The sequence below is a fragment of the Kogia breviceps genome, chromosome 1 (genome assembly GCF_026419965.1).
Source record: "Kogia breviceps isolate mKogBre1 chromosome 1, mKogBre1 haplotype 1, whole genome shotgun sequence".
NCBI classification, from domain to species: Eukaryota; Metazoa; Chordata; class Mammalia; order Artiodactyla; family Physeteridae; genus Kogia; species Kogia breviceps.
In genome coordinates, this window is record NC_081310.1 from 23,188,401 (window position 1) to 23,332,273 (window position 143,873).

Here is a 143,873-nt window from a genome sequence, read left to right on the forward strand (position 1 = left end):
ATGCAAGAGGCAGAGGGGAGGCCCGAGCGTGGGGGGCGGATGGGCACTGCCCTGCGGGTATTTACGGAAAGAGCTCCTGATCAAACAAACCCAGCTCCTACTGCAGCACCCCAGGGCGGAGCAGCTCAGCAAAGCCCTGTGCGCCCCACGGTCCCGGAGCCACGTCGCCCCCCCTGCCACCGCCACAGCCACCTGCTAGGGACAGGCACCTGTACACGGGCTGCCGGAGAGGCTGGCAGTGCCACTCTAGAGATCTGTGCAGAGGACCAGTGGGAAGGTCCGCTCCTCCCTGCCCCCCAGGACCGCCCCCCGACACTAGTGCGCAGGCCCCTCTGACGTGTCCCCTCGTGTTTACGTTGGCTTCATCCCTGTCAGCCACGCCCCCTCCCCGCCCCGCCCCTTGGGACCGCTCTTCTCAATGAAGTGTTAGCTCGTAAGCTTTTACCCCCGGTTCCGTGTTTCAGGGAACCCAGCCGAGGCGGCTGGTGCCAGAAGTGGCCCTGGGAAGCAGCAGGGTGACTGACCTTCAGGTTCCCCATGACGCAGGACTGTCCCGCACAGTCTGTCACCCTAGAAAGCGGGACCTCAGGGTGGGGTGGAGAAGTCGGCCTGCCCACCGGTCTGGAGGCAGCGAGGCAGCTGTGGCAGCAGCCACGGCTCCGCCCTGTGGTCCAGTGGAGCGAGGGGCAGGCCCCAGTCAGTGGCCGGGCTCTGCGAGCTGACGTCGTTCCGGGAGGGTCAGCGCTCTCCCGTTGCATCAGCCGTCGGTCTGCTGGGGTTTGTGCCTGACGCCTGAAAGGCCGCCCCGGGCCTCTGCTTAGAGAGGTGCTTATGGAGTCCAGGGGATGAAGGAGTTTGGGCCCCGAGCCATCCCACCGCGAGTCCAGTGGGTCCACAGAGCCAGCCTGCTTCCCAGGTGTATAACTGGAATGGGTTTAATCTGCAGCGGATGGAACCTCACTTCAGCTCCTTGACTGGGGGAGATTCTCCCAATGAAGCAGATGAATGGGAGCAGCTGCTTCAGGCTGTTCTGTGCAGAGGCCCAGCCAGGTGAGAAGCATGGAGGGAAAGAGGTGGCATCCTCCCTGCTGCTGGGACCAAGGTCAAACCGTTCTGAGGCAGCTGGGCCGCGCTGGAATGACTCAGAACCCCACTCCCCCGCCAATCCCGCCTCCACCCAGGATGAATGGGGCCTGTAGGCAGCAGGCTCCCTGAGCTCCACTGGGTTCCAGGCTGACTCTCCCTTCCCAGGGCAGGCAGAGTTCGACAGGCCGCCTTGGCCAGTGAGTTTGTCTGAAGCAGGCAGAAAGACCCAAGATCCCGTTAATTGACCCAGAGAACAACTCCTCCCCATCCAGGGGCCTGTGCCCTGGTGGTACCCAGGCTCCTCTAAGGGTCTCCCCACGGCCTGGGGTCCGGTCCTTTCTCTGTGGCTAGAGCCTCTAGGGGATGTGTGGCGTCCACTCCAGGTTGGCAGGATGAGGGGTGCAGAAGCTGAGAAGGCCTGTATGCTCCAGGTGCCCTAACTGCGGCGCTTGAGAGGAGTTCCCTCCAGTGGGAGGCCCAAGTCCCAGGGCAGGCGGGAGTCGGGGACGGCGGCACCACTTCTGAAGGGCTGTAGCAGCATCTCCATCAGCCTGTGCACTGGACACAGGAGGCCGAGCAGGGAAACCCATGCAGACACAAGAGGCCGGGGTTTCATGGCCACAGGGGCTCCACATGGGTTGGGGGGGAATCACAAAGCCCTGGGCGGGGGGTAACCACAGCAGAAAGAATGAGAAGAGGGCCTGTCACTCACCCATTCCAGAGAGTACTTGTTGAGTGCCTTTACTGGTCAATTACTGGCAACAGCAAGATCTGGAGAAAGGCACTGAGAACGGCTGGCTGAAAGGGGCGCAGATAAGATCGCAGGAGAGGACCGAGCCAGAGAATCCACCCAACCTGGGAGTTGTTCTCCTGCCTAAGAAGGGGTGTCTGTGTGCCCAACTGCCATGGTCACGCAGGGTACTCAGGGACCCCATCAACATTCCCTAAGCACCTGTACCTGGCACTGTGAGACATTGAAAACAGCAGTTAAAAGGTCAAGTCTCGGGGCTTCCCTGGTGGCGCAGTGGTTGAGAATCCGCCTGCCGATGCAGGGGACACGGGTTCGTGCCCCGGTCTGGGAAGATCCCACATGCCGCGGAGCGGCTGGGCCCGTGAGCCATGGCCGCTGAGCCTGCGCGTCCGGAGCCTGTGCCCCGCAACGGGAGAGGCCACAACAGTGAGGCCCGCATACCACAAAAAAAAAAAAAAAAAAAAAAAAAAAAAAAGGTCAAGTCTCTAGGGCTTCCCTGGTGGTGCAGTGCAGTGGTTGAGAGTCCGCCTGCCGATGCAGGGGATCGGGTTCGTGCCCCGGTCCGGGAAGATCCCACATGCCGCGGAGCGGCTGGGCCCGTGAGCCATGGCCGCTGCGCCTGCGCGTCCGGAGCCTGTGCTCCGCGACGGGAGCGGCCACGACAGTGAGAGGCCCGCGTACCGCAAAAAAAAAAAAAAAAAAAGTCAAGTCCCCACTCTCAGGGGCAGTGTCGCAATGGAAGAGACAGACCCCAAGTCCTGTAGATGGTTTTGAACACTGAGCAAGAGTGTGGGAGATGAGACAGGGCACTGAGAGCGCAGCTGGGGTATGCTTGCTTTAGCTGGGGCTTCAGAGACTGCTCCAAGGAGGCAACATTTGAGCCAAGATCTAAACGATGGTGTATCTCTGTTCAGGTTCCCCAGGGAGAAAATCCTGAGGAGGCGGCTTATTTCCTGCTGCTTTGTCAGAGTGCAAGCCCTACTAAGTGCAGCTGGTTGCTTGATCTCACAGGACCACTTTTGGGGAAGCCAGTCAGGCTGCGTCCGTCAGTGAGGGGTGTGGTGAAGGGGCAGGGACCTATTGACCTGTTCTCATCTCCCACTGGGGAAAAGTTTGTACCATAGGGGGGTTAAAACCCCCAGACTTCAGGGTTACACGGGCACGGGCCTGGGTACCTCCCAGGGCCCTGGGCTGACAGGGAAGGAAGGCAGGAAGCAGTTTGCATGAACCTGTATAGACAATTGTTGGAGCCCACTGAGCCAGCTGTGGGGCAGGAATGAGATACAGGTGTGAGAATCTGGAGTGAGCATAGTTACCACATGATAACCTGGGGAGAGCAGTCCAGGCAGAAGGGACAGAAGGTGCAAAGGCACTGTGGCCTTTTTGTACTTTTGTCCTATAATTTTTCAAAATTATCGATAAAGGAAGGATGCACCTACCCCCAGATACAGAATTCTGAGTTCTGCAAATGAAGCCACTAGCTATCCAGAGCTGGAGAGGCCTGAAGGGAAGTGCATGGTGAACGCCTGATGTGCTTCTGGGGCTCCTGTCTCAGCTGTCTTCCTTGGCCATCCCAGCCACACGGCCGTTCATTAGTCCATCAAACCCTTGCCGGGCAGCTACTATGTGCCAGGCCCAGTGCTCAGCGCCTGGGATGCAAGGTAAAGATAAGACAAGCTCTCTGCCCTCTAGATGCTCCGGAAGACAGAATTGGTTTTGAAACCAGACAAATTCTGGATCTGAATCCCTGCTTCCCACTTATTACCCAGGTCAGGTGTTTGCTCTAAGTCTCAGTTTCCCCATCTGTAGACTAGACAGCCTTATTCATGGAGTTAATACAGGGATCAAAGGGGACTACAGATGCAAGCACCCAGTGCCTCATACGGAGCGAGGCTCCATAAGCAAAAGCTGCTGGCAGCTCCACCAGCCCTGGGGGGGTGGGGGGGTTAGGGAGCACTTTGTTGCTTCGTTCCTGAGCTGCTATGTAAAAGTTTTCATGGAGAGAGCAGAAAAGAGCAGTTTTGAAGAGTGTTTAAAATCCTTTGCAGATTAAAATATTACCCAATCGGACCCCCACCCCTGGGGGTTGTCACAGCCCCACTGGATCCTCCAGCTTCCAAAGACCCCCCCCACCCCACCCCCAGACACACCTGGAGGGCTTGGGGTGAGAAGGACCACACGCAGACAGCACCCAGCACCGTGGTCTCCAGGGCCTTTATTCAGAAAGGTACAGAGCATCTGCAGTCTGTTTGAAAGGCACTGTGCTGGGGTCTGTAACAGCTCAGTTTTCCCGGAAGGTGTGGCGGGGAGAGGGGTGCAGAAGGAAGGAGGACGCTCAGGGGAGTTTCTCTCCTCCAGAAAAAGGCACTGGCAGGGGGTGAGCACCCTGCTTCTTCCCGAGCAACGGCCTGGGTTATATACACACGGGGCTTGACCAGACGCAGAGAAACTCAAAGCTAAATACAGCGAGGCGTGGACAGAGTCCACGGCGGAGGGTGGCGGGGGTAGGGTGGGAGGATGGCCAGGGCTGCACCTGGCTCTTTCCACTGGGTGGGAAAGGAAGTTCAGAAGGAAGGCAAAGCTTTAAAGGAGAAACAGAATCCAGCCTCTCAGACTTAGTGTTTTGTGCAATTTAAAAAAACCCGACAAAATAAATATAACTTAAAAACTTCTTACATGACACCAAAGGCACATCTGGGACAAGCAGTTGAGATACCTCCCTCCACTGCTGAGCAGTGCTGAACCCCAAGAGCCCCGGGGCCCCATGGGGACAGGGCAGAAAGGGCACCCACTCACCTGGGCGCAGGTGTGCACACCTCGTCCCACCCTCCTGGCACCTACACGGCCGGGACCCAAGGAGTCCCTGCCTGGACCAGGCTGGCTGGGGAAGGTTTTCAGACTGCCTGCGCAGGGGTTCTGGGAAATCACATTCCAGGATCCATCTATCCCACTCGGTCAAGGGAGCGGGGGACAGAGGGGACAATGGGTTGAGAGAGAGAGTAGGTGTGCAGAACTAGCACGGGAAATACAAAACCCCCAAACCCCTAATAGCATAACCCTAGAAAGATGCCACTTTCTACCATTCACATATATACTGTAACTCAAAGCAAAGGATCGCCAATGAGAGGCCCTATGGGCCTCCTTTAATGAACAAGTCATTGGCATATTAGCACATTGTTTGCAAACGACTGGTGCCTGCTTAAAGTGCTTGGAAAATTTGTTCTCTTAAATTGGCTAAGTTGGTCCCCTGTAATTTTTGTTCATAGCATTTATTTGCTTTAGCAAACTATTTTCATAGATATAATGAGGGTAACTTGGCCAGCCCATAGTTGTAGAACTTTTACATCTGAATTAATGATGTCCCTTCCCCGCAGACAGGAGCAGCCCAGACACCCGGGGTCCCGCTGACCCAGCTGACTACAGCTCCCCAGACCCCGGGCTGACTTTGGTGCTTCTGCCTTCTAGGGTCATGTGGTGTCACAAGGTCTCTCGTGCTCAGCCGGGAGGGGGTGTGACCTTTTTAGCCAGGCAGCTCACACAGGACCTCACTGCTGTTTTGAGCAAGAGGCAGGAAGTTCAAAAGTGATTTCCATTTTAAAACTCTGTACTAACGCATCCTCGTGTGTCCCACCCTCTGCCCCACCGACCGTCACTCACCCAGCATGAAAAGGGAAACGAACGTGTCACGTGGGCAAGTTGACAGTTCCCCCAGAGACCCTGCGGTGACAGGGGGTAGCCCAGGAAGGCTTCTCTCTGGATTGGTCCTCCAGACACACACCCCTGGGGACACATCATCTCCAAGTGTCCCTGGAGCAGCTCCCTGCAGAGCAATGGGTCCAACCTCCGACAGCAAAGGCGAACACCTGGGGCCCAGCTCCAAATGGCCAAAGAGCTGGACGTTTGTTCTTTACGACTCACGCAAATTTACATTCTTCTCAATAATACAGACCTACTTGCTTTACAATTAAAATAAGGCTTCCAGTTGGTTCCTTGTGAATCTTCAAGCAACCTAGAGACCCCAGGAAGAGATGCCTGGCACCCTCCACATACTCTGGAAGCTGCTCACACCGTATCTGGGAAGCAGGTCTAAGCCCTTCAGGCTGTTAAGACTTATTTCGGGGGCGGGGTGGGGGCGGGGCTGATGGCAGTAAGCCAGCTTCCTGCCTCCTCCCTGCTTAGCGCTGGCCTGGAGCTCTGCCTCATAGCGGCTGGGGACCCCGGGCCTCATGAGCATCCTGGGTGTGTAGCAGGTGGACCACCTGGCACCAGGAAGTTGGGAGGTGAGGGGACAGGAGAGGAATGTCCTTGGCAGGTTCTGTCTTGTTTCCCCTGGGGCTGCCTGGGCCCTGGCCCACTGCCATCCAGCCCTGAGGACCCTGTCACAGCAAAGTGGGGAGTGGGAGGTACAAGTGGCTCTGGGGGTTGGGTGGCATCCCTGGAAGCTCAGGTTTGCAGAATGTCCCTCTGAATTCACGGGCGAAAGTCACAGACGGGAGAACACAGCTCCTGCCTGCCCCCTCCTGGGAAGGCCAATGTCAGAGAGCACAGTCAAGTTGGATCTGGACTTTTGGCTCCTGGGTCTGTCCCAATGCTGGAGGGTTTCAATACCGGATGGATGGGGTCTCTGCTTTAGCAGCCCTACAAAGGCCACCACGGCATCTCTCGGAGTCCCTAGGCTGCTAAAGCAGAGGGTACTTTATTCATGGCCAACATTCTGTTCCCAGTGGTTTTGTGCCCCAAATACCAGAAGGCTTGGCACCAGGCACCTATTTTTACAGCACCAGCCCATCCCCAGGCTGAGAGGATGGGGCAGGAACCGGCTGCGCCTAATAGTGGTGCCAATGGCACTGGCCACCAGGGGGCAGCAGGCCTCCACGGGTAACCGGCCCAGAGGCTTGGGGTGGGGGGCTCTTCTGTTAGGGTCCCCGCTGGAGCCAGGAACCCCACGGCTACCTGAACCTACCTCCAGGTCTAAACCCTAGGGTTTGGGCATTTCTCTGCTAGTAGGAGATCCTACCGAGAAAGCAAAATGGAAGCCCGGGCTCCAAGCCCTTCAATCAGGCAGCAACTAGAAAATCTCATCTCGTCTACAAAGTGTCTTGTAGTGCCGTTCGGGAGGGTCAGTTCTAGGGCTTTGCACCCAGGTGGAAGTGAAGGAAAAATTCAGAAGGAGAAGGGAAGCAAGGGGGAGCAGAGGCCAGGGTGGCGACGAGGTGGGGCAGAGGGTGGCCTCAGGAGAGGGGGGCGCCCGGGCACATTTCCGTCAGGATGTCGACGAGGTTGTTCAGACCCGACAGGTAGCCGTCCTCCCGGTTCCCTTCCTGCCACGGGATGTCATGCTGCAGGGTCTGGCCCTCGGGCAGGGGCGTGGTTTTCCCAAAGTCGATCATCCACACCTTGGCCTGTTCCTTCTTGTCGTGGATGAAGAGCAGGGAGCTGCCGATGACCTGGGGCGGATGGAGCAGCGGGGTGAGGCGGGGAAGGGCTGGGGCCCCGCCCTGCCCTCCGGACAGCAAGCCGGCACCTTAGGGGGGCTTGGAAAAGCCTGAGACCTCAGGGAAGTGGAGCGAGCTTTGCTTGGCCACTGGGTTCTGTCCCCCATTCTCACCTGAGCAGCAGAGCCTGCCCGAGTGGCCACGCCATGGCTGGAGGACATGGGACCCAGAACAATGACCACCCACACCACCAGGGAGGAATGTCCAGGAGGACAGACCCCGTCCCCATCCCCCAGTCCCAAGCTGCACACTTTCCTCTATATCTAGACCACAGCTAACCCATCCCTCAGCACCTCTGAGTCCTCTCCAACTCCCGGAGGGGGAGGTGCCAAGGACATGCCACACGCCTGTCTGTGGGGAGACTGGAAAGGACCCCGTCCCAAGGCACTCACAGCCCCCGGGGAGGGCGGGCCGTCAGGCCCAGGTCACCCCCAGCCCGGGAGCACACCTGCTGCAAGTCCTGGGCAGACAGGGCTTCTGAGGCTGGTCTTTGCTCATGGTCTCTGCCAGGGACAGCGGGCACCAAGACCCCTCCCTGTTGTGGGCCAGGTCAGAGCACCTGCGCAGGGTAAGGTGCTTTCCCAAATATGAACACACCCTCCAACCCCCCTGGGTCACCTGTGTGAGGCCCGAAGGAGACACGGGGGTGTGGGGAGGCGCTGAAGTGTCATTCTAGCTCCCAGGGCCCTGGCCGGGGCAGGGAAGACCCCCTGGACGTGCTGAGCCCAGAGAAGGGGGCTTTCTCTTCCCAGATGGAAAAAAGCAGAAGCCCAAGCTAATTTGGCCTCGGTCTAGACCTGAAGTTTCCAAGTGAAACTCCAGAAAGAGTACAGCAAAACAGTTTTTCAGGAAATAACAGCAAAGTGCTGAAGAAGGGAGGGCAAAGCTGTGAGACGAAGCCTGGGGCTGCCAAGTGGGCAGCCGCGGGTCCTTCCGTCCACGCAGGAGGTCGTGGGCGGCTCTTCGGCCTCGGGTCCTTTCAGCCTTGGCCCCAGGCCGTCCTCCAGAGAAAGCAGGCCAGCTGGAGGAAGCTCTGCAGGCTGTGCAAAGCTGAGAAGACTGAGAGCCTCCAGGAGAAGCCAAGGACCCAGGGACACTGGGCTTCAGCGAGGACAAAGGGAGAAGAGGGCATTTCCAGAATGGCCGGACCCAGTGCAGCTGCACAGGGCAGAGCCCGGCCGAGCCGGCCCTCCGTCTGCCCCGCTCCTTTGTTATGGGCAGCCTGTCTAGGAGCAAAGCAGGTCGGCTAGCACGGGGGTCAGGCCCACAGCTCAGGCGGGCGTGCCAAGGGGCCGTGGCCAGCCACGCAGAACACGGCTCTCTGTCCCCGAGGACAAAGGCCAACACCTACCTCATGGCACTTGAAGAAGGGAGAGACTTCCAGGGTGGCCCGAATGTCCTTCAGCCGGTCCCGGTAGGCGATCTAGGAACAGAAAGATGAGCAGATTTTTAAACACGTGGCTGTGGGTGGATTTTAGGTGCTATTTGGCCCATTAGAGTCTCTGAGCATCAGCGTGAGAGGGCCTTACACCCTGATTATTCCAACCTCCTCATCTAGAAATGAAGAAACTGAGGCCCAAAGAAGGCAGAGGAGCTGGGGCCCTGGTCCCATGCTCCCTCCGCTCCACACTGCTTTGTGACAGGAGGCGCGGTTGGGGACGGGGGGGGGGAGTGGGGGACAGTTCCCGAACAGCCGGGAGGCCTCCAGGAGCCCCTCGCACGAGGGTTAAGTCTATTCTGGAACGCCGGCAGTGTGGAGGCAGCACCCAGAGAGCCCGGTTGCCATGGTGCTTGTCCTCCTGATACAAACTTCAGTGCCCTGAACTCTTGAAAAGGACAGAATAAGACAGCCAGAGCCACAAATATCTCTGCCAGTGGCCTCTCCACAGAGCTGTGCTGGCCCTGGGGGTGCCCGCCCTCCCCAGGGGCCGTGAGGGAAGCCTGTAGCACACAGGCACATAGGGTTCCTTGACGCCCATTTGAAGCAGTGCCAGCCTGGGGCTCAGGACCAGGAATAATCCCTCTCGTCTGGTGCAGGCAGCGCGCGTTCTATGGCAAACTCTGCTGAGGAGCCGGAATCCTCCCCGGCCGCTGACCTGGAGTCCAGAGGCTCCAGCTATGAAAGAGTTGGGGTGCCTGCCCTGTGACTGAAGCCTCGGCTCTTACCATGGGCCAAGCGAAGTCTCCCAGCTGGAAAAGGGGGGTAGGGAAACTCCCCAGTTCCAGCCGGTGCTGAGTCTCCTTGGAGAAAGGCCGTCTGGGTCCAGCCCTCCCCACTCAGCATCCCAGGAGCCTGTGCAGGGGAAGGTGCCTCTCACAGGGGCTCCAGGGCTCGGGTCCCTGGTGTACCCAGGTCTCTGTCACAGGGCACCCTGTCCTTGGGGGTGTGGGGACTCAACACACCCTACCTCAGCTGATGCCAGCCAGTGCTCAGAGCATCTGTCCAGCAGCCTGCCTGTGGGGAATGAAGTCCCTTTGTCGGGAACTTCTGTCACCCACACCTCCAGGCTCAGAGAGCCCATCAGTTCTGGCTGGGGCGGGTGACGCGGCATCTCGCCCCGCAATGCCCGCACACCTCCCTCACTCAGTCTCAGCCTGGTGGAGGCCCAGCCAGGCCTAGAAGCGCAGGGACCAGCAGGCTGCTGGCCCACCTGGGTGTGAGCTCCAGCTCCCCCTTTCCTAGCTGTGTGCCCTTGACCTCTCAGTCTCCTCATCTGTACAATGGGGACAAGGATGCCAACCCACTGCAGAGGGCCGCTACGAGGGTTTGGTGAGCACTGGTACAATACTTGGCCTGCAGCGGATGCTAGAGGAATACAGCCTCGGGGGTGCTAGAGGAATACAGGCACTGGAAAGGGTTGCCCTGAAGGGGATGGAGGCGTTTTTGGGAGCTGAGTTGCTGGCTAAGGGAGTGAGTGAGTGCGTGTTCACCCGCTGGACGGCCTGACAACCACACCTCTTCACCTTCCAAGCAGAAGTTTGGGGCCCGAGTTTTCTGTGTGGGGACCTCGGCTCCGTCTCGGGCTGGGCAAGAACCTCCAGAGGGGGTGCAGCTACCCCTGCCCGGAGACCACGTGGCCCGATCCCTTTGCAGGGGGCGCCCGACTCACCAGGATGTTCCGGTTTCCTTTAGTGAATTCTCTGAAGGCCTCGATCACCTGCTCCTTCGTTTTGGTCTTCTTGAAGTCCCGGTTCACGGAGCCGTCTTCTTTCTGAGAAGGAGAATGACACGGTGTCTCAGAGCCACGAGCCCCAGGCTGACCCCCAGGCAGCCAGGTGCCCACACGCGACCCGCGTGGTCGATCCGACCGCACGGCACGGGGGAGCCTGTCCTGCGCCCTGGCTAAGGAGAACAAAGGGGGTGGCACCAGCGTCCCAGGCAGAGTAAACGGCATTAGGAAGGCCCGGAGGCACGAGGGGCGCTTGGACCAAGACTGGAGGAGCGAGGCTGCGGGGCCCGCCCGTCCGTCCTGAGGGTCCTGAGTGGGAAAAGCAGGGGGCTGAGGGAGATGCACAGGCCTCTGCTTCCACGAGGGGCCGGGTCCCTGGAACCGGGGCGCCTGAAAGTCCCTGCTGCCCAGGGACACCCTCCCTCACCACAGGAGCGACGCTCCTCGCCCCAAGTTCAGCTCGATTCCCTTGTAATGGAAGGTCTCTTACTTAGGCTCCCTGTAAGCGAAGACACAACACAGCCTATCCTGCTCCCTGCCCCACCCAGTGCACGGAATGGCTCCACTTCCTGAGCCCAGTACTAAGTCTGTTTCAGGCTGCTCAGGCGGCACATGGGGCTTAGCATCTCTACGAGGAAAGCTGTTCTTTAAGATCAAAGGATGAGAAAGGCTGGCTCCACTAGGCCCCCGGATGTGCGTCTGTGCACCAGCGGGGTGGGGCCGAGCACCGTCGCTGCCTCTGCCAAGAACAGGCAGGACCCTGAGCACAGGGAGAGAGCCGAGGGCTGGGCCTTCCCCACAGGGGTCTCTGCAGGGCCTTTCCCGGACGGAAAGGGAAAGGGACGGGGGGAGGCGGGGGGGGGGTGCTGGTGAAGGCAGCTGGCTTTTTTCGGAGCTGGTGGCCCCCACGCCTGAGAAGATGGGCTGCTGGCCGTTCCTGCAGCTGGACAGTGGACAGAGACCAGGAGATCCAGCGAGAGACGGAGAGAGAGGTCAAGGGAAAATCAGACTGTTTCCAACAGATACAGAAAAGAAAGGAGACTTAAGAGGAAGACGATGAGCATATAATTTACTCTCCCACAGGACCCAAAAAAACAGCAAAAGCCGATTTCAGAAGACAGGGGAGGGGCAGATGGCTTTCTCAGCCTGGAGATCGTAAAGCAGCTGTCCCAGGGGAAGGCGAAAGCTCTGCCCCACTCGAAAGCATCGGCAGCGAGGCACTGCCCCACAGAAACTTCCAGCCAATGCCATCGGCAAGGAGGCTATCCTGGCTTCTCTCGCTCGTGAGTCAGGGCTCCCCGCCGCCCTACTCTGACTTGAGGGCTGGCCAACGTGGGCCAAGAATGGGCAGAGAACAGGAACCCGAGTACGGCCGGACTGTCCTCCGCTTGAGAGGGACGGCTGCCCGAGACCGAGGGGCCAGCCCCTCACAGCCCCGCTCCTTGGGGTGAAGCGCGTGTCTGAGCAGAGGCTCTCAAATCTAGCAGCAAAGGAGGCGTGTAGGAGCCTGGGTCTAGGGAGAGCATTCTCAGGCCCTTCCTGGGAGAGGGAAGAGGAAGAGAATGAGGTGGCCCAGACGTTGGGGGTGGCCTCGGTGCAGCCTCCCCAGAGGGGCTTGGTGACCGGAGGGGCAGCGCCTAGTCCTGCCTGCCAGGCAGATGGCTCGGATGTCAGAGGCAGCCGGCATCCTCCCTCCCTTGGCTGCATCTCACTGCCAGTCCTGATTTTCGGGCCCTGGACAGAAAGAGCCAGCTCCCAGCACTGGTACGCAGCAAGCTGCCTGCTGGGTTGGTCCTCAGTGCTGGGCATGGTCTGGGCTAGACGTAGGGTCCTCGGCAGAGGGCTCAATGCTGGGTGGGGCTAGAAGCCGGCCCTGCCCCAAGGCCCCAGCCCCCTACGTGGCCATCCCACCCAGACCCAGACCAAGGAATAGGCCAGTTTCCCCAAATGTCTGTCCCTGGGGCTGGCTGCCCATGCCCTGGGTCCGTATGGGGAGGAATCTCACAGCCTCCGTAGGGTCTTGAGAGCAGCCAGGACCGCTGGGTGAATGCTGTTGGAGCCCCAGGACCCAGTCCCTTCCCCACCCAGGAGCGGGGTGGCTCAGGCAGCCTCAGGCCACCGCTGGCTGTCCTCACCTTGATGCCCTCGATCCTGAACCCGAGCGTGGCCGTGGAGCTGATGGTCTCCCTCCACTGCATGTACCGCGGCTTGGTCACAGCCCGCTGGGCTTTCTCCTCTTCGGTAGGGGCCTCCGGGTCCACCTCAATCATCTTCTGGTACATGTCCTTCCGCAGGCTAGGCTTCTTCCGGGCCTTGGTGAGCTCCTCCTCCAGGTAGGTCCTGGGAGGGAGGGGAAGCCACATGAGGGCCCCCGGCCAGAGCACGGCCCACCGGTACCTTGCCCGAGGGTTGCAGTCGGCTTAGCCAAGTCAGCCTCATCCCGGACATGCGCGCATCTGCTTGCGCTGGGCCTGGCTGCTGACCGAGCACGGGCCAGCCTTGCGTAATGCGAGCAGCTTCGTTCCAAGAGCACTGGGAAGGCCCGACAAAGCCCAAGGAGCTCTTCCTTCTGGGCACCTCACAGGACCAGCAGAGGAGGGAGGAGGAAAGGCAGCTTGGCGGCTCGCCCTGCTGGGGTGAGGGTGGGGAAGGGGGCCGAGGGCGGGTCCGCTCAGGGTCCGGCTGTCCCCGCTGGGCTGCCTTCCACGAGGCGAGGGCTTTGGAAGCCAGCACCTGTGTGAGTCGCCGAGTGCGTTTCGTCCACACCACCCATCTCCCTGGTGCCCCAGCAGCCTAAGGGCTCTCTCGGAAGAGGGAACACCTTCAGGCCAGAAGGTGGCCTCTGAAGTGGCCCCAGTGCTGGCGGGAGAAGCCCGTGATGGGAGGGAAAGCCTCGGGGCTCTTTTTCTACCGCGGAGATGTGCTGGGCTCTTCCTGCCCCTCGGACCCCAGGCCTCAAGACAACGTGGCCAAGTAAACTGTTTACCGCCCTGCCCTCCGTAAGGGCTGGCAGGGGTCCCCTAGGAACTGGCAGAGGTAACAGGAGCGGGGACAGTACAGGATCTGGGCAGCCCGAGACCACTTCCTGGCCCCAGGCCGCCTCCCTGGCCCCCTTCGCCAACGGGGTGAGTCACCCCTGCTGCACACCGCAGACGCCCACCCTCCTCCCTGCTCCTATTTTAAACTCCCCTTCTCCCCCACAGTGGGCTCAGCTGCTGCCTGTGACCCTTCCTGAAACAGGAATCTGCAACGTCAGTTGAGTAGAGGGAAGTCTTCTCCCTGGGCCTGTGTGCGTGGGTGTTGCCCACATGGCGGCCTGTGACAGCAGGCCCAGCCTCCACTCTCCATCTGTCCCCGGGGCCTTGCTCTACCGCTTCCCACCATACCTCCAACCTGCCGGTTTGGAACCCAGAACAGACTGGTCAAATGCTTTAAAAGATAAGTTTCCAGAACCACTGTACCAACTCTTTCAAAAAAAAGGAAATCCTTGGTGGTGAACTTGGGTCTGGTCTTTTAGGACCTTCCAGCGGGTGACGCAGACCATAAGGAGGTTCTGTCCTTGGCTGTGCCGTTGCACACACACACACACGTACACGCACACGCACACACACACGCAGGCGCGCGCACACATGCACACGCTACTGTATGCACGCCCATGCGCGCACACGTGCACGTACAAACACTGCTGCGTGCAGAGCCAAGTTGGTGCCGATGAGAGCTACAGGGCAGAGCTGCGACGCAGGCTGCTTTTGCATGGACTTGTGTCATGCTGGCCCATGTGTGTATTTATGTGTGCGTGCTGTGTGGTAGGCAAAGGGTTTCCCATCCCCAGTGCTCCTGAGTGCGCTGCCTGCGGGTGGGTGGGTGGCGCACTTCTGCAAAGACTTCTCAGTTGCTCCTTAAGCAGGAAGCAGGCCTCACTGTCAAATCCCTTTCCACATGGGGCTTGCTCCAGAAAGGGCCTGTGCAGCGCAGTCTGGGCAGAGTTGCTCACCCTCTGGGAGAGGAAAGGGGCCGGGCAGAGATGGCCACAGGGGTCATGAGCCTGGTGGTGGGGTCAGGGGTCCATCGGGAGGTGAGCTGCAAAGCCTCCCCAACCCTGGTGTCCCGACACTGGCCCGGCCCACCTTGCCCAGCCCAGCAGGAAGGTCACACGTCCATGAAGCCTGCTGGGTGAAGCCACAAGATACATAAAGGCCGTGTTCCCCTCAGGAAGGCAGCCAGCCCATGGGGAGCCAACAGGTGATACACCAAAACCACCCACTTCCCCCCACGCTCTCTCCAACCTGCTTCCCACCAGGGCACAGGTGCTACAGACAGCTCTGGTCTCCACCTGCCAGCCCTGGTCCAGAGGTCAGGAAGACACTCCTGATTCTCCACGGCAGGCTACATGACACACAGGAGATACGGGGTCAAGTCTAAGAAAACGCCCTAGAGCAATGTGAGCTTATGTCCATGTGGAACTGGGGTCCCAAGACACCCCTCGTTAGGACACTACAGGTGGCCGCGTCACCTTTTCCTCAGGCCTCACCATGGCTGGGTCTGCTGACCAGCCGGCCCTTCCACCACTGTGACAAGTCTCAACCACTCATGCCCCGGACTCAGGGTTCGTGGGGGCCCTGGGCTGCGGCCTCCTCCCTCTGGCAAGCACAGAACCCTTGGGGGAGTGCCAAGCTGCAGCCCAGCCTAGACCTGGTAGTCAGAGGCCTGGTGCAGAGGCAGGCTGTGTGGCTGCCTGGCTGCGTGGCCCCGGGGAGCCCCTTAGCCTCTGGTGTCAAAGGTCCTCCTGCTCAGACTGGACGGTGGCCCACGTGCCAGGGCGGCTGTAGGAGCACCGAGCGCTCAGAGTGCAGAAGGGCCTCCACCCCGTCCTCAGGACCCGTGAGACAGGCCAGGGGGCGCTGGGGTGGGACTGGTCCTGGGGAGACCTACCTCCTCCCCTCCAGACGGGATCCTCACACACCTCCTCCCTCAGCCTCCAGGCGGCCCTGCCCAGGACTGGGTTAAACACGTGCCAGCCTTGTGGGTCACTCTGGGTCTCTCCGGAGAGCCCTGGGTGCAGTGGGACAGCAGCTCCAGGCAGCAGGGGGACGGGGCAGCCTTGGTAAGAGAGGGGGCTCCTGTCCCCAGCAGCCTCCCAGGGAACAGACAGGCACCCCGGCAGCCTTTTAGGACTGACTGGCCACACGTTCTTCCCACAGGGTATACTTTTTTTGGCCCCGGTCTGAGTGAATACCGATCAGAATATTTATGTGTCTCCCCTTGAGAGGGCACATCCTGGTGCATCACGGGAAAGCCTTCCAGGGACAGAAATAAGACTCTGGGGGAGAGCAGTGGCCAAGTGGTGGCTGGAGGGACATTCTGTCTTCTCCCTGTGGGCTGGAGATGGTGAGACCCCTGGATGGAGGGAGGGAGACGCCGGGGACAGTACAAAGAGTGGGGTCTATACTTGCCCACCCCTTCGTCCCTGCCCTCGGGGTCAAGCCAAGGGAACACAGCGGGTCAGCCTGCGGGGTCAGGGTCTGATTTTATGACACAATTCCCAGGAGGAATGAGGGAGGAAGGAAAACTGACTGGCTTGGCCTGCTTCTTTCCTGCGGGCACACACACACACCCCCTTCTCAAACTCCTCTTATAAGAAATAAAACTGCTTAAACCATCCAAAGCAAACACAGGCTCCAGCTGTGAGCTCTGCATCTCGGAGCCTGGTCTCCCCGGAGAGCGGCGGGCCGGATGGAGGAGGCCCGCGTCTGGCCGTGCCGTCTGGGCACCTGCAGTCGTCGGCGGCGGCTCTCTGAGGCTTCAGAGGACTTCACCACCCGCTGAGCCGCCGGGGAGGAGCTACTCCGTGACTCTGGTCAGAGTTTGAGAGGAGATGAGAAAAGCCTGCCGCCAAAGCAGAGCCCAGAGCTCAGGCGCCCGGGGCTCGGGCCCTCCCGGCTCTGTCCTCCACCCTGTCTTCTCCAGCCCCCTCTTTTCGCCTCCTTCCCTCCCGGGTCTTCTCTGGGCGGAGCCTGGTGGGCGGGGGGTGGTGGGGGGGAAGGATGGATACCCATTTCCACACACATAGCCACACACCCGTCTGGCCCCGTGCCCTGGACCACGCAGCCCCTGGGCTGGGGTCACCGCCAGCCCCAGTCCAGAATGCGGCAAGCTGGTGGCTGCTGTCAGGGCCTCTCACACTCCTCCCTCCTTCACTGCACCCTATGACAGGCGCAAGTCTCTTCTGGCAAATCAACACAATCTGCTAAGCGGCTCCCTCTTTGGCTCGGGGTTGGGGTGCGGGGTTGGGGTGCGGGGTGGGGAGGGTGGGAGGAGAACAGCCTCTACTCCGGTCTCCCCCTTGCAGCCCACATTAACGGGAAGCCGCCCCCTGCTCCCCCCAGCAATCCCACCTGACCAGATGGGCCGTTCTCTCTGCCCTCTCCCTGGGGAGGCTCCGCATCCACCAGGTCCCCTTTCTGGTCCCACCGGCTGCCGGCTCCCGCCCCCTCCCCCGCCGGCCCCCGGCTCACCGGAGAAGGGCAGGGCCCGTCCTGGGCACAGCCAGCACAGATGTGAGTTGACCGGAGTGGGGTCCAAGCAGACCCCTGGCCCGGCCTCGCCCACACGAGGCCTCAGGGACCGCGCAGAAAGCCCGGCCTCCCGGAAGCCTGGAATGCCGTGCCCGGTGTCTGCCGCCCGGCCGGCTGGGGGCTGCGGGGCGGCGTGCCGTGTCTGAGGAGCCCGGCTCACCTGACGCCCATCTTGCAGTCCATCACGCACGGCGAGTCAAAGTCGGCCAGCAGGTCGTCCATCTGGTTGTAGCGCTCCCCATCCTTCACCACGTCCCCGTGGTAGGCGGGCACGTAGGGTTTCAGCACGTCGGCCATCAGCCGGTCCAGGCAGCGCTGCTCTGACTCACAGTGCTTCTTCAGAATCCTGCCATTGGCAGCCGCCTTGAAGCTCCCTGCAGAGCAACGTGGGAGGAGGCCCTGGGTCCCCAGCCTGAGCCCTCCCCGCTCTGACACCCCCACCTCCACCCCCCGGCCAGACACGCCCTCCGTCACAGGGCCCGGGCCTCTCGGGGATGCGCTGGAGCTTGCCAAGCACGGGGCTGAAGGTGTGCCCAGGTCCCCACTGGTGGACCGAGCCCTTTAAGCAGAGTGGGTGCAAGTCCCAGTCCCCCCCACACACACCCCGTGCCCTGACAGCAACTCTGGGGGTCTGGGCCAACGTGGTTAAGGGTGTAAAAAAAAAAATGTCAGACCCTGTGCTGGCCTGAAGTCCATGGGCGGCCACTGAATTGTCCCCTGAGGACGATGTCCACCAAAGGACCACCATGAGTGGGCTAGACAGCTCTAGACATCCTCCCCTGTCACTGAGGGGCCACCTGGAGACCTCATGGCTAGCCCAGGGCGTGGCCACCGCAGCCAGGACTCCGCTGCGTCTTAACACTCTTGGGGCGACCTGCCTGCCTCTCCCACCAGCTACGAGCTCCTTCGGGGCAGACACTATATCTGCGTACGTATTGTCACCCAGGGGAGCACCTTCATTGGGAGCATACAACAGGCCCTCAGGGAAGCACTTAGCTTTGTCTCTTTGTCCCAGGTGACAAATGGGCAGGCAAGCTATAAAGACTGATGACTTCAACTGTTTTATTGAGTTAACATGGAAGAGAGATTGAAAGAAAGAGATTGAAAGAGACTGAGGGGGGAATGTGTGTGATTTGTGAAGAGGTGGCACAGACTGTGGAGAGGGCGGGTGTCCACGTGCATTTTCGAGGCAGTGTTAAGGCCCATCTCTCAAGTACGCCTGCGACTGCAGACCACGAAGTCTCTCGGGGAGCACCTGTTCAGATGCTTCATCCCCGGGAGCATCCAGGGCCAGGCCCGTCCCCCCACACGTGCTGGACGCCTCCCCAGAGAGCCCGACATCCTGTCACAAAGTCCGGGAGAGCTGTGGCTACCTGCGTGTCCTGCCAGCTGGATCCAGGGGTACTTCTTCTTGAAGGACATGACAAAGGGAGACCAGTGCACCATGTTTTTTATTTTCCTCCATGATTTGCTCTAGAAACAAGCACATGAAAAGCTCTACATTAGAAACAGAACTATTACTTTCCGGTTAGGATGAATTCAAAACCAGGGAACCCACTGCCTGTGGCACAGGACAAGAGGTGAGTGCCAGGCCCACGGCGAAGGCAGCTCTGAGGACTTCACCTCCATGAACTACGTGGCATGCCTCTATGGGCTTTGCCCCATTCTACAAACAGGCTGGGCAAAACACCCAGAATCAAGGGGACAAGGATCTGACAGGCTCTGGGAACAGGAAGGGAGAGGGACAGAGCATTCTCCATCCAGGGCTGACCCCATCCCATGCCACTTCCCCATCAGGGGACCACTAAACCCACACTGCCTTTCTCTGTGCCCCCTCTCAGTTTCTTCATCTGTCTAGTGAGGGATGGACAGCTGGTCCCCCACGCTCTTTGGATCAGCGGACACTCTAGGACTCTGGAAAATGACCTCTTGCATCCCAACAGCAAGGGCCCCTCAGAGGAAGACTAGAGGCCACGAGCACCCAGCTGCAGCGTGTCACCTCCTATTGCACTTGCAGATGCGGTGCCAGCAGAGGCACCTCTTGCCTGTGAGAGGCTTGAGGAGACTTTAAAGGGAACTCCCGGGGGACAGCAGTGCCTCCAAGGCTTTGGTGCACACAGGGGTGAGCCGGCCCGCAGGACTCTCTCTCCACTGCACTTCTCCTTCTCAAGACATTTCTTAAGTAAAAACTGTGTGTGTGTGTGTGTGTGTGTGTGTAGGAGGGGCTCCTTGGGCAGAAAGGAGAACTAACATTTATTGAGCACCTTCTTATTTTATTTTCACAGCAAGGATGCAAGGTAATCATCGTTATTTCCATTTGCAGAACCCAAGCCTCAGACAAGTAAGTGATAAAGCCGCACTTAAACCTTCACCTATATAACTACTTTAAAGAAAATCCTTTTTATCCCCAGCTATAAACATTTCTCTCTATAAAAATATCCCTAAGTTACTTTAATAAGAACGGGCTGTAGACATGAAGATCAAGTGTCCCCAGACACGAGCCCCTGAAGGGAGTGATGAAAAGTGAAGCATCTCAAGCTCCCGAGAAGCGGATCCCTGACCAGCAAAACCACAGACAGTGAACTCCCCAGGCTCTGCACTGGGAAGGAGGAGCTGGGAATTCTACAGAAGAGGGAGGTGAGGAGTGGTCCTGCCTGAACAGTGGACCCCTGGAGAGGCGGTTCCTCATTCTCTGTCCCGCAGCGTCCGCTAGCAGCCACGCTGAGGTTGCTGGACTGACTCCAGCTGCTGGAGCCCAAGGTTAAATCAGCCTCCTTTGTTTTTCTTCCCTCTGGTGAGACTCCGCTGCTTCTGTCATCAAGGTTTCAAGTTAAAGTCTGTTTAAGGAGAAGAATGCTTCCCTACCGAACCTGGCAACGTTTACTCCACCCCAGAAACCCTCACTCTACCGCCAAGACCTAGTCTAAAGCGAGGGCAGCGCTCTACCAGGCCATGTGACAAAGGGCCGGCCTCACCGACAAGGGTGTTTTTCCTAGATCCTTCTGATGGAGATCTCCGAAGAAGGCTAAGGAAAGCCAGCGTTTCTTATCTAAGCACCCAGAAGGCTGCACAAACACTCAGGACAGACAATGCATGAGGGCAGCAGTGGGAAAACCTAACTACATGAGATGACCAACCAAGTGATGGTTTGTTCCACCCACGGGGAAGACGTCTAGGTGGTCCAGAAGAGAAGTGCGCAGCTCTCACCACCTGCTGGTCACACCCCTGCAACAGAGCTCAGAGGGGATGAGGGTCCGATGGGCTCAGAGTGGGGTGGGAGGAGGGGGAGGGCAGAGTGTTCTCCATCCAGGGCGGACCCCATCCCATGCCACTTCCCCATCAGGGGACCACTAAACCCACACCGCCCTTCTTCGTGCCCCCTTCTCAGGGCCTCAGTTTCCTCATCTGTCTAGTGAGGGATGGACAACTGGTCCCCCACGCTCTTTGGATCAGTGGACACTCCAGGACTCTGAAAAATGACCTCTCGCGTCCCAACAGCAAGGGCCCCTCAGAGGAAGACTAGAGAGGCCACGAGCACCCAGTTGCAGCGTGTCACCTCCTATTGCACTTGCAGATGCGGTGCCAGCACAGGACCCAGGGAGGATGTGTCCCGCCGCCGGGGTCGGGGGCCTGCAAAGATTGATGCCTGCCGGGGAGGAAGGTCATCACAGAGGCTGACCCCACAGACGCAGGCTGGGGGCACACCCGAGGGAGCACAGGAACGCTACTGCAGGAGGAGGGACCTGTGGGAACAGAGGTCCGGGACCGGGCTTTGGAGCTGTTGGGCCGGATGTGCTGGGAATGGGAGCCGGAAGCAGTGGCTGATAAGGGTTAGAGGGCGAGGCCAGCTCTGCACGCCGCCGGTCCGAGACGCTTGGACTCTGGGGAGTGTGGTGTTGGGGAGGCAGGCTGCCCTGGGCCTGAGTCCTGGCTCTGTCTGTTCCTCACTGACTGACCTGAGACAAGTTCCTGACCCTCCCCTTGTGGCCTATTATCTTCCCTGTAAAATGGGAATAACACATACATTCCTTTGAGCCCCGGAGGTAAAGCCATTAGAAGTTCATGGGCTCAGGGGTGTTTGTGGAAGAGTCTTAGTGGTCTGAGTTCAAGGAGGGGTGTCCCTGAAGTCATCCCAGGAACAGTCAGTCCGGACCCAAGTGGAGGTGTTGCCATAGTTACTCAAGAATAGGGCTTCCCTGGTGGCGCAGCAGTTGAGAGTCCGCCTGCCGATGCAGGGGACACGGGTTCGTGCCCTGGTCCGGGAGGATCCCACGTGCCGCGGAGCGGCTGGGCCCGTGGGCCTTGGCCACTGGGCCTGCGCGTCCGGAGCCTGTGCTCCGCAACGGGAGAGGCCACGACAGTGAGAGGCCCGCGTACAGAAAAAAAAAAAAAAAAAGAATAAAGGTCACAGAGCCTGGGGCTGGTCCAAACCCACACTGTCAGGATGCAGCTCTCTGGGGATCCACGGGGACACACTGGGCAGTGGGCCTGGGACCCGGGAGGCAGGAGGGAAAAGAGCTGGGCGAGAACAGCCAGGTTCGAGTCCAGCAGGGGCATCTGAGCTGCGAAACCTCTAGCTCCCGGACAGCTCTTCAGGGGTCCAGAAAGGAGAGGGGTACTCCAGGGCGGGGTCCTCTGATGGCTCGCGGGACCCAAGAGCCTCCCAGCACGGCTGAGCTCTGAGTAAATGGGGCATTTTTCCGCGTAGCTTCCTCTTTCCCCCACCTCCTCCACAAGGGAGCATTTCTCCAACATGAAAATTGGGCCCCATATGGCCAAGGCCGGAGAGTGCCCCCGCTTCCAAGGTGGAATATTCCACTGAGGCGGGTTTGCACACCACGGGATTTCTCGACTGTGTTGGCAGCAGCAAGCAGGGGATTTTCCTGTGGTTTTTAAATAGCAGCACCCAGGCAGTGTCTAGAGTCGCTGCCAAACATTAAACAGAAAAGCGGGTCCAGAAAAGGCCCAGGAAAGAAGGCGGCAGGGTGACCACCGCCCCTACCCCCGGCCCATGGGAGTGAAGAGAAACAACAGGGCAGGAGATTACAGAGAATCGATTCCCTTACGATGCCCGGGAGACCACAGCACCCATTTAGGAACCACCAACTCTAGGTAGAAGCCGCTTCCAGGTGGTGGGTCCCAGAGGGTCAGCTGGGCTAAACAGTCTCCCTGCAAGCCCCCCGCTGGAGGAAGATACAGTCCTCAGAAATGGATGCCAGGCGTCTTCCCCACCCAAGACAGCCGGCGAGGCAAGAAAGGAGGGCAGCCCAACAACCTGGAAGAATTCCATCCGGAGGAATTGATCACCTTTTCTCTCCTGGGAGAGTCTCAGTAGCCTCAGTCACTTCTCTGCAATCAGACTACAGTCCCAGGTCTCGAGTTTCTCAAGCTGAGCTTGTCAGACACACAGGCAGCTCTCAAATGCCTTGAACACGGTGTGGCAAAGGGCACCCGGTCCCTCCCCCTCGGCAGCACTGGCTGCCAGCTGATTTCACTGGCCCCGTCCCTCCATCACCTCCCAATCACCAGGGGCATCTGGACACCCTCTGCTGACCCTTCCTGGAACGCCCCCCAGAGCTCCACATGCCTGACAGTCTCTGGGTGGCAGGGTCCTCCTGTGTAAATCTGAGGAGTCAGCTAGCTGACTCCGCCAAGCTCTACTCTGGCACGCTATTTACACGCAGATCTGATAGATAAAACGGCCTACCTAATGGGTAAGCTGGGGTGTCCTTCCTAAGTCTGCTGGGCATGACAGAGCAGAGGGAATGGCTCTTAGAAACTCCCTGCAAGTTGGCATCAGTTGTCATCTCACTGGCGGGGCTCTTCTCCCTAGACGTGCAACAGGACGGACGGCCAGCCTCCCCCAGCACCGGGCCTGGCGTGAGCGTTCATGACTCATCACTTAAGGGCTCTCACTATGTGACAGGAGCTGGACCGGGCTCCTTATGGCCTCATTTCTCATCTTCAAACTACCTGGTGGTTTATAGGATTATTTTCTCTGTAAGATGAAGAATCTTACAAGCTGAGTTGCTTCCTCAAAGTCATTCCATTCTCCTCCCTGCCAGTAGGTGCCAGATCACCCCGGGAACCTCAGACCGATTCACCAACCGCTGTACCTGTCAACAAGCAGGGGCCCCTTCCAGCCCACAGCACGCTGGGCGAGGCGATGGGGACAGAAGATTGGGCGGGAAGGACAAGGAGATTTCTTCAAGGAGGTTCCCCTGGGCAGCCAGGGCGCTGGGCTGGCAGGACAGTGCTCTGGGGTAGGGGGTCTTCTGGCTGCTTCTTCAGCAGAGGAGCCCAGAGCCTCTGGGAGAGGCTCCACAGCTGGCCATCCAAGCCCCAGATAGGTCTCATTCCGGGGCTGGGCAGGTGCCACCTCCAGCTTAGCTACCAGGTGACACGAGGCTCTCCCATGAGTCAGATCAGACCAGCTAATCATTAGCTCCTGGACTGTGGCTGGAATTCTACACTTGGGATGTTCTCGGGCGGCACTTCAAGGGAAAAGCAAGCCCCACAAAGCTGATTGCCCCTTGAGCAGGGAAGGAGCCACAGGGTGGGCTGATGACACACAGCTCTCACCTCGATTCTGTGCCGGGTGTAAGCCAACTGCAGACCAGAAGTGAGGTTTTTCAGGTAACACCTCAGGTTTATGGGGCTTGGATGACCCAGCTCCACAAACCCCTAGATGACTGCACTCCTGAGTTCAATAAGCACTGGTTTTGGTTTCGCTCTGTTTTCTCCTTGAGTGCAGGGCAGGGCCTCCTGCTGATGTTTGTTACAGCGCTGACCTCACTCTGTAAGAGGTGGGGTCATGTTCTCTACTTTGGCTGCTCAGGAAAAGGTAGGTCCCTAATTCACTCACAGCAGTTCCGAAGGATGAGAAAATAGCCAGACCTGGGGAGCAGAGGTTGGTCCTTTAAGACTCAGCGTGGCTGGAGACGTCTAGAGCTCTGAAGCTGCTCTGGGAAGTTCCCTCCCTTCATACCTGACTTGACGGGGAGCTAAAATATTCAGAGAATGTGGAGAGGGATTTGTAGCAGGAGAAAAAGCCTAGCAACAACAAAACCCCACCCATCTTCAAGCTTGAGGTGACAGCAGTCACCTGGAAAGGGAGTTTCAGAACCTGGCCAACCCCAGCTGAGCCCTCTCCAGCCACTGGTGCCTTTGGGAGGTGCGGGGCTCTCACGTTTCCCTCCTCTTTGCCCAAAGACTTCTGGCCTCACGGCAGATGTGCATCTACTCCCTAACGGCTGATACCCATGTGTGGCGACCTCTCGGCTCAGCACGCAGAGCCTCAGAGCGCTCGGGGCAGCCCTGGCGAGGAAGGCAGCTCCTCACCCCTCTGGCCTGGACTCACCCAGAGCCCTTGAGAGCCCAGAGTGGAAACGGTCCACTGGCCAGTGGGGCCCAAGGGAGGAAGCCTGGGCAGCGTCTCTGATTCTGTGTTTATCTAAACCAGACTCCAAGCCTCCCAGGGATGCTAATGGCTCCTGGGTAAATGCCACCCTCTGGCTTGTTCCCCCAGCCAGTCATCTGCCTCGTGCTGCAGGGAACACTGCCTTAAATAAAAAGGCTAAGTGGGTGACCTCAAAGGCAGGCCTTTGTCTTCCATCAAACAGGCAAAAAGGACTGGTGGAGATGAGGAGGAGGAAGGCGGGGAAGCAGGGACCCAGAGCCGAGGCTGGGGGCTGACGGGGCCTCTAGGCACCCAACTCACGGGACGCTTTAGCTGTCATCAGGATCAGCTGCATGATATGCACGGCCCAGAAGGGGTAGTGACATGGGGGCCAGCTGTTCCTTTGCTGGAGCACTGCCTCACATGCCCTAGGCTGTCTGCAGGCCTAGTTCTCCTCCCCCATCCACACACGGAGGTATCTGCAGTTCAGGAAACACATGTTCTCTCGGGCCCATGAGATTCTGCAGGCGACCCCCGGCTCGCCGCACGTGCCTCTCCTCACCCACCCTCAGACACTGCAAGGGTGACACCTTCCGCCACCAGGGCTTTTTCACAAGCACGGGCGCGGAGGCAAAGGACTCCGCTAGCCCTCAGGCAGCTCAGAGACCCCGGGGGCCCTTCCTCTGCTTGAGCTGTCCCTCCTGGGTGTTCCCACAGTGCCCGGGGCACGCCTGCACCCCAGCTCTCCTCTGGGCGAGCGTACCCTCCCGACAGCCAGGACCCCCAGCACCTGGCTCCACCAGATACTTGGCAACCCCCTGCCGCGGGTCCTGGAGAGGCCACCACGGCCAGTCAGCTAGGCCTGCAGGCTGAGCCAAGCCCCGCCCCAGCCCTCAGGAGGAGGGAGACCAAATCCAACATCGCCCGGCGGGGACCTGGTCAGAGCCTCTGGAAGTAAGTCGAAGTTTCCAGGGTCCTGCGGGCTCTGCTCCTCTCTTGTCGGCCCCAGCAGTGCCTGCACGGCCTCCTGTCTGGAGAAGCAGGCCTCCCGAAGACAGCTCCGCACAATTCCTCTTTACCCAAGGCAGCCGGCCCTTCCTGCAGCTCCCCTTCCCGCTGGCTTTGCTAGGCCTGCCGCTGTTTCCGCCCTGCAAACTCAGGCTGAAGCGACGCACTCTTCCCCTCCGTCTCCAGTGTGTTTAAAATCCTCTGCCTCTGAGGCAGGCCACAGCATTGGATTTTGTTTCCAGAAGACAGCACCCAGCCTTTGGAGCTAGAACAATCCCTTGCTCTGCCACCGCCCGGCTGCAGCTGTGAGCAAGCCTTTGAACCTCTCCGACCTCAGCGTTCTCACCTGTAAACTGGGCACGATAACATCACAGTTGCCCTGATGCACACTCTACCTGATCAGCTCTGAGAGAACTGATGAGGTGCTACACATGTACACGGGTGCTCTGTATACCGTCATTGGACAGGTGAACCTCAGATGTTCACTTTGTTTGTACTTCTGTATCTGTTTTGTTTTGTTTTAATTGAAAGTTTTCTCCTCCAAGGCATAGGAGGCTGGCAAAAATCCTCTGGGCACTTCCACAGGGTCGGTCATTGCCGGTGGCAAGAAGATGAGCTAATTGTGTGGTTAATTGCTTACAAAGCTTCCCTTTGGATGTTCATGGCAACTGGGAACACACAGGGCGGCTCCTGGGGCCTCGAGCTCTGTGACTCAGGGAGAGCAGAGCCGGCCGGCGTCCAGGTGCCTCGACACTAGTTTCTGGTTCAGAAGGTCAGTAAAGTTGCTAAAAGGAGAAAGAAGAGTTCCCCAAAGAACGCCATTTCACACATGTGGAACTCTGCTAGGCACCAGCGAAGAACATAATAAATAGTGAGACTGCTGAACGGATTTCATTTTACACAGAGGGTTTACACACTCTTCTTAACCCCGTTCCCATCTGAGCTGTTCCCCTAATATTCTACTCTTTCCTCCAGTACTTCCCTTTTTATTTAAATAGTTACATCACTTGCCAAACTTTTATTTTTAGATAATTATAAAGAGTATCCTTTTTTTTTTTTTTTTGCGTGGAAGAGATGAAGGGAAATCTCTAAAATATCAGAAAAAGGAAATTATCTCTGGACTCTACGACTCTCCAAAGCAATACTGCCAGAATCCTTTGCCTTGCTGCGTACGTGTGCATGTTTTTATGATGCCTGTGCATATGTGCTGGTTAGTGGCGATAACCTGGCTTGTCCGGGGAAAGAGGCAGAGAAATCACATATGAAATGCCTAACATGTTGCTAGGTACTATGCTAATATTTCATGTAATCCTCACTCACAGCACTGATACTTATCTACATTCTGCAAATGATGAAACATGTTCAGAGAGGTTAAGTAACTTGCTCAAGGTCACACAGCTTCCTGGTTTGCTCCGAGGATTTTGTTTTGTTTCAGCCAACAGGGTAACTGGGCCCCCATCGTCTCTCCTCCAGTTAAAAAATAGCCTCAGATAAACAGCAAGTGCTTTGTCAAAAGAGTGACCTTTCAGATGGGGCAGGCTTGAATAATGACCCGCCTTGCCCTCCTTTCCAAGTGGTTCCCAGAACAGCCTCACTGACACCCACTTTGGGAAGACACATTAACAAAGCACTGAAAGTGGGTGAAGACGCCCCTGCCCGGGAAGGTTCATTCTGTGTCAGTGCCTTTGTTCTGGCCTTGCAGAAGTCTGAGCAAAAGGCCCTGAGTTGTCCATGTTTGGAAAAAATGCTTTTTTCTTCCTTCTTTTCTTCTTTTGGTCTTTCTAAAAAAGCAGTTTGGGTTTCCCTAGTGATCATTCTTTCCTTCGCTGGGGAAAAAGGCTGTGCTTCTCCCAGGAGGCAGAGCCAAGGCAACACAACTTTGTTCATTGTGTTCGCCCTGGCAAGGCCCTCCGGTGACGGGTGCAAGCCCAGGCAGGTAGGGGCCCCTGGCTCAATAGCTCCGTCCTGGAGGCCTGGTTAGAAACCTGGCTGGGGCCAATCCCACCCCTGCCAAAGTGAGCTGGGAGCCTGGAGCGGAGGAGGGAAAGCCTTTCAAAACCAAGACACCAAGGGTAGGAGAAACAAAGCCCAAGGACTTGGCAGGGCAGGTAGCTCTGGCTAAAAATAAGAATATGCATTTTAAGACTAACAGTCTTTCCCCTTTAACAAACAAGGAAACTCCCCTACAAACCGAATGCAGAAACACTCTTTGAGAAAGACCTGAGTAATGCTGAATTTCATCCCTACCTCTGAGCTCCCCACCTCACAGGGTGTTCCCACAAGATGAGTGGCTCAGAGTCTACGGCTGGCACAGTGCTTCCTCACCTGTCCTGCGGGGAACCCGCCCACAGGTGGTCGGAATCACGCTGAGGGAAGTGGGGTGGGCGACGTACCTCCCACCGCATCGGTGGCTGCTCTAGGGCAGAAGATGAGGACGGCCGGGCCCTCACCAGCCCCCGCAGGCCTGGACCCCTTGGCTACTGAGGCCATGAGAGGCAGGGACCAGCTCTGTGTTCTCAGGGTGGGTGCTCTGTCCTCTCCACTCCTGGTCGGATCAGAGGGCTGCTCTGCTCCGGGTTTGGCGCGTAGGACCCAGTCAGGGCCCAGAGCTCCTGTTGAAAAACGGGAGCTCCTGATGCAAGTGTTCAGCTCGGGCTGGCCCTTCCTGAGGGTTACACCACCTTGGTCGGTGAGCTCCCAGCAGCCCATTCTGGCCAAAAGCCAGGGAAACCCTGAGCGGTTGCCTTCTTCCTGTCGCAACCAGAGGTCCAGTTTCTGGGACAAGGGTAGCACCCAGATTGGCACCCAGGGGTCCATCCCTCATTGCCATTCTCCCTCCCCTACTATCATCCAGAATCCCTGCCTGAGGAGTCCGCCCAGGCCCAGCTGGCCCGGCCACCAAGAGTTCCCTGACCACCTACAGGCGGGATCAAGGCCCCCACCAGGGACAGAGGGCTGCTCCAGACACCTGCCCACCCTCCTCTCCTTCACTCACCCTCTCGGACCCCCTCTCTGATCCTGCAGGGCTGGCCACCTTCTTGTCCCATGACTACCCCACCTCTGGGTCCCCACTCACGCAGATGCTCCGCCTGCAGTGTTCTCCCCGCTCCTTTCCTTTATCCACATCCCACCTGTCCCCACAGCTGATGGTGCTGGAGTCCGTGAACTGGCCCTACCTTCTCCATAAAGCCTCTCAGACCAGCCACAGGCCATTCCAAGAATCCCCCCCGCTCGCAGGATAGGCTTTGAGAGCTTCGTGATTCTTGTGTCCCGTGCTGTGTCTCCCATCAGAGGGTAAGCTTCTGGAGAACCCGAATTTGTCCTAACACTTCTGGACGCCCCCCCCCACCCCAGGCTGGACACACAGTGGGAGTACAATACTACCAGCTGCGTGACCGATGAGAAAATTTTACAGGTCCATCGCACGGCCGGGGCTCAGGCCCTGCTGCGTGCCGTCTCCTGGAAGTTGAAATACACCTCCACCAGCTCATACCTCTCTATGCTCGCGTGCTCAAGCTTGGATCTTTCCAGATACATCTCCAGGGGAAATACTTGGGGGGATTTCCTGTCCAATCTGCCTGGGGCTCACTACACACCACCGGGGCTCCAGGACAGTGGGCCCCGGCCGCAGGGGCCTTTTCACATGCACACATGAGGGTCTGGAGGATACTCTTTCACTCTGGTTAGTCAACCCAGCGAAGGAAGCACTTCTCCCAATGACTGTTCCAGATCCACCCTCCCTCCCTCTTCCTAACTTTACAGGAGCTGGCAACAAAGGGGCTCACAGCCTTGCCAAACCAGCCTTTTTCTTGGTTACCAAGGAATGGAGGTATCCTTCACCCCAAATGGAAATGCTCCAAATACTCCCTACCAGGAAGGCCCGGCAAATGCTCCATCTCTGATCTAGGAGGTCACAGACTTGGCTTCTCCTTCCTCCTCCCTCCTGGACTTCATCTTCTTAAGAACTAAAAATAATGGTGCGCTAGAAGAAAGAGGCAAGAGAGGGGAAGCAGCTGAAAGCAAAGGAAATGCTTTGGTGCGCTGGGGCCTAGCCTACCTCTCACACCAGGAGCCTGTTGGGGCCGCGGCTGGAGCCGAGGTTGGGGGGAGCCAACAATTGCAGGAAACAGGGAGTGGCCAGGGGGCTGAGGAAGAGCCCTGGGGGATGCGGAATGGCAGCCTCTAGCAGCTGACTTCCTCACGGACAAAGCTCAGAGGACAGAAAGGCTCAGCCTTTCCTCTGGGAAAGGGCATCCAGAGCCCTGCCCAGCTGGTGGAGGCGGCCCCTGCGACACACACCGGGTCCCTTCCCTCCCTTCACTTCGTCCACCCCTCCCCAGAGATTTTATTTTTACTTTCGTTAAAATGCAAAAAAACAAGGCCGAGTTACAGAGGGTGGAAATTTACAGAAGGTCTTCACTGGTCCACGGACAATTGGCACTGAAGGCCTGGGACGGCTGAGCACCCCCAGTGCCCCTCCTGGGCGACTTCCTCACAGGGGCCAGTCATGACGCCCCCAGCCCCAACACAGCTCCTCCAGCTCAGTCCCTCCTTCTCAGCTCCCAAGACGTAAGGCCAGGCGGTCAGTGGGGTGGAGCCAATAGCATGTGGGCTGTTCTAGTAATAAACAGGTGCTATGTCTCGACTGTTTTCTAGAGCCAGACACAATGCCAAGTGCTTGATAAGTATTATGTATGCATGATACAAATATCTCAACCTGTCACACAGGTCATCTCATTAGCCCATTTTACAGATGCGGACACTGAGGCACAGAGCGATTAAGCAACTTGCCTAAGGTTCTACACGTGGTAAGCGGCAAAGCCAAGATTTGAACCCAGGCAGTCTGGCTCCAGGGTCCAAGCTCTCCATCACTCTGCTAGGCTGCCTCATTGGTCATTTGTAACATGTAAACTTATAGCCAGATAAACCTAGGTTTAGATCCTGTTATTCTTGGCTGGTGGTATTAGGCAAGTTACCAAACCTCTCTGAGTTTCAGTTTCCTCCTTATCTGGAAAATGGGAATACCACCTACAAACCTCTCATGTGTCCAGTCTGGTCTGTAAGCCCCCTGAGGGCATGAGACTGTCTGTGGGATGAAACACACAGGAGGGGACTCTGCGGTTGGCTCAGCAGAATGGGCAGCAGGGTCTGATCACCTCCTCCTCTATCGCAGCCCTGGCCTTCAGGGGCCACTTTTCCAAGAGGAAAGGGCAGAGGGTGAAGGCCACAAATGGCAGGCAGTGGGTCCCCAGTAACAAGCCGATTCCTTGCCATGAAATGAACCCTGGAGGAGCTGGGGGCTGGCCTTAAACAGAGACTTTCTGGAAGTCCAGAACGCCCAGGAGCCCTTCTAGGATGGGTGTGAGAGGCGGCACATAAGGAGGCGACCTCGCACGGAAGCCACCGGCGGTCCTTCTGTTTCCTGCAGACCCTCCCCTCTCACCGCCCCACTCTACCCCATGGACCCAAAGTCTGAAGGAAGTAACTGCCTGTTCCCAGGGAGGCTCAACCCAGCAACAGGACCCATGGGCTCTGACAGGTGGCCCATGTGGAAACAGACTGCTTCACCCCATGCTGGAAGATGACATTTAAATTAAGGCAGCAATCTGAAACGAAGTTTTCTGCAAAATGCAGAAGAATCAGAAAAGTCCGCTTCTCTGCCCCTGGCTCTTACAAGCACAGCCCTGCTTATGGAAACAAGCTTCTCCTGTGTTAGCAGCTCCTGTATTTTCTCCGAGATTCCCTGAGACTGAAAATCTTCTGGTTGTAAATTTGAGAACCTAAGGATCCTACTGTGTACATAGTAGAGGCGACAAGATTTCCTCAATCTCCAGCTTGCTGAAAGTTTACTTCTCTAGGCCAAGAACCTTCACAGACAAAATACTACCTTTTAAGTAGTTTCGGAGAACCCAGAAAGCACTTGTAAGGGATTTGGTAAGGGGCTTACTCTGGACTAACTCCAAAGTCAGATTTGTGGGGGGAACTCCCACCAAAGGAATTTCTAACAAGGAAACTTCACAGCAAAAGCATGAATACCACATGAGAACAAATCATGTGCAGTATCAAATATTTAGCTATATTTAGAAAATATTTCCCAGCAAGGCATACTGGTGCAATTCATATTTCTGACAGATTACACTGATTTGCCTGTGGCTAAACGGCTCTCAGCAAATGGGAAGGCAGACTCGCAGAGGCTCAGAAACCCAGCTGCTGCAGCCCTGCCCGCCAGAGGCTGAGGTACAGCTCTGACGCCGGCTCTGAGTCACCCGGCCTCCCACTCCCGACCAGGGCTGTTCAGGGCACAGGCCTGTTTCAGTGAGGCGGTCATGCATCTGTTGATGTGTAGACTGCTGGAGGCCAAAAAGACACACCAGTGAACCCCCAAGTATGAGCAAGACCTGTCAGCTCTCAGAGTGCAGCTGTGAGATGACCCCGGGGGGGGTGTCATCCTGACGTCTGTGTCGGTCTGTGTGATTTTCATAAACAGATTGACTCATCGCCCGTCCCCGTGCATCTCTGTCAACTGGGGCCCTGAGTGCTTACTTAGCACTTTCCTGTGTAGCAGGAGCCTCGCGGGGCCCTGAGAAACAGGCAGCGGACTCACCTCTCATTCCCTGAACAGCAGGGGCCAAGGGGCTCAGTCAGGCTTGGGTCCCAATCAGGGGACAGACCTGGGCCTCCTGCCCCAACCCCTATCCCTGGCAGCCTGCATGCCCAACTGCAAGGGGGTCTCCCACACCCTGGAAGCAAGGACACCCCATCACTGTTTCCATCACTTTTTTGGCTTTAGGCTACAATGCATTAAGATTTATTTTATATTGAGGTATTCTACAGCAGCTCTTGGGGTAATTACACGGGGGACGGACCTTCACAGCCCGGTGGTGGGGACCTCCCGTGTTGAAGTGGGCAAAGCCGGCTTCCGCTGCAGTCCCTCCTGTTCTCTCCCTCGGGTTTAAAGAGAAGCTAACCCACAACCCAGCATCAGCACCTGCAGATGGATGGTACCTTTTCTATCTAAGGTACACACCACCGTCTACCTCAAAGCTGGACCCACAGAAGTACCCCTCTTGCCTGTGCAGCTTACGGAATGCTTCTGGTTCTCTTAGACGTGTCTCATCCCCTTCCTACTAAGTTAGAGGAAGTCAAACGTTATTGAGAGATGCGAGCGGGTTGTCTGGAAAATGTATTCTGGAATGGGAGGGGCTGAAGAAGGGGCTTAATGACTGAGGGTCCTTCCGGCCAGTGGCCCTGAACCAAAGGAACTGGAGAGACCCTTTGGAGGACTGGGCTGCTCGAGACAGACTGGGTTTAGGGGTCACCAAGCTCCGGGCCTCTGGGCACAGGGAAAAGGCAGGAGCTGAGTGTGCACTTTGTTTGCCAATCTGTGACAAGCGCAAACCTTCTTTGCGATGTCCACGTGCCGTGTGCTGGGAGCCCGGCAGCTAAGCTGGGAGCCCGGACGAGACGTGGGCGCTGCCCTCCTGGGTGAACAGAGCCGCAGGGACTCTGTCCCAGAGAGAGGGACACTCCGGAGTCTCACAATGACTGTGGCCCTCTCGCAGGCTCCGCCCGCACCCCTGGGTCTCTGGGGACGGCCCACATTTAGGAACTGTAAGATCACTTCTAGGGAACAGAACCAGCTGGCTAATTTATTCCCCTCAACTTTCAATGCTATTATTAGGGCACATCTGTCTCTGAGTGAGGTCACCAAGGAAAAACCCAAATGAAGAAAATATTTTCACGCCATCGTCATTTCAATCTTTGGAGAAGGAAGTGAGGCGATAAACCTCCAAAGAACCCCAGAATTCAGGGTGACCCAAGAGGAAAATGGAAACTATTTGCCCTGGGAATGCAGGCGGCTGAGCTGTTTACACGGTGCTTGGCCAGCATGACGCGGATGGACGGGCAGCTCCTGGGACAGTTTCCTCTTCCCTTACTTCCCAAGCTCAGCTCTCCCCTGCCCTTCGCCAGGGAAGTCAGTCAGTGGAGTTCCCCCCTCAACCCTGAATCAGACCCAGGGGAAAGCCACTTAGTGACCACTGATGCAGGGCCGAGTTTCCGGCCAGCGGCCAGCAGACTTATTTTCTTTGGCAACCATTATTTTTGTTGTTCTAAATTAGTTGCCAACACTTAAAACTCGGGACATCTCACACAGACATCCAGACCTCCAGCGTTCTTTGAAATACTGGGCCCACATTCCCGGTAGCGACCGTCTGTGGGCTGGAGCTAAACTGCACACCTTGAGACGGGCCTTCCGCCCCCCTGTCACCAGGCCCTGTTCGTATGCGTCACCTGCCCGGCCCCCGACGGCATTCGAGGACAGACGGAGGGGACGGAGTGCCAAGGACGGCCTTAGGACCCCAACTGGCCGTAAGCAGGCTATACTCACTGCCATGTAACACGGACAAGTCACCTCCTTCCCTGAGCTTCTGTTTCTACATCTGCAGACAGTGCTCAGAACCTCCCCCACCCCTCAGGCTGTAGGGAGGATATGACGTGGGGAAACAAGAGGAGTGCTTTGAACACTTGCCCACCCCACAGGCAAGGTGAGATGGCCTTTTAGGTCTAAAGGCTAAAATAAAACACTCCAAGAAAGTTGCCCTCTATGACTGGATTAGTAGCCGGGGAGGGGGAGACAACAGGTGGCTCAGTGGTTGCTTACAGGAGCTGAAATAGAACCGGGGACTTCTGAACCCCTGCCCGCTCACCAGAGAGGTGGGACGTCACTCGGTCACGGCCGAACAGAACAGGCTCTGATGGGCCTCGAGTCAGTTAGAGCAGAATTTAGAACTGGGGGTGTCTGGCCCTTGGCATTGCCAGCTGTGGCCCAGCCTTGGAGAGGTGACATTCGCCATTGGCATCTGCAGCGGGTCAGGAGGAAGCCTCACGTCCTGGCTATGAAACTTTACACTCAAAGGCTAGGGGAAAACCAGAGGGTCCCACGGCCTCTGAGTATTTCACAGGACAGTTGCCACGCCAGAGCCAAGGCCCCTGCCCCATCCTCTCTCTTCCCCCAAACCTGCCGAAAATAAGAACGAGATGACAGACTCGACGGTAGAGGGGTAGCCACCAAGGGGCTTCTCCCAGATGAGGAGAGGTTTCAGTGGTAAATGCCCTGGGCCCACCTCCATCCTTTAGTCCTCCCGAAGGCAACGCACGAGGGAAGGCTGGGGAGGGAGTGACTGTGAAACAAAAGAGCAGGGAGCACGGGATGGGATCCCATGGCAGGGGTGCCTGTGGCTAGGGGCTGGGGGCTCAGCGATGGGCCACCCAATCAGGGCGCCTCCCAAAAAGCCAGAGGCGCTCAGAGGGCGGAGCCCAAGTGCTCACGGCTCCTGGCATTACCAGCTCCTTCCCAGAGCATCCAGAGGGTAGGAGCCCCACTGCCTGTCCTCACCCCCAAGCGGTCTCCTGGGAGCTCTAGGGGCTCTAGGGGCTCTGGGCACAGCCCTGCTCCAGTGCCCGGCCTTGTAGCTCCCGCCCAGCAGGCCTGATGGAGCTATGAGGGCCACAACTTACGGGGGGGACCCTGGAATCTCCCCTCAGGGGAGCTAAGGAGACTCTGGTGCTGTGTTTCCAGGACATCCAAGACATCGCCAAAGGCCCCCGATCATACCATCCTGACACCTCTCCCGTCCCTATCCGCGTCACCCCTTGCTCCTCCCATCCCTCCTGGATTAGACAGCCTTCCCGTTCTCCAGGTGTGCCCTCCTGCAGGGCCCTCTCCACACCTCTGCCTTGGAGATCTTTCTAAAATGTAAAGCTCATCACACCAATTCCAGCAGACCCCTCCCTGCTTTAAACCTTCATTCAGTAGCTTCCCCAAAGCCTTCAGGACAAAGACCAAACTCCTTCGGATGGACTCTCAAGAGCTCCTGCCCAGCCACGCCCCTTTACCCACTACGCTGAAGAAAAACTGGCCTATCCGCCAAAACACATCCTGCTGCTCACGCTTCTGAGTCTTTCGTGCTGTTTCCTCTGGCTGGAGAGCCCTCCTCTAACCTGCCCAGAGAGTTCTCCTCCATTCTCTCAAACCACGCTCACTTATCACCTCCTCCTTGCCCTTCCCCAGACCCCATTTCCCCTTGACCAGCGCATGAAAAAGCTTGTTGCTTCCTCTCCTGCAGAACTGCTCCTCCATACCCTCTACATGCATTCGCTGCTCCTTTTAGAGTGTATTCAAATCACCTGATTGAACCCCAGCTGTCACCCCCACTACAGAGAGCCATCCTTGAGGGCGGCGAACAGCTGAACCCCTAGGCCCTAGCACACTACTTTCCCAGGGTCAGGAAGCAATAAGTGCCTGTTACACTAAACTGCTGGGAGCCCCCTAGACTCAGAGCCTGGTTGGGAAGGCAGGAGGGAGCCTTGCCCGGAAACCCCAGCCCTCACTAAGGAGTCTGGCTGAAGGCTGGAGGTTCCTAAACCAGGAAGGGGAGCCTCACTCTCACGCAGAGGTCAAGAACCAGAGGCAGCAGCCTCTGAGGCCTGCATGAGGTCCCGCCACCAGGGCCAGCCCCTCAGGGAGAGCCCCAGACCCCAGAACCAGGCAGGTATCCCTGGGTGGGCCCTCACGCCTCCACGCTGTCGGAGGCTGATCCTGGCCTGCACACAACACACTGTGGGTCGGCTTCCTCCCGCAGACCTAGGGCAGGGCTGCCTGGGGACTAGGACACACAAGGAAGGCAGATCCCCCAAAGGCACCTTGCGTGATGCTCTGAACATTGGAACAAGAAGCAGCCAGAGTTCAGGCCACCCTGTGCAGGTCCATCACCGCAGAGAATGCCCAGAGGGAAGGGACCTGCCCAGATCACAAGATCAGCAGAGAAGAATCCAGGTCTCTCCGTACCCAGGCCAGAGCTGGTTCCACAAGTATGTCTGTCACCTCTCTTTGTCAGCCCTCCTCTCCAGAAGGGTCTATCCTTACTGAGAGCAAACCGTCCAGCTGTGCTCTCCCCAGCCCCCCACCAAACACACAGTTTTTATTTACTGCCATGATCATATACACAAAATTCAGTAAGAGAAAAGTTTCACTGTCTGCAATTCTTTTCTGGCCATTTTCATTATTTATTTATCACTAAAAATAACTCTGTCAGGGGCTTCCCTGATGGCGCAGTGGTTGGGAGTCCGCCCGCCAATGCAGGGGACGCGGGTTCGTGCCCCGGTCCGGGAAGATCCCACATGCCGCGGAGCGGCTGGGCCCGTGAGCCACGGCCGCTGAGCCTGGGCGTCCGGAGCCTGTTCTCCGCAAGGGGAGAGGCCACAACAGTGAGGCCCACATACCACACACACACACACAAAAAAATAACTCTGTCATACAGAAGAGAGGAGTGTTATAAAAATCGTCCATGCCAGGTGCCAAATATGCTAGATATGCCACTGATTCAGCTTCCTGACAAGAAGGTTTCAAGAGGAGAGCAGAAGGTGAGGCTTTGGCAAAGGAGAACCAAAAGCCAAGGCCTGGACTGCCAGGCTAATGAACTTGGACTACAGTCTGTAGGGAAATAGGTAGAAATGACAGAGGAAACTAACAAGAGCTTTGGCTAGCCAAACTGTAAGACTGCTAAGTATCAAAGGCAAAGAAACCCCCAAATCAAAATAAAAGTCAAATAAACTGGAAAAAATATTTTACAAAATACATTATGGTGGAAGGGTTAACACATTTTGACATAAAGAACTCAAAGAAATGGGTGAAAAAAACCTCTTAGATGCCAACAGATAACTTGGCAACATACACAAAATTCAACAAACACATAATGAAAATAACAATATACGACTTCCCTATTAAACTAGGGAAAAAAAAACAGGAAAATAATCAATACAAGTGATTGTAAGGGGCAGGACACCATGGAAATCTGCTGGAGACATCCCAAGTGCACAGGACCCTCGGGGAAAGCAACCCTCGAATATGTTTCAAAGGCAATAGAAATGTCTGAACTTTTCATCAATTATTTTACCTCTGGAAATTTCCTTAAGGAAATACTCTAAACTATGGAAAAAATTACAAGCACAAAGATGTTAATTAGGCCATTGTTTATTTAACAATAGCATTGAAAATAACCCAAGATCCAACAATAGAGGAATGATTAAATAAATTAGGGATACGTCCTTGGGATTTATCATTCAGTCCTGAACAATAAGACTTAGAAGGAAACATGGAAAATTTGGTAAAATGTTAAGTGGGGGCGAAAGCAGAAGAGACTGTGAAGAATGTGCATATTTAAAAGGCCAGGAGGGGGAAATTCCCTGGCGGTCCAGTGGTTAGGACTCCACGCTCTCACTGCTGAAGGCATGGGTTCGATCTCTGGTTGGGGAACTAAGATCCCACAAGCTGCGTGGTGCGCCAAAAATAAAAAAATTTAAAAAAAAAACAAAAAAAGGCCAGGAAGAACTATACCAATTTATATGAATAGTTGCATTAGTACACATTTCTGCATATTAAATTTATACTGACTTCCATAAACTTATTTAACCCTTTGCTCTGATTTCTTAGCTATTTATTATATTTTATTGCACTACATATGTTGGTAAGCATCCTCAAACCTTTCTGAATTAAGATGGAATATAAAGTAACCAATTAATAATCAACAGAATCAACAGATTTAGTTAAGATTTTAGGGTTATGATGATAGTATGGTTATAGGCCCTTTTGCTTTATTTTTTAAATGTCTGCGTGTGGTTAGTCTGCTTTTACAATTTTAAAAAATGTACGGCTCAAACACACACACACACACACACACACACACACACACACACACACACACACACACACCAGGCGACATGAATACGCTGCTGCTGTATCTCCTCCAGCACCTTCAGTGCTTCTCCCTGCATTTGATCTGAGAACACAGCCCCCTCCAAAACGCCTCTTCATCTGAGGGAGAAGCAGCCTTCCTTCCCCTCTGGGTAGCCTCCTCAAGGTCGAGACTGAACACTGTTCCCTGAAGGGGACCCCGTGGAACTCTGGAAGCCCAGGAACATTAGCAGAGGATAACAAACAGCTAGAAGCACATGGTGAGTGGCCTTCCCAATATTCAAAAAGCCCAGGCAAGAACAGGAGTGGAGAACAGAATTATGTGTGAAACCCTCCCACAGAGAAGAGATCAAGGTTGTGTAACGAGCAGGGCTATAAGATGCATCTTTGTGCCCCTTGCTACAAACACGATGCCCAAGCAAGAGCTCCATAAATGTTACAGCTTGTGGATGCACTTCTTTGCTGGCCTTTGGACAAATATTTATAGAGTACCTACCACGTGCAGGGTCCTAGGCATGGGGAACACAACAGTGGACACAGCAAAGCCTCTCCCTTCCCAGAAGAAAAAGGCATAAATATATAAATAGTACATCATATAAATACATGCACAGTACCTTGGATGGCAGCAAGTGTTCTGAAGAAGGAGAACGGGAGGTGGAGGAAAGGGTATGGCCAGGGGCAGGGGGAGGGTGTGCCATCTGGGCTGGGTGCTGAGGGAAGCCCTTCCTGCAGGAAGTGAGGGGCTAAGCCCTGCACACCTTCTGGTCCTGGCCAAGGGAACAGCCAAGTACAGAGGCCTGAGACAGGGCGTGCTGGGCAGGTTCAAAGGCCAGCAAGAGCAACGGAGTGGCCGAATGGAGTGAGCAAAGGGGGGCGTGGAATGAAACCAGGTCTACTCAGGCAGAGCTCTTCAGGCTGCATCGAGGATCTTGGATTTTATGTGAGTGAGACAGGAAGGCACTGGAGGGTTTTGGGAGAGGAGTGTCAAAATCAGGCTCACTCAGCCTGTGAAGAGCAGACCTGGGGAAGAGAAAGCAGGGCAGAGAAGAGAGATCAGTTTTGAGGCTGCTGTAATCGTCCAGGCAAGAGAGGAAGACAGACTTTTAAGAAAACCAACGGGCTTCCCTGGTGGCGCAGTGGTTGACAGTCCGCCTGCCGATGCAGGGGACACGGGTTCGTGCCCCGGTCCGGGAAGATCCCACGTGCCGCGGAGCGGCTGGGCCAGTGAGCCATGGCTGCTGAGCCTGAGCGTCCGGAGCCTGTGCTGCTCAACGGGAGAGGCCACAACAGTGAGAGGCCCGCCTACCGCAAAAAAAAAAAAAAAAAAAATAAGAAAAAAAAAAGAAAACCAACAGCTCTCTGCTTTGGACCATGACTGTTGGTCTCTGGGTGTGAGAGCACAGCTCCTTCACATGCACACTCTAGCCTGGAGGCAAGATCCCTGTTCAAAGTAGATGCTTCCAAAGACCTTGGGATCCTGACAACAGGGAAGTGGGAAAGAATCCTGTGCCAGAGATAAGAGCCTGTCTGTGGGCAGGTGAGTGGTGCTGCCCTGGGTGGGCCTCGGTGGGAGGTGAAGCCTGGAAGGAATTCCATATTTGATTAGGGGTGCAATAATCTCACTCCAGACTGCAGCTCCTAAGAGAGGTGTGAACTTGGGCAGACAAACAGGAAGTGGGTCGCAGGTACAGAGACTGTACCTTGTACAAACCAAGCCTGTACTCGGTTTCTTCCGTCCCCCAATTCCAGTGATGAGAACTCCCCACCACGTTCAGAACACTGGCCCTTCCTAACCAGAATCCTGCTTCTGACAAGTGGAGAACATGCTTTAAACTGTACCAAGTGTTAACAACAAGAATCTTCTTCTAGATATTCCCATTTTTAAAAAAAGGGATGCATTGGAGAAATTGTGGAAACAGGTTCAGCCTTGCTCAGGAGTGGAAAGGATGCGAGGAAAGCCAACTCAAGAGGCCTCGGTCAGTCTAAACACAACCGCGGCAACTGGGGGCGGTATTAGTAACCAGTTCAGCCAACACCCAATCCGTAGCCAGAGTCTCAACTCCTACCTATCGGTGGGGGGTGGGGGGGGTCCTCCTCAATTCTCTAGACATACGGAAGTATTTGATAGGTCTTCTGGAGCCTGTAGAGTACAGAGTATAGCATAGCTATAGAGTGATACATAATACACATCATATACATTAGATATACGTCATATATTTTTGTTTCTTGGCCTTTCAGCTTTATTATCTGTCTATCTGCACAAAGCGAGAAACGTTACAAGCCTGTGTGCAATTTAAGTTTCTATATCTGGACTGTCCTGCAACCCTGCCAGAGTTGCAGGAAGCTCCTTCTTGTTCTGCCGAGAGATCTCTCCCAGATAGGTTCAGAGATCTGCTCTTTTATTGTTCTATTTAATGACGCATAAAGATTAAGCACAAACACACAAAGAGTGGCTTTACTTTGGCTCAGGAGGTTTTACAGCCCATACATGCCTCAAACTCCTCCAATTCCTGGTCAATCTCAGTTGCCACCCTCCAGAGTCAGGGGTGATCAGGGTGATCTACATCATAAGCATTTTCTGGTGATGGGACTTCATGGTCTTCAAGGCTCTAAGAAAGACTGGGGTGGGTTCAGAAGTTCTTGTAACCCTCAATTAGCAATTACATTTTTTTTTTCAGTATTAAAGTACTTTTAAAATATCTAAAATCAACAGTCTCTCTTCAGACATTTTACTCATCCTTTACTGACCCTTTCCTTATATTCCCCACACCCTTTTAATTTCTCTAGAATCCCTATTTGCTTCCTTTTCATCATTACCTAACCACCAAGTCCTGCTCTGCTCCCCGTGACACTTTCAAAAGAACCACTGCAGGGTCTGTTCCTTACCCTTCCTAACAACCTGACCATCGAGTCGGCAGATGTGATGCAGCGTGTCCTCCTCCACCCCTGATAATTAACGGCTTCGTATTCCTACTAAGTTGCCTCCGGCCCAGTTCCCTCCAAAATGAAGCAGGTTGACAAAGCACCTCAGCAGACCTGCATCTGACTTGTGTGTGGGTTTTCTGTGTCCCCAAAACCCTACAGCAGAGGGGAAAGGGACCTATCCTTCACAGCCCCATGTGTGTATTTAAAGACAAGAGGGAAAAAAGGAACCCGATGAGGCTCTCAGAAGGGAATACTCTTCTGTAACTGGTGTTTACCATGTTCCACTGGGTGCTGAGGAGGAAGTGGTTACTATAACCCCAAGGGGGAAATGCTCGCTTGAAACAGGAAAATGGAACTCTTACTACTTTCCACTAGCAGCGTGCAAGAAACCGGCCACACTTGGAAACGCTTGCACAGCACTCTCCAGAGCTGAGCGTCTAAGACTCAGTCCTATTACCCTAAAGCTTAAAACGCACAGATCAGGACACAGATACAGGTCCACTTTTTCCCAGAAACATCTCAGCACTGGAAAAATTCTCACTATCACTTCCCTTACCTCCAAGCAGACGGATGGCCAGGACCCCCTGGGCAGCTGAGGGGAGAAGAAGCCTGGAAAGCGGATTGGAAAGAACACTCAACTTAGCAAGGGTCAGAAGACCCGGGTTTAGTCCCAGGCTCTGCCATTTAGTAGCTGTGGAACCTTGGGCAAATTACTCAACCTCCCTGCTTCTCAGTTTCTACTTCCTCTATAAAACGGGGATATTATTAACTGCTCTGCTCACATCCTTGGCTGTTGTGAGATTGATATGGAATAAGGCATAAAGGTGAAGGCATAAAAGACACTCCAACATGCTATGCCAATGCAGGCTGTTACCATCAACAAGATTCAAGTCCTTACAAAACTTTCCAGAGTGCTGACCTCTGGCTCCTCCAATTCATCCCCTCAGCTACATTTCCACTTGAGTACCTGCCCAACTCATCCTTTTGAGCCTTGTTTATTATTATGCCCACAGTTCTGCAGAATTTTGGTAGAATACCCTATAGAGTCTGGTCAGAGGATCTAAGCAAGACCAAACAGAAGAAGTGGGGAGAAATAAACAAAACTACCTGACCCTGGGTCCCTGCTCCCACATCTTCTACAATCAATCCAAAGACAAAGACTTCATCCTCAATGGCTAATTTGCCTGCTTGGTGGGTCAGAGTGGCCCCAGTTCAGAGTCATATTTTCCATTTATTAAAATGAACATCTGGCTGCTGCCTGATGCCTTTGTGTATGGTCTTTTAACTCACGATTACCTGCAGGGCAATTCTGATGTGTCAAGCAATGCAGAATAAAGAATCATGGACACCCCCAAGCTAATCCACGCCACTGTGCATGGTGAGAAAGCAGGCTGGGTCTGGCGCAGTAAAAGCCATCTTTGTTTACGTGCAAATTCTAATGAAGAAAAGCCACAACCAGCAGGGCCACACACTCATAAAGAACTGTGGGGACTTCCCTGGTGGCGCAGTGGTTAAGAATCCGCCTGCCAATGCAGGGGACACGGGTTCGAGCCCTGGTCCGGGAAGATCCCGCATGCCGCGGAGCAACGAAGCCCGTGTGCCACAACTACTGAGCCTGTGCTCTAGAGCCCGTGAGCCACAACTACTGAGCCCACGCGCCACAACTACTGAAGCCCGCGTGCCTAGAGCCCGTGCTCTGCAACAAGAGAAGCCACCGCAATGAGAAGCCTGCGCACCACAAGGAACAGTAGCCCCCGCTCGCCGCAACCAAAGAAAGCCCGCGCACAGCAACGAAGACCCAACGCAGCCAAAAATAAATTTATTTTTAAAAGAACTGTGAATTAATTTAATCCAAGAACACCCCCACCCCACCCCCAGATCCTGGGTCCCAGGAACCATCCTGCTGTTTCATCTCAGTGGGAGGCAGGTCAAGTTAAGGAAAGCCTGAGCTCCAGGGCCCTCTCCACTCCCCCGTGTGACCTTGAGCAGGCCACTGAACCCTCCAAAACCTTGGCTTCCTTATCTGTGAAACAGGGATAATAACAAGACATGCTCTGCCTGGCTCCCAAGGTTACTGTGACAACTAAGTGAGAAAACAGATGTGAAAGTGCTTTGCAAACCACAAAACATCGTCCAAGTGCAAGGTATTACCAAGCAAAAGTGCCTGGAGAATAACCCCCAAATCTGGAAGTGTTTTATTGAATCCATTAATGGACATATATTCTACAGTCATTTAACAAGAATTTAAGGTAGCTGCCTGCAGGGATGCTTAAACAATTTCTAAAGAAGTTCATACAAGCAAGTTACAAAAACCACCACGTGAACTGGATAGTAGGCTTTGGGGATTTTTTAAAATAGGAAAACTGTAGATCTTTTACTTTTCTTCTTTCACTCTGATTTCTGCTTTAGAGACTTGAAAAGGACTATCATAAGCATATTGTGTTGCCTTTTATGTAGAACTATGCAGCGTAGCCTCCTCACATTTACACACACACACACACACACACACACACACACACACACACACACACACACACACACCCCGCCTTCCCACTTCTTCCCCCAGCACCTGGGGCAGCAACTTGGCCAAACCTACAAGCCCTCCCTTCCCAGACCCCAGCTGGGTTGGAAGTCTAGCGCTATTTGAAACTAGGTTTCCCTAAGATCTCCAGGCCAAAGGCATCCCCATGGCACTTCCAGGAGGGTGTTGCCCTCAGGGAGGGACAGCAGGAGTTTCCAGGACACACAAAGGCTTATTCTGCTCACAAAGGCTATTTACCAAGTCAGCCCAGCAAGTTTGCCAGAGCAGAGCTGGGACGGCCTCCTGAATGCACTGCCTGGCAGATTCACCCCTCTCTATTATTAGCACCAGGCAAGATGCCACCGGGCTGGGGAGAGACCTGTGTGTCAAGGTGGAGAAGGCAGGAAGAGGTGTGTGTGTAGGAGAGAAGCACGAGGGGCTGCTTGAGGGGGAGGGAGGGGGCATTAAGGCTGTCTCTCCTTCCTCCTCAGTTCTCTAACCTCATCTGAATCTCAGACAAGCCCAGCCCCAGGATCAGAAGGCCTGGAACTCAGCCCCAGCCCCAGCCCCACTCTGGCTGGAGTGGAGAGGTGAGCTCCCACCCTTCTGGGAGCCTCGCCGGGAGTCACCAGCCACCGCTGCCCACTCCCCTGAGCTCCGGGCTGTGCCAGAGGCTGCAAGACGGAGGAGCCTGGAAAAACAGAGCAAGTGGGAAAGCTGGCGAACACCTCTTTCCACGGCAAAAACGCAACTTACTGCAGCCCTAATGGACATGTTCCCACTGCATAACAACTACCATTTTATTTATTTATTTTTATTGAAGTATAGTTAATTTACAATGTTTCAGGTGTATAGAAAAGCGATTCAGTTATACATATATATCTATTCTTTTTCAGACGCTTTTCCATTATAGGGTATTACAAGATAGTGAATATCGTTCCCTGTGCTATACAGTAGGCCCTTGTTGTTTACCTGTTTTATATACAGTAGTGTCTATCTGTTAATCCCAAACTCCTAATTTATCTCCCTTCCCACCCCCGCTTTCCCCTGTGGTAACCGTAAGTTTGTTTTCTGTGTCTGTGAATCTATTTCTGTTTTGTAAATAAATTCCTTCGTATCTTTTTTTTTTTTTTTTGGTTCCACAAACAACTACCATTTGAAGAGAACCTTCTAGGGACTTCCCTGGCAGTCCAGTGGTTAAGACTTCACCTTCCAATGCAGGGGGTGCGGGTTCAATCCCTGGTCGGGGAGCTAAGGTCCCACATGCCTCGCAACCAAAAAAATCAAAACATAAAACAGAAGCAATATCGTAACAAATTCAATACAGACTTGAAAAATGGTCCACATCAAAAAAACCTTAAATAAATAAAAAGAACCTTCTACATAAATCACGCACAGTCCTTCACAAAGTGAGGCATCCTGCTTGCATTACAGACAAGAAAACCAGCTTGGAGAGGCTAAGTAAATTGCCCAGGAGAAGAAAGTGTCTAACACAGATGAAGAGGGACAGCGTTGAAGGGGGAGAGAACTAACTTCACTTTTATACATCTTGTAATGTATTATCCCGCCTGTATGGGTATTTCACTTATATTATTTCACTTGCTATGTCAAGCTTATATAGGCATTACTTGAACATCAAATGAAGGAATGTTTTTAAAAGATATGTTGCCAGTCAGTGGTGATCTATATTTAAACAGATTTGTCCAATTCCAGAATATGCTCTCTGGTCACACATCTACACTTGTCCAAACCCAAACCAGGACATGCAGGCTGACAAAGATTATTTTTCTAACATTATTGCTATGAAAAATTTTACAAAAGAACCAGTTACTAAATGACAATTAGTTATTAAACATGACAAAAATGGCCTGTTGGAAAGAAAAGGACACAAAATGAAAACTGGCTGCTATGCAAACTCAGGACAGAGCATAGGAACCAAGGCTTCTACCTGGCGTTCGAGACCTCAGACTCTGGCTCAGGAAAGAAGAAAATAAAATCTCTGCGCAGCTGGCTGCAGACCTCTTACAGTATGCTGTCACACAGGGAAAGGGCTGAGCCCCTGTAGGAAACCAATTAGTCTAGTCTACTGGTTAGAAACATGATCTCTGGAGCCAGGCCAAGTGTGAATTCTGGCTCTGCCATTTACTAGCCCTATGACTCCACGTAAGCTTGTCTGTGCCCCATCTGTGAAATGAGCATGGGACACAGTGAGATAGCATTAAATGCTCTCTAGGTGTTGTAGGAAAAAATGGGGTGCGAGAGGATGGTCATGTCCCAGGTATCGTGAGTCCCCGGGATGGGCTGCCAAGTGAGGGTCCTTGGCTTCATGCAGGAAAGAATTCAAGAGCAAGCCACAGTTAAGTGTAAACAGGTTTATTTAGAGAGATACCTACTCTACAGACAGAGTGTAGGCCGTCAGAGGGCATGGGGTTGGGGTCTTGAAAAGAGCACGGGGAGAAACACATTCCACAGACAGAATGCATTCTTGGTCTATCTCAAAAGGCCCCGAGGTGTGGGGTGGTTAGTTTTTATGGGCGGGGTAATTTCATAGGATAACGAGTGGGAGGTATATTCTAACTATACTGGAGAAGGGATGGGAATTTCTAGGAATTGGGCACCACCCACTTTTTGGCCTTCTATGTATGATGGCCTTGGAACTGTCACGGCACCTGTGGGTGTGTCATTTAGCATATGCTGATGTATTACAATGAGTGTATAATGAGGCTCAAGGTCTACTGGAAGTCAAGTCTTCTGCCATTTTGGGCCTAGTAGGTTCTAACCAGTTTTTGTGGTATCCTGTTCTTCTTAATGGCTGTGTCATTCTTTTAATGATTGTGCCCTGCCCCCTTCCTTCCTGTTTCATAGGTGTCCATTTTTATTATCATTCCCGTGCCAGTCAGAGAGAAAAAGAGTGAATTATCTATTCCAAAAAGAGCCAAACTGGGCTAAGGCTTTGGTTGGGTTTTTACATGGTCTTGACAGCCCTGTTCACAAGAGGCTTACTCTAGGCTGCTCTCAGAAAAGAGGTTTCCTGTGTGAAGAGGGAGGCCTCCCAGGAAGTGACGAGGAGTGTCAATTAATTCTCTCAGCAAGACAAACAGGGCAGGCATGGAGCATCCGCAAGGGGCAGGTCCCAGAGAAGGTGCTAGTAATGGGAGAATGGAGAATGGTGGCAGCCCAGAGGATAGACCAGCAGGAGAAAGCACACAGCTGTCAGGACTCTGGCTAGAGGAGTTGGGGGCTGACTTATTCACAGATACGGCCATGTATCCCAAAGAAATGGGCGCCTCTCTAAGACAGAGACCTCTGCCTCTCTAGGTATCCATCTCCTTGCTGGTGTTTTCTTCCAATGGGGACAGCATCTATTTAGAATTTTAGAAAACGTCATTTTATTTCCATTTGTAAAAAGAAATTAGAATGTATCAAAATTCCGAAGAAAATTGTCCCTGTCTAACTTGACTGCCTACTTCCCCTGTACCCTTCTCTGCCTTTCTTATTTTAGATTTCCAACCTGAAAATGAGTTGTCATATTCCATGTTCTTGGAGTTTGGGGAGATCTGCAGCTAATTCGGCAACCCCAAGCTTGTCATGTCACTTCTGAGTCCCAGTCCACAAAACGGAAGGATTAACCACATAAACTCAAAAACAATAGCTGGCTCTGAAATTCCGTGGTCTTGGGATAATCTCAAAAAAGGCCAAATTGTGGTTACTGACCTGCATTAATATTCTGCTTCCCTTTTGAAGTGATTTTTAAGAGAGAAAGCAGATGAGAGAATGGAAAATTTGTACCTTATCAGAGTAGCCCAAAAGAGTATACTTAAAATTGCATTTTGACAGTATGAAAACAATTTTTTTTAAAAAATGCTTTAAAATGTCTAACACGATAAGTATAGGTGATTTTCATTTCTTTATAGTTTTCTGGATTTATCCAATTGTCTACAACGGACGTATAACGTTTTCAAGAAACTTAAACGTTACTGTTCCATATTATATTTCCTGAGACAGGGTTAAGAAAGAATCTGACTTCAGAAATATCCCTCCTCACCACTGTGAACTGCCCTCACTCCCAACCAGGCAGAAACTTGACAAGAGTTAACGCGATGCCAGGCGTGGGAGAAATGCGAAAAGCCCCTGACAATCTGTTGTTTTCCTACTGATGTGGGCACCTTGGCCCCGCGTCTACGCCTCTAACCTGCATACGGAGACCACCTCCAAGCCTAAGACACATCTCTGAGCGGGTAGTCAACTCCCGGGCCGCCCTGGCCCCTGCAGGGGATTGAAATTTAACCCAAAAGTCAGAAGGCCGAGCCTCCCAGCCTCACGCCGACCACGTGACCGCGGCCCCGCCCCTGCCTTGAAGAGTCGCTGCGCTGGAGGGCGGGGCCGGAGCGCAGGGACCGGCGCACTGGGCTCACGAGCCGCCCAAATCAGCGCGACCCGGAAAGAGAGCCACGCTTCTGTGAATTTAATTCGCATTCCTTTGAGATTTGAGGTTCTAAATCCCTTTTGGCCGCGAGGTGGAAGGCAGGAAAGCCCAAGGGCAGCTGAGTACCGACAGGAAGAACAGAAACTCTTCCCCTAAAGAGATAAGGCTGAACGTTTCAGGGTCCTTGTCTAAGAACAGCGGGTGGACGAGTTACTGGACAGGTGACTTTACCGTGATTAATTGTATTAAGTTATCCACAGTTTGTATTAAAAAGGAAAGCAAAGTCTCACAATCTGGGGAGGAAGCAAAAAGGGGACCCAGGCTTTTCAGCTTAGCTGGGATGCAACTCAAGCCAAAGAAAAGTCAGATCAAGGGAACTTAAGCCAGGAACTGTTGTCCAGGAGACATTTTAAATGCCTTCTCTCATCACAGGGATTTATGCTACCCTCTTGCCTTGAAGCCCACTGGACATAAGAGAGCTAGCCTGTCCCTGCGATAAACGGGGAAGAATGTTCCACCTCATGCCAGGTGAATGCAAGGCCACACCACACTCCAACGCGCGCGCGCGCGCACACACACACACACACACACACACACACACACACACACGCCTTGTGATGGCTAGGTGGGTGTGTTTCTTCATACGCTGAGAAAATGTCCCCAAACAGGAAATGGTCAGCCTGTGAGGTGAAGCCATTGTGCCTGACAGTGCCTTTGAGAGGTACTATCCTCTGAAACCGAAATTCACCAGGGATGGCAGAATTATTAGTGCCACCTCCGGTGGCCTTTCAGCTGAGCACCTTGGTCAGAAAACCATCCGCTTTCTTTTACCATGTCAGACCGGGTGGTCTTGAGAGAAGATCTAACACTGTGTGGTGGGCTGTTGCCAGTTCCCAGGGAGAAGCCAAATAGCTCCTTTCTTCCCAGCCTGTGGATCCTGCCTAGACCAGGTCGTCTCTTGAGGGGTTTTACTTCACTTAACATTGGGTTGACCAGCAGGTTTACTACTGCAGAGCAGCAGACATCCCCGTCTTTAAAATGGGGCACAGAAGGAAGGGGAAAGAATTCATATGCGTCGGGTGTGCGTTCTGTGCCTGGCACTGTGTGAGAGAGACTGTGTCCATTCTCTCAGGCTTATCTGCCACCCTGGCACGGGCACAGAGTGGGTAACTGTAGAAATTTTGATAAATCCAGAGCCCAGCTCTAACCCAGGTCTGCTAGATGTCAGGCTGCCTTCCTGCAATTGCCTGGGGCACCTACATCAAGGTAGAAGATTTGATTTAAAAATTAAATATAGTATTTTATTTTAAAACCCAATTTGCATATTTTTGCATTGTACAGATTTGGATGTGTGCTTATCCTTTCCCACCTGCAACATTTACATGCCTCAACCCGAGTGCTGAAAAAGGGAGTGAATGCAGGTCTACTAGCTGGCCATCTTTTTGGCATCCCTGCAGGACACAGTTCTCCTGACAATACCTCACCTCCCTCTTCAAAACAAATACCTTCATTCCCACATCTGTCTTGAGAAACCCAGACTGGGAGTTTCTCATGCTGCTTATAAAGCTTATAGGCTGGGACTTCCCTGGAAGCTCAGTGGTTAAGAATCAGCCTGCCAGTGCAGGGGACACGGGTTTGAGCCCTGGTCTGGGAAGATCCCACATGCCGCGGAGCAACTAAGCCCGTGCACCACAACTACTGAGCCTGCACTCCAGAGGCCGCAAGCCACAACTACTGAAGCCCGCATGCCACAACTACTGAAGCCTGTGCGCCTAGAGCCTGTGCTCCACAACAAGAGAAGCCATCATGTGCAGCGCAACGAAGACCAAATGCAGCCAAAAAATAAATAAATAAAATAAATTTTTAAAAAAAGCTTATAGGCTGTCTGACACCATTAAATAGTCAGTGGCAGAGCTATCTGGAAAGAGTGTAGCAGCCATGGAGGTGGGCCACCTAAAGGGCGGGCTGAAAAATTTCTTGGCCTCCTGAAGGATCCCAGGCAGCTGCCACCATCTAACTTCCGTTACTCAAAGGAGCACCGCCGGCTAGAGGCCTGGTGGGCGGGTGCAGTGGTCCTTACTCCTGGCTGCACAGCATCACCTGGGAGCATTACAACCATTGTTGCCTGGGTCCCACTCCCAGAGAGTCTGACTTATTTGGTGTGGACTGCAGTCTGGCATCGGGATTGGTTAACGCTCCCACGTTTCCAGGGTGCAGCCTAGGGAAGAACCATTGGGCTAGTGTTTGGTCATAGTGGCCCCAAAGAGCTGGGAAAACAGAAATAACATTCAGCCAGCCATTCGGGGTTCCTGAGGACTTCTGTTGACCAGCAGTGAAGGTGAGTTGGCAAGGTAGAGCCTAGGTTTCAGAGCCAGGCAAGCAGAAATCAGAACCCTAGCTCCAGCATGTTGCCCACTGTGTGACCTAGGCCAAGCCACTTAAAGGTTCTGAGCCTTAGTTTCCTGGTCTGTAAAGTGGGGATGTTAATAATAATACTTCCCTCACAGGGCTGTTTTAAGGACTAGCTGTACTAGGACGTTGCCTGGCACGTATTAGGTCCTCGGTAGGTGATGCCCTGACTGTTAACAAACCACCTAGGATTAACTCACACTTGGTATGAAGAGAAGGGGGGATGCTGTGGGCTGACAGCAGTCTTCAGCGGGGCCCCCTTGTGTGAGTGAGATTCATACCTCTTTGGGGAGGAGCTCCATGAAGCTCGGAAGTGGCGTGGGAGACAGGCAGGGCAGCCCTCCAAGCCTCCAGGACACCTCCCACTTTGGTTCCCCACCTCCAGTCCCCTTTTCACTTCCAAGTTCAGCCTCAGGAGGAGATGTGTACTCGGGGGAGATTCCAAATGCATTTGGCTACAGCTCTACCTGCCAAAGTGGGTGGCCATCAGACTGGATTGTGTCACCCTGGGTTATGTCACCCGAGGCAGCTCTGCCCAGGACAAGTCTGTCCGCCCAGGGACCCACGCCTCCTCCCTCCCTCCTACTTGATGCCATGACGTCATGACGCTCCGAGGGGAGCCAGGCCCCAGGCGGGGCAGCCACACCACAGCAAACTGTCACCTGACCTGTACAGACGTGTGCAGACCTGCGTGGAAGAGACAGAGCTTGGGAATCTGTGACAAGTGTCCGAAAGCAGAGAGGAAGGGGGGAGTCCCACTCTGGAACAACAATTCCTCATTCATGCTCTGAGCAGCCCAGCATAAAAGACCCTGCTGCCAACATGATGATGTCCCCTCTTCCTCTCCTTCCTCCACATCCGCAGAGTTGATGGAGCTCTTCTGCATAGATCATGTCACATGATGCCCAAAACAGACCTGTGAGGCAGGCGATGCAAGGACTAAATTACCCTCGTTCATCAATAAGAAAACGGAAGCTCAGCAGATCCCATGATTTGCTCAAGGTCACAGAACTCATCGGGGGGCATAACCAGGACTTGAATCCATGTCTGGGTACTGAGAACCCATTTCTCTCCACCACGCTATGTCCCCTTACCCCTACCCATTTCAAAATCCCTCCTGCTAGCTGTGTAGTGTAAGTCAATTGTGAAATATGGGGGCGGGGGGGATGAGGAGAGGTGACAGGCTTGATTTTCAATTCCAAAACTGTAAATGTGGGCAACACATCATTCCCTCTTTTCTATGCCTATTTCCTATCTTCAACTGAGAAATGGCCAGGCCACCTACCCAAGGCCAGGTTATAGGAGGACTAAAAAAACAACCACCAAGCCCCTTACAAGATCTATGCCCCAGAGCAGAGCTTTAATCTTACCAAACTTCATTTTTAAAAATTAAGGAAATGAGGATAGTGCAAGGTATTTTGCAAAGAGAGTTTATTAGTTGCTGATCCAAAGTGGGAAATGTTAAGTTCCAGCCAAAGAAGGCACAGATATCCTGCTAATTCCCCAAGGCGTGCTCCATATTGACAAACCATCTGGCTTGATGGGTCTCAGGGAAATGTCCAATACAAACAGCAAGTGAACTTGAAATAGTAGAAAAATAGCCCCTGTACAGCACCCAGTTCTCACCAACAGAATTCTCTGCCGCCCTTAGCATGAAGTAGTGATGTGGCGCTATTAGGAACAAAAGCGAGGGGAATGAGATGGAACCCGCACAAGCATTACCAGAAGGGAATGTGGGAGAAGTACAGACTCATCCCCAAAGGGCTCGGGGCAGGAGAAACTCCTGCTCATCTGTTACCAGGCCCTCTCCAACCGGCCCGCCTGGCACACGGCTTCCAGAAGGAGATGCACACCGAGCCAGGGAGCAGAGCAGCCAGCACTTAGACCCCACCAGCCTCCTTCAAAAGCCTCCGCGGGGCTTCCCTGGTGGCGCAGTGGTTGAGAGTCCGCCCGCCGATGCAGGGGACACGGGTTCGTGCCCCGGTCCGGGAGGATCCCACGTGCCGCGGAGCGGCTGGGCCCGTGAGCCATGGCCGCTGAGCCTGTGCGTCCGGAGCCTGTGCTCCGCAATGGGAGAGGCCACAGCAGTGAGAGGCCCGCGTACCGCAAAAAAAAAAAAAAAAAGCCTGTGCGGAATGCCTACACTTGGATTCAGGGAGCAGCCCTTCTGTCGGTGAGAGGGGAGGAGTGGACAAAAGGTAGTGTTTTTTGTTTTTTTTAAACCAAAAAGGGACATACACAGGTACAGTCCCTACAAACCCGAAATCACACATGACCCAGAACGGGGGTCCCTAAGAGCCCTTCTCCTCAGGCAGAAAGTCGTTTCCACAATGGAGGAAGCCAGTGAAAGCCCTTGGGAGGGCCAGGTACAGGACTACAAACGCATGCATGCAGGGGTATCATTTGCCATTCAGGGAGAATCCAGAAGGTGTGCAGTCATTCACATCTACAGATAAGAAAACCCAGGCACAGGGGCCTAAATGACTCACCCAGAGGGACACAGGGGGGTTCAGAGGGCACTGTGCTGTCCTCTCCATCCTGGCACCCTGCCTCCTGCCCTCCGCGGCTCATGCCCATGGGTCAGCATTCCCGGGGCAGCAGAATCTAGAACTCAGGATCACACTGATCCACAGGTCCATCGAAACCAAGGTGGGGAATGAAGGAGGTAACCTTCCATGCACCAGGAGGGAAACGGTCCATCGACGGAAGCAAAGTGGTCGGAGAGGCATCCCAAAGTCCCTGCCGTCAGAGTTGCCTCCCTACATCTAGATGTGCTGTTGCCGTTTTCAAACCTTGACGTGTCCCCTTGTCACTCACAGGATACCTGAATCTCCCGAGAGTGATGCCCCTCAAAATTCAGCTCCCGTTGAGCTCAGTGTTCAGTACCCTCGGTACAGACACTCCGGCTCTTCCCCACCCCTGCCCCAGTCCTGGGAGCCGCGCTCACTCACCACTTCCTGGTCCCACCACATTCTCTCAAGTCTCTTGGTTGTTGCCTCTTTTGACACGGAATCTTACTTCCCTCCCTGTCCAGCCACCAGTGAAGACGTGGCTCCACCGACCCCGTGTCCGGGAAGCCTTCACGGATGGCTCTAGGCTGGAGGCTTCCCAGTGTGCCCCACGGCCCTGCCCTGCCACTCCCACGCTCTGGATCTGATTGCACCCCTGTGACCAGCTACACCTCCAGCTCCTCCAGGGCAGGCACTAGGTCTCGCTCAGCTGGAATGCTTAGCATGGAACAAGTGTTTAGTTCAGTGGTTTAGTTCAGTATTTATAAAATGAACTGATGAAAAGTCCAAACACACTGTAGAAGGAAAAAGAAAAACTCCCATTTCTTGATTACAAAGCTCTTGATCTGGGGAAGTAAAGTGGCTTTTGCCTTCTGAGTGCCAGGAGGGCAGGGGACTGGTGGGCAGTCTTCGGGAAGAGGCCTTCCCTGAGCAGAGAAATGTGGAGCAACACAGGAGCTGATGATGGGTGTAAGCAGCTGAGTGAAGAGTCCGGGGAGGATGACGATACCCACCCCCGATTAACAGGACAAGCTGCCACAGGAAAGCGAATAGCTCGTCCAGCATGGTAGATAAGGCCCACGCCCACACGACTCCCAGGGAACTTCAGGAGAACCCAAGAGAAAGCCATGTGGGCTAGCAGGCTTCCCAACTGGTTTTGTCTGCTGCAAGGAAGCAGTGGAGGTGAGTAAGCTGGGGGCAGGTCACAGAAGCATTTGCCCTTAGATCAGCAGCGAGACTCTGGCTGGCTGGAGAACGTCTCCAATTCCTTAGCCACCCAGTGAACCTAATTCCACTTCTGGGCATATCTGGTATTGACTGAAAAGGAGGGCATGGTTAGTTACCAAAGGACATGGAAAAATTCCCTTGGGTTCACAGAGATACCATTACTGGACTCGGGTCCCCTCCAGCATTTTGCAGTCCAGAGCCGGGGATCCACCTTGGGCTTTGGGAAAATGGGATAAATTCAGAAGGATCAGACCATCCAAGCAAGGCTCCTCGGGAAAACACGCCCAGCGGGAAAACACGAAGCTCCTGCACCGCCCCCTCCCCAGCCTCGGAGAGGCCCCGCCTCCTCCAGCCTGAGCTGTGAGCGCCCTCCACCCAGCACAGACCAACCCAGCGCCGAAAGTGCCTCCTGCCCACCTAGGATTCCCTTCTGTAGTATTAGCTATGCACAATGTTGGAAAAGGGCACCCAAAGGGTTTGAGTGTATGTGCCTGGGGGCTACTTGTGGCTGGTTTATGGTGATGGCAGGGGCTGCGGCAGAGCACGAGGTGCAGGAGGACACGTGGGGAGCGGAAAGGTGCTGCTCTGGAGGATCTGACTGTGTGACAACAAAAGCCCCGGAGGGCTCGCCTGGCTGGGTGCACGGCCTGAACCTCCAGGGAGTGCTGCGGCCCTGGACCAACCCTTGCCTCACTGATGTGGTACAAGTCATCTGCTGCCTTGAGTTTCCAGTTCTGTAGTTGGTGAGCAAAAAGGAATACCTAAAAAAGGAATCTTTCTGTAGCGTCATTTACACGTGGGCTGAAGTAAGTTCAGGGTGGAGCAAAGTAAACTCTGGTTAAGAGGAGAAAGCAGAAACAGAGCACAGGGATAGGAAACAGGTATGGAACCATAAATTATTTGTGAAGAGAGCTCTTTCAGAGTCATGAGTCCACAGCTCTCATCCTTGGATGGAAACAAAAACCTCACCCACTGCCCACACAGAGCTGCCAAAAGTGGGCCTAAAGAGGGGCCACCGAAGGGTCTCAGCTGCCATCTGCTGTGTTCCATGTCCCCCCAAGCTCCCTGGTTTCTGTTCTCCAGCCCAGGGGTCAGCCTGGAAAAGAGACTCTGCCTTTTGTCCCCGGAAACTGCTTCCTCCAGCGTAAAGGAACGTGAGCGAGCTCTGACACAAAGTCTGCTTCTGAGCTTGCAGACTTGAAGCCAGTGAAACCAAGGAATTCCCTGAAATCCTGGTCCTAGCAGTTCCACTCACCTGGAGACGCAGTGCCTCCTGCCCTCCCTCTGCCCTGCCTGGAGCAGAGATAGCCAAGCAGATGCCAGTGGGGGCCAGGGCAGCTCCGTGATCGATCCTCACCTTCAAGGGCCCCTTACACGTGGCCCTCTGCGAGGTAACAGAGGCTGAGGTCAAAAGACACCATCCCCACACCTCCTCAAGGAGCTCACCAGCTCCTACAGGCATCTGGGGAGAGGGAAGAGCTGTTGCTGAGAACCAGGACCAGCCCAGGGTGTCTGCAACAACCTTCCCCCACCCCGTTTTTTTTTTTAAAAACAAGAAACAGGAGAAAGCACCCAATCTTCCTAAATTTTCCTTAGGATAAGGAAAAGTGGAAGCTTATATACTAAGTCTGGCCTAAATCCAAGGCAAGGAAAAAAAACCCCTGGGCCTAACCCGTCTGATAGAGCTAAGCACCGATTCCAAGTCCCTCTGAAATGACAAACTAGATTAGTGATATTACTGTAAAGAAGATCCCTGCGGCCCTGAGGAGCCCAGAAAAGAAGAGCACTCCCTTTATCACCGCAGCCCTCTATGTGACAGCTGCCATGTTGGGCACAGCTGTTCCTGGAGACCCAGAAGGTAAACCCCCGGCTCTGCCAGGACGGCCCCATCTGTTTAGCGTCTCCTGTAAGACAAAGAGAAGAGCCACCCCCATCCCGCTGTATTTGGCATTAGGTAATAATGAAGGCCACGAGGAGGAAGGAGGAAGGGGGGTCTCGTCACCAAAGCAACCCTGACGGCAGAGACACTGCTGGGCCCATGGCCCAGTGCTAACGAGGCCCATAGCAATTAGGGGGCTGCTCAGAGCCACCGGATCTCAGAGCCAGTGCAACATTCCCATGTGTGGGAGGAGCCTGTCCAGCCCAGGACAGAGCTTTTATGCTAGAACTTTCTCCTCTGCCTTCCACCTGGCATCTGGAACCCCACCAACAATCCCTGCATCCTCCTCTCTGCCCAAGCCACCAACTACCCACGGAGGCTGGTATGATTCACTGGTCAAACCAAAGACAGACACCCTTGGTGGGGGGGGAGGGGAGGGTGGTGGTCGGATTTGAACCCTTTATGTTCCCGTCACCAATCCTTCGGCCCCCAACGCCAACACACAAGCCTTCCCCACTTTACTGACATCCAGATTCCACGCCACTAGCTTGGGACAGACGGAGTCTGTTCTCCGACTTCTTCAGGGTATTCAGTGACTCTTCATCCAAAGAGCTCTCTCCAAGGAGAGATGTTTAGCTTTATGAAAATACCTAAAGCTACTGGGATATGTTTTCTTGCCAAGATATCTGACAACTGGCCTATTTTTAAAGTCCCAACCAATAATCTTTGAGAGGCACTGTACACACAGACAAGGAGGCGATGACCAAAAAAGTAATGAGACCAGTATTAGGTTTTTGTTTTTCAATCAAGCCAGAATCTACCCAACCAAATAAACAATATTTTCTTCAAAGGGGTCTCCTTAGGGGGCCCTGACCTCATTGCACTGGTACTTTGTTTGTTCAGAACACTTTTGGAAAGTCCTGTCGTAGCAGAGCCTCTGTTTTGCATATGGTCCAGCATAATGTTATAAGCACTGAACTAGCTACTGCTACTGTGAGCCAGGCACTGTTTAGGCCCCGAGGCCATGCAGGTAAATAAAACAAGGCCTGTCCCAGCCAGGTGCTCACTATCTGGTGGAGAAGGGAGGAGAAAGGGAAGCAAGATTTTGGGGGGAATGCATATCATAAGCCAGGTACTGGGCCAACAGCTTTTGCTACATTGCCTTTAATACACGCACACCAAAAAAAAGGTCTTCTTAAATGCAAAGACTGAGACCGAGTGAGGTTCAGTGATTTAGCCAAAGTCACACAACCTGGGAGTTACAGGACTGGTGCTGGCCCCAGGCTGCCAGGCTCCCAGCTGGATCTCCCACCACTGCAGCACCCGGCAGTAAACAGGCCCTCCTAGTACAGGAGGTGAGGTGGGGCTGGTCAGAAGAGGCTGCTCAGAGCAGGGAAACTCCATCTGGGCCCAGGGGAGGAGCTTGCCACGCGTGGCTCCTCTTGCATCGAGAGCTGGCCTTGTATGCGCCTACTGTTTATCCTTTCATCAGGACTCTGTGACAAGCCAGGTGGGCAGGGAGAGTTTCTCCAGATATTAAACAGGACTCTTATACCCTAACTATTTATGTAAACGTAGACAGACAGTTGGACACTCAGACACATCCGGACGTGCCTCACTCACTCACACAGAGCACCATCCACGCAACTTGTCAACCTCACGAAGAGGCAGGGAAAGCAGGCCTTCATCCCAACATGTCAAAACTGGCTTCTTACAACAGCCAAAAGGTGGAAACCACCCAAGTATCCATCAATGGATGAATGCATGAACAAAATGTGCTCTACACTTACAATGGAATATTATTCAGCCCTGAACAGGAAGGAAATTCTGACTCATGGATGAACCTTGAAGATATTATGCTAAGTGAAATAAGCCAGTCACAAAAAGACAAATACTGTATGACTCCACTGATATGAGGGACCTAGAGTGGTCCAATTCATAGAGACAGAAAGTGGAATGGTGGCTGCCGGGGGCTGGGAGGGAGGGATGGGGAGTTAGTGTTCAATGGGTATGGAGTTTCAGTTTGGGAAGGTGAAAAGGTTCTGGACATGGATGGCTCTGGTGTTGGTTACAAAACAATGTGAATGTACTTAGTGTCACAGAAATGCATACTTAAAGATGGTTAAAATGGTAAATTTTATGCTGGAGAGGATGTGGAGAAAAGGGAACCCTCCTACACTTTTGGTGGTATGTAAACTGATGCAGTCACTATGAAAAACAGTATGGAAGTTCCTCAAAAAACTAAAAATAGAGTTACCATATGATCCAGCAATCCCACTCTCTGCGCATATATCCAGAGAAAACTCTAATTCGAAAAGAGACATGCACACCAATGTTCATAGCAGCACGATTTACAATAGCCAAGATATGGAAGGAACCTAAATGTCCATCGATGTATGAATGGATAAAGAAGATGTGGTGTACACATAAAATGGAATACTACTCAGCCATAAAAAAGAATGAAGCAATGCCATTCGCAGCAACATGGATGGACCTAGAGATTATCACACTAAGTGAAGTAAGTCAGACAGAGAAAGACAAATATATCACTTATACGTGGAATCTAAAATATGACACAAATGGACTTATTTACAAAACAGAAACAGACTCAGACATAGAAAACAAACTTATGGTTACCAAAGGGGAAAGGGGGTGGGGGAGGGATAAATTAGGATTTGGGATTAGCAGATACAAACTACTCTACATCAAATAGATAAACAACAAGGTCCTACAGTATAGCACAGGAAACTATATTCAATATCTTGTAATAACCTATAATGAAAAAGGATATACATATCTGAATCACTGTGCTGTATACCAGAATCTAACACAACACTGTAAATCAACTATACTCCAATTTTTTTTTTTTTTTAAAGTAAATTTTCCACACTTAAAAAAAAAACTTGTTTATTCTCCGTGGGGGTAAGATGCATATTCTTTTCCTCAAATCAACCACAGACACATTCATAAGATTAGTTTCTTCTATTCTCTTCCCAACCTCAGGCCATAAGGCTTCCAGTGTCAGTAGCAGGCGGTGGTCGAATGCAGCTGCACACACAGTAAGCAGACATTCTAAAATGAGCCCCAGAGAAAGCCCCCAAATGTATATAAATGCCTTAGCTCGAGCCTGAATCAACAGAAGAAAAGGGAGGACCTAGAATTAGCAGAATCATGCCCCCTCCCAATTTGCAAAACAGTATTTTGGCTCGTGTATTTGGCCCAATACAGAGCACAGCAAATAATTTAAATGCAGGAACAATAGAAAGAGACTTCTGGTACTAAGACTGATGTGTTAAGGAAAACTTTGTTCTCTGACCAATTTCAACTTTCCCTGATAAATAATAATGCTGTAATGCCCAGGAGTCTGTCCTGTCACCCCAACAGCTGTGTACTCTGCTTCCAAATATTTCTTCTGTGTTGCTTCCATCTCTCCCCATGGAGTCTTTGTACGTGATGAGTTCAATTCTAAATGACCCCAAACTAAAAATAAACACAGAAGAGCTCTGGGAGCAGCTCTAATTGTATCAGCCCTAATCCCCAAGGCAGGTTGCGCTGGGTCCCGGGAGGCCCAACCATGACCCACCCAGAGTCCATAGCGGTTACTCTTTGTCCTGGGCTCCCAGGTACCGGCTGGAGCCCAAATGGTGACTTATGAAGGGCCAGTAATGAAAATAACAGCTCTGGGAAAACAAGGATAAAAGGCCTGGGGTGGAGAGGTGGGGGGTCAATATTTATCAAGGGCCTACTATGTGCACGATGCTAGACCTTAATTTTTCATGAGCCTTCACAACCATATAGTTGTCCAGTTTAATGAAGAAGAAATTCAGCAATCTGCCCAAAAAGAAGAGCTAGAATTCAACTCCAAGTCATCTGACTCCACAGTTTACACTCTTTCCATTACACTCAGCTGCCTCTCACAATGACTTTTATATTTTTTTTATATCTCACTTGACTGGCTTCTAAGCTTTCCCAAGTTTTCTGCAGGCCCCAGCCCAGTCCAACTTTCCATTTGAGTAAAAAGAACATCATCCCAAGTCACATGAAACGGCGGGAAGAGGTTTCAAAAACACAAGTCCAAAAAGCCTCTTCAGATAAATAGGAAACTGGAAATTATTTTTAAAGGGGTAAGCTTCTAAAGAAAGCACTCCCATTCTGCAGCCCTGAAATCCTCAACAGAAACCAGGGCCGATCTCTACCCTACCCGGCCCCAAAGGAGCTGAGGCTGAACTTGGCCTCTAGAGAGCCTGGGGGTCTGGGCCATGCTGGCTGCTTCTGAGCCACCACTGTAAGGAAAAGTCACATCACACCACCACCCGGCTGAACCCCAAAGAAAGAGCTGGAGGGCACATGGTGTTCCAGAGACTTAGCTTCACCTGCAGAACTATTAATGTCCAGAATATAAATACTCAAGTTTGAGGAACATGCCAACTTCTTAAGAAATGGAAAGAAAGAAAGAGACAGGCCAACTCACCATGTGACCTTGTGGAAGTATTTTTGCCAATGCGGACGCTGTCTCTCATTCCTCCTCCTCCTCTTTTCCTAACACGTACCAACAACCAGCAGACAATAAAATCTCAACATCTGGCCCCAAGTCCACGTCTTTAGTCTCCTGGCCCTGGAGCTACTTCAGACCCGACTGGAACAGAGCTTGCTGGTCAGGGAACAAAGCAGGCATTTCGGTCCAGTTTGCTGCTTTTGTCCGAGGACCAAAGAGCCCTTCAAGGCAACACTGTTACAACAGACCTTCTGGTCAACTGCTGGGAGCAGATAGCACAGAGCTTTTCCAGAAGCTGGACTAAGGTTACTGCGTGGAATGGGAGGCCCAGGAGCCCAAAAGCCGAGCATATTAGACACTGAGCTAAGTTTGCCTCGGGCTTCTGGAAGGAGTCAGGGCCCGCCATCACCCCCTTCCACCTCTCCTGCTTCTTCCTGGCTGGTCTAAACAGAATACCATCAAGCAATGCTGAGAACCTCTTTACACGCAGAGATTAGGGAAATGCTTGTCTAAGAGTCATGGTTTTAAGAACTTAATTTCTAGACTTTAGAACCACTTTCTATGTCCATAGCAGGCAGTCCTCCCATTCTGAGTTCACATCACGTGCTGACACCATGGGTCAGACGGAAGGGCTACGTCGGGGGCTGATGTGTATCTTATTCCCCTTTCCTGGATAACCCCAATTTCCCCACAAAGCCTCACGTGGTTCTTTTAAGAGAACTCAAGTTACCCAAGGGCCTCAGCTACAGGGGATCTCCCAGCACACTTTGCTTACTATACTTGTCTTCAGGGACAACCCAAAAGAACTCAATTGTGTGTTCACAGAGCTGCTATTAGTAACCCTTAAGACAGCACAGACTGTATGAGAAGGCTCAGAGGACTACAGACAGGTCACTATGTATTTGCCTAATGAACGTTCTGCCAACCTGGATTCTGGAAGTTGCCAACTGGCAGACAAAGGGCTGGATTATAGAACAAGTGATTTGTGAACAAACTGAGAAAAGTAGAAATTGCTAACAGTCTAATGCATTCAGTAAGAAAAAAATCTCAACAAACAACTCTCATTTCTGCTTTGGATGCAGGCTACAAAACCAGGAAGAATGCCACAGAGAATGTGTTTCTATCTCACCAAGTTGCATGAAGAGGCAGAGAAATAAAATCTACACGAGAGCATGGCTGAATAGGTTTTTTTGTGTGTGTGTGTGTGTGGTACGCAGACCTCTCACTATCGTGGCCTCTCCCGTTGCGGAGCACAGGCTCTGGACGCGCAGGCTCAGCGGCCATGGCTCACGGGCCCAGCCGCTCCGCGGCATGTGGGATCTTCCCGGACCGGGGCACGAACCCGCGTCCCCTGCATCGGCAGGCGGATTCCCAACCACTGCGCCACCAGGGAAGCCCGGCTGAATAGTTTTGAAGCTGTTTGAACTACATCCTGGGGACTATTGACAACAGACCTTTAGGAACCTTGAGGGATGCTTCTGTTAGGACCTCACAGGGTTCCTTCCTGAGTCTAACCCTAGACAACCTTTTCACTGATATCAATGACTTCTTATAACTGGTGAATACAGCAGGACTAACTGGTCTGGAGTGCCTTCCATCATAACTGATCGGATGAACTGGGTGGCCCATATTGCACAGCACAGTTTTATCAAGTACTTTCACATATCTTATCTCATTTGAGCCTCCCAAGTGAGGGAGCCTGGGATCAGGACACTCATTTTGCAGCTGAAGAAACTCAGACTCAGCCATCAGGGTTTCTCAACCTCTACCATACTGACAGTTCGGATGGAGTAATTCTTTGTTCTGCTGTGCATGTAGGATGTTGAGCAGCGTCCATGACCTCTACCCATAAAATACCAGTAGCACCCCCTCCCTGGTAGTTGTGACAGACAAAAAAACGTCTCTAGGTCCAGAGTTAAAAAGTTGCCAGGGCTGTATTTGCATTCAAGTCTCCTTATGCTTCCTACCCTTGCAAAAAGCCGGGCGGGACAGTGAATAGGATAAATCACAGAAATTCACAGGAGTCAGAATTATCTTGAGTGAAATGTTAGGCCAAAATCAATAATAAAAGAGAATGGAGTCTGTATTTTAGTGTTAAAGATACCCATTGTGCAGTAAGGCTGATGCCGGTTTAACAGCAGTTATATATGGCAGACCAGGGGCGGGGGCCGAGCTCGTGAGCAGCAGTGCAGGTGTCTCCCGCCCTTCAGTCCAGCTCCGCTGCCCCAGCACTGCCCCGTGGTCCTCTCTCCCCTCCCCACCCACGGCAGCGGACCCTGAGACACTGCAGAGCCCCCGCTGCCCCTGGAGAACTTGCCTCCGCCCCACCCTCACCCTGCCCATCCAAGGAGTCCGGCGTGCCGTCAAACTGGCAGACAGACGACAAGAAGGGAGAGAGGGGAAAGGAAGGGAGGTGGGGGAAATGGCTAGAGGAGGTGGAGGGGAATGGAGAAACTATGGCAAGGCCCACACCACCAATGGAGCCCCCAGTGCCGGGGCACTGCAGGAGGATGCGGGCAGGGAGAGGGCGGAAGGGCCCTAGGCCCAGGACCAAGAAGAAAAGAGAAAAAGGCAGAGCAGGGGGAAAGACTCATGGCCCCAGGCCTCCTCCTCAGCCCTCCAACTATCATTCCCACTTGCATTTTCCCTCGTCCCTCCAGCTCCTGCCTGCCCCTCACCTAGGACGCCCAGCTTCGCCCACTACGCACTCACGAATGCCCTACCTGAGAGTCTTTGGAGTTCAGTACAATTGGTTAAAATCCTGGCTTTGCCAATTACTACTAGCTGTATGATTTGGTCCAGTTATTTAATCTCTCTAAGCCTTAGTTGCCTTATCTGTGAAATGGGGATGATAGTTTTGCTCATAGTTTTGCTATGGGATTAAATGAGAATTAGGTTGGCCCACAAAAAGTGCTCCTGGTACCTAGAATTAGATGTAACGGACACCCTGGCAGGTAGCTAGTAAACTTATTCTACTACCCCGAATGCCAGCTCCCACCTCTGACGAGGCCACAGCTAAGAGAGGAAACGGTGGCGGGCCAGGCCCTGCACCTTCTCCTCCGTTTCCTGAGGACATCGTCTTCCAGTTGGAGCATTAGCTGCTCCTGTTTCTCAGGGTCCCTTCAGAGACAAAGTGACCACTAAGATGACCGATTTTCTCCGGAGAAGTCACTGCTGGCGTTAGCGGTGAGAAGAAAAACAACACGCAACGCCTTGACATCCAGTGAGGGCTCTGCAGGTTTTCTAAGTGCTTCATCACACTTAGTAAGGTCACAGAATCTCAGAGCTGAGACATGCACAGGTGACATGGTCCCAGCCTCCCCCTTAGGCTTGAGTCCCCCCGTAGGGATTGCAGGGAGCTCGGCACAACCCGTCCCCACTCCCAGGAAACATCCCCGGCGTGGATCACACTCAGGGATGGCAGCTTCCTACACAAGAACAGGTAGAGCGTCCCTAATTAAAAAGAGGACGCACCCTGATGTTCATTCATCCAGCCTTCTCGGGAACCAATCATATCATGACCCACTAAACAAACCAGTTCACTTGAATTTGGAGTTGTAATCATCTGAGAATAATAACCATATAGTTCACTGAACCAGAAAACATGGGCAAGCGTCGACTACAAGTTGGTAGGTCCAGGAGGAAATCCACTGATTCAGGCTACGTGCCTGTCGCCAGGTGGTTAACCTTTCTGCATCTGTTTCTTTGGCTGAGAGATGGCGGAAATAATCACTGTGGGGTGTGATGAAGGCATGACGCATTTTCAGGGCACGGGGCAGTGTTTGGCGAATATTCAACAGAGGTGAAGTTTCTTTCCCTTTTCTCCACCAATAAGCAAACCTGAAAAGCTCACGAATACACAGTACAGCGACCACGAGAAACAGAATCCCCTCCTTGGAGATGAGCGAGCACAGCAGACAGAGCCCTGGCACAAGCCAGTGAAGGCACCGGTTCCTCTTCTTGGCACCCTCCCTGCTCGGACATCGGGTGCGGGATCCCTTTGCTCCGGTTCTCCTGCTCTGCAGTTGACATCTAGCCACTTCCACGCTGAGGGGGAAGCTGAAATGGAGCACATCTCACATGAAGACGGGCTGCACGCGGTTCCCAGCACTCTGATCAGGGCTCAGTCACTTCTCAGCACAACTGCCAGGGCTGGAGGGTGGGTGATTACAGGGGAAGACACCGGCACCCCGCTCCGGGTGGCATGAGGGAGACAGACAGAACTCTCAGCATCTTTGCCCAGAACCCTGAGCTCCCCCAGCAAGGGCTGCCCCAGCAAGGTCACGGTTCTCCGGCCTCACCTGGCACATTGGGCCCCAGCCACGCCCCAAGCCAGGGCCCTTAGCTAGGATTGTTGGTGTCTCCTGGGAGACCTCACAGAGGTGGGTGAGGGCCTGAGGGGTTAGGACAGAGGGGCGACGGGCTCTTGAGCCTTCCTTTCCCAAGCCAAGCCCTCAGAGGGAAAAGTAACTGCCAAAACCGAACCCTAAAAGGAGGGCAGAATTTGGTGATGTGGCCAGTCCTCTGCTACGCGTCATTCCCCCAAAGTGCCTTTCCACGTGCGTGAAGGCTGAAGCATCTCCTCAGAGATCATTCCAGGGAAGGGTCCTGTCAGAGTGGGCCAGAACAGCCAGCAACACGGGTGCCTTTACATCTGGATGGAAAGGGCCCCAGAGAGGAGCGAACACCCTCTTGGGACAGTGCTGGTCAAAGCCACCAGACCCAGAGGCACATGTGTCACACTGCCCCCTCCAGACAGATGGTGTGGCACTGTCCTGCGGCAGAACAGCACCGCAGGCCGAAAGGCAGCTTTGGGTTTGTCTGGCCAACCAGTTCGAATCTTGTTTTCTGTTCCCTAAATGTCATGGATGTGGCTGGCAAGGGGCCAAGAGGAATCACTCATACTGGACAGTTTCCTAAGGGCAGAATATCTGGTGAATTTCTGTTTCTGCAGTACCGAGCACGGTGCCTGGCATGGGGTGGATGTTCAGGAAAGCTCTGTTGATGTGAAGGGTGAGAAAGGTCACTGACTTGCTAAGGCGTCTAAAGCAGCAGTTACAGCTCCTTTCTGGACTGCACAGGGCTGGCCTCAGGACAGAGGGGCAGGGCTAGGGATGCTGAACGCATGGGTGATGAGAAACCTCTCTCAACTGAGAACGTGGATGCTCTGAGCTAATTAGAGGAGGAGCGCCTTTCTGAATCATAAGGCTGGAAAGCGCGTGTCTTTTCACTTCATTTTGCCTCTCCCCAAGCTCAGAGCAGGGCCCAACCAAACCACACCTGCAAAGACAGAGGCTAGGGGACAGGTATTGTTCACTCACATTTGAATGGGTCAGAACTCCATAACTCCAGCAGCTGGAGACAAACAGAAAAGACAAACTCCTCCTGCACGTGGCTGATCCCAAAGCCAGGGAGCTGCTGATTGAGGTCAGAGCATCAGGAAGAGAAGAGGCATCACCTGCAGGAGGTTCTGGAAGGCTGCATCCTGCACGGGGCAACCCTCTCCCCGCCAGGCCACTGAGCTCGAGCTCAGCCCTGCACCTGGCGTCTCCTCCCCTCTTGCTGACTCAGCACTCACAGATCTGCTGATGAGCTCCAGAAAGAGCCCTGGGGGGCACTAGCTCCGCTATGCTGGTCACAGCTCAGGCCTCTCCAACCTGCTGCACTTACTTGCTTAAAATTAAGAAGACTGAGCCTGGCAGCTCAAGAAAGAGCTGGAAAACTCATATCAAACCAGGGTCATCTGGAAACTCCAACAAACTGCTAGGGAGGACCCAGGGAGCAGCTGATGGCCAAGGAACAATGCCTTAAGTTTCCCTCGGGTTTCTTGAACTCTCCATGGCCCTGTGGCCTTCTCTTCCCCCTTGGCCTCCTCTCCCCCCAACCATCTTCCATAAAGAACAGCCTTGACTTTCTAACACATTGATAATAAGGATCTATCAGGCCAAGAGAGAGGGAAAGGTCTCAGCCAAAAGGGAAGTATTCAGTGGGCCGTCTGTTTAGTAGGAAAGCTGAGTTAAGCAGCCTCCGAGTCACAGTGGTACTGGGACAGAGTAAGGAGAGGTTCAAGGGCAGGATGCCTGGAGGATGACCTCTGAGGGTCTCAGCACCACCAGGCACCCACTGGCTGCTGACAACACTGATTCCCTAGTCTAATAGCCTATACTGAGAGGCAGGGGAGAGCAGAGTAGTTCAGAGCCCAGACCTGAACTGCAGGTTCAGAGCCAGGCTGCCTATTTTCACACACTAGAACTTTCTGAGACTTGAGAAATTACTTAATCTGTGTCTCAGTTTCATCATCTGCAAAACAGATATATTAACAGCCTTACCTCACAGTGCCATTATGAGGATTAAATAAGCCAAGAGATTGAAAGCGCCAAGAACAATGCCTGGCACGTAGTAAGCCCTAACTATTATCATCTTTACTGTCAGCTTTCTGAGAGCACTCCTCACTCAGGTATTCTCCGTAGTGCCCAGTGTAGCACGGCCTCCTCAATGTAAAACAAAACCAAAAACAATTAGTACCATTTACCACGTATGCACCGTGGAGACTTACATCACTCACTCCCCACACAAACCCAATGCAGGAAGTATTTTCACAGAAGACAAATATCTTGCCTAAGATGATACTAGTAACTGTCCAGGCTGGGATTGAAACTCAGCCTCTGACTACAGAGCCTGCTTCTTCTTCCCACAGGCTACACTGCCTGACTGCTAACCACCACCTGCTCAGCACAGATCAAGACGGGAACAGAAGCCCAAACAGAAGTCAAGAAAGAGAAGAAGAGAATACAAAATGGGACGCTGTGGACCTCAGAAGAAATTCACTGCCTTGTAAAGGTCTGTGTCTTTCTCTGGACCTAGGTTTGCCATCATCTGAGCTTTCCCTTTGACTCTGGATTTCAGATTGCACAGGGCATTGCACGGCAGTACACAGTGCCTCCCATTCTTCGTGTGAACACACTTCCAAGAACTTCAGATACTCTTGGCACTCTGAGCAGAAGCCAGCCACGCAGGGTCAGTGTGAGCTACAGGTGAGGCTCCCCGCTATATCAGCCGGGAACTTCCTGCTTTGGGAAGTACCATTTCTACAGAACAGGAAGTACAACCCCAACAGGAGAATTTCTGTAAGGGCTCTGAGGACACTAACATCTTCTGACAAGAGCCCCACTTCGAAAACTTGACTTTCCCCATCTTCTCTAAGGACCTCATCTTTAAAGCGCCACAGAAACATGGGAGACCTGCTCAGTGAACTGTCAGCATGGCAGGGCATAGAAGAGGTGGGGATTCCGCCCACTGCTGACCGGGCCTGAAATGAGCACACTTGAGGGACCCTCACTAACCTACCCACTTGTGATGGGAAGGCTCCTGGTCACGAACTGAATGCTTCTCACTGACCTCACAGCATCAGCACCATAAACACTCCCTACTTCTGCAGAACAACCAGTACCAAATAGCCATTTCCTGCTCACCAGTTGCTCCCTTATCAGAAATATTCCTCCTCCTTCCTCCTCTAACACCCCTGCACACACACTGAGAGGATCAGAAAAAGCAGGAAATGCTTGCCTAAGACCAGAGAAAATACCAGAGAACAGAAAGAGACAAGAAAACTGCAGCAGGTATTTGTTGAGCAGGGCAACTATTTCCCTAACAGAAAGATCAACTTGAGACTCCCCCAGTATCTCATCACAGTGAGGTACCAAGAGCTACCTTCCGCCGTGCTGCCTGTCATCTTCCTAGGGCCTCACTGTATCTCCGTTAAAAAGGCAGGAAACAACAGGCACTATGCCTAGAGAGAGAGGAGCTGAGGCAACGACTGCACTTACACCGTAAGAGCATAGATTTAATTCCCATCATTCGGCTCTAAGAAACCCATGGAACAACTGCTCCAGTCTCTTTACTGGACAGGAGGTAATGCAGCCCCAGTAACAGGGCGCCTTCCCACTTCATCGGTCCAGAACTCTGTAAGAGACAGAACAGGGAAACCCAGAGCCAGGGAACCTGGGGCGACGTGCTATGAGCAAGAAAGCAAATTTAACGAAAGTCCATCACCAGGAGGCAACAGACATTGCATTTCAACAGGGTTTTCTTTAGTCCCTGGTATTTTGTACTCATCTGTGTTAACTGCTCCTTGCCCTCAGCTGCCCCCCAGTCTCAAGGAACCAGGCGTTAGAATAATTTCATTCCTAATTAAACATTTTTTCCTCCAGTAGATAATCTACATTGACCTTAACGAGGAAAAATCTGAGCTGGTGAGACTGCAGGAGGTGGTTTATTTTCACAACAGTAAAATATCTAAACCAAATATGCCCTGCGTTTCAGCAGCTTAAACATTGAGGTCTGACAAGGACCCAAGATTCCACTTCGCTTGCCAAGGGCTAAGTGTGTATGTTTAAGTAGGAGAAAGTGATTATGAAGAAACACGGGAATGTCTGAGTAGGTGAAGGGGAAAGAGGTGCAGACATCGCTAGAAAAATGAGATTGCACACAAAGTCTTAATCGCCTAAGCATGAGAAAAGGCGAGGGCCAGCTCCCCTGGGTGTGAAGGTCTGAGCCTCCCTTCAAACTAGCGAAGCCTGCATCGGGGACCCAGGGGACCAAGTTTGACTTGATTTCCCACTCGAGCTGTCTGCAATTAAGCGACGGAGCGGCGGGCCTTCCGCCCACCGCTCCGGTTCGCCCTACCGGGGAGGTCGTAAGAAAGCCGGCCCTCGGAGGGGCTTGGCCGCCCAACGGCTCCTCCTCGCGCCCGGCCCCAACCACCCAGCTCGTGCTCCTCCGGGACGCGCCGCGCGCAGCCCGCGCCCGCCGCCCGCTAGCCGCCCGCTCACGGAAGCCCGCCGCCTGCAAGGGGGCACCGTCTCCCGGCATGCTCGGCGGCGGGGCGCTCGCCCGCGGTGGTCACGTGACGGCAGGGGCGGGCCGCGCTTATGCGCGCGTTCGGGTTAAGGGGACTTAAGAGGCTCTCCTGCGCGTTTGCTTGGTGCCCTGGCGGAGGGAAAGGCTGGGGACCGACACTGCACGGTTTGGGAAGGAATCTCAGCGCCGCTATTGCCAGCTCCGCGGTCTTGGGAGGATTTATCGAAGTCTCGGTTTCCGCGTTTGTAAAATGGGTAGAATAGCTCTTTTGTAGGGATTTTGTGAGAACCGAAAGGGACAATCTAGGTCTGCTGACCTAATTTACTGTACCAATAACTTGTAATTGGTATTTTATGGCACGCTAAACACGTTTTTCTAAAGTATTTGTACTGTTACTATTTATACGGCTCATTAGTTGAGCAGCCTCCGTTTTTCATACCGCCAAGTATGTTGAATTCAGCCCACACTGAATTACCGAACTTACCGGCTCTTATGTCTTCCCTATCCCTCTCACCCCCCAGGAGCAACAACTTTTGGTCTCACTGTTAGTTAACTTTGTGTAAGGGCTGATACCCCCCAAACCCACAAAGAAACAAAACCCTTCCTTTCTTCAGAAAACACTGTGCCCAACGCCACGGACAGCTTGCGAAGGGTACTGACCAGTTCCGCAAACGAAACCGGCAGACTTAAGCTTGTATTTCCCTAGATCTCAAACACTGAGAGGGTCAGGCTCTAATACTATTTATTCACAGCCCAGAGAACCTGGGATAATTCAGTCTTAGGCTGAATTCAATATATTTCTGAGTATGAAAAAAGGGGGCTGCTAAACTAAGAGTTTAGAGCAGAATAAACATTAACAGTACAAGCACTTAAGAAAAATCTATTTAGCATGCCATAAAAATATCAGTTACAAATTATTAACTGTTATAAAATCAGGTCCCCGATGTAATTGTACATGACTAAGAAAGTAATAAAAATGACTTATCTTTCTAAAAATTGTTATATAATCTAGGCTAGCCACACACCCACCCCCCAACAGCCAACATAACTGGTCAAAGTTGTGAGAATGTCCTGTATAAAACTTGTGTGTGCTGATGAAAATGTATGAGACTGAAGAAAAATCCAGCTAGTTTCTTTCCTGGGTCATTACGGAGAACTGCACTGAGCAGGCAACAATGAAGACTGTCTTTCTGGGAGATTTTCTTGGGGAATGCAACATTTTCTCACTCTGGAGAAACAAACAGAAAGACCTTGACCAAAGCACTGGAGATAAAAATGACATGGGGAAAGAGAGTTTACAGTGGCTTGAAGCAAAGCAGTGCATCACTTTGGCAACTTTACAGGCAGGCTTTTTTCAGGGATCACTGGCTACTTAAACAGTAAGTGATGGACGTTCAACAATGCAGTGCCCAGTCTAGGAGTAAGAGGCTTTCGCCTCCTCAGCTGATAGGGGAAAAACTGTGACTTCACACAATTTCAGCTTCATTTGAAATCTTGTGCTGGAATGAACTTTCTTAAAGTTGTAGGCTCTCTTGCACTGTGAAAAAACTCCTCAAAACTTAGAACTGGAAGGGAGAACTACTGGAAAAATTGTGTGTGTGCTTTTTAGAAGATCACAGCGTTACTCCTGCTTGGTTAAAAGTGCTAAATGTTTAGAGATGAGTTCCAGAATATGCAGGAAACAAAAAAAGTACCAGTAACTATGGTAGAACCAGGTCCATAGGTTCCCCACACTCAGGCCACTCTCCCACACAGCAAAATCATCCTAAAATTTTGTAAAACATTTAGGGGCTAATTCCTTTATCACTTGCCCCACATTTTACATAAACATTCTGACGGCCAGAGGGAGGGAAGAGATCCCAGGAACATAAAATCGGGGTTGAAGATTCTGATTCTCTCCCTCCTGCCCCAAGTCCTGTCAAGTTTCTGGGTCGAATCCAAATATTGAGAAGCAGCTGTGTGCATACATATGCACACGTACCTTCAACCTCCGACCAGAAAGACTTGTATCTGTGACTGTCTCCGTCCCATTGCAGGAGGCTGGGCTGGCCTGGACAGCTGGAGTCTCAGCTGGTGACTGTGGGCATCTCCCATCCAGCTAATACCAAATTGCACTGGGACTTTTCTCCTGAACCCTGAGAACAGATCTCTGAGACCTGAGTCATTCCTTTCAGCTCCCTCTCAGGCAGGTCATTTGAGGAATTAGAAAAGTCCCTGGGAACTGAAGCAAAGCCTCTTAACCAGGCAGGCCCAGAGGTGCTGGGAAAGCACTCTGATCAACCAGAAGAAATTTTCCTCCCCCTCTTCCAACTCCCAAGGACCCATCTGCTCACAAAAACATCAATGCAACCAGCCCGGTCTCTCATGTCCCAAGCTGCTAAAGGCGAAGGGTCAAGCAGGCAAAGGCTAATAGCTGCTGGGAGTTGCCAGGAACATCTGGGCAGATGTTCCCCTCCCCCTTCCTGTGACAGGAATGTCAAAAAGCATTCGGAACCCATCTCCACCCCCAAAACCCTAAAAGATTTCAGTAGTTTCAGAGGCAGTACAAAATTTTGAAAGAATAAGATATAAGAAAAGAACGTGGTATCACAAAGTTGAACTCAACCCTGGAAAATAACAAACAACACACACTAACAAACAAACCAGATAGTAAAACCCTTCGGGCTGGACAGTTGCCTCCTCCAAGTACGTACAAGAGGCTCCTCTTTGCCCACTTCTAATCCCAGGTTCCTTGACCGGAAACTTTCTGGAACTTGGACTTTCTGAGCTAAAAAGGGACCTCAGAGATCAACGAGTCTTTGGGTTCTAAACCTGCAGACTGTGGAATGAAACTGAGATGGGCTTCTAGCTGTACATGTCCTGAAAGATCATGCAAAATGGTTTTTGAAATGTGCATTTTTCCAGGGAAAGGGTGCACTGCTTTCAACCACTTTCCAAAAGCACAAGACCCAAAAAGGGGTTAAAAACCACCGATTTAGTCTAACTCCAGGACTTCAAAGACCCAGAAATTCAAATGAGTGCTCTAGGTGACAGAGCAAATTACAAGTCACCTTCTAAAGCTGGTTGGGCCTGTGGGAGGGGAGGACACCACATGCGCTAACAGGCTCTTTCCCTTTCTAATTACAAGGATTCCGTGAAGTCTCCAGCCGCCACTCTGTCTGGCTTTCTGGGCCTGGGTGTGTCGGTCGCCACTCAGTTGCCAAGGTGTACAGATGGCTTGGGGGCTGGGGATGGCTGGATATGGCCAGCCGCCAGCTAGCCAGCACCCAGGCATCAGCTCTCCACCAAATTGCCTCCTGGGAGTTCAAAAGGGGGTTTTCAAAAAACCCAGTCTTCACAGGGTGAGGCACAGTTCAGTCCTCCAAGGACCCATCACAAAGGTTGGTTGCATAAGAAAAATCAGTAAAAATCATTGCCCTCAAGTACCACATGGTCCCTATTTCCAGGGCAGGACAATTAAGAACAGTTTCAGGGGGCGGGGTGGGTGGGTGAGGGTGGGGGGGAGATAGATTAGAATAAATCGGAATGAAACACTGTTGCAAAATAAAGTATGCTTTTCAGAGAAAACCACAGAATAGAAAGACATTTGTAAACAATATAACTGATCACTTACTATAGAAAAATGCTATCAACACGAGCCATTAATACCGCAATTCAATTACATGGTTGCTCAATGGGGATAAGCAGCCAGTTTGCATAATTAAAGGCATCATCACAAGGAAACATGTAGGGCCTCCCTTTAACTAAAGAATTACAAATTAAAACTTTAGGGAAAAAAAAAAAAAAAAAAACTTAAGGGACAATTAGACAATACCAAACTAGAAAGAAAACCCAATGGTGGTAGGGAAGCCAGAGCATTTAGACCTTGCAGATGACCCTGAATTGGTTCAGTTTTTCCAGAGGGTAAGGTGGAAAGATGACACAACCATATGTTCTTCTTGGGCTCTGACCGACAATACCACTATGAGGAACATTTTCCAAATTAGTAACTAAAGGGAGTAGAGAAAGGGTAATTTTTAAGAAAATGCTCATTGCTGCATATAGCAACAGCTACAGTAAAGGGATGACCGTGTAAATTACGTAGCAGTTCAAAGCTGAGACTCAGGAATCAGGCTGCAGTACCTTTCTAGATACTCTGTGCCTCAGTTTCCTCATCTGAAAATGGGCTGCTATGAGGATTAAGTAAAATAATCCATAGAAAACACTTAGAACAGTGCCTGCTATCCAGTAAGTACTTGATGAAAGTTAGGTGCTATTACTATTATATTCACTTAAAATGACAAGCAGATGACCCCATGTCAATTCATGAAAACGAAAAGGTGAGATGACATTAAAATGATAAAATCAAAAGGTAAACTATCAATACTACAATCAGATGACACATATGTAAAACAAAACTAGGCAGCTTATCAAAGTACACTCAGAACAAGCGAAATCATTCGTTTGATCATGGTTATCGTTAGTCTTTCTCCCCAATGTTTATGTTAAAAATCAAAAAGAACAAAGAAGATAATCAACACTGCCTCAAACCCTTTGTAGGATGAGGCAGGGAACAGAGCAAGGGACCGAGGGACCTGATACCGTCCGGGTGTCTACATCTGCCCTGAAGGAACCCAGCAAAAAACGTGTGCTGGGTGGAGCTTTCCAGGAGTAAACACGTACTAAGGGTATTAAGTCACTTCCACGCCAGAGGCGGACTTGGGCACAAGCTTGTGACACGTTCTGGTCAGTGAGACGGGGCTATCTGCCAGCCACCTTCTGAGAAAGATGCCTCAGACACAAGGAAGAGTCATCCCCATTTTCCCTCCACACAGGACACTTGGACCTGCACCAGCCGTCCTGCCACCCTGAGAAGAGGGGCATCACCGTGCTGTGGGGACGGAGCAGATCGATGCAAAAGGCATGAGGGACTCTGCTGCTCTAATGAATTGCAGCTAATTAATTAAGGTGAAACATTATATTTTCCTAACTGTTCAAGCCCGCAGAACTGCAGCTTTTCTGATACTTGCATCGAGAACATCTTACCTAATGAGGAAGGGAGCCTGAGCAGCTCCCTCGAAGCCCCGGGCCCTGTGGATTCTGTCAGGAGGCCTCATGGTAGCCCATCCTGGGAGAGAGGTCAGGGAAGGTGGAAGAAGACAAGACACTGGCTTTTCTATCCCCATCTTACAAAAGAGGCCTAAGGACAACTCCAGGTGGCACAGCAAGCAGGTGACAGCAGTGGGCAGCAGAGCCTCAGACGTCTGGCCCCTTAAGAGGGGACCTCCAGAGGCCTACTGGCCTCCAACGCTCCTTTCTGGATTCACACATTTCACAAAGCCTAGGACAAAACTGCCCTCTGGAGTAGGGCTGCCAGGAAAAGTACAGGACACCCAGCTAAGTCTGAGTCAGATAAAGAATGGTAACTTTTTCTTGTAAGTATATCCCATATGTGAGGCTTCCGTGCCTCTGCTCCAGCTTCCCGCCCCCCCCCCTCCAGGCACCAGACTAGGGACAAAGGCCTTTGCCTGCACACTGGACATGGAGATGGCCCCCCCTGGCCCCCGGTCGTCATCTGGGCTGCCCTGGGTGTGTCTGGCCCAGAGGTAGGAGGATGGCCTGCGTCTGGCCTCACGAGGTCTCCGATGAGTCCAGGAAGGTCTGATGAGCATGATATAGTAACAGACAAGACAAGAAGTGGCTGAGGCTTCAAATGCAGGGGTGGGGCAGGCATTGCTATGGTCCTGGGAGGTTTGGCAGCTATGCAGCAGGCGGTAGAGGACCTGGAGGAGCACAGAGGCTCCTGACCTCCAACTTCCCCCGTAAGAGCTTCACTGATGAAGCAGAAACTTCCCTGAGCCTGCCCTGTTTGAATATGACTCCCCTGCCTCTGGTCAGCGCCGGTCCACTGGCTATAGACCCGCCTCCTCTGTGGTCACGTCGGCCGCATGGTCTCTCTCCAGCAGGCCGTGTCTCATGGCACAATCCCCCAGGCCGAGCACGGGGTGTGTGTGATTCGCTTGGTGCGACACTGTCTACACCTGCTCACAGACAATCCCTTCGTACAGCTTGCTCATGAGAGGGGAGCCTCATTTCCTGGAACCTGGCTTTATGGTTCCTGTCTGGTATCCCTCCAGTGTCCTGCCCAGGCCAGTACTGGCCCAGAACTGGCACACAGTAAGTGCCTGTGAAGAAACAGCTCACTGACTACGGAAGATCTGACTGACTGGCCCCAAACTCCAGCCACGTTCCAGCGACAGACAGATCTCCCTTCCCCTCCCCTCTCTCTCCTCTTCCCCGTTGGCTGCTTCCTGTAGAAGCTGCTGTGCCAACAGGTATTGTTGGAAAACTTTGAGGCTGGTGACCATGACCTTCAGAAGGACAGAGGGAGAAAACACATGGAATCTCCTACATTCACAGTGATCCCTTTTAATTACTTGTCTTTTTTCCTTCCAGAAATGGGAAGAACTAAACAGAAATGGCAGGTAAGAATGCCGTGTAATTTGCAGGGCCCAGGGCAAAGTGAAAACAGCAGCACCTGTTGTTCAAAATGCAGGGAAAAGGGCCAGGAAAGGTAGTAAAATATAAAACTTTTTTCTTTCTTCCACAGTCTCTCTTTCTCTACCTGATGTAGTGTTGATTCTCTGCTGTTTAACATCTCTGGGCTAGTGCAGAGCCTCACCGGACCCAGGGGTCTCACCCCATGACTCCGGCCACTCCAGGGGGGCTGCTGGGTCCCCTCCCACCAGCCACCAGGTCAGGGGCAGAGAGGTCTCCTCGCCCCACGGGCTCGCCTGCCCCAGGGTGGGAGCACCCAAAGGATCACAACCTCGGTGTGGGACACTCTTGGTACCTGGATGGGGAGGGAGAGTGAGGCTGAACCCCACCGAGTTGTCGCTTTGCGGCGTTGCCAGCCCGGGGTGGGGATGGCCACCACACCCCACCTTGCGACACCAGTGGCACAGACCCCTCCCCCAGGCCCCTGCTGGGAAGTCAGCAATCGCTGGGGGGTGAGGAAAGGAGGCAGGTGGCACCTCAACCCAGGGGACGCAGGCAGGCTCCATTGTCTCACAGGACTTCACTTACAAAACACAACTCAAAGACAGTGTTATTAAGAATTTCAAGATGGCGACTGCAGTGCATTAAGCCCAAGGGTGGGGACTTTACAGGGAGCACGGGGCCCTGTGTGACTGCACTGCTCCCGCACCCGTGAAGCCAGCCCTGAGGAACAGTGCTGCTCCAGAGAAGATGGAACGAAAATGTAAAATCGATAGCTAGTGGGAAGCAGCAGCATAGCACAGGGAGATCAGCTCGGTGCTTTGCGACCACCTAGAGGGGTGGGAGGGAGACGCAAGAGGGAAAAGATATGGGGATATATGTATACATATAGCTGATTCGCTTTGTTATAAAGCAGAAACTAACACACCATTGTAAAGCAATTATACTCCAATAAAGATGTTAAAAAATAAATAAATGACCAAAACCAAAAAACCAAAAAATATATCTATCAGGCCCATACCCGGCTCAAGCTAACAAGGTGTTTGCCTAATATCCCACCCTTGTCTTCTCCCTACCTCTCCAAAATCCTTTGGCTCTGACTGAGATGCTGTGCCCAAGGAACTAATTCCTTGCAGTGGTTCCTAACCAGACACAGTATGTGGCCTGGCCCCAGGGGGTGTCTGGAAGGGGGGGGCGGTGCACAGTGGACAGGGGGGTTACTACTGGCAAATAGTGCCCAGTGGTGGAAAATACTAGATGGCCAGCAGTGTGCTGGGCAGTCCCAGACTATGAGACGGGTCCTACCCAGCATATGCCAGCAACCCCCCAGCTAGAAAAACCACGCAGGGGAATTTCGAGTCACTGAAGCTTCAGTGGAAACCTGCCCTTCCGGACCTCCTCTCCTTTGTCATGGAGGCGACAACAGAAATAGCTCAGGAGTCCTGCCCTTGTCTCTTCCAGGTTTGAGCTGAACTGCTGGGGTGTCTGCCAGTACTTAGCATCCCTCACCCACCACGCCAGTCCCTGGCCCCCGAGGCCCCACGTGAAGGGCAAGAAAGAGAAGAAAGAGGGGTTTCACGGCAGGCAGGGGCCCCAAGTCAGTTAGCAGGAGCTTGAGCGTCAGGTTGATCATTCTTCTAGATGCCCTTCTTTCCCTTCCACCCCCCTCCCAAGCAAGCCCTGCAATGCCCTCGGGGGGGGGGAGAGTCCCCCAGCCCCTGGGACTGGGAGGAGGGCTTCAGGAAATCTCCCTGCGGTGGCTACAGTGAGCCAAGCCAGGGTGGAAACTTAGCAAGAGTGAGATAATCGCTGAGTTTTATATATAGCACCTGTGTCTTCCGGAGACCTCAGAGCGGGGAAGGACAGGTTTAACCACCTTCCACCTCCCCAGGGGTGGGTAGGGCTCACCAGGAAGCAGCCCTTCTCAGAGCCCTGCTGGGAAGGGTCGGGCCCTTGTGGGGGCCACAGCAGTCTGGGTCCCCTGCCCTCTTGGTCACTATGGGCACAGCGCCAATCCGAGGATGAGTGAAGGTTTTAGCAAGAGTTCACAGCCTCCCCACACTAAGTGGGCAACTGAGAAAGACGGCAAAGGCAGCTGGGCTACAGGCCTCCTCGGCCCAAACAGGTCCCCAGAGCCCGTGCACTTGCAAACAGTTCCTGCTCGGCTACCTGCAGCATGCCTACTTTACAGCCAAGAAAAAGGTGTTGAAGGGACGGTGGTCCTGGCTGGGGAGCCCTGGCCTGGCCCTGGCCCAGCACCCCGCAGGCCCACCTGTCTGTTCCCGTCTGGTCCTGCGTAACCTGCTGGAGGGCACCATCAGCTTTGATGCTCTCAGAGGGAGAAAGAACAGGACAGGCTGGGGGCGTGTGAAAAATGGAAGGGAGCCACGGTGCATCACGGAGCACCCTGGGGTATCTGACAGCAGAGGGAGGAAGCCCGTGCAACCCAGGTTAGGCAGCTGTCAGCAAACCGCAGGACGGTCAGGAACGGTACCCCACTGCACACCTGGCATCGCAGCCCTCCCTTGGGTACAGGCACCCCACACGCCCCCGACAGCTGCACACACACGCGCGCACACACACACACACACACACGCTCCAGCAAGGCCCCAGAGATAAGGAGACTCGACCTAGCTGGCTGTTCTCGGCTCTTCTGGTCCCTGGAGCCCCTACCTCCAAGTTCCCAGATTGTGACTCATCCTGTCTCCCTGTGGGTCGATGCCTGTGTGTCGCCCCCGCCCACCCCATTTCTGTCCACCTCACTTGCCCTGTCTCCCTACACACCACGGGGAGAAACAGTTTGGAAACAGAGTGAAAACCAGGTTTGGAGAGAGCACTTGACTGGGGAGGGAAGTGGCCAACGATTGCTATCTTTATTTCTATTTTTCTAAGCCCTCTGTGCCCCCTCTGCCTAGGGGTGACAAGGACTGCATCCTCCCCACAGGTTTCCGGTTTTTTCCCATTTTAGATCCACTGCAGCCAGCCTCTGTCTCTATCTCCTCGCCCCAGGGCCTGAGACAGAGGCGTGGTCTGAGCGAGTTTCCAGCAAGGAAAATGCTCCTGGGTTATTTATAAGGCATTGGTTGAGACTTTCTAAAATCATCCCAAATGCTCTCGGTGGCTCCTGCTCTCATCCAGGGCTTCCTTCTGTCTCGGAACAGCCCCATAAATTTACAGTCCACGAAGGACACCATCTTGCTACTTGGCTCAGGCTTGAAAGCTGTTCTACTTACTACAGGAACAGCCAAGGAAAGCATCCTGGGTGTTGAGATAACTACCAGTGTGTCCTGAACAACTACACCCACTTCCATAAAACAACCTACTGTATCCAGGTCTTATTTTCTCGACTCCTTTCTCCCACTCCCACCCCCAACATCCTAACTCTTAAAATGAGGGCCTGTGACTTGGTCCTAACCCACAAGGACCTCTCTGGCTTATTCAGAGTATTAAAATTTTTTGGAATCTTAATAGTTTAATTTTCTCTTTTTGCTCAGCGATTTCCCACTGGCTCTGGCAACAGGCCATCACTGAAAGCCAAGCTAGGAGGCCCTCAAAGAGAGGATGAGGTGTCCGTGGTCTCACATCCCAGGTGAGGACCTTTGACATCTGTGGTAGACGTGAGTGCTGTCTCCAGTACATTTCCGGTTCTTTCCCCGGGCACGTGGTAGGCCTCGAATCCCCTGCCGCCTTAAAGTTGAGGACATGAGACTTGCTTGGCCAATTAAATATGAGCAGAAGTGATAGATGCTACTTCTGGGCTGAAGCTTTATGAGCCAGGATGGGATACGCCACATTCTCCTTCTCTCTGCCTTGGTGCCCAGCAGTGCTCCAGACAGTGGCTGTGCCACCAGCCTGGGTCACAGAGTGAAGACGACAAGCAGTAGAGCCCACAGCTGACCCAGATCAGGCAGGAGGCACAAGCACGAAACAAACGTTTGACGTTTTCAGCCGCTGATTGAGAGGTTGTTATGCAACCAAACCTAGCTCATCCTGACTGATACAACACCTTTGATTGAAAGTAAGAATTATACGGCTGCTGTGAACCCAGCCTGATGCTAAGGAAACAAGAAAACATCAAGAGAGGGAAGTGAAGGGTCCAGAGTGAACGATCATCCCTTAAACCTGCCTTGTCTTCTCACGCTTTCATGCTTTGGGGCCTGTGGCTCCTTCTCCTCCGAATATCCCTCCCCTTTCTCTACCTAAGTGAATTCCTCCAAAATTGAACTCAAACAGTACTATCTTGGAGACTTCTCTTCCCAATGACCCCAGATACAGTGGCATCTGTCCTCTGCTTCCAACAGGACTCTGCATGGACTTATCATTCTAAACACACGGATACTGTGCTAAGCACTTATTACCTGGGTAGGCAGTAAAGAGCCATGGTTACTAGGACAGGCTCTAGAGCAGTGGCTCAACCAGAGGTGATTTGCCCCTCGGGGGACATTTGGCAATGGCTGAAGATATTTTTGGTTGTCACGACCTGAGGGAGTGCTATTGGTCAGAGATACTGTTAAACACCCTACAGTGCACAGAACAGTCCCCCAAACTATATATATATATATCTGGCCCAAAATGTCAATAGTGCCAAAGTTGAGAAAACTTATTCTAGAATAAGAATGTCTGGATTCATACTCTGAGTCTTCTACTACTGTGATTTTAGGCAGGTCACTTAACTCCTCATTCAATGCCGACCACATAATAAATGCCTAATAGGGACTTCCCTGGCGGTCCAGTGGTTAAGACTCCGAGCTTCCACTGCAGGGGGCATGGGTTCGATCCCTGGTCAGGGAACTAAGATCCCACATGCTGCGTGGCACGGGCATAAAAACCAAAAAACAAAACCAAAAAATGAAATAAATAAACGCATAATAGATGTTAGGTATTGTCATTTGCCTCCTCGATTGAACTGAAAATCCCTAGAGGGTAGGAACTAAGCTTCACTAATATACAGATCCCGACCTGCCAGCACAACTTGGATGCAGTCAGCACACAATAAATGTTTGTGGGCTGTAGGAATAAAGAGTTAGTTCACCCTTCCCTGAAAGTTAGCTAGTTGCAAATAGTCGATAAAACCCTCTGCCTGGGGCTTCCCTGGTGGCGCAGTGGTTGCGAGTCCGCCTGCCGATGCAGGGGACACGGGTTCGTGCCCAGGTCCGGGAAGATCCCACGTGCCGCGGAGCGGCTGGGGCCGTGAGCCATGGCCACTGAGCCTGCGCGTCCGGAGCCTGTGCTCCGCAATGGGAGGGGCCACGACAGTGAGAGGCGGGCATACCGCAAAAAACAAAACAAAAAAAACCCCTACGCCTGATCCCAAGAAGACAAAGTCTGTGCATTTAGCAAAACCTCTGCTGGTTTTAATGTTAAGCATTTTATTACTTCTAGTTCATTGCAAAGTACTAATGCAAGTATAGTAACTCTCATTATCCAGTATATTTAAGAAATGAGGTCAACACACACACCATCCTGGAAGAATGCAAGTTCATGGGGAAATGAGTTTTATAACAGTGATGCTCTCTGGAGAAGTGACTTGAATCAAAATGAACTTCTCACCAATAGCCATAATATGTTTTATTTGTTCAACCTCAAACCAAGTGCAAATATAAAATTTTAATTTGAACCAGGAACGTAACAAGAGGGTTTTTTTTTTTTTTCTTAACTCTATTGAACAAGTTCAAACCAGAAATAAACCTAGATTTTCAAAAAGTACCAAACCAGAAAAGCATTCTGAACCAAACCATCATATGATTCAGCTCTATCTTTGGTCTTGGACCCAATCAAATGACCGCTACAATGTGCTGGAATATTCTAACGGGCCACGGGGAAAAGCCCGTGACCATCGACGTTCAGGAGACTGTCTCCACTGCCCGGGCCGAGCTCAAGGGACACTCCTCTGCTCTTTTTCCGAAACTCCTCTAAGCCCACACAGAAAACAATTCCTTCTTTATGCTAGATTGTTTGTACAATTTCACCAAAGTAGATTTTGCAAATATTATACTTCATTATACCGAGGGAGAAACAACCATGTCTTTTCATTTCTTATGACTCACTGATGCGAAGATCAAGGATGCTTATTTCACACGCTGTAAAGTCCCATATACATCATTAGGCAGAAAAACAAAAATAAATACACTCTTAAGCAGATGTCATCTACCCTGCTTCCCAGTGGAGACTAAACCCTCCAGCAGGCCCTCAAACTGGTAGCAATTCCATTAACACTCAAGACCACTTCCTGCCACCCCTACTCCTGACACAGGAGGCAAGAGGCGAAAAAATCAACAACACTGCCAAGCAGCCGAGGGTGAGAGGGTGCGATTCAGTACACCCTGGAAAATGACTTGAGTCACCCCTGTCCTTAGCGGTTTTAAATTACACAGACACATTTTTTGTTTAATTAACATAAAAAGGGAAGCACTCCTGGGACCTTCAGCATGACCGTGTTGCAAAACTAAACCGCACAGCACAGGCCCCGCTGAGGAGACACGGAGGGAAGGAGGGTCTGGGGGACGGGGGCCTGCTGGGCCACAGCCTTCCACGAGGCCCAGAGGGGGCACGGAGACACTCGACAGTTCTTCCTTTGTTTTTCCTTTTATGTCCAGGCCCAACGACACCTTTCCTTAAATATAGCACCCGTCAGTCAGCCTCGGCGGGATCCTGAGGACACAAGAGCTGACGGTGTGTGGGTGAGGACGCCTGGGACCTCCCTCCTGCACACCGCGGTCCCGCCAAGGAGGCGCTGCTCTAGGTCACCGCGCTATTTTGGAGTCAGAGAAGCTTGGGGCATGAAGGGACCTCAGAGACGACCAAGCACCCTCACCTCCTGAAGCCCTGAGAGGGGAAGCTCGTGTGGGGGCGGGGGACCAATGCCCAAGGCTTTTGACCCCTGCCCATGGTTTCACAGCAACTCTGTGGAATTTTTTTTTTTTTCTTTTTCTAAGTCAGGTGACTTCACCGAAGAGGATATACAGATGGCAAATAAGCACATGGGAAGATGTTCAACACCATCAGGGAAAAACCAATTAGAGCCACAAAGAGACAGCCCTGCATAGCTATCAGAGTGGCTAGAATAAAAAGTAGTACCACCACCACGTGCTGCAGAGGGTGCAGGGAAACAGCATCACTGCTGGTGGGAACGTACAAGGGTGTGGGCACTCTGGAAACAGCTTGGCAGTTTCTTAAAAAACGTAATAAATATGCAACAACCTACGACCCAGAGACTGCACTCCTGGACATTCAGCTCAGAGAAATGAGAGCTTATGGTCTCACAAAAACCAGTACGTGAAGGTTCGCAGCAGCTCTATCTAAAGAACCAAAAACTGGAAACCACCTAGATGTCCCCTCCTAAAAGTGAGACTTTCTTCAGTCTCATAAGGCCAAGCTGAGGCTGAGAATTCGAGCTGACAAGCTAAGGGACCCCGTGAGAGGCTGGCAGTCCCTCCACCCCTGCCTGTCTTTGCCTGTGGCGCTGCTCACTGCCCCACGTGGCCCCTACCTGGTGCTCACCGGAGGTCACCTTCATGCGGTGACAGTGCTGTGCTCCTCTCTAAGGAGAAGCACGGCATCCTGGGAGCTCACACCCTCAGGTCTCAGCTCTGCCCACTGAGACTATGCACAGAAAAGTCTCTTCTTGTAGGTCAGGAGCCCCGAGGCAATCATCTATGGGAAGCCTGGGCCTCCCGGCCACCTGCCCCTTTGGAATAAACTTCCTCCCTCAGCTCACCCAGTTTCTCCTAATTTATCTGAAGTCTGTAGGCAGGTGACGCGACCTGATGCACCCACTTCCAAGTGAGGTGCTAATACTGTGTTTGAAATATAAACCCAGGACAGGCTTTCACCTGTGCCATTTGGAAGGGGCCAGAATGCCTGGGGCTGCGCCGTATAATTGAATCCAGGAACCCACGAAAAGAAGAGGCCCGTGACGCCCCTCTGGGGGGCCTGAGGAAATGGGACAAGTACAAATCATTGCTCTGTACCTGCGGGGACCCCTGTCCTCGGGCAGCACTGCCCTCTCTCTCCTATGGGAGGGGGCAGGCGAGTCCCCAGAGCGTCTGGGGGCTGCAGGACAAATGCCTGATGCCCTCCCCTCCGGCCACAGTGAGGGGCTCCCGGCCCAGCTCTGTCCGAGCAGTGAGGAGCTTTCACTTTTTATTGCCCTTTTGGGTTAGGAGTTCTTCCACCAGGCCGGGGGCCGAGAGGCAGCTCCAGAAGCTAGCTCCCTTCTGCTGCGTTCCATCTACCGATCTGTGTTCCTGTACAAAGGCCCATTCATTTAGAAGGAAAAGAATCCTCTCTCAGTTCCACCCCTGTGAACAGAAAACTGATCTTGAACCAGACTAAAATGCTACTCCAAGGCAACCATGTGAAGGCAACTCTCCTGCCCCCCCAGATATAATATGTCCGCGGCAACAAGCAACTCTAGTTCCCTCAACCATCTCCAAGGCCTGTGGTTCAGACTCCTCGTCAGCCCGGCATCTTCCTCTGCACTCAATACAATTAGTCCCCATATTCCTAAAGCACGGAGCCCAGAACTAAACTCAGCAATCCCGCCGCACAGAGCTCCGTCCCCTTCCTCTCTCCTCCAGGTGACAGACAATGGAAGGAGCAGGGAGCTGGGAGATACCCATGAGTTCAAATCCCAGCCCTGCCGGTGCCCAGCTGTGCCCCTGGGACTGGCCACCTCATCTGCCTGATCCCTGGTCTGCTCGCTGCAAAAGGAAGAAGGTAATATACACCTGACAGAAACTGAATGAAGTAACTCATGGAACGTGCCTGGCACAGAACGGATACTTCTGAAATCCTAGGTACTGTTATTTGATTATTGTTGTGCAGCCTAAGACTGCCGGGCATTTGTAACAGCTGCACCACCAGCTAATGCACGCTGAGTTTTTGTTAACATTACGACTCCCAGCGAATTTCATAAGAAATATTGCTGAGCTGGGTCTCCTCCATCCCACCCTTCGTGCAGCTGACTTTGTAAAGCCTCTACTCGGGACTTACATCCTCTTTTACGGTACCTGGTCATGGAGTCATACTGAACTATTTTCTGAAATTCTTGAAATCTTATTGCCAAAGTCAGTGTCACATGTCTGCAAACCACGGTCGGAGGTCAAGCTAATGAATCCCAGCAGTGTGCCACCTGGGACATTCAGGGCACTTCCCGCCAGGCTCACCCCCATCGACCCTTAGCGCCAGCTCCCTTCCTCTGCATCTCCTGGTGAGACGCTCCTGCCTTCCCCTGGGGATGTGGTATTTGAGGCCAATGGTGACAGATCAGAAAATCTAGGCCAGTGCAGAATGCCAAAGAAAGGATGCCAGGAAGAACCTCTGACCTGCAAGGCTTTGTTCAGCTTCTCAGCGTGAACCAGCAGCCAGCCCACAGTGAGGGGGCAGGCGGCTCTCCGGAGGGAGCGGGCTGCTTTTTAATGTGCGGTGTGATACCGCAGTGTAAACAGCATCCCAGACGCTGCTCCGTATGGCTTTAGCCTGGGATGGAAACTAATTACCGTCCTGTGTATATTTCCAGGTCGGGGCAATAGGGAGTTAACTGTCCTGTGCCCTCACTCTCCAGACCGCCTCTGAGGTCAAGGCTGCCACATGCTAACAAGTTCCTTTCGTGGTTTCACTCCTTCCAGACATCAGCCCCTCCATCCCTGCAAAGGACAGGAGGAGACTGGGGCTCGGGGGAGGGCGGATGTTGGCAAAGGCCAGCCCTGAAACCCACCTCTCCAGAAAGGTGCGTGGCCCAGTAACGTCACGTGACGGACCCAACAGTTAGGGCCTGGAAACTCTGCCCGGATGCCTAGTGGCCGTCTTGGGGTGGGAAGGTGAGCGTGGACCAGCGGCAGACAGGAAGGATGCGAACCCCGAGGGTGCACACCACAGGCTGCCACCCCACGTTACAGCCAAGGAGGAAAGAGGGATTTCCACATCACACATCGAGTGTGCAGCAAAGTAGAAGCCCGTGCTTGGCAGGCAGGGCGCCCCAGACTATGGTGATGTCTGGCCCCGGAACAGTCTGTGCTGCTCGGCGGGGAACTGTGGCCACAGAACCCCAGCTCCTGCCTGGGCCTGCACAGACTCCCACAGGCCCTCCTGGAACTCCGAAGCATGCTGGTATGCCCAGGTCAGTCCAGCTGAGCCCGGCCGCCTGACTGCGTTCTCCCTCCATACCAGCCTCCACCCTCTCAGCCCTGAGAACAGGCCAGCAGGCCGGGTCTGCTCAGCCAGGACAACAGCAAAAAGCAGCCGTGTGGCTAGAAAGTGCTGGGCAGGCTCTCCTGTGCTCACTCTCCTTTGGGGTGTGCAAAGCGTGCTGCAGAGACCACCAGTCTGGGCCTCAAGACGTCAGTTGGGTCTGCAGTGGAAGAAAGCATCTCTTTATTCTAAGAAAGAGAATAAGAAACATCTTAATAAGCATGTGCCCAGCCCGCCAGCAGACACAGCACAGGAAAGCAATGAAGGCCAGTTAAATCACATACAAGTTCAAAGACCTCCCTGGCAGGAAGAGCCACAGCTATACAAAGCGGTGATGTTTCTTAAACACATGTTATGTATATTTCATTCTCTCTCTTATGAGCAATGGTGACTCTAAAAGACACACCAAGAAAGCAGAGGAGAGAGGGGAGGGGAGAGAAGAGATGGAGCCTTCTTCACCCACAAAGGCTGGGCCTCCCGTGCCTGGGTGACCTCAGCCAGTTTCCACCTCCAAAACAGAATAAAAAAGAGGCTGATCCCCGGTGAGTAACCTGACACCTCTTGCCAAGCTACTGAATATAATGGATTGTTTTTTAAACTTTAAGTTCTGAGCCCCGGTGACAAAGTGAGGCCTCTCCTGCAACTGAGAAACCTTCTTGGAAAAATAAGTCCTGCTGCCTATTTTGTCATCATCCTTCACAAGTAACTGCACTTTGGGATGAGGTGGCTGAGGCCACTCAGTGAAGGCAAGTTAGTGTCACAACGGGGGCGGGGGGGCAGAAGAGGGGCTGCCTCTAACCCTGCCTGTTCTGTGCCAGGTCCTCGGGCCGCACGGTCTCAGTTCATCTTCACAACAGCACGTGACAGAGGGTTCTCACCCTCTGTGGGTGACAAAGAAGAAACCAAGGCTCAAAGAAGTGAAGTCCCTGCCAAGGTCTGGGACGAAGTGAGGGTGTGGCTTCAGGTGTGGCTGGCCAGAGCCCCCCTCTCCAGCAGACCCTCTCACTTCCTCCCCGCTCTAGCACAGACCTCCTACCAACCTCAGCATCAAAGAGCACCCCGCCCCCATTTTTTCTGCTAGGGGAAGAAGGACACCAGCCAGCAATACTCCCTTGGTTACCCTCGTCACTTTCACCTAAACAAAGAGAATGGTGGACGTTGCAAGTTCAGCATAAACCTCTCAGGAACAAGAGCACAGCTGCCTCTAAGTCCCCGCAGTTGCTGTTTACTGAGCATTTATATAGTATGTCGTCACTGTGCCAGGCACTTCACACATGACCTCGTTAAAGGCTCACAACCTTAAGGCTGGTATTAGCAGCCCCATTGCACGGATGGTGAAACTGAGGGACAGAAAGGTTAAGACATTTCTCTAGGGTCACACGGTCAGGAAGTGGCAGAGCTTAGACTCAAACCCAGGCCTGTCCTGACGCCACACCAGGGCTCTCTCCCTGGAAGGGGCTACACAGCCAGCCCCGCCACCCAGCCCAGCCACCCCCAGGGCTCTTCCAAAGCTTCAGACTGAGCAGACACTCACTGAGCAGAAGTCCCTCCCAAGTTTTCCTGACCATGCCCCTCTGGTCGACTGGGGTGGGGACGGGGGTTCTCCCGAGGCCCCATTTTAGCCGTCCGAGCACTACGTCCTTTATCTGCTGAGCATCAATGTGCGTGGTGTTCGAGGCAGGGCGTTAAGGCTTGCAGAGGGAGGGGCGTGCCCTCTTCCCTTCCAACCTCGCAGAGTCTTTGGATCCAGAATAGACCCTTTGCTTGACCACTTCTAACAGAGACAGCAAACCCCTCGAGGCCTTGACTGTCTTCAATGGACGTCGCCCGAATTCAATTCCTCTACTCCCTTGTTCCACGACACGCACTGAAGCTTCCTGCATTTCCCATGCCAACACTGGTTCATTATGTATTAACTGATATTTAATGAATGTGCTCGTTTAATGGCTAGACAACTTGTTCTTGAGTTTCACAAATCTCAAGTCTGTCTGTTGGCATCCACTCTGCCTTAGAGGGCACATCCCCAAGGACAGGGATAGCATCAATGAAGCCATTCTCCTAAGCACAGGTATCTGCAGACAGAGGCGGTAGATAAATGCCTGCTGTTTGGGCAGCCACGGGGGTGCCACGTCTGCCTCTCAACGTGGGCAGCCACCAGAAGGGAGGTCCAGCTCTGTGAAAGGGTTTCGGGATCTAGCCCAGGGCCCAGCCATACTTAGGAAGTGCCCAGGAAATATCTGCTGAGTGTAATATCTGCTTTAAAAAAAAACCCAAGACTGCCGAATTCCTCCCTTTCACTTTCCAGGACACAGAAGGGAAAACCACAACTCAGTATTGGAAAAATCAATGCTCCCATTAAGCATCCTCAGACTCCGGATGGAGTGGAGTCTGCTCTCAATTATTCAGGAGCTGACAGACCTGTTCCAGGAACATCAGACCCCTGCTCTGTGGCCCCTCCTCGCTCCCTCCAGCCGTTCCTCAGGTCCATCACATTCGCATCTCCGTGGGCCAGTTAGCAAACCACGGGGGCATGAAGCTTCGTCCACAGTCAGCACCGGCTTCGATGGTCACTTGGGCAGGAGGCGGCGCTACTGAGCAGCCAAGAGTGGAACTAGGATGTAATTCCGAACGTCTACTCATCCCTGCTCCCCGGGCCCACTGCCACGTCCACGTCAGAACTGGCTCTGCTGTGGACATAGAGGTTGTTTCTGACAGAGTCCTTAGCGATTTCTCTTTCAGCAACACAGATGTGGGAATATCTTGCACTGGGGCAGTGCTTGCCCTGGTCCATCCTCTTCTGGGAAAGCTTTAAAAACAACGTCACAGTTGTACACCTGAAACTAATGTAATATTATAAGGCAATATTACACATCAATTGGAAAAATAAAATAGATCATTGTTTATTTAAAAACAGCAAATATACTTAGAGTGTGCATGACAGAAATAAACAAATGAGTACTGTAGAAATCAAGAGAAAATCTGGGGAAAAATGGCAACATCACAGTACTCGTGAAGAAAAAATTTAGGCGGGAAAGAATACACTCTCAAAATGCCTCTACAAACACGATCTCATTTAAGACTCACAAAGACCACATGATGTAGGAAGATTATCGATGCACCCATTTTACAGATGAGGACACCAAAGCCCAAAGAGGCCAAGCGCCGAATCTGAGAGTCCTAGTCTTTCCAGCACACTGCACTCCTAGAGTATGCCCAGAAAAGTTCTCAGAGAAGGTCTTACATGTCCTGAATTACTTGGAATTAGCAAGATGCTGACTACTAATGAGTACTTAAATGCTGTGACAAGGATGATGACAATGAAGATGAGGAAAAGGTTTCAATGGCCTCATGCAGACTAAGACATCAATGATAACGCATGCAAAATGTCCCCTACGATAGCATATTTTTGTAGCCGTAAGGATTTTTCAGTAGTTTCTCAAACCAGTGTCTTCCCAACCTCCCAGCTTGAACATACAGCAACCAATTTTCCTACCCTTGGCTCAGCAACCTGGGTCTCAGGATCTGCTGTTCCAACAAAACCTCCTAGCCATTTCTTAAGTTACTGGCTGCGGTTGGATTTTCCACTTGACATTGTTAAGAGATTAAACTGTTTATCTCATTGTCATACACAGGCCTTTTCAGTTTCCTGCTAACAGATTCAGGTTAGATAAGGATTACAGAAGTGATACTCCCTGAGTTCCTCTCCATACCCCGGCCGGTCTCCTTTCCCCATAGTTATGAGATGTATTGTATTAAACCTACTCTCCAGATAGCTAACTTGCAAAAAGAAAATCTTACACACCCATGCATAGCAGAGGATTAGCCAAACACCAGCTCCTGCAGGACTGTGGAAGAAGCACTTAGCACAAGATCCTGCTGAATTATACATTTTAAGACTCAGTCATCAATTGCCATAGAGAAGAAGAAAACAAATTGAGCTGAGCCTGGAAAGAATGTCAGTGAAATTGGAACAACACTCGTTGGGAACCGCCTGGGGGTGCAGGGACCTCCCGGGTGACTGCCCGGGTCCCACCAGCTCTCAGCATACCAAGAGAAATTGCCAGGTGAGCTGGTGGATTGCCTGCCGGTCACCAGGGAACCAAATCCCTCTGTCCTGAGGCACGCTGAAGACTCCCCATAGTGAATGAAAATATTAAGCACTGCTAATATAAAATGTATTACAGCTTCTTCTTGGAAGAACAATAAACCATCAGTTTACTTCTCCTGATTAAATGGAATGGGGGGGCAGGATGCAGAGGACCCATTAAGAAGGGTAAAGAAAGAAAACAACTGTCACAGCCCCCAAAGCCCAAGGCCAAAGTACCTCATTCCTGCCCTCCGGATGCATTAAGAGCAATTTTATAAACGTGAGCAAATGGACCAGACTCTGCAAGGACAGAGTCTTACCGGGCCTCACAATATGTATATCATCTCTGGGGTAGGGAAACCCTAATCTTAGTCACCAGGTCAATGGAAATTATCTCAATGCCTTTGTTTGAGATGCTGTATCATTTTATTTTCCCTTTCCACCCAGAATATTACCACAAAGGTAAAATGCTAGATTAACAGGATAACAGTGACCTTCAAGAGGGTGGAGTCTCTTCAGTTGAATACTGGTTACCACCAGGTCAAATGAGAAGTTTTTTCCTACTTATTCTGAGATGGGAAAATAAAAACATAAAAAACAACAAGTATACTTAGAGTATACAGCAAGTATACCCCTCCTCCACGCTCCCCCCCCCCGACCCCATTAAATCATACATAAATATGAGCTGCAAAGGTTCCTTCTGCTTGCTTATACTGTGTGCAGCTCCTACTTTTGGTTACTTATAAAACTTATCAGCTGGTTTGGAGCAAAATAGAAATAAACATTTCAGGAAATAAAAAATGTAGTATTGACTAAGCAGCCTGAAGAGATACCTTTTGTTGAATGGGTTTCCATTAAGTGATATCAAGTAAATAAAATGGCCAAGTAAAGCTCAATGGAGGGGAAAGATCAGATCTCTAGGAGTGAATTCTTAATGGCACTGCTGAGAAACACACCAGACAAGTTAGTCAAAAGCCTGCTTCTCGGCTTACCAGTGAAATGATGATCGTAAATCATTCCTCATCAGAGAAAGCCTGGAGGGCCCTGCCTTCCCCTGAGAAACATCAGTGGTCTTCCCTGCACACACACTCTGTGAGAAGGTGTCCTTCCTGATCTTGTTCCCTGAGGCTTGTATTGGTCTTTGATCCCCGGCCCCATAACTAAACCAAAGGAAACTACACTAGGAAACAGAGACACAGGGTAAGACCAGCCTTCTTCTCAATGTTCCATGAAATACACTTCAGGAAGCTGTTGTGGTCCCACAATAGCATGTGAATTCACGGGTAGCCTGTGAATACCAGTCTTTTGAGAAATCCATTTCATTGCAGACTTACTGGGTGAGGCAGAATCATCTTCCAGGATGGTACTGGGTAAAAGTGGCACTTCAACAAAATCCTAGAGTTGCTACCAAGAATTTCTTCCAAGGGACCCAACAAATTTTCCAAATAGACACTGCCCCACCAGTACTTAAGATGTCTCCTAATTCCACCTCCACTAACATTAACTGAGCCTGTACCATGTGCCAGGAGCCATCGAGGCACTTTTAGAACACTGCCTCCCTGAACTCTCATCCCCCACCCCGTGAGGTCATGCCCACTCTCTCCATTTTTCAGAGGGCTTGCAGGCCATGTGCAGACTGGGGTTTCACCCAGGTCTCCTAAACCCCAGTCTGGCACCCCTACTCCTATGGCAGGAAGGTCAGAGGAATAAGCAATGAGCCTGCCTTAATTGTTCTTTTTTTCCTTTTTTGTTCCTCCTCTCCCAGATGACTCGACAGTTCTATTATGGGTAGATAATGCAGCAGAGCTACTGTCTATCATTCATTCATTCACCCATTCCTTTAACAAACATTTAAAAAACACGTCCCATGTTTAAAGCCAAGGTGGATCTCCCCAAGTGAGTAAGGAGTTTATCCACTCATGAGGTTTTTTAAGGGAAAAGAAAAATGTAAACATGACTATTGAATATGCTCTGGCCTCGCTTTCCTCACCTGTAAAATGTGGATATTGGAGAAAATGAGCTCTAAAGCCTCTCCCAGACTCAGATTTATATTATGATACTTATGTAGGTTATAGGAAAAAAATTGTTATTTTTTAAATTCTAAGAACAGAGGCCTAACTTCCTAATGAGATCATATTTATATCTACAGTGTCTTTTAGCCCAGGAGACCTGAATTGTCTTTAAAATAATAATACACCCCTGGAAAAATGAACGACCAGGTGTCTGGGGGAACCACAATGATATAGTTGATGGCAGAATTACAGCAAGTCGAGTCTGACTACAGGATCATGAGACCAGGTTGGACCAGATTCTCCCAGACCCCCAGGGTGGCCTCCACAGTCTAGCAGACTGGACCCATCGGTCTGAGGGAATGCTACAATGCTGACTGTTTCCATGTGTTGAGGCCACCTGTAGTACCACAGTCCTTAGTTAACTAAGATAACAGTATGCAACCACAGGAGGGCACACAGTCTCAAGAGAACCGGACCTACAAAAATCCCAAGTATCCCAATGAGACAATGGAGGTTGGCGCTCTAACTGGCTTTTCACGTTACAAGAGAGTTCACAGTTGGGTTTGGTGTGATTTTGTAAGCAAAGAGCTCCCCAATTCATGAAAAATGCACCATTCACAAGGTCAATTCCACCCAGTCAGGAAAAAAATCATTGCAAGGCACATTTGTCATGGACTGGAGGGAACAATGTGTATAACCTACAATGCCAAGATCTCATCTCTTATCAAAACCCATAGACCAGGACTTCCCTGGTGGTCCAGTGAAGAAGACCCCGCGCTCCCTGCAGGTTCGATCCCTGGTCGTGGAACTAGATCCAGCTTGCATGCTGCAACTAAGAGTTGGCATGCCGCAACTGAAGATCCCGAGTGCCGCAACTAAGACCCGGCACAGCCTAAATAAATTTTTAAAAATTATATATATAGACCCTACCATGCTGACAGTGTGTCCACAACACAATTTAGAAGAGTTCGTAAATTAATCCTGAATCGCTGATTACCTGAAGTCTACAAAGTTTTTTCAACCAAGATATAAAACTCTTTCCATTAAATGTTTTAAAATTCTGCCTTTAGACAACTATGTTGAAATCTGACAAAATAAAATAAGCATAAACAATGTTATCAATGCTCCCAGGAATATAAATAAACTACACAGAACTAATCTAATCTGTAACTACATTTAACTGGCATGTGCCAAAAAAAATCAGAAAAGTGGCTTGGTAGCAATTTGGCGCTAAAAACCAAAGTTCTGAAAATGCTTTCTGTAACACCTGAAATACATTTCTCTAAAAGCAGAAGCCGTCCAGTTTAATATGTTTTTTCTTGTTAAACCTAAAAACCTGGTAAATCTTGAGCTGTGTTTTTGTGATGCCTAAACACCAATCTCTCTTTTTCTCTACGCCCCACCTTTATTTGAAAGGATTCAAGCTGGAGGAATTACTTTTATCTTTGATAAAACGAGGTCTTTGAAGTGACATTTTGGCTCTGCAGAGGCAAAGCCTCAGTTTCCAAACTTAACTATCTGAGGAGGCCGAAGTCCTCAGAGAACAATGCATGTTTCACTTGTCAGGTTAATGCGCTGGCATCCTACCAGCACAGCCTCTAATATCAATCAGTCTAACCATTAACGAGAATCTTGGGTATTGTACTGATTTATTTTGATGATACTTTTTCAATGTGAAATTACAAAGAACCATTCTTCCAGTTAAGAGAGATGAGAGGCAGATAATTAATGGATCTTAAGGAAAAGCACACAATTAAATGTGCCCAGTTTGGGCCTCGACTGCCCAAGGTCCACACCAAAGAAATCTTGTCACATTTCCAGACACCCTGATACGTACTTCACATACAGCAGGTTTTGAATCAAATGTCTGGAATTACATAGTCACAGAGAGTTAGAACTCTACAGGCCCCCATGAGCTCGTCCTCACGCAGAATGCATATTTTAAAAGGAGGAATCTGAGCCAGAGCTGCAGCCCTTGGGTTCCTTTGCCCCTCTGAATCTTGGTTTCCCCCTTCTTAAACAGATCAGGGTAACACCCAGAACCTCACATAAATGACTAGGGGTCCTCCCAGATCTGAAAGGTCCTGAAGCCTTTCCAGAAAGATCCTGGCTGCACACCTGAGGGGAAAGGGTGCCCCATCTTAAGAAAACAGCATATGCAACCCGAACTCATGACCCCATAAATCTGGGCCTTCCATATTCTCCTCCAGATAAGAATTTCCCACTTAAAAGTACATACCACCAGATTCTTTTTTTTTTTTTAAGTAAGTATCCCTCTAAGGCTTTTAAATTTTAATTGGGTTTACCCTAAAATAAAAATTTCACACTTTTAAAAACCACATAAAATGATTTTAAACTGCTCGAATTTTTTTACGATATATATTAGTTATTTACTTTAAAAAAGACAACAAAACTAGTCAACACACACAAAAACTAAAGGAAACAAAATTCCAATGGCCCTGAAAAAATAGTAAACACCAAGAAGGCAACGATTTTGTATTATAATTCCTTAAATGTCCCCCAGGTAACTAGACCAGCATTTTGTTTTGGTTTTTGTACACATGATTGATAGTACAATTTTGGAATAAATCAAGAAAATCTATTTTTGGAAGATACATGCTTATTTTAATTTAGCACTTTAAACCTGGTGTTTCAATGGCTCAGTTACTTTTAAATGGAATAACACAGGGAGGTCAAGAACTGTTGATTAATTTCTAGTTGTCTTAAAGAACAAGAGAGAACACCCTTCTTCCTCAGTGCAATTCGCTTCTGTTCAGATCTCAGAAAACCGTAAATGTAAACACGCCTGAATTTAAGCCATTGAACGCAAAGCACGTGATACAACTACTTCTGAGCAAATTTCAAGCGCCGGCTCCTTTACAAACAGACACAGAGGAGCAAAAACTCGGAACACTATTTCAGACACAGGCATATCTGAAGCCTGAGCTGTAGGAAAGGCCTGAAGCACTTTGCATACAGCTCCTTCCCACCCATGGAAGCAAATGAGCAGAGGCGCTTCTCACCACATTCCCTTTCAGTCAAAAGGCCTCTGCTAATTTGCATAATCTAAATGGCTAAATACGTTTCAGAGTGCATTTCCAAAGAACCTGCTTTTCACTTTGTTTTTAACTATAGGGACATCTTCGAATTCCCCTACACTGGCGCTGGGACTTCTCACAGTGATGGGCAGGCAGGGAGGCCACACAGCAGGAGAGCTAACCCAGCAGCCAGGCTCCAGGCTTTGCAGGGCTGTCACCTCTGCCTGCCTACCTCGTCACACACAGTCATCCCTCCGCAGAAGCAAAGAACCACCCGCACACACGAGGCATGGAAGGTCTAACTCTGCTCAAAGACACAGCAGCACACAAAAAAAGGGTTCTCAGTACGGGTCTGAAGGTCAGGGGTTGGTTGTGTGACCAGAAGGCTGCACATGCAGTTTCCAACCTGTGTGTGTGAGGGGGCTGCTGGGAGTGTATGTGGGAGGGTGCGCACGGGTGAGGACAGGGGCCGCTGATTGCGGTGCAGCAGTGTAGACAGAAGCAGCACAGTCCGAGGAGAGGACCGAGTACTGATACTGTAGAGCCTCAAACAGCGCCGGCTGGGTTTTTATCTGTAAAACGCTGAACAGCCGAGCCAAAAGGCCCCGTCAGTCAAGTTGTCTGGCCTTCTGTAGACAAAATATCAATCTCAGGTAATCAAGTGATTTTTGACTCAAGGAGCAGTTAGATGTTTTGGTGTCACAGATAAGGCTCCGCCACAACAATCTGTATGTGAAAAAGAAAACTGAGCGTATCGTGCAAGCACTCAACCAAAAGCTCAAAAGTCCCTAGGATCCCATAATTTCCAGTTGGTTACCCACCCTTCCCCCCACAGACACTCCCTATCAGCCCCACATGACCAGAGAGCGAGGCTGGCAGGGTCTTTTTCCATGGCCCTTCTCTGTGGGTGTCTGAAACCTTGTTTAAAGAAGGGAGGTAGGCTGGACCACGGACAGGCCCTCGTTTCTACCTCTGGACCTGTTCGCTACCTTGACACCACTCAACCCTCTGGTTTCTCAGCTGGCATCCCTCTGGCAAATGAAAAAAAAAAAATATTGTCATCTATCATTACTTATCTCCCCTTTAACTCACTTCCAGACAAGAGACCTTTTCAAACATCGGGACACACAAAATACTTTTGAGAGCCAGCCAATAGGAGTGGCTAATCCACCACTAGAAAGGGCAAATGGAAAGTTGGAGAACAAGTTAAAACAACTTGGCTATACTGGCTACGCTCCAGGGTATAAAAAGCCAAAGGGAAGAGTGGAACAGAGGACCATCTCATAGACCTTTAATTGTGGGCAAGAAGGCAGAGAAACCTGAGCCATACCTTCAGTGAGAAGCATTTTCCACCTGCCTTTCACCACCATCCATCCCCTTCCATGTGGCCCATCCCTCCTCTAAAGGTGCTGTGCCCATGCCAGATGCCCTGTGCTGGCCCCCAAATGCCAGGCTGATTGGGGCCAGATTCTGCATATGCATTTGCCTCCACATCATCCGCAGAAAGCAGAATCTCATGAAAAGAAACGCCTGGTCTACAAAGATTCAGACTGTGATTTCTGAAGTGGGAGTCTGACAGACACATGCTTTGGAGTCCAGAATAACTTAGAGCAGCATGTAGAGTAGAAATATAAAGTTCTCAGTTGCTGTGGTTTAACTTATTGAGGTACAGTGAATAGAATAGTACCTGATATTCAAGATTAAATCGGAAGACTACCTATGACAATAAAATGCAGACTTTCGCCCAAGGTAGCACAAGAACCCCCCCTTACCCACCGAACTAGGAAATTCCCCAGACTCTGGAAAAGCTATGAGAAAGTCCAGACCTTTTCAGAAGCGCTAGCTTCAACTCTTACATCTTTCATACGATGCTCTGATCCTCCTAAGAGTGAAAACAGCTTAGGACTGAGATGAACTGTGTACAGAAATAAACCCATCTACCGCCATAGCGGGAACAAGATGTCAGTGTGCTGAATCACAACAGATGCACTTGAAAACGTACTTGAAATGTACCTGTACCAGCCAACAAGCATGTCCATGAGGAGGTATCTACCCTAGGGATATCACCCAGATGCATTTCAACCTAATGTAATATAATATTCTGTTATTAAAGAAACTATCTGCTTAGCTCAAAGCCTAGTTTTCATTTTAATTCATACATCAAACTGTATCTTCTGCTGGCCCCACAAATATTGCAATGTCCTGACAATTTACTGAGGCTATAGGTGGTTGTTCACCCAAAAGACCGGCCAATGCCACATCTGCAGGTTTCAGGGCCCTGTTCCAGAATCACGTCACTCATTTTCCTAGCCTATTAGTAGAGCCTGAGTTAATTCGATGACATCCTTGTCAGTTCTCCTCCGCCTAAATGAAGCACAGAATTAAGTGTTTCACCTGATCAGACAAAAGCTACACTCAGCAGCTCTGTTCACTATCTTCGGAGATTCACCAGGAAGCTTTTGGTAACACTCATGAATATTATCTTCCCCCCAAATGAGTGGTGACCTACCAGAGGTACCTTAAAAAATGTCTTTTAAGATGTACATGGAAATAACAACAGAAATGACTCCAGTTCGCTGTCCAAGCTACAAAGTGCATGGCCAGTGCCTAGGTACCTCCCCAGCAAACACACCCCGAGAGAATTATAAGTTGTGACTGCCCCAGGGCCCTGGTCAGAGTCTTTCTGACTCAGTAGAAGGTAAGAAAAAGGGACACGTGGGCATGACAGCAGCACAAGTTCTAGAAAAATCTCAGGGCAAGACCTACCACTCTGGGCTTCTGCTGGTCCAGGGTATGCAGGAAGGCAGAGTTGGGGTCCAGGCAGCGCTCGGGGTCACTGGAGATGTCCTCCTCCGAGTCCTCATAGGAGGAGGAGAAGCCAGTGGAAGACGCAGAGGAAGAGGACAGTTTCCTCAGCGGCAGGCCGCCCCGAGGGCTTCCCTGCGCCTCCTCCAAGGCACCATCCTCCTGGGCACCCATGTCTGTAATGATGACGGCAGGGATATTGCTTCGGCTGCAGGCCTCTCCCCGGGAAGCCTTGTCCTTCTGATCTGGGGAGAGCTGCTCTGGGCTGGGGTGGGCATCTCTGCCCTGAGGCTGGCTTCCCCAAGTCCCCTCGGATTGCACCCCTGTGACACACGTCCAGGCCAGACCCGCTTCTTCCATGGAGCCCAGCCAAACCCTGGAGCTCCCAGGCTGCACACCCACCCTGTCCCCAGGAAGGCACTGAGGTTCTTTCCGATCTTTTGCTTCCCAACAGGGCAAAGGCTCCAGCATGCCGCCGGAGGGAATCCCCGCCTCCACCTCCCCGGGGCCTGGTTGTGCTGAGCTGCTGCCCCCAAGCAAGCCCAGCAACACAGACCCTTCATCCACTCTGTTGGAGCGCGGCCGTGCCTCCCTGGCCACTAGGGCCCCACTCTGGGTCCCCTCGGAGCCTACTGAGCCCCGGTCTCCGGGCTGCCTGAACCAGCTCGGGGCCTCAGGGGGCTCCGCCGGACTTTGCGCGTTCACAGTCCTCTCCTCTGGCCTTTTGTCCGCTTCAGACGCCCCGGAGCCCGGCATGCCACCGGGCAGATTTCCTCTCCCCACCTTCCCAGGGGGCTCTCCACTGCGGGGCCCGCCCCTCTCTGGGGCCGGACTTGTCTCACTGCCCAAAGACTGCCCCTGACTCTTGGCCAGGGCCTCCCGGGGGTACACACCCCCAAGCTCGCGGGCCCTCTCGGACAGCTCAGTGAGGGCAGGGTCCTGTGGATGGTGTGGCCCAGTGGATGTGGCTCTCGCTGCCACCTCTGTGGCCATCGTTAAGTTCACTCCGACCAGCCCCAACAAGGGAGCTTGGTAATTCTGAGTTCCCAAAGGAGGAGAAACCCTCTTGTCAACTTCCATAGCAATGCGTGAGCCACAATGGGGTCCGGCCGGGACCGGCTTCCTCATTTTCACCGAAGCGCCTGGACCCTGAGCCGCTGAGCCTGCTGGGGCAGCAGGGCCAGGGAAAGGTGCTACTCCCTCTCTGTCCTTCGAGAGGCGTTGGCTGGGCGTCACTCCTCTTCTCCCGGAGTCGACCTCTGAAGTCCCGGGACATTGTTCCCCCCAGGACTTTGTCCTCCGCTCCTCACTCTGAGCCAGGACCCTTCCTGGGGGCTGACTGATGCTGCGGAAGGGGCACGGGGAGGGCGATCGAGCCCTGCCCAAACGCGGGCTGCGGGGCCCTTGAGTGGCGGAGCTCTGCGCCTGGATGTGCGCCTCGAACATGCCCACTTTCTGGTTCACCTGCACGTTCTGCAGCTCGCGCTGTAGGATTCGAAGCTTCCTTTTGGCCTCCTCCGGCCCCGGAGGGGAGAGGGTACCGGCGGTCACCACCTGCTGCCCGTCGCCTCTTAGGCGACCCGCCCAACTCGGGCTGCCCACGCTGCTGCCGCTGCTACTATTCAGCCTGCGCCGGCCACTCCGCCAGCCCGGGGGGCTCCCGGGCTCCTCTGGCGACAACGACTCGGCTTCGGGGAAGAGGAAAGAGGAGCCACTCCCGGGGCTGAAAACGCTGCCGGGGCTCAACACGGCCCTCCTCGCCGGCGGGGGCGTCTCGCTGCTGCTGGGCCGAGGGCCGCCGCCGCTCTTCACCTGGTTGGCGCTATTCATGATCACCAGGCTGTTGAGTGCATAGCAGTACATAGCCATAGTACTGGGTCCGCCGCGCTGCCCGCCGCCGCCGCTCCTGTTCCGGCTCCGCCGCCGGCGCCTCCTCCTCCCGCGGCTCTCGGCTCCCGGCTCAGCCCCAGAGGCCCGGCGGCCGCGGCTCCGCGAGCGGATGGGGTGGCATGGCCTGGGCGTTGGGCGGGGGGCAAGACCGCGGGCTCAGCCCTCGCCCAGAGTTCGAAAACAACAGCGCCGCTGTGGAGACACAAGGAGAAAAGTCAGGACCCCAGACGGAGGATGCGGGGGACGGCTAGGGGACTAGGACTGGGATTGGGATCCCCCAATCTGTCGGGGATCGATACCACTGGACATCTTATCAACAGGGAGTGCGGCACGGCGAGGACACAAACCCCGGGGGCCCTCGGTCGCCAGCTAGGTTGTGGGTGTGTTTTCCGAGTGCGCTCCCACCCTTCGCCCCAGACTGTGATGCGCTTGAAGGTCCCTTCAAATTCCAAATTCTAAGAGTTGCCTCCAGAGCCGCGTGGACGGGCGGGGGACTGTACAACCACTTGATTCCTAAGCGGGCTATGTGCGGGGCGCGGCAGATTCCGAGCTCTCCGAGAGTGAGGACACCCCCTCCACCGTCTCTGGGTCCCCTCGGCTTTGCAAACACTGGTTACATCGGGTGTAACGGGGCAGCTCCCCACCCCACCTTGGGCTTCAGGATCTCCTCGCTCCACCCTCTCTGACCATCAGGGACCGACTCGGAGGGAACCTGAGCTGGACCTGCCTTCCCCGGCCGCTGCGTGAGCCCGGATCTAGGAAGACCCCTGCGTGCCTGCCTTTTACCTTCCTAACCCTGGTCTTGGTGCTGTGTCCCTCGGCCTACGACGGCCTGGGCGCGCGGCGGGACCGCAGCCTAGGCATTTTTCAGCACTGGCTTTGTCGCCAGTCCTCAAACAAGTGTGTATTGTGAGTGTGGGTGCGTCTGCGCGCGCCCGGGGCCGAGGCGCTGCTCGTCCCCTGTACCGGAACCAATACACGCCGCCCCCCCCCACGCTGTCGCCCCCCGCGTAGGTGTGTGTGTGTGTGTGTGTGTGTGTGTGTGTGTGTGTGTGTGTACGTGTACGTACGCGCGCGGACAGCCAGTCCGCACTCCGCAAACCCTGTGCCGGACGACGCGGCTGCCTCTGCGGGCTCCGGGACCCTTGCCCACTCGGAAGGACTCCAGGGTGTGCATGGTTGCAGCCGGGCGGAAGCCCGGGCTCTGCAAACCTCCCGGGGCCCCGCTCTAAGCCCGGAGGCTGCGCGGCCGAGTGTAGGGCTTCTCCGCATCCTGGGCAGCCTCTCCCGGCGCCAAGCCGGCTGCCCGGCGGCCGGAGCCCGTGGAAGCCTGCAGCGCGCCGAGGTGGGCGGCGGGGAGTCAGCGGCCCGGAAGGCGAGCACGGGAAACGCCGAAAACTCGCCTCTCCCTCCTCTCCACGCCACCCTCCCCAATCAAGCCCCCTTGCCCGTCTCCCCGGCCCACCTCTCTGCGCCTTTTCAGAACCTGGAACCCTCAGATTCGCTCCAGAGCAGAGAGAGAGGGGAAAGAGGGTTCGGAGGCGAGAGCCATTAAAAAGCCGCCAAACTTACCTGCAATTGCTCAAGATTCCCGCGTCCTGTGCAGACTACATGGCCCGGGGACGCAGACCTCGAAGGAGAAAGATGGCTTTAAAAGTAAAAAAGCTCGGAAATGGTTTCCTCACTTCTTTTGGAAGACAAAAAAAAAGGGTAATGGGAAAAAAGAGGTAAAGCTCCTCGGCCGGGGCGGGAGATCTGGGCGGTGGCGACGCCGGCCGACCCTGCACGCCCTTGTGGGCTGTGGAGATACTACCCCTGTCAGTGTCTGCTCCCGGCTACTTCAGTGTTTGTTCAATGTGCGATTAAAAAAAAAAAAAAAAAGTTGGGGCGGGGGGGTTTGGGGTGGAGGAGGGAGGAGGGAGAAAGGCGGGGGCTTGGGGGAGGAAAGCAGGAAGGAAGTTGTGAGCCTGTCTGGGGTTGAACTCAGCGGAACAAGTTTTTCTTTTCTTTTTTTTCTATTGCTTGGCAAGACCGAGGGAGGGAAACACTTAAAAAAAAAAAGTTTCCATTGTTAGCTAACAACCAAAAAAAAAAAAAAAAAACCCTTTTAACTTCTGCGGGTTAAAGATATACGATCCATTTTCCACACCCTCCAGTGAGCCTCGCTGACGGCTAGCTTTATGAAACTTTTTTTGAAAAATGTTTTTAATAAAGTTTGAGCGTGCAGTTTAAGCAAAGCAAATCATGGGAACTTTTTTTAACATTTAAAACAGGCTAAAGCCTTATATAAACGGTTTGTGTTCTTGTACACAAATATGCAAATTCGAAGAAGGTACTTTGTGGGCACCTCGTTGCAGAGTTGCAGATTTTAAATGCTTCACACTTGTATTTTGGAAGACTGGTTGGGCTGTGAGCTGTTGATGGTTTTGCAGTGCAACTGCTAGTTGTATAAACACGCCTTTGCACTGCACATTTTTCTGTTACTAAATGCACACAGCAAATGTGACATTGGCATATTTTTGCACTCAATTCTCAAAGTTATTTTAAGAAAAAGGATAGTCCTGGAACTAAGAAGGCCTGAGACCCCTTGCTCAGTCTCCTTAAGCTGGATGATTTTCAAAAGACTTTTTCCCCCACCATCAGCAATTACTACTGGGCAGGGATCTTACCCCATTTAAGCTCTGGTGCTGCAAGTGTGTTTTCCATAATTCCCTAAATTCTACACTACAGAATTTAGTGGAAAGAGGGAAAACACGGCTGCCAGGATCAGGAAATGTAAAACTCTAAAGCCTGAATCAGTCCTAATAGTCTTATTAGCTAAAATTTAGATGGAAATTTTGACTTCGCTTGTGGCAAACCCATCTCTTGCTTGTTTATGTAACAATACTCTTTAAGTGAGAAAAGCAGCCTGCTGCTGCATCAGAAAAAGACTCATGTTAAATCTGAAACTGAGATCTTCTAGCTAAGAATTCCCAGGAATGAGACACTTTTGAGTCCTACTTGTTTTTTCAACGTGCCTTGTTGAAAAGACTCAGCCTGGTTCCTCTCCCATCCCTAATGGGGCTAAAGAAAAAGAGTCCAGAGTTTATTCAGGTGTTGACTCAGGATCTGGGCAGTTGCTAAGGCAGAGAAGCCAGCCCTACCCTTGCCTCTAATTCGCTTCCCCAGTGGCAAGAAACAGGAGCTGTCAGTTCCCAGGAGACCCACTCCATGGAGCTTATTTCTATCATAGGAGATGCAAACACCCATGCCAGGTGTCATGTTGGAAAAAACTGGAGGACCTAGCAGTGCATACAGTGAACACAGAATCTTAGCTTTCCAGCCTCTGGGAACTCTCACTGTCACCTCACAGCCAGACATAATTGGCATTCCGAAGAATTGAGAAATTCAGGCTTCCTGAAGTTTCAATCAGCCTGAAGAGTTCTTGTTCAGAACGCAGCCAGCAACTGGTCAGGTGTGGCATGCTGAAGGGATTCCTGCCTTGGGCTGGCGGTAGAACTAAATGATAGTTCTACCAGTCTAAAATTCTAACTGTGCTACCAAGGACGGCAGGGATTAGGGAAAAGATGGAGCAAAAGCCATATCTGGAAGCCAGCATGGTTGGCTTGCATCTTGAAGCAGAATCTGGTAGCCTTCCATGATTTTAAATGAACAAAGAAAAGAAGTTATATAGCACTTATTATCCAGGCACTGTTCTAAGCACATTATAAATATTTACACATTTCAATCCTTATAACAACCATACTATTATTATCCCCATTTTATAGATGAAGAAATTAAAGCACAAAGTGGTAAGCAATTTGCCACATCTATTCAATATTGTACTGGAAGTCCTTGTCAGAGCAACTAGACCAGAAAAAGAAATAGAAGGCATCCAGATTGGAAAGGAAAAAGTAAAACTATTTATTGACAATATGATTGCCTATGTAGACTATCCTATGGAGTCTACAAAGAAGCTACTAGAACTAATAAGTGAGTTTAACAAGTGTATTAGTTGCAAGGGCTGCTGTAACAAAGTACCATAGACTGAGTGGCTTAGACAATAGAAATTTATTTTCTCACAAGAAGGGATTCCTGGTGGCAAGAAGTCTGAGATCAAGGTGTTGGTCAGTTTGGTTTCCTATAAGGCCTCTCTCCTTGGCTTTTAGATGGCCATCTTCCCCCTATCTCTTCACATGGTCTTCTCTCTGTGTGTCTGTGTTCTAATTTCCTCCTCTTGCAAGAACATCAGTCATATTGGATTAGGACCCACCTAATTTTAACTAAATTACCTCTTTAAGGACCCTATCTCAAAATACAGTCACATTCTAAGGTACTGGGAATTAGAACTTCAACATGTAAAATTTGGGGGTACACTATTCAGCCCATAGCAACAAGGTTGCTGGATTCAAGACCAATATACCATAATCAATTGGTTTCCACATATTAGCAATGAACAATCAGAAATCAAAGCTTAAAAAATAATATTTATAATATCATCAAAAACTATAAAATATATAGGGATAAATATGAAAAAGGCTGTATAAAACCATAGAGTAAAAACTACAAGACACTACTGAAAAAAATTAAAGAAGACCTAAATAAATGGAGAGATATACCATGTTCATGAATTGGAGGACTCAATATTGTTAAGATGTCAATTCTTCCCAATTTGATCTATAGAGCCAGTGCAATCAAAATCAGTATCCCAGCAAGTTTTTATTTTTGTAAAAGTTGACAAGCTTATTCTAAATTTCATTGGAATCTGCAAAGGATCTAGAAGAGCCAAAACAGCTTTGAAAAAGAACAAAGTGGAAGGACTATTTGATTTCAAGACTTATCATAAAGTTACAATAATCAGGAACATGTGGTATTAACATAAAGTTAGACAAATAAGTCAATGTGACAGAATATGAGTCTAGAAATAGGCCAACATATATACATATGGACAATTGATTTTCTTTTTTTTAAGATCTTTATTGGAGTATAATTGCTTTACAATGGTGTGTTAGTTTCTACTTTATAACAAAGTAAATCAGCTATACATATACATATATCCCCATATCTCCTCCCTCTTGCGTCTCCCTCCCACCCTCCCTATCCCACCCCTCTAGGTGGTCATTGGACAATTGATTTTTGATACAGGTGCAGAAAAGTGGAGAAAGGAATCTTTTTGACAAGTAGTGCTATAACAATTGGATACCCATATGCAAGAAAAAAAAAGAACTTCAATCCATATCTTGTACCACATACAAAAAATTAAATCAAAATGGCTCATAGATCTAATTGTAAAAGCTAAAACCATAAAACTTTTATAAGAAAACATAAGAGAATATCTTTGGGATGTTCAGTTAAGCAACTATTTCTTAGATACAATACTGAAAGCATGATCCACAAAAAAATTTTTGGCAGGTTGGACTATATTAAAATTTAAAACTTCTGCTCTTCTGAAAAGAATGAAAAGACAAGTTACAGACTAGAAGAAAATGTATGCAAAGTGCATATTTGATAAAGGACTTGTATCTAGAAAGACAACTCTTAAAACTCAATAATAAGAGAACACTCAGTTTTAAAAAACGGGCAGAAGATTTGAGCAGACACTTCATCAAAGAAGGTATAGGAGTGGCAAACATGCATATGAAAAGATGCTCAACATCATTAGTCGGTAGGGAAGTGCAAGTTAAACCACAATTAAACACCATTACACACCTATTAGAATGGTTAAAAATGTAAAAACTTACTTGGTAAAAATATGGGGGAACGGAGCTCTCATACACTGCTAGTAGGAATATAAAATGACATAACCACTTTGGAAAACAGTTTGACTGTTTCTTAAAAAGTTAAACATATACCTATCATATGACCCAAGCATTCCACTCTTAGGTATTTACTGTAGAGAAATGAAAGCATATGTCTATACAGAGATATGTACACCAATGTTCATAGCTGCTTTATTTGAATTAGTCATAAACAGGAAACAACCCAAATGTTCATCAACATGTGAATGAATAGACAAATTGTGATATGTCTATACAATGGAATACTATTCATCAACAAAAAGAAATGAACTATTGATATACATACAACATGGATGAGTCTCAACATAATTATGCTGAGTGAAAGAAGCTAGACTGAAAAGAGTATCTACCGCATAATTCCTTTTACAGAAAATTGTAGAAAACACAAATTAATCTATAATAACAGAAAGCAGATTGGTGGCTGTCTAAAAATGGGGGGCTGTGGGGAGGAATGGGAGACAGGGAAGACAAAAGGGCAAGAGGAAACTTTTGGAGGTGATGAATACATTCACTATCTTAATTGTAAGGGAATGTATACCCCAGGGAAAACTTATCAAATTATGAATTGTTAGATATGTGCGTTATTGGACTGTATATCAATTATAACTTAATAAATACTTTCTAAAAATAGCTATGGACAGATACAGCCTTTGATAAGGATGTTATGGGCCCCCATCCTAGTGCCAAGCACAGTGCCTGACATATGATATACTCTCTGGGTAAAATATGAAATCATTCATCACTCAAGAACTTCATGGAATAATTCTGTGTCCCCTCTCCCCATCATATATAACTCTTATTTGCTGCACTGTAAAAATCTTCAATCTTACTATCTTTCCTGTTCTTTCCTAGATAGTGAGCTCTTGAAGGGAAGGACCCTGATGTATTTATTTTTCCAGCCTTAGGTTTTAGCCCCACACAGAATGGATCTATACACGTTTTTATTTATTTTTTAATGTTTTTTTTATTGAAGTATAGTTGATTTACAATGTTGTGGCAGTCTTACATGTTTTTAAATTTTAAAAAAATAGACAGATGAATCAAGCAATCAAGTCATTATGCAAAAGGACCAAGGAATCAGCACCATCAGGAAAGCTGCCCCCTCTTATTTCCCATATTTCCCAGACAGAAGGAAGTGCTTCCCACCGCCATGCTTGGCTTCCGTGAGCAGGCAGTCGAGGGGGTGATGATGGAGGCCTCCATCAGTCTTCCCCTTTTCCTACCCTTCTTGCTTGAAATCTTAGTTCTAAAGGTCCCCAAACAGCATTAGCCTGAGCCATGGCTGAGGTCAAGGCGTGTCTCTAAGGGAGATCACCACACCCGCTCCTGCCCAGCACAGACCAAGACCACAAACAAAGAAGAAGCCTCCTACTGCCTTTCACCTCCGCCCTGGACCCTCTGACCCCTTCTTCACCTGTTTCCCTCACCTTCCGCCTGATCTGGGTAAGGCAGTAGATGATTCACTCATTCCTTAGGTATTGGACTGTTGAGCGGGAGCTGTGTATCAGGCCTGCAGCAGCTACTAAACACAAGATGATGAAGACTGTTCCTGCCCCCCACCCTAGGGGGAGACCAGCAAGTGCATCAAGAATAGGCTGTACCCTTCTTTCAGCTGCTGCCAAGGAGGGAGGGAGGAGACACAGCTCAGTTAGAGCTGAGGGTCTTATAGGCTCCTCCATTTCCCATGGCTGTGTATCCTTAGGCAAGTAACTGAAACTCTCTGAGCCTCAGTTTTGAGCTCTGTAAAATAGCAAGCATTCTAATAGCCTTCTCCACAGTGTTCTTATGAAGATCTATTAGCTAAAGCACAGTTAAGCACTCCGAAAGATATGCTTTCTTAAAAACGTAGCTCTCAACCCCTTAGCCTCTCACACCAAGAAGATCCAAGACTTAGTGGCCCTAAGAATCTGCCTTACACAAAGCAGGTACTCGATAAATAGTTGCTTCTAGAATAAGATTCTTGAGTACCCAGATACCCTTCCTTCCTATGCTGGTGGGAGCACCAAGGGTGGAGGGGTTTGAGCAGTTTCTCTTTGCTCTATCTTGAGAAACTCTGAGGTCTAATGACACCTAGATTGGCTCTGCCCACGTTCAGGCATGTAATACTACATGAGAGATGCCTGTTCCCAGGCCACACCCCCTTCTAAGTGAACCTGCCTGCCTGTTCCTGATTAGAAATGCTGGGTTATCAAAGGGCCATGCTGGGCCCACAGCTAATTAGACCAAGATGGACAAGGCTCCCAAAGACAACTAATCCACAGGCTAGCTAATGAGTTGGCATGAAAATATGCGGCAGCCAGTTGGATGCTTCTCACGGGACTTTGGAAGCCTTATTACAGGAATAAACAGAAGGATCATGTAGTAAACTTGGGGCTCGTGAAGCATGTATAAGAGACACCAGGAATGAGCACAAGATTTCTAGGGAAGTGGGGAGTGCAGAACAGGTGTGGAGACCAGAGAAACTACAGGTCCGGATGAAAGCCAGGGCGAGAGAAAGAAGTCGCCTCACCAACTGGTGGCATCCCAGATCCCAGGCCCATGAGGCTGGCAGGGTCTGCGTCTGCCCTTAGGTATGTGAACAGCTGTGGCATTTCTATGAACAACCCCACCCTCTCCCAGCCACCTAATACCTTACCTTACACAGAAATATTTATTCATGATTAATTCCTTAATCTTAAAAAAAAAAATTTAAAAAAAGACACACACACACAGAGTCTTGCTGCCCTCTGCTACTACTGATAGGCCACAGAATCTGGAGGAGCAAAATGCGAACAGCACAGGTTGTGATTCTAGGTTGATAGGAAGCAGAAAAAGCCCATCTTGGGCTTCCCTGGTGGCGCAGTGTTTGAGAGTCCGCCTGCCGATGCAGGGGACACGGGTTCGTGTCCCGGTCCGGGAAGACCTCACATGCTGCGGAGAGGCTGGGCCCGTGAGCCATGGCCGCTGAGCCTGCACGTCCGGAGCCTGTGCTGCGCAATGGGAGAGGCCACAACAGTGAGAGGCCCGCGTACCGCAAAAAAAAAAAAAAGCCCATCTTGACCCCTACCCACCCCCCAGTCTTCTTATTTTCCTGTGTACAGCCCTTAGCATCGGGGCTTCCCTGTGTTATGATAGTTTATCCTTTATTTCTTCCATTCATTCATCAAACATTTACTAAACACCACTCGCTACACATCTGTTATAATCTGCTCCCTTTGTCTCCTTCTCTTTGAGGCAGGGAGTAATAATGCCTCATTCCCATCTGCAGCTGCAGGGCCTGATGTAGAGAAGGTTCTTGATAAATGTTTGTTGAATGATCACTGTCTCCACCTCAGGTAGGGGCACAAAGCAGAAGGATTTTTTCTACCTTCTATTTTGAGGTGGTGCTGGAAAATCAAACTAGCTGGAAATATTCCTGCTGCAAAGCATAGATAGGTAGACCGTACTTACATGTGGAACAATTATCTAGTTTCAAATAGACTTTTCAACCACTTGAATAACAAGATTTCTGCATAGCTGGATTGGTTGTGTTACAGATCTGATTTAACCATGGACATGCAAATGCCGTGGATCAGCCATTATCTAAGCTAGTGGTTTATATATATATAAATATATTTTTTCATTGTCTGCAAGTACCCATGAACTGATAAGAGATGGACTGAAAAGATGTGTTCCTGCTTTTCATGTCTAATTGTGAACTTAGCCAGCTTCAATACTCAAGATGAAATGTGGTGTCAAGGCTTCGTTCAAATTTAAACCAAGTCGTTTGTTATCAGTTTAAGATACTGGTAGGGACTTCCCTGGTGGTGCAGTGGTTAAGATTCCACACTCCCAATGCAGGGGGCCCCAGTTTGATTCCTGTTCAGGGAACTAGATCCCACATGCATGCCGCAACTAAGAGTTCCCATGCCACAACTAAGGAGCCCACATGCCGCAACTAAGACCCAGGGCAACCAAATAAATAAGTAAAATAAATAAATAAATAAATAAAAGATACTGGGTCTATGGTTTTGTACCACATACACCCCTTCTCCAGGGATCCCTTCCCACTCACTGAGCCTGTTTGTGACTGAAAAAGCTGCTCTTATTGTAAGGCTTAAAAAGTGAAGCAGTGAGGCACAGTCTCAGCATCTACACCCCTTCCATAATGCCTTCTCTAGATAACTGGATTTGTGTGATATCTGTGCACCCCCTGAGACAAAAAGAAGTGATGAGAAAGAGCATGGAGGACACGTAAGTTACATGAAATTTATAAGATATTTCCTTTGAAGTTATGGTATAGTCTGCCTTGGGCTTTAGTGGTCTCAGTCAGCAAGTCCAAGAGAGCCAGAGAGAGCCTTTGAGTCAAACCTGTCCCATCATCTAATATTTTAGGAAGAGGAAGGAATTGTAAAGTTTACATATGGAGTCTTTAAGGACAAAGTCTCAGAAAAGGTCACTGTGTAATGTTCTAATACAAGATAGACAGCTATCTCCAGCAGAAGGAGGAAGTTTCTTAGGCCTCCCATTTCTCCTGTTCCTCACAATGAAGGAACAGTATCAGCAACATGAGATCATATCTCTCGTGCTTGCAAACCACCGTCCATCAACACTGTAGGTGTCTAGAGCTTTCCCTGCGTACCCATGCATACAGCCTATTTAGCTCTTGTTTGACCCATGAGCACCTTGTTTCAGCCTTGGGTATTATTATTAATGCCATTCGTCCACGCATCAATCCATTCTGGAGTTCTTCAGGCAGGGAGAGCGGGAGAGAAGGACAGAGGGTGGGAGAGGCTCAGTAGTGGGGGAGAAGAGCCTGGAACAGCAGTTTAGGGACATGTAGTGAAGTTCCTTGATTGCTATGCTAATAGGACTTTTATTAAAAATAATAAGGGGCTCTGAGGAGTCTGAAGCAGAGAGTGACACAATTACATTAGCATTTTAGAACAATCTCCTTGAGGCAATGTGGAGGATACATTAGAGGGGAGACAGAGGCCAGTTCAGTGGGGCCACATTCTTAGAGCACCTGTGCTGGGTACTAGGACTTCAAAGATGAATAGAACGCCATCCCTGCCTTTCAGGAGCTCGCAGCTGAGGGAGTATACCAATTGCCTATTGCCATAAATATTACCAGAAAAGTAGTGCCTTAAAAAAACACATATTTATTATCCCACAGTTTGTGTGAGATGCAGTATGGCTTAGCTGAGTCCTCTGCTTCTGGCCACAGTTAAGGTGTTGGTCAGGGCTGAGGTTTCATCTGAGGCTCAACTGGGGAAGGATCCACTTCCAAGCTTATGTTGTTGATGGTGAGATTCAGCTGCTTGCTGGCTTTGGCCAGAGGCAGCCCTCCGTTCTTTGCCATGTGGACCTCCTCAGTATGGCCACTGACTTCATCAAAGCATGTGAGCTGAGAAGGCAATAGAGAGAGACTGCTAACAAGACAAAAGTGGTGCTCTTATATATAACAATCACAGAAGTGATAGCTCATCATCTCCATATTCTATTGTTTAGATGCAAGTTCCGGGTGCCACCCATGCTCAAGAGAAGGGGATTATGGGTATGAACATCTGTAAACAGGAATACTTCGGGGTCATTTTAGAGTCTGTCTCTAGGGAGGGAGACAGATCTTAAACTATTCCAGAATAATGAGGGGAAGACAAGATAGGAATACTCTTGGGGGCTGTGAATCCAAAGACAGGTTATCTGGACCAATCTGGCAACTGTGGGGATGCTTCCTTGAGAAGGTCGATTAGGAAGCCATTGCTGTGGGCCTATGAGATGTCAAATATCTGAACTTTTCCTGTTATTTTTTTCTTATTACCCATAGGGTCCTTTGTTTTAAAAGTCTGTGATGGACAAAGGTTGGGACTCCTGATCTGCCATTTAGAGCTGTGTGAATTTGGAAGTTAGGTAGCCTCTCTGAGCAGCAGCTTCCTAATTTGCAAAACAGGGATACTGCTGCTTACCCCACAGGGATCTTGAGGGATTAAATGAGATGGCATATATAGAAGAAACTGACACAGGGCTTGCCACGTCCAGTCTTAGCCAGTAACTAAGGCCAATAGTACAGACCCAGATAGACATTGGGCCTTGTTCAAGGTCACACACAAAGCAAGCCCCAGCTATGAGAGAGCCTGGGTTCCAGGCTTGTCCTGAGAGGACTGTGATCAAGACTGTCACAGACACACCCAACATCAAGGTCACCTCAGTGGTAAAAGTAGGAGGCCCTTGCATCTTGTGGCGTGGACACTCCATCCATTTGGTAACTACTTGATAAATACTTGTTGACTGCCCTCTAGGATGTGGGCTCCAGGGCCACATCCTCCTCTCCAGATGTTCTGCCAGGGCTCTGAAATGGGCAGGTCCCCTCCACCCTTAAGGTCCAGCATTCATCCAATGGCATGGCACTGCCAGGCACAGAGGGGATGTGAAACCAAGCGCAACACAGTGGACTTAGAGACAGCAGAAATCCCTCAAGGTCATTACATCTTTCTCTCCCTGAACAGTAGTAACCAAAATGACAGATGAGCTCCTACTGTCCCATCGCAGTTTCTAGAGTCCACAGACTCCGACACCGGACTTGACTTCCATGCATCCCTCAGTTTTACTTATCAATTACCTACTTAAAACTGTCTCCATTTACTCTTTTTTAATATTTATTTTTTAAAATTTATTTTCCTTATTTTATTTTATTTTTTTGGGCTGTGTCGGGTCTTAGTTGTGGCACACAGGATCTTTGCTGAGGCATGTGGCACCTTTTTGTTACGGTGCACGGTCTGTTGGGGTTTCTCTCTAGTTGTGGCGTGTGGGCTTCTCTCTGGTTGTGGTGTGCGGGTTTTTTCTCTCTCTAGTTATGGCACGAGAGCTCCAGGGTGCGTGGGCTTTAGAGTTTGCGGCATGTGGGCTCTCTCGTTGAGGCACATGAGCTCAATAGTTGTGGCGTGCAGGCTTAGTTGCCCCACGGCATGTAGGATCTTATTCCCCCACCAAGGATTGAACCCACATTCCCTGCATTGGAAGGTGGATTCTTTACCACTGGACCACCAGGGAAGTCCCTGTCTCCATTTACTCTTATCTGCAGTCCACAGACTAGCTGAAGAGAAAGCCTTGGATTGCTTTTTATTATTTTTTTAAATTTATTTTATTTATTTATTTTTGTCTGCATTGGGTCTTCTTTGCTGCATGCGGGCTTTCTCTAGTTGTGGCAAGAGGGGGCTACTCTTGGTTACGGTGCACAGGCTTCTCATTGCGGTGGCTTCTTTCGTTGCGGAGCACGGGCTCTAGGCGCGCGGGCTTCAGTAGTTCTGGCACGCGGGCTCAGTAGTTGTGGCGCATGGGCTTAGTTGCTCCGTGGCATATGGGATCTTCCCGGACCAGGGCTAGAACCCGTGTCCCCTGCATCGGCAGGTGGACTCTCAACCACTGCGCCACCAGGGACGCCCTCCTAGATTGCTTTTTAAAGTTATTTATTATGTGCCTACCTCTGTACTAAACTAAGACACATGATTAAGGATAGAAGCCTGGGGTAAACGGGACTGACGTGGGGTGGGGTAGCTCCCAACTAAGGCAGAGCTCCGAAGATGGAGCTAGGGATAGGCGGGGAGCCTCTTCCTCAATCAGGTCTCCTGAGCACAGCTGCAGTGGTTGTGATTCTAAAATAAGATATGCAAATATCCTGGAAATGGAGCTCTAGAAGAATATCCCCCAGAGGAGTCCTGGGTCATGAATGCTCGGGCTGAAAGCTTCCCATCCAAATTCTGCCTCCATGTGGTGAAATTGCCACCAGCTTGGATAGCTCACATCATATGCAGGAAATCCATCTGAAGAAGACTCCAGAATGCCCAGATGCATAATAACTTCAAATATAGACATCTTTTCCAAAGACCACAGACACTCTGAAAAAGCACAAAGACAAATGACTTCAAATTGTGAGATGCAAAGAATACTAAATTGCTCACATTTGGGAAGCTACATTGTGAGAGGTTAGGAAGGCGTATATATATATGAGGCTACTGCTTTTCCAGTCGTCCCTCTGATCTCAGTGGTCACTAAACGTCCCCCCACTCTGTTCGTGCTGGTGCTTATTGCTATGGAGTATCACAGAGCAGAGCCCTGTAGTAGTCAGGGTTCTTAATGGCAAGCAACAGAAACGTGAGTTTAGCCTCTATAAGCAGAAGATAAATTTATAGTAAAGGATATTGGGGGGCTCATAAAATCATCAAGAATGCTGGAAAATCAGGCTTAGGAAGTGGGGCAAGAAAGAGGGAGGCTCCGAGCCCCAGAACTAGTCCAGCGCCAGGCATGGCAATGTCAACACAGCTGGTACTGCAGTGGGTTACTCCAGGATGTGGCCACCACTGCTGCCCACATCACCACCAAGGTGGTCTTGCCAGGCCCCTGCTTCTCTGTGTCCAAGTCTGGTGGGTGTGCCCGACAGGCTGAGCCTGGTCATGAGTCTGTGCCCACTGCAGGGAGGCTAGACGAACACATGGGGCCCAGAGGTTGGGCCGCTGAAAATGATCAGTGTCTACTGGAGCCCCAGGGTTTCTTTCCAGGTCTCACAAAATCTTCTCTCTTTCAATCATTAAAAAGCAGTTCCAGGGCTTCCCTGGTGGCGCAGTGGTTGAGAGTCCGCCTGCCGATGCAGGGGACGCGGGTTCGTGCCCCGGTCCGGGAAGATCCCACGTGCCGCGGAGCGGCTGGGCCCGTGAGCCATGGCCGCTGAGCCTGCGCGTCCGGAGCCTGTGCTCCGCAACGGGAGAGACCACAGCAGTGAGAGGCCCGTGTACCGCAAAAAAAAAAAAAAAAAAAGCAGTTCCATGTAAAAAAGGAAGAAGACAATTTTTTTCCTTATCATATGATTGAGCAGGCCGATTCTACACAGTGAGGATAATAGGGCAGTGAGCGAAACAGACGCAATCCCTGGAAATCCTTGGAAAGATTACACTTTTGTGGGAGACAGGAATAACAAACAAGTGTGTGGGGGGGCGTATTGCTAAGTGCTGTGGAGAATAATCAGGGTAAGAGGGGTATCGAGAGCACAGAGGTGTTACTTTCTTGAGCTGATCAGGGAAGACTGACCTGCTAAGATGACATCTGAGCAGAGAGCTGGAGAGAGGGGAGAGGAGAGTCAGGGGCCTCCCTGGGAGAGAGCATCACCGACAGAGGAGACAGCTCGAACAAAGGACCCGAGGCAGGAGCACGCCTGGGTGTTCAAGGGACAACTGTGGCTGGGGCAGAGAGAGAGAGGGAGGGGAAAGGCAGAGGAAATAAGAGCAGGGAGATGGGAGAGGTTTTGGCAATTTTTTTTTTTTTTTTTTTGCGGTATGCGGGCCTCTCACTGTTGTGGCCTCTCCCGTTGCGGAGCACAGGCTCCGGACGCGCAGGCTCAGCGGCCACGGCTCACGGGCCCAGCCGCTCTGCGGCATGTGGGATCTTCCCGGACCCGGGCACAACCCCGTGTCCCCTGCATCGGCAGGCGGACTCTCAACCACTGCGCCACCAGGGAAGCCCCCTAGAGAGGTTTTATCCAGCACAAGGAGGGGTGCTGTTGGAAGGTTTTGAGCAGAGAAGTGAAATTATCTGACACCTTTTAGAAGGAGCCCTCTTACTCTGCTGGAGAACAGACTGTTGAGGAGAAAGAGTGCAGGCAGGGAGAGATTGAGTGGCCACTGCACTAATGCAGGCGGGAGGGCGGGAGTGGGACCCCGCGGGAGGGTGGTGGTGATGAGAAAGAGACGGATTCTGGATGCATTTTGAAGGTAGAGTCGCCTCCCGATGGATTGGATGTTTCATACTTTCTTTTTCGCATATACACATATACATGTATACGCATATACACGTGTGTGTGTGTGTCTAGGCAAAACAAGAAAACCCTAATTCTAATCAGAGTTCTGTTCAAAAGTTAACATAGTAAAACAAAGATAAGAAAGGAAAGAGATCAGTTTAGTTTTTAAGCTGAGAACTGATTAGCACAAGCTCCCAATTCCTTGCCACTGGGTAATAATAATCATAATGATATTTGAATTATTTGAGTGCTTACTGGGTTCCAGTCACTGTTCTAAGCACCTTACACATGTCATTTCCATGTATTACTCATTTCATTATCACAGCTATGCCATAAGGTAGGTAATATTATTATTCCCACTTTAAAGGCAATGACATTGAGTAGCAGAAAGGTTAAATAAGTTAGATAAGGACCACTTACAGAGAAATGCAGTTTGGGGTTTTTTTAAAAATTTATTTATTTATTTAAAAATTTTTGGCTGTGTTGGGTCTTCGTTGCTGTGTGCAGGCTTTCTCTGGTTGTGTCGAGCAGGGGCTACTCTCCATTGCGGTGCGCGGGCTTCTCCCTGCGGTGGCTTTTCGCTGCGGAGTGCGGGCTCTAGGCGCACAGGCTTCAATAGTTGTGGTGCACGGGCTTAGTTGCTCTGCGGCATGTGAGATCTTCCCGGGCCAGGGCTCGAACCCATGTCCCCTGCATTGGCAGGCGGATTCTTAACCACTACACCACCAGGGAAGCCCGAGAAATGAAGTTTTGTCTGTAGTGAAAGATGGAATAATTATTAAATAACCATGTAAACATATACATTCCTCACTGGGGCCCAATTACCCATCTACAAAATGAGGGTATTGGAAGGGATAATTACTAAAGTCCTTTAGCTGTGACTGTCCGTGAATCCTTTGTTACTAACAAAGAAAATATTGTCCTGTTTGCCTCCCTCGCATTATAAACATTAAAAAATCAATTCACGTTTTCTCAATGCCTACGATGATCATTTAAAGAGTAACCTGATTTCATGAAGTATTTGTTTTTGCTTAAAAATTGTCATTGATAATAATTAGTTTGATGCATAGTGTGTCTTCATTCAGAAAAATTGTACCTTTCACATATACAGAGCCGAATATTCTCCAACACAGGTGAAAAGTCAGCAAAGGGCTGGAGTTCAAGGGACAGCTGCTTGTGGCACCCCAAACCATCCCATCCATCTGTCCATCGGTTCATTCATACAAAAAGTACTTATTGAGTTCCTATTATATGCCGAACTGTTCATTGCAAGTTAAGATGTTACAAGACAGCAACATACGCAAGGATGGACAGTGTAAGAGTATGCATTTTGCAGTCAGGTAGGCTTGGTTTCAAATACTGGCTCAGCAATTACTGTGTAACTTTGGGCAAAGTAGTATACTTCTCTGAGCTTCAAATTCCTCATCTGGACAATGGAGATAATAATATCTAACTTTCCATGTTATTGTAGGGATTTGTTGCTACATATGTAAAGCCCATGTAGCCTGTGCTTAGCTTGGAGTAAACTCTGTAAATGGTGTCCCTTGGTGGTCAACCTCTCCTGGTCAGCACTTTGATCCTTTGAATTCTTTGAACCCCAAGGCCCAGCATCCTTGGGTGTGCTGTGGTCCCCACACACTCCTGCAGGGCCCCCAACCTGCTGCCACTGTAGGTTGGGGGCCTACAGTGAGCAGTCCAAGGCCCCTTCAGCCAAGCTCCCCGCAGTAGAGGAAGCCAGGTGGAAGAATCCCAGAGCAGGGTGGGGTTGAGAGCAGGAGGAAGGGATAGAAGAGCTGCAGAACCTGCTCTCTCTCACAACATGCTTTTTAGTCTCTATTTTCCCAGCGTAGAGTCTAATGTTAAAGTTTATTGACAGGAGGAAGAAATGAAGATTAAATTAGTAGTATTATTTCAACTTTTAAAAACTGATAAAGACATTAGGACTCAGAGAGGTTAATTCACTTGCCTAAGATTACACAGCCGCACAGATATATTTGAACTCAGGTCTGTCTGAAACAAAAGCCTATGTTCCTTCTACTGCCCCAGTGTAGTAGGTGGGCCCACCAGAAATAGAGCGTGAGACACCAGTGCACATCACTTATATATGAAGTGCTCACAAGAGAAAGGGGGTGAGGACGGGGAAGGATGTGAAAGGAAGGATATAGTCTTAGCTGGAAACCAGGTAATTTCTTCAGCCTAGTCTCATGGGGAGCTCTAGAGCATGAATTACACCACAGAGCTTGTCCATCTTGAGGCAAGAAGGGAGCCAGCTTTTTGCTCCTCTATGTGCAGGTGAATCATGGGCTGCAGGGAGGCAGGCGGAGGAGCCTCCCAGTTGAAGCAGCTCCCTTTTGGTCAAGGGCAATTCTGTGAGGCATTAGCAGCCAATGGTCAGAGCCACTGGAGACGGGCCCACCTGCCCAGTGAAGGGATTTGGGTGAGTCATCAACAGTGAAACAGCATCTGCTTCATTCACGTTGCATCCCTAACCATCGACTGAACGAATAAATGAGTGAATGTGTTTTCTCGGTAATAGAACAGAAATGGTAATGTGTACTTCAGGGGTCGTTAGGAAGCCTAAATGAGCTCATGTGTATAAGTTAATTGGTCTAGCATTGTGAGTGCATAATAAATGAGAATAATTATTAGCCACAGTAAAAGTAGTGTTAAGTTAGCAATAATCAGCCAATTATATTATTAATGATTATAATTTTATTTTTGTGACCACTGGCAGTAGCCCTTACTCTGAAGCCTCAGCTAGTTGACTGAAGAAGGATGAAAATTTGCAAAACAGGAACTCCTTCCTTCCTGACAACACCTGGCTCAGATCTGCACGTGGCAATTCAGTAACTAAAGCCCTCTGGAGTCCAAGGTGACTCCACTTCAACCCACGTTCCCCAATGTCCAATTCCTGTGAGGAGGCCTAGGGGTGGCGCTGGTCAGAGTGGCCTTGGGTGTAGCTCACAGAAATTGGACTCATCGCCCCAGCCCTAAATACGCTGTAGGATAGAGGGGGTGCGTGCAGGGAGGACGAGGCAGGCTGGGAGATGATGGGAAGTGTCCCCAGCCCTGGGTCTCAGACCCAAGGGAGAGGAGAGCTGGCTCGATCGCAGCGTTGCTGCTTGTAGTGATGTCACTGTTTCCAGACCCAGTGGCGTCACTGAAGGGAAACCTTCTTGGGATCTTCCCTTGTGTGACACTCAGCATTTCCTGCCTGGTGCTTGTCTACCCCCACTGCCCTCCCCCCCCACTGATTAGAGTATTAAAAAGCCCAGGTCCTGCTGAATTTTCAGAACCTCAAATGACTCATACTGTGCACTTTAGTGAATGCAAAAAGAAAGGAACCATTCCTGTTCCAAATGCAGTGGTTTCACTCTTCTTGAGGTTATGCAAATCTGCATTTTCTTTTTGTACCTTGGAAATACTTGATGGAGGCTGAAGGATGGTAGGGAAGACTGGGGGAGAAGGTGGACCCTGGAGGAAGTCAAATTGGGCACAAATGTGATATACATCTGCATAACCTTTTTTTTTTTCTATTTCTAGAAACATTTCCTAGGATCTGGAGCTTCATGAATTGGATTTCTTTACCCCTCATTCCTCCCTCACCTTAAATGTAGATAAGTCGTTCACTCCTGTGTCCCATTCTCTTCTCTAACTCCACCGCCTCAAACTCCACCTTTTTTTTTTTTTTTTTTGTGGTACGCGGGCCTCTCACTGTTGCGGCCTCTCCCATTGCGGAGCACAGGCTCCGGACGCTCAGGCTCAGCGGCCATGGCTCACGGGCCCAGCCGCTCCGCGGCATGTGGGATCTTCCCAGACCGGGGCACGAACCCGTGTCCCCTGCATGGGCAGGCAGATTCTCAACCACTGCGCCACCAGGGAAACCCTCAAACTCCACCTTTGCTGATGACACCACAGACTGCCCAGCCCCGTTCTCTCCCAAACATCAACCTTGTATCTAAGGCAGCCTGATGAAATCAAATGTGAGTCCACATCGAACCAGTATCTTCTGTTCCTTTTGGTGGTCCCTCTCTCAGTTGACGACCTAATGACACCAGCCGGTCATCCAAGCTAGAAACCCTAGAGTTTTCAGTTTACCTTAAGAGATTGACTTGGCTTCTTCTTCACTGCCCCTCACCCCAACTGAAACTCAGTTCTACTCCAACTTGTGACTCAAATCCACCCCTACCTCTCCATTTCTGCTTCTACTTCTCAGGTGCACGTCATCCCTGCATGAAACTAAGGTGGTAGCCTTCTAGTTGATTTCTTTGTTTCTCCATCCCTCTATCTGTCCATCGGTCTGTCCATTCTACACATTTTATTGAGCACCTACTATAAGCCAAACACTTTTCCGGACCTGGGAACACAGGGATAAACCAAACAAGATCCCTGTCCCCGTGGAATTTACATTCCATTGGGGTTACCAGATAACATACAACAAATAAAAGACTTCTGGACTAAGATATCAGATTGAAACTTTCCCATAGAGTTTTATTCTGCCAATACCTCAACAAATAGCCAAAACAATAAAGAAGTAAAAATAAGCAGAAGAAATTCACCAACAGCAATCAAATAAGGAAAGAGGCATATCCTGTACAATAATTTTCAAAAACTGTTAACCAAGAAAGGAAACAAAATTTGGGGGTAAAGTAGAGAAGGCCAGCAAGGCTTGGCCCCTGACCTGGTCCCTGCTGCCCTCGAAGCTGCAATGGAGAATCTGCAAAGTCCTGGGAATTCTCAGTAATACCCCCAAAGCCAAGAGAGGCCAAGCATGTAGGTGTCCACATCCATTTTCTCCACTGACTGAAAAGTAGTAGAAATAGCTATTGGGGAGAAATGGGTAAAATTGGGCGAGCGAACAATGGGGCTGATTCTGACCAAACTAAAGTCTTCAGGGCAACAAACCGAATTTGGGCAACAATGAAAACTTGAGGTTCTACCCTCCAGGGAACGATGTATACTATCCAAACCTGAGGATTAAATCCTGACACATCTCCAAAATCGCAGCAGAAAGAGCAGAGCCCAGGCATTCCAACGGCCAACACTCTGCCCACTGAGCTTCCCTTCTGGTGCCACCACCCGGCAGCTCCCTTGATCCTCACAATGAAACAGAGAGAAAAACAAACTGATCTCAAATACAATGGGGAAGGAGTCAAGAAGTCACCCACACTCTATCAGAACAAATAAACTGAACGGATGTAATTCCCTATACGTGAGCAAAATGAAAGAATAAGCATGACAACAATAAAACCATACTATAGAGTGAGGGCTGGGGAGAAGCAACATGCAAAAGACCAGGAACCCAGATGAGAAGAAATAGTAAATCAAGCAACAGAAGGAAATTCCTCCCAATTTCTTCACACTATACGGCTTAATTAGAGCACGAATCCAGTGAAAGAAGAACTCAAAGATGAGATGGTAAAATGACAGAAATGAGATGCAAAGGGAGATTTCAGATTTAAGGAAACACACAGAGGGCAATATTATTATAGAATGAAAATATAAATTAGAAATAAGAAGAACAAAATAAGAAGAAACAGAATAGATACTGTTGAAATTTGAATTATGATGCAGAGGTAAAGCTTAAGATAATCACTGCGAATGTAATTGAGAAAGAAATAGGTATGGAAGAGAGAGATTGGGAGAGAAATGGGTACAGAAGAGAGAAAAAATGATTAAATATAAAGATAACTGATGGCCCTTAAGGAGAGGGCCCAACACATGGGACAAAAGATGTATTCAAATGTAAATATGATCAGGTGAGTTTCCATGAAAGGAAGGGCTAAATATATTAAAAAGCAGAATACACTGTTCCAAGGAAACATGATGCAGAATGTTAAATACCAACATATAGTCTAATGAAATTATGAACTTCGATGATAAAGAAAAAATTCTTCAGGCATTTGACAGAAAAAGCAAATCATTCCAGGGGAGCAAAAACCAGCAGGACTCAGCCCTCTTCACAAGGGACATTCAAGGCCAGGAGACAGTGGACACAAAGCGCCGAGCGGGGACAAGTTCAGCCCCCCGCAGTGGGAGTGGACGTTTGTTTAACGGCTCTATTTGACATTGGATTATAAAGCTGAAAATGCACATCCCCTTTAATCATACCCATTCCACCTTTGGATATATATCCTAAATTTTTATTTGCAATAAAAATTATTGCAAATAGACTAGGAAACAAGCATAAGAATGTTCATAACAGCATTGCTCAAGATAGAAAACAACTAGAAACAACCTGTCAATTGACAACAGAATGGATACATTGTAGTATATTCATAAAACTGAATACTTTACTGCAGTGATGATAAATGCACTACAGCTACACACATCAATGTGATCAAATCTTAAGAAACATGCTGCACATTTCATGTTAAAGAACAATTATATATTACTTAAGGAAAATTTCATGGTAAATCTATAAAGAAAGTTGAGGATAATGATTTTCTCTGAGGGTTGTCGAGGGAACTCAGCTTGGGGAGGTGACCAAAGGGAGCTTCACCAGTAGCAATAATGTGTCCGTTATGAGGTTAGCTGATGAATTCATGCATGTTCATTTTATTATGATGATTTATAGTATACAGTTTATGCACATTCTTTAATAGGTATCAATATTTCATAAGAATAAAGGAAACGAAATTCTAGACATTTAAAAAATTAATTTATCAAAAAAGTTTTCTATAGAAGTATAGTTGATTTACAATACTGTATTAGTTTCAGATATACAGCGTAGCGATTCAGTATTTTTACAGATTATACTTCACTAAAAGTTATAACAAGATAATGGATAATTCCCTGTGCTAGATGATATATCCTTGTTGCTTATCTATTTTATACATAGTAGTTTGTATCTCTTAATTCTCTACCCCAGTTTGTCCCTCCCCCCTTCCCTCTTCCCTTTAGTAACCACTAGTTTGCTTTTCACATCTGTGAGAATGTTTCTGTTTTGCATATACATTCGTTTATATTATTTTTTAGATTCCACATATAAGTGATATCATACAGTATTTGTTTGACTTATTTCATTAAGCATAATATTCTCTAGGTCCATCCATGTTGCTCCAAATGGCAGAATTTCATTCTTTTTTATGGTTGAGTAATGCGCCATTATATATATTACATACACCATATCTTTATCCATTTGTCTGTTCATGGGCACTTGGGTTGCTTCCAAACCTTGGCTATTGTAAATAGTGCCTCTGGGAACACTGGGGTGCATGTATCTTTTTGAATCAGTGTTTTCATTTTTTCCAGCTGTACATCCAGGAGTAGGATTGCTATGGTAGTTCTATTTTTAGATTTTTGAGGAACCTCCATACTGATTTCCATAGTGGCTGCACCAATTTACATTCCCACTGACAGTGTGGAAGGGTTCCCTTTTCTCCACACCCTCTCCAACATTTGTTATTTGTAGATTTTTTTTTATGGTAACCATTCTCACAGATGTGAGATGATATTGTTACTTGACATTTTAAAGATTCTTTTAGTCACTAGGAAAATAATTAAGGAAGAAAATAGAGCACTATAAAGAAAAATATATATAGTACTATAAACAAAGCATGACTGAGAAAATGATACTCAGACAAGATACCATTTCATTATAAAGACAAAAGGCAGACATTCTCAAACTTGAAAGAGCTCAGGGATGTAGCACCTTTCAGTCTTTTTGTGAAAAGCAAAAACCAAAACAAAAACCTATTTGTTATAAAATCAAATCTTTAGGGGAATGAATCAAATGAAGAACTCAAGAATCCAGGGAACTTTGTAAAAATTACATTTAGGGAATTAGGGAGAATATTGAATCTATTTAAATATAGTATTATCGCTAAAAAGAAAAGAAAGGGTGGAATTATGGCTACAAAACCAGAACAGACGTGTTATAAACTTGGACAATGTAATAATAATCATGATCATAAGAACAATTTTCTACTGAAAATCAGGGATGGGTTTTTGTATCTGGCCATCTTGGAGTAACTGGTACTGGATATACTGCCCTGCTTAAATGACTATAAAATTGGGCAAAACAGGGCTTCCCTGGTGGCTCAGTGGTTGAGAGTCTGCCTGCCGATGCAGGGGACACGGGTTCGAGCCCCGGTCCGGGAGGATCCCACATGCCGCGGGGTGGCTGGGCCCATGAGCCATGGCCGCTAAGCCTGCACGTCCGGAGCCTGTGCTCCGCAACGGGAGAGGCCACAACAGTGAGAGGCCCGCGTACCGCAAAAAAAAAAAAAAAAGGCAAAACAGATGAAACAACCGTTTACAGGAATTGGAGCACGAGCTGCACAGAGCTGCGATCCTTGAGAGCTGGGATACACACAGGTGACCGCACATCCACCCCAGCTTCCTGTTCCTGGGACCCCTCTCTGAACCACAGCAAGGACATGCAGAGAGAGGCGGTCTTACGGAGCGGAGGAGGAAGAGCTGAAGCCCCCGGAATTTGTGGGTTGGGAAAGCGGAGAGAAGGGAACCCAGGAGTTTGAGTATGGTGGTCCTTGGCAGAGGGATGGACAGAGAGCTGTGAGGCTGTGAGGCTGCAAGCTGCCTGGAGACCCCAGAAGCCAAGGAGTAACGTGAGTAGCTGGCCTGCCCCAGCGCCAGAGTGGGCGAGCCCTGCTGAACACCTGGGGTGCCCAGCTGGACCCCAGAAAAGAAGAAACCCCATGAGAAGATGACATGAAGTCAGGCACAGTCTGAAGTCTACACTAGCAAAAGAGATATTGATTGAAAAGGCAAAATCAAAATCAGGGCAAGGAGACGAAATATTTTCATCATTACATAGGAAATGACCTTACATGAAACAACGTGGACCCTCTGGCCCAACTTAAAGATGGTTTTGGATGCACTTTCCACAATTCAACCTGTGTCAACACAAATTGAAAGGTCTTTTTCTACCTCTGGAACACCTGTCATGAAACAAAGATCAAGACCATTGTTTAGGGCAATTGATGCTTCCTGTGTTTAAACATCTCATTTTAAGAATGATAGCTTTCAGGGGCTTCCCTGGTGGTGCAGTGGTTAAGAATCTGCCTGCCAACGCAGGGGACACGGGTTCGATCCCTGGTCCGGGAAGATCCCACATGCCGCAGAGCAACTAAGCCAGTGCACTACAACTACTGAGCCTGCACTCTAGAGCCCACAAGCCACAACTACTGAAGCCCGCGCACCTAGGGCCTGTGCTCCGCAACAAGAGAAGCCACCGCAATGAGAAGCCTGTGCATCGCAATGAAGAGTAGCCCCCGCTCGCTGCAACTAGAGAAAGCCTGTGCGCAGCAACAAAGACCCAATGCAGCCCCCCCCAATTAATTAATTTTTTAAAACTTAAAAATAAAGAACAATAACTTTCAGTATCTGTGATAATATCTTTCAATTTTAATGACTTCTATTTGGTATTTATTTTGTTCTTCTGGTATAACTTTTATTGTTTTCTACTGTCAAATGTCTATATCAGGTAGAGATTATTTGTGTTACTGAAATATATAATCTACAAGCACTATATATTTCTTCATAACAATAGTAAATTATACATTTATCATTATGTCTTTTTAAAAATGGAAAACCTCTGAAACGTTTATTATAAGCCTACCACAGAAACATGATCATGATCCACCATTATTATTTGAAAACACCTATATAAAGTGGTATCAAATATAGAATAATTTATGATTTGGGGGGGAAATCTCAAGAATTCCAGGGAATTATGATTTGTTACTGAATCTCAAAGACTAATGTTACTTTTTTTGCCTCATGAGCTCCTACATGTTCCTCAAACTTCAGCTCATATATCCCCTCTTCTTTAAAAGTCTCTATAATTGGAAAAAAGACACCTTTCTGTATTAGCCAAGGCTGATGGTTGCAAATGTCAGAAATCCAATACAATCTAGCTTAGGCAAAGGGGTACTTTACTGGCTCATGGGACAGAGCGGTTGTAGCTTCAGGCTCAACTGGATCCAGAGGTTCAGAATGCCATGATTGCTCTCTGTCTCTGTCTCTCTGTCTCTTCTTCCCTCCAAGCTTTTCCTCGACTTAGGTGCAGTTTCTCTCCACCTAAAGTTGCACTGGGAGCTCTAGGCATGCATTATCTTTAAAGCTCAGGACCGCAGACAGAAAGACCATGAATGCTTTTCTAATAGGTTGGATAAAAGTCTTCAGTACCTGATTGTCCCTGTGTGTGCCACATGGTCCTCCTTGAGCAATGACTGTCATCAGGGAGGTAGATATTCTGATTGGCCAGACTTGGGTCACCTGCCCTCATCATCCTACCTGACTACATGGAATGAATTCCCCACAAGTAAGATGGCTTCTCCTCTCTGAAGACGGGAGGGATGCGATGGTGGGCATACAGAAGCCGCAGATCTCCACCTTACCTTCCATTCTTCATCCCTGCGCCAGAAGGAATCAGTACCTCCCTGTCTGTACTCCCATAAGTTGTATTTCTTCCTGCTTCATTGCTTCTCACAGCGTGCTCTTGTTCTGCCCATGTCCATGCCCGTGGTGCACTGCTCAGGGAGCTGGTCTAACTCCTTTTGGCATTCTGGTGCCTAGCTCGTGCCTGGCACATAGTAGATACTCAATGGCTAACGTTTATTGGAATGTATTATGTGTTAGGCATAGTCCGTTCTATATGAATTTGTTTACTCTTCACAGAAATACTACAAGGTAGATACTACTATCCCCCAAATAAATATTTATTGAATGAGATAATAAGCATAAATCATGGTTTAAGGAAGTTACAGACTGAACCCCATTAGAGAGCCCAAGGGCTGTCTGTCACAATTGGAAGGATGTGGTGCTGTCAAAGGGAGCTATTGTCTTGTGGGTGCTTCCCTGAAGGTAGCCAGGCTGACCGCATAACAAGGGTGGCAGGACCTCCACCAAAGAGCCTGGGCTGGTGCCAATGACAGGGGCCCCGAGGCGGAGGGAAAACTGCCAGTCACTCACTGCCACCCCCGCTCCCTTATAACATCATAAAATATCTGGGTTCCCCCTGAGGACAGCAAACAAAAGAACAGCTGCCTTTTGGAATAAGTAATCCTTGGACGTCGTCCAAGACGCACAGGAGGAATCCCTCTGGCAGATAAATCGTGGAGTTGCAAAGCAAGAGGGACCTTAAAAATCAACTAAGACTGTGCTTTTGTTTTCAAGATGAGGAAACAGAGGCCTGCAGAGGTTAAAAAAAAATTGTCCCAGGTCTCACAGGTAGTTAGTATCGAAACTAGAAACTGGAAGTAGAACCCAGGTCACTTTCTGTGTCCCCTGAAGTTTCACATATGCTGAATCTTTCCTCAGATGATTTACAGCCCTAACTTTAATACCTGGGCAGATGACATTTTGTCCTCAGTTTCTTATAAACATGCTCTGGAGGAGCCTTGGTTTGGGGCTAATCTGAGGTGGGAGCCCCAGGACACAGTTTTGTTGCCTGGAACCTTCCATGCTCAAGGTGGACGGGGTCTTGGTCCCATTGGAGAAGTCCTTCAGGGCTGGACGGTGAAGTGTATTGATGTCTTGTTCTGATCAGCACAACAAACAACTCTGTGAGGATCCTTTCCCTGCTGTTGCCATCGTGGCCCTGAATTTTCTGACCCCCCCACCACTTCTGGCTTCCAGGCTGCCAGGGTGGACTTTTTCGACCCTGCGATGATGTTTAGCACTATTATTGGGGAGTTTCTAGCTTGGCTCGATGCTGTTGTTGTCTCTTGTTCTGAGATTTGGGGCGAGGCCTGATCAGAATATCTGCTAGGCTGAGCTGCTGCTCTTCTTGAATGCAGACTCCAAAACGCCCCTAAAACTGCCAGTCTCCATAGCAACAGGCCCACCCCAGAGCAAGAGTACAAATGGAGCTCCACTTACACTATGTCTAAAAAGTAAGAAGAGATCAAGCAAACCAATAATAAACTGTAAAATAAAACATGCTCCCTCCTCCTACCTTGATAAGTTTATCTTTCTAACAATTTATCTATTTAGAATAGATATTTATGTATCTATTTATTATTATATATAAATATAAATTTATTTATAGGATATGTCTGGTCTTCAGTTGATAGGCTTGCAATATCGAGATGAGTAACAAAATAAAGACATACATAATTCACGTATTATCATATTATTTTTTCCATAAAATTAATTTTTCTTATCTTTATTTTAGCAACATTATTAATTATGGTATTGTAATAAAGATATTTGGATAATTTGTTTTCCAGGAACAATAATGATCTAAAGAATTAAGTAATAAAAAAATCATATTCAAAGTACACATTTCAAAATATTTTCACAAAAATATAAAGAAAATGCAATAGATTAAAATTATAAATTTTTTTTTTTTTTGACCATGTCCTGCAGCAGGTGGGATCTTTGTTCCCCGACCAGGGATCAAACCTGTGCTCTCTGCATTGGGTACGTGGAGTCTTAGCCACTGGACTGCCAGGGAAGTCTTTGTGCTTTCTTAAAAGTTATTTTTCTTTAAAAATACTTAAACTTACCTAATAAAATTAAAAGTCAACTTATAAATTAATAAATATAAACATTTTGATCAAAATTATTTAAAGATGAAATTTTTAATTCACTTTATTGAAGGTTTAATTAAATCTTATTACATTTTTTATAAGAATAAAAGTGTTTGCATGCTGACATTCCATGCCCAACTAGCTAATATAGTATAAAAAATTAGTATCTTACTTCACACAGGTTACATCTAGATCATATACAGTTGTCCCTCTTTATGCATGGACTCTGTGTTTAAGAACTCACTTACTTGCTAAAATTGATTTGTAACCCCCAAGTCAATACTTGCACGGCTTTTTAGGTCATGTGGGGACTATGGTGAAAAATATGAGCCGCGTGACACGCATGCTCCCAGCTGAGGTGGAACAAGGGACACGCTGCCTTCTTGTTTCATACTGTAAATAAGCATCCTTTTTGTGGTCTATTTAGAGCCACTCTTGTCGAAGTTTTGTGCTTTTTGGGGTGACTTTGCTGTTCAGAATGTCCCCCTGCATAGTGGTGTGGTGCTGTCTAGAGTCCTAAGTCCGAGAAGCTGTGCTGGGCCTGTGAAGGAGATACATGTGTTACATAAGCTTTGTTCAGGCATCAGTTACAGCACTGTCGCCATGAGTTCAATGTCAATGAATCAGCAATACTTATTAAATAGGGTGTTTTTAAACAGGAACACACATAAAACAAGGTTATGTATAGATCAATTGACAAAAATGTTGTGATCAGAGGCTCTCAGGAACCTAATTCTGTATTTCTTGTAGGAACAGTGGTCCAGTATTCATTAATTCAGGGTTTGTGATGATTGTATAGAACATAGCTACTTCGAATAATAAGAACTGACTGTCTTATCCAAATCTAAGAGTGATGTTTAACATTGCAAAGTATTCCAAGGTTGGCATGTGCAACTGTGGCAGACAGTGCACTAGTGAGGCCCCCGAAACCACAAGTGGGAATCCAAGGAGAAGGAAGAAAATGCATGTTTGACCCCACTGGGAAATGATGGTTCACTGTACAAGAATCTATTGCATTTGTGCTGAGAAGAGGACTTAACAAGTTAATTAATTTGTCTTTTATCTAAATTCTTCCACTGCTCAAATCTTTCCACACTCCAAAAACAGTGTTCTTCTCCCAAGTTAGCAGTGATACAACCCACAAACTTCATGGCACTCAGAGGCAGTCACTTTTTGTCTTGAAAATATGGGGCACTAGATGTACAGAAGCATGTTTCTTGGGCCTGAATGGTGTTAGTTAATAGAGTGGATGTTCACGGTTACCAGCCTCGCTGTACTCACGTTGAGCGCCAGATCCCAGTGACAAAGCTATCTGTGTGTGACTTGAGACATTTATTTCTGGTGCACATGTGTGATATCCAGAGCGCTGAAGGACCAGGCCCAGGGCAGAACAAAGGGCTACAGAAGGCTTGTAGAGACAACCTGAGTTCTGCCCAGGAGGCGTCCAAACCCAACACTGCATCAATATGGCTCTTCATCCACTCTTTTAACACAATCCAACTCTATATGCTCCGAAGTGCCAGTAGGACAGTGAAACGTTGTATGTGAGTTTTTCCAGAATAACGTGTTTGTGTTAAATTGTCATCCCTGTCCACTTGTCATAAGAGGAAGTTTCTTTGTTTGGAGAAGAGACAAAAGTTCTCTTTGGCCACCCAGTCGATGTATTCAAAAATCCAACATATATTTTTTTTAATGTGCCTGGCTTGGTACACAATTCTTTGTACTAGCTCTTTGCCCCAGATTCTAGAAGATCAGGATTTCCAGGAGGCGTTCTTCTGCCTCTCGGTAACATTGCCCTCATTCTTCCCTCGTTCCTCTGGTTGGAAATTCCCACTGGAGCACCCGCATCCATGCTTTCCCAGGGCGGGCAGCTGGCCTCGCTCCTCTCCTTGAGAATGAGGGCCACATCCCAGGGCAGCCACAGAGCTTGGGAGGACAGGGGACTGAGATCTGAGGTGTATTGGGGGCAAGGTGGAGGTTGAGGTTGAAGATTTGGTGGGAGACACAGGAAGAAAGAAGCTGTGGGGAAAGGAGCGGGCATATGGGACAAGCTTGAGGACAGGGGCTCTCTGGGAACTCACGTAATTGACAGGGAGCTGGAGAAGGAGTCTCGGACGGAGCCAAACAAGACACGGTCTAGTCAAGACTCCCCAGGCGGGCTTCCCTGGTGGCGCAGTGGTTGGGAGTCCGCCTGCCGATGCAGGGGACACGGGTTTGTGTCCCGGTCTGGGAGGATCCCACGTGCCGCGGAGCGGCTGGGCCCGTGAGCCATGGCCGCTGAGCCTGCGCGTCTGGAGCCTGTGCTCCGCGACGGGAGAGGCCACAACAGTGAGAGGCCCGCGTACCACAAAAAAAAACCCCAAAAAAACAAAAAACAAGACTCCCCAGGAGCCATCCGTTTAGGCCACTGCTGCCCTCACCACCACGCACATTTATTACTGCTCCTCTGGACCCCAGACACTCACCAGCACCCTACAGGATGCTGAAGCCCCCGAACTCCCCCTACCCCCAGTTCTGGGCTGTAGGGTCCCACAGCTGTGCCGGTGGCTCTGACTGACTCTGTGTCTTAGTGTCCCTCCCTCAAGAGTCTAAGTCCTGCATAAGAACATCTGCCTGATCCTTCAGGCCTCGTGCCTGCACTTCCCTTCCACCGGGGCTGGGATTCTCCCAACCGAGGGCTGTTTGGCAGGTGGGTGACTGAAACGACACAGGTTCTTCACAGGGCCCCAGCTTTACTGCAGACTGACGGAATCTATTAGCACCTCTAAATTAAAAATCATCAGTCAGAAGGGAATTAGTAAGTCTCAGAAGAATAGGCAGTAGAAAATTTGAAGGCAGGCGCTGGTTGTGTCGATTCGTGTGCCTGATTTGAAAAGAGATTTATTGAGTTCCTAGTCCCTACCAGGCACTATGTTAAGCGCAAGGGATGTGTCACAGCTCCTGTTCTCAAGAAGCCTGCATTTAGATGGGGAGAGAGAAAGAAGCAGGCACTTTGCCAACTGGGAGATGGGTGGGATGCCCCAGGAGAACACAGGAGCCATGGGAAAGCCAAGGGCAGACTCCTGTCCCACCCGGGGTGGGGAGGTGCATGCCTCCCGAGGAGGAGGTGTCTAAAGGCCAGCAATGGCCTTCGGGCAGGAAGAGGGTGTCGCAAGCCAAGGCACCTACCGGCTCTGGATGAAAGGACAGCCCTTGACTCTAGCCAATGCGCTGCTTAGAGCACTCAGCAGAGCAGAAGTTTTAGCCGAAATCACTCTCAATGGAAAAGAATGCTGTACTGAACTAATACGTCTGCTATAGGTGAGGGAGTGGGGACCAGCAGGACACTGTCTGTCAGGCCAGTCTTAGAGTAAAAGAGGGAAGGCGTGATTACTTAGATAGTGGATGCACGTAACAACAGCAAAATTTGAGAGCCGTCATTATCAGCTTTATGTGACCCAAAGTGCTGTTTTCTAACAAATAGTTTATATCTCCTGGAAGGGAATAAGTGCATAATATAACCTACATGCATACATATGTTTTTTTAAAAAGCAATATCAGGTCCTAACTAGGTCATAGAGGTCATATCGAGGAAGAAAAAAAAGGAACATATTTATAACAAAATAATGTGTATTTCCATATGTGAGTTTGGGGACACAACTACTCTAGAAGACATAGTGAGATGTTGGCATCTGCGCTTAGAATCTCCATAGAGGTGACCGTGACAAACACAGGCTGATACAGGTCTGTGGATTTGGCGAGTCAGCCATCGCAGGTAGCTTTGCCTGAAGTGAGAATGACTCTCGGTGAACTTCTGAGTAGTAGCCCCCCAGTCTTCCCTGGAAAATCTGGTATATTCTAAAACTGTGAAAAAAGTGCCCTGGGTTTGTACATAAAACAGACTTGGGTTCTAGGCTCAATTAATTATAATCAGATGTATCGGCTGCCTCGTGTCCCCTCCGACACACCTTCGTGTATTAGTTTCCTACGGTTGCTGTAACAAGTTACCACAACCTTAGTGGTTTGAAACAACCCCAATTTATTCTCTTACAGGTCCAGAAGCCATAAGTCCAAAGACAATTTCTGTGCTAAAGTCAAGATGTTCCAAGGCTGGTTCCTTCTAGAGGCTCTGAAAGGAAAATCCACACCCTTAACCTTTTTCAGCTGCTCGTGGCCACCTGCTTTTGGCCCCTCTGTCCACCTTCAGAGTGCATCACTCCAACCTCTGTTTCATCATCACATGCCCTTTTTCTCTGACTCTGACTTCTCCCGTGTCCTTCTTATAAGGAGTGCTGTGATTACATCAGGCCCAACTGGATAATCCTGGTTAATACTTTCTCCTTGAGATTCTTAACTTATCACATCTGCAGAGTCCCTTTTGCTGGCAGGTAGCATTCACAGGCTCAGGGGATTAGGATGCAGGCATACCTGGGGGCTAGTATTCTGCCTACCAGACACTGAGTCCAGCTCTTGCTGCAGGATGCAGTCCATGCAGACTCCCACCTCTGGGAAAGAGGGGCATGCCTCGTGTTCCCCAAGCATGTTGGCTTCCTGACCCAGGCGTCTCCCACCCTGGATACCAGTGGGGCACACATAACAGCACCTGCACAGCTAGGAAGTGGAGGCGAGTGTAGCCTCTGGGACACTCCTGGCCAACAAGGAACCATGGATAGATGCCTCTCATTCTTCACGTGGGATTGAGCCCCAGTTACTATTAGTTTTTTCTCTTTCCTTGCTTCACTCTCTGTATTAGTCAGGGTTCTCTAGAGAAACAGAATCAATAGGAGAATATATATGTGTTTTATATATATATATAATTATATAATATGTAATTATAAAATATATACTAGAAAATATATTATTTTATATTATGTATTATATAATATTATACAATAGAATATATATTAAATATATATATAGAGAGAGAGAGAGAAAGAAAGAGATTATTTATTATAAGAGATTATTTATTATGGTGGCTGAGAAGTTCCAAGGTCTGCAGTCAGTAAGCTGGAGTCTTGGGAGAGCCAATGGTACAGTTCCATCCAAGTCTGAAGGCTGAGAGGCAGGAGAGCTGATGGTGTTTCAGTTTGAATCCAAGTCCAAAAGGAGCAGAAGACCAATGTTCCATCTCGAAGATAGGCAGAGAGAAAATTGGACCCAACCAACTCAGCCTTTGTTCTCTTCAGGCCTTCAACAGATTAGATGAGATCCACCCACACAGAGGAGGGCAATCTGCTTTATTCAGTCAACCAGTTCAAATGTTATTCTCATCCAGAAGCACCCTCACAGACACACTCAGAATGTTTAACCAAATATCTGGACACTCCGTGGCCCAGTCAAGTTGACACATAAAATGAACCATCACATACTCTTTGCTTCCTGAAATCACCTCCTAAATAAACCACACATAAGTCTATACTTCAAGATCTGCTCTGAGGGCAACTCAAACTAAAAGAACAGGATTTTTACCAACACTGATGTCAGATAAGATATACACAGGTCTTACAGGACTATAGACAGTTCTCTGCTGTGTGGAATAGTCAACACATTGCAGAATATCTAGTATTCCTGGCACCTACAAACTAAATGCCAGTGACACCTAACATCCCCAAGCACTATGACAGCTAAAAAGGCTTTATACATTTCCAAAATGCTTCAAGGGGTAGTGCTACCCAATCATCCCCACATATTGAGAACCATTTGTCGGGAGGATATGAGCTTCAGATAAAGTCACTTCTCTGCCCCAACTGATGCTTTATTTGGAGTATGGAATTTTTAATGGATTTTTTGGGGGCCAGTCATGGCTCAGTTTGGACTGGGAGCTGCAGATGGAGTCAGTCTCCCTGAAGCCCATGGGGTGTGCGTGGCTGATACTGTGATAATAGTTTGAGCCTTGTTAGGAGGAGAAAGGATACAGGATGGGGAACCAACAAATGCACACAGTAGGCAACGTGGCACGTCCATGGAAACGCAAGTTGTTTGGTGTGACTGTGGTGTGGGGAACAGGAGTGAGCAGATAATAGACCATTTAATTTAATGCCTGTGATCCGTTCCCCTTGTTCCTCAGCCACGTTTACCAAGCAAAGCCCCAGTGACACTTTCACTTCCTGCATCACTCACCCATCAACTGGGAATGCTCTGACTGGTCCTCCCAGTGACTGTATTCTCACTTTGAATCAGGGCACTCTGGTCTATACATCAGTCTCTGTGAGCCAGGTTAGTGTTAATTGGCCCTTGAGAAAATGGACATACTCATTGTGAGTGACATTAGATTCTTGAGCCTGAAGGATTGAACCTGACCTGTGGTGAATCTGCCAAGTTAACTGTGACCCCAGGAGACCCCCTGCTGTACACTCACACCCACAAGGGCACATGCACACTCTGTCTCACACACACACCACCCATCACATCCCTGGAGGCGGGAGCCTATTAACAAATAGGGGAGAGGGAGGCTGACTCGGCCTGTGTCTAGATGCCTGTGAAGGTCCTCGAACAAGCCCTGATTGCACTGGGCAAGTTGGCCTGAGAAGCTCTGCTCTTCATCAGGTGGCATCCATCCATGCCACAGCGCCTGCCATAAACCGTCCAGCTGTCTTTACCCCTAAGCTGGGACAAGTGGAGTCACGAATCTCTCTCTCAGTCCCTTAAAAACAAGAGTTGTCTCCTAGGCACTTATAACAACACCAGGAGGCTTCTGGGGAAGAAAAGACTGGCCAGGGTGGTGAAATCCATCGATGGACATCCTCATAATTTGGAGGCTCTCAGGACACAAAGCCATCCCCTGCCTTCCTGCTTCCGTCAGAGACACGACAGAGCAGGCTCCGTCCCCAGGCCCAGCGGCTGAGCCAGCCTCCCCCGAGCTGTGATAAGGGCTTCAGAGACTCTGAGGACCAGGCTGGGCCGGCAGAGCCCCTCAGACTTCACGCTTCCACGAGACGAGGTTCAGCTTTCTCCATTTTATTCCCCAAAAGCTCAGCTGCCCAGACTGTGGAAATTTTGATTCCATTTCCTGCAGCTTCTTGTTCATCTCATCCTAAGAAGGTGCTATGGATTATCTCAACAGTGTCAAGATGTGAAATAAATTTTCATGCAAGCAAAAGGCCAAAAACCCCAGGGCTGGGGGTGGAGTGGGGGGATCGGAGAGGGAGAGGAGAGGGAAATGGAAAGTCTGAGGCTGATATTTTGCAGACCAAAGAAGCATCGTTTGCTCTTTTCCGGCCCTAAGAGTCAAAAGTCCCTTAAAGGGCCGCTCTCCTCTTCCCTATTATGGAGATGTAGTTTGGGCTGGAGGAACAGTGTTCCCAATAAACAGATGGGCAGCCCGGCTCTCCCTTTCTTTTCCCCTGGGAGCCATTCAGGCTCTGTCTGTGGCCCTTGAACCCCTCTCTGCCACGGATTACACTGCTTAAATTCACAAAACCTTGTGGGGTTTATTGCCGTCTTGAGGGCCCAGCTCCTTTTCTGGTCTTCGGAAGAAGAGTTTTCCTGAGGATTCACAGCCCTCCCTTCGTTCCGGCACGAGGAGGAAGCTGTGAACGAGGGGACACAGACTTGCTGAAGCAAAGGCTCGAGATGGGCACGCGTGTCTGACCTCTGTCCTTGTGTTGTCCAGCACGGTTGCTTATGTGAACACAACTTCTTTCACGGGAAGGGGGCTTGGGAGCCTCAGAGTTTGTCCTGTTAAGGCATTGCTCACGTCAGGAGAGGCAGGGTGGGGATGATGGGAGACTTGTGTGGTCAGACGCATTTGGGCTCAACTCTTGGCTTCTCGCCTATTGGCCGTGTGCCCCAGGACAGTCGTCTAACTTCTCTGAGCCTCGGTTTCTTTACCGGCAGGATCGGACAAAGACCACTGCGCAAGGTGGATGGCCAATGAAACGTGGCAGTTTGGAGAGGGGTCACGAAGTAGCAGGGAGAGAGCAAGCGTGTGTGTGAGTTGCTCTATCCTCGCCTTCTTCCGGGCGCGTGGCTAAACTGTATTTCCCCACCTCCCTTGCAGTTAGTATGCTCGTGGGATGAAGTTCTTGCCGATGGAATTTGAGCAGGAGTAACGTGTTCAACTCCTGCTAGGCCTCAAGCCTCCTGCACGCTTCTTCTCTCTTTCCAGCAGCTGGCGGGTTGGAACTTGCAGCAACTAAGCTTTGACATGCAGATGACAGCAATGTCTCAGTGATGACACAGCAATGACTAGGAAGGAGTTCGCACCATTTTTGTGTGTGTAAATTAATTTTTATTGGAGTACAGTTGCTTTACAATGTTGTATTATTTTCTACTGTACAGCAAGGTGAATCAGTCATACATATACATATATCCACTCTTTTTTAGATTCTTTTCCCATGTAGGTCATTACGGAGTACTGAGTAGAGTTCCTGTGCTATACAGTAGGTCCCTATTTGTTATCTATTTCATATATAGGAGTGTGTATACGTCAATTCAAGTCTCCCAATTTATCCCTCCCCCCAGCTCTCCCCTCTTGGTAAAACCGTAAGTTTGTTTTCTACATCTGTGACTCTATTCCTGTTTTGTAAATAGGTTCATTTGTACCATTTTTCTTGGAATGACCAGGAAAAACAAAGCTGCCCACCAGCCTAGAATGCTCACATGAAACTGTACAGGAGAGAGATTTAAATGTATTTGTTCTTTTTATTTTTTTATTTTTAAAGTTTTAGAAATTTTCTTGTTATACCTCCTACTCCCTCACCCCTATACTGCGTATCCCCCTTTCCCCACTGGTAACTACAAGATTGTTCTCTATATCTGTGAGTCTGCTTCTTTTTTTGTTATATTCACTAGTTTGTTGTATTTTTTAGCTTCCACATATAAGTGATATCATATAGTATTTGTCTTTCTCTGTCTGACTTACTTCAGTTAGCACAATGCCCTCCAAATCCATCCATGTTGCTTCAAATGGCAAAATTTCATTCTTTTTTATGGCTGAGTAGTATTCCATTGTATATATGTACCATGTCCTCATTATCCATTCATCTGTTGATGGAAACTTAAGTTGCTTCTGTATCTTGGCTATTGTGAATAATGCTGCTATGAACATGGTGGTGCATGTCTCTTTTCGAATTGGTGTTTTTGTTTTTTTCGGGTATATATGCAGGAGTAGAATTGCTGGGTCATATGGTAGTACTATTTTTAGTTTTTTGAGAAACCTCCATACTGTTTTCCACAGTGGCTGTCCCAGTTTACATTCCCACCAGCAGTGTATGAGGGTTCCCTTTTCTCTACATATATTTGTTCTTTAAGCCAGCAGTCCTCAACTTTTTGACACCAGGGACCAGTTTCGTGGAAGACAATTTTTCCACGGACGGCAGGGGGTCGGGGGGATGAGTCAGGCGGATGGTTCAGGCAGTAATGTGAGCGATGGGGAGAGGCAGATGAAGCACTGCTCACTCGCCCACCACTCACCTCCTGCCGTGCAGCCCGGTTCCTAACAGGCCTCGGTCCAGCCCGGGGGTTGGGGAACCCCTGCTTTAAGCCACTGACATCTTGGGATTTCTGCTATAGCTGTCTAGCCTCCACCCTAACTAACGCACATAGGAAAGCTCTGCTTCCCCTTTGTCTCCTAGAGACAGGGGAAAAGCACAAGCTCTGGTCTATTGATGGCCACCGTTGCATGGAGACTTTGTTTTTGATGCAAAGAGAATCAGCTGTCTAGCAGAAAAAGTCGCAAAAGATTCAAAAGAGCTTTGAGCCAGTTCATTTGTCCATTCATTCATTCAGCCCACAAACATTGCCTAAGCGCCTCTACGTGTAAAAGGCATAGTGCTGCCTGCTTCCATTCGGAACATTCTCTGCCCACCCCACGCCCACCGTGTCCAGGACGCCATCCTCCCAGATCTACAAGAAGCAGGATCCACAGAGGTGAAACGGGAATTCCTGCTCAAATGCTTCGATGCGTGGGCAGCAGATGGAGAACAGCGAGGATGGAGTGTTGGATGGAGAAAGGCATTCTCCGTCCTCCGTACCAGTGTCATTCCTGCTCTTACAGAATTGCAATTGTTCACTTCCATTCATTTGCCACCAGATTTATTCCTGACATGCAAATCTCCCTCCCACCCAGGTCTTTGTCTTTCACTGTGGTTATCATTAGTGGTAACCATTTAAAGGAGGTGAGGGATAAATTTGATCACAAGGACTGCGTGTGCCCTGACAATGAATATTTCCCAGCCAGGTCATCTGACTTCTAGTCTCTGGAGTTCAGGTCCCTCATCTATAAAACGGAGATAAGCTTTTCTGTCCTGATTGTCTCACGTAGGTGGAAAGTTGGGAAGCAAATATGGAGTAGAATTATAATGAGGTTTTCTGAGTCCCACCAGTTATACCCTAGGGGCACTTGAGTGCACTAGACACACCCAAACTGAGAGTGATATGGGCTGACATGGTGACCCCAAATGAACCGCTGCCCCCTCCCTATGAGACCCTGTCTGTAAATCCCAGATCTGCAAATCTTTCCTTTTATAGGTACCTTGCTGAAAGTAAAGGTCCATCAACAGATGAATGGATAAACAAATTCTGTTATATACATAGGATGGAATATTTTTCATCCATAAAGAGGGAGAACTAATACTTGCTACACTGTGGATGAATCTTGAAAGTATTGTGCTAAGTGAAAGAAGCCAGACAAAAATGTCACAAATTATTTGATTCCTTTTATATAAAACTTTCAGAAGAGATAAATCCATAGAGACATAACACAGATGGGTTGTTGCCAGGGGCTAGGGGAAAGGTGCGATGAGGTGAAACTGGGTGCGGGGCTTTATTTGGGAGTGGTGGAAATAGTTTGGAGCTACTTAGAAGTGGTACCTGCAAGGCGTTGTGAATGATTGGATGCCACTGAATTGCTCACTTTAAAAAAAAAGGCTAATTTTTTTTGTTTGTTTTTTGCGGTACGCGGGCGTCTCACTGCTGTGGCCTCTCCCGTTGCGGAGCACAGGCTCTGGACACACAGGCCCAGCGGCCATGGCTCACCGGCCCAGCGGCTCCGCGGCATGCGGGATCCTTCCGGACCGGGGCACAAACCCCACATCGGCAGGCGGACTCTCAACCACTGTGCAACCAGGGAAGCCTGCTAATATTTTATATCATGTGAATTTCACTTCAGTAATTTTTTAAATTAAGGGAGACAATTAAATGACAGTGTTTCACAACGGAACCTCAGCAGTGCTGCCTGAGGATAAGTTATAATTATAAGCTCCCTGAGAAAGCCTCTTCCATTCTCTCCACTCAAAGCCTGTAACACACTAAAGCCTCCTGTGGTTATCATTTCTTTGATGCAACAAAGGTCTTCTCCAGGGCTTGGCTCACTTTACCAGCTGGCTGCCCACCTCAGCTTCTGGGTTCATGCTCAGGGCAGCTTCAATCAGAACACTCTGAAATGTATATATCTTCGTGCATTCTACAGATATTGGGATGGCTATTCCAGAAAAATTAGACCCAGATTTCCAGGCCAGAATCAAAAAAGTGAAACCTATATGTGTGACTGTGTGAGGATGTACACTAAAATATTAATAGTGGTTCTGTCTTATCTTTGGATTGTGGGATTAGAAATGGGAATTTTAATTTCCTTTTTTGTGTTTACCTAGATACTTTATTTATTTTTTAAAACATTTGGCCTTTCAATGAGTTCAATATGGTTATTCTAGATTTACAACAACTTATTTAACTATGTATTTATTTTTGGTGGTGTTGGGTCTTTGTTGCTGCACACCAGCTTTCTCTAGTTGTGGCCAGTGGGGGCTACTCTTTGTCACGGTGCACGGGGTTCTCATTGTGGTGACTTCTCTTGCTGCAGAGCATGGGATCTCAGCGCGGGGGCATCAGTAGTTGCAGTGCGCGGGCATCAGTAGTTGCAGCACGCGGGCTCAGTAGTTGTGGTGCACAGGCTTAGTTGCTCTGTGATATGTGGGATCTTCTGGGACTGCAGGGACTCAAACCTGTGTCGCCTTCATTGGCAGGCGGATTCTTAACCACTGCACCACCATGGAAGTCCCTACTTAGGTATCTTAAAATAATTCTACAGTAAGTGTGACTTGTTTATGTAATTTTTTAGAAAATATTAAGTGGGGATGGTTCATTAAAAGATGTAGTATGTACATTCATAAAAAATTATATTCATTCATGGTAACATTAGAAGCTCATATAGGTGTGGGGCTTATAAAAATGAGGATGTATCACCCTCTTGTGATATTAGAAGCATTCACAAAGCTATATGGTCTTACTTCACTTAGTATGATAATCTCTAAGTCCATCCATGTTGCTGGCAATGGCATTATTTCATTCTTTTTTATGACTGAGTAGTTTTCCATTGTATATATGTACCACATCTTCTTTATCCATTTTAAAAGAATATAAAAAAGAATGTAGGGCTTCCCTGGTGGCGCAGTGGTTGAGAGTCCGCCTGCTGATGCAGGGGACACGGGTTCGTGCCCTGGTCGGGGAAGATCCCACATGCTGCGGAGTGGCTGGGCCCGTGAGCCGTGGCCGCTGAGCCTGCGCGTCCGGAGCCTGTGCTCTGCACCAGAAGAGGCCACAGCAGTGAGAGGCCCGCATACCGCAAAAAAAAAAAAAAAAAGAATGTATATATATATATGTGTGTGTGTGTGTAACTGAATCATTTTGCTGTACAGAAGAAATTAACACAACATTGTAAATCAACTTCAATTTAAAAAAAACAAACAAAGCTACACAAAAACATAGCTATGTGGAAAGATGGATTAATTCCACCTGGGGAAGTCAGGAAGGGCTTTACAGAAATGTCATTTGAGCTAGACTTCTCCTCCAGCCAACTGGTAGACCCATTTCCTTCTTTTTTCTAGCCTTCATTGTCATTGCTCTTTTTCCTTTATGAGAACTGTATTCTTCTTCCAAGGACTGTAGTTGCCCCCTCTTCTGAATTACCTTATCACTTACTGATTGCATTGTTTTTATGACACATGTTGTATGCTACTGATCTTTTCATGTCTATTGCCCTAATTATATCATAATTTTTTTTGAGGAAAGGCACTGCTATTCTATCCTTTTCAGTAACCACAGCATCCTTAAAAAAAAGGTGTGTTATTGATGGTTATGATATCATACATATATTCTGAATCCATCAATAATATAATGGACATGCCAGAAAAATCTTTACTATTTGGTTTTTTAAATACTTAAGACCTGTTCTTAAAAGAACCACTGTCATAAATTAAGAGTTGGTGGGGGCTTCCCTGGTGGCGCAGTGGTTGAGAATCCGCCTGCCGATGCAGGGGACACGGGTTCGTGCCCTGGTTCGGGAAGATCCCACATGCCGCGGAGCGACTGGGCCCGTTAGCCATGGCCGCTAGGCCTGCGCGTCCGGAGCCTGTGCTCCGCAACGGGAGAGGCCACAGCAGTGAGAGGCCCGCATACCAAAAAAAAAAAAAAAAAAAAAAAAAAAAAAAAAAAGAGTTGGTGGGCACCAAGCTAGTCTACTCATAAATGCTCTTTGGGGGAGACAAAAGCAGACTAAAGAAGTGGCTGAAAAATGAGAATTTCAAAAGGTTACCAAGTTTAGTAGTTGTGTCAGAAAATGGAAACTGAATAAAATATGTTTCCACACAACTCGCTTTTAAAAAAAAATACTACGTATATGGTTAGGCCCTGAAAGAGTCATTGCCTAGGTCTGAAATGATTCTTTCTCTAGAATGAAAGATGATTTCTGAAAACTCTTTAGATAAACAACACCATTTTCGATTTATCTTCAGAAAGGCTTGCTACATTCGTTTGGTTTAGGCCTAGTGGCAAGTAACATAAACCCAGAATAACAGTAGCTTAAGTAAACTAGAATTTTATTTCCTTCTCATATGTAAGAAGTCTGGAGGTAGTCATCCTAGGGCTTGTGCAGCCTTCCATGCTGTCAAGGAACCGGGTCTTCTATCTTGTTGCACTAGCATCTGTGGCTTCCATTCCCAAGGCCCAAGATAGCTACTGGAGCCCCAGCCATTATGTCTGGAATCCAGGAAGCAGAAGGGAAGAAGAGAGAAAGGATATATTCCTTCTTTTTAAGGACTCTTTGAGGGAATTGCAAACACCATTTCTATAGCATTACACTTGTCAGAACAAACTGGAAAGTATATCTATTCTACACAGCAACATGCCCAACTAAACATCAAGGGTATAGGGATTTTTATCCTTTTGTTGTTGTTGTTGCCATGGATCCCTTTGGCAGTCTAGCGAAGCTTTTGGACACCTTCTCAGAACAACGTTTTTAAATGAATAAAATAAATACATAAAACTACAAAAGAATCCAATTATACTGAAACATGGTTCTATTGACAAACCTTTAAGGTCTGTAGACCTCACGTTAGGAATCCCTTCTATTATTTAGAAAAAGAGAGATGGTTATCGGCCTCTGACACTTGACGGAGAAAAACTCTACAGAATGGCTTTATTCATCCATTAAGCAACTGTTAAGATCCTATTTTAAGCCTCGCTCTGTGTTGTAAAGTATGATGAATACAAGAGAAATCTGGCCTCTCCTCTTGGTCATTCTCTAATTCATCTAAATACTTAATACAGTGGAAACCTTCAACTTATAAAAATGGGTAGTCATATCGGCCAGGTTTTATATAGCAGTATTAGAGGAGTTCAAAATAAGGGGGAAATCATGTGGAGTGGGCTTGGAGAAGGGAAGAAAGAAAAGTATAAGGTTTATTCTGCAAGAAGGGAAAGGCAGCATGTTGGGGGAGGGGCAGGGGAATGTGAGGGGAGGTGATGGGAGTGGCAGGAGGGTCCCAAGGGGGTCTAAAGAAAATGGCTGAGGACACATGGTTGGCAAGGAGAGGGTTGTATTTGAGCTAATTTGAAGTAGAGAATTATTATTAGTTCTTGAAACTAAAGGGATGAAAAAAAGTCAAAAAAAGGTCAAAAATGTACATAGGTTGGTATGTAAAAATATTTTAAATGGTCTAGAAAGACAGACTTCAAGTTTCTGATAGTGATTGTGGTTGCTCCTGGGGAACTGGATGGGGTGACAGTCAAAAGGATCGAAGTCTTACATACAATATTTTATTTCTTTGAAAATAAAAAGAGATGGGACAAATATGACAATATATGAATAGTTAAGAATAAGTTTTTGTTATATCATTCTTACACCACCCCAACCCCTGGCATTTTTAAACATTTCACAAGTTTAAAAAGGTAGTCATCACTTTAAAAAGTTTAAAAGCATTTTTACTCTGTACTAGATGTGATTTAACTTACCCAGTAAGTTCTGGCTTCACATATTCTAAAGTTTTATGTTGACTTTGAAGTGGCTGGTCTCTTCACATCCCCCTGAAACATGTCATGATGGTACTTTCCTCGAGTTCTTTCCTTAGTCTGGAGTGTATTCTCATCTCCTCCCTGCCCAGCCATTGTCTGACTTACGTTCAGGAGCTCCCAGCCAGTTTTGATTTCTCCCTCATGGGAACTCCAGTAATACCACTCATTTTAGCACATATTATTTGAATTTAACTTGCCTTCACCATAGAATCATTATGCTCCTTGCAGGCCTAACTGTCTTATAATCAGGCTGGCAAAAGACATTCCATTCCCCATCCCTATTCCATTCCCATGGCAGACATAACTAATCAACCACATTACTTTTTCCCAGTGAACTTGGGCGTGGTCCTCCTCAGAGCACCTGCAGCCGCCATCACCAATTGTATAGCTTGAGCATGCAGATGAAACCTCTTTCTACCCCTGCCTGTGCTTCCTTTGTGGCTTCCAAAGGACCAGTGTTGTTCCCAGGAGAGACTCAGAAGGAACAGCGTCATCTTGAAAACCCAGAAATTATAAATGTCTTAGGCAAGTAATTTTGAAGAAACTTCACAACTCATTTTAGTGACATGCTGATGGCTGAGTCAACTGTTTGAAA

The 143,873-nt window shown here is 50.0% G+C and overlaps 1 protein-coding gene across 1 annotated transcript; it reads right to left on the reverse strand.

The window, feature by feature from the left end:
- Window positions 1–4,032: 4,032 nt before the first annotated feature.
- On the reverse strand, window positions 4,033–101,833 carry ITPKB (inositol-trisphosphate 3-kinase B). Its single transcript, XM_059068832.2, has 8 exons — window positions 101,562–101,833; window positions 98,061–100,181; window positions 18,451–18,550; window positions 17,238–17,451; window positions 12,638–12,842; window positions 10,443–10,544; window positions 8,684–8,755; window positions 4,033–7,284 (listed from the first exon to the last, which is right to left on the reverse strand). Exons 2-8 carry the CDS (start codon window positions 99,966–99,968, stop codon window positions 7,069–7,071), a joined length of 2,817 nt encoding a protein of 938 aa, XP_058924815.1. The 5' UTR covers window positions 99,969–100,181; window positions 101,562–101,833; the 3' UTR covers window positions 4,033–7,068.
- Between the last annotated feature and the right edge of the window lie 42,040 nt (window positions 101,834–143,873).

Coding starts and splice junctions, on each gene's coding strand:
- ITPKB (XM_059068832.2), bottom strand. CDS start 99,968: ATGGCTATGTACTGCTATGCACTCAACAGCCTGGTGATCATGAATAGC. Junction 17,452..18,450: donor CCAGCTGGCAGGACACGCAG/GTAGCCACAGCT, acceptor GTTGCTCTGCAG/GGAGCTTCAAGGCGGCTGCC. Junction 12,843..17,237: donor GACTGCAAGATGGGCGTCAG/GTGAGCCGGGCT, acceptor CCTCCCTCCCAG/GACCTACCTGGAGGAGGAGC.